The sequence below is a fragment of the Saimiri boliviensis genome, chromosome 3 (genome assembly GCF_048565385.1).
Source record: "Saimiri boliviensis isolate mSaiBol1 chromosome 3, mSaiBol1.pri, whole genome shotgun sequence".
Lineage (NCBI taxonomy): Eukaryota > Metazoa > Chordata > Mammalia > Primates > Cebidae > Saimiri > Saimiri boliviensis.
Window position 1 is genome coordinate 116,245,288 of NC_133451.1, and position 119,439 is coordinate 116,364,726.

Genomic DNA, 119,439 nt, shown 5'->3' on the forward strand with positions numbered 1-119,439 from the left:
GCTTGCAAAGGACCCAAGAGTTTCTTTAGGGATCGATTCAGTACAGATATTACTGCTACGTAGGATATAGACATTTTCAGCTTTCCGTGATAATGCAGTGTTTACACGTAGTAGATGATACAGTTCACACCCCCCACCCCCACTGGCTCCACATTACTATCAATACTCAACATTTTAAAGACTTTTACATTTTTTATGTATCTAGTGAGTTAAAATGGGTTTCCATTTGGGTATCCTGTTGGGTTTTGGTTTGCATCTCTCATAAGTTGATCAACTTTTTATTGTTTATAGGTCGTTCCTGTTTCCTCCTCAGTGAAATGCTTGTTTACCTGGAAATCATGTGGGCAACTGCCATAGAAGGGAATCACCTGTAAGGTACTGAGGGTGGTTCCTTGTGGGTGGGTAGAAATAGGTTCCTGGAGCCACTAAACGTAGTTGCCCTGAGGAGAGTGACAAGCTACCTTTCCCAGGAAAGGGGATGTGGTCAAACCTCTTGTGCTTTCGGGTCTGAAAAAAGAAACTACCCAGTTGTTAAAACAAGAAGGGGTTCAGCACTCTGGGTGGAAATAACAAAAGCTCAACCCGAATACATTTCAATAGTGAAAGAAAATCAGGAGCGTGCGTCACTGAAAAGTGCGGAGGTAGAATGAGTGTCCAGCGGAGTCGCATGGAAAGGTTTGAGAAACCAGCAGGGCTCTGTGTCCTTTTGCTTGCCCACCTCGTACGTCGACTTTTCCTCGGGCTGGGTCTTCTCTTTTCCCACTCTTCCTTCCGGATTTACCAAGCACTTCTGATGCAGGCATTGTCTTCAGCGGTTAGTATCTGTTGATTCGTGTAATCCTCTCAATCACCCTATGCAGAAGGCACTGCAATCCCGCGTCTCAGCAGAGGATCCCAGGGAGCTGAGTGCCTGGGAGCCTGGTCCAGAGCTTGAAACCCAGCAGCCATTCCAAGTCTGTCTGAATTCTACCATTCAGAGAAAGAGACTTCCTATCTCCCAGCCTTCCCAGAAAAAGGGCTGCCACACCTACCTGCACTGGGGTTCTCCAGAGAAGCAGAACCGATGTACATATGGGGACAGTGGGGAGAGATTTTAAGAACTGGTTCATGTGAATGTGGAGGCCGGCGAGTCTGAAATCTCTAGGAACAGGCCCACGGGCTGGAAATTCAGGTAAGAGTTACGTTGCCTTCATGTGTCCAAAATCCACAAGGCAGGCCAAGAAGCCTGGAAACTCAAGTGTCTGCGTTGCAGGACTGAGAACTCCTTCTTCAGGAAACCTCAGTCTTAAGGCCTTCAACAGATTGTGTGAGTCCCACCCACTTTATGGAGGGGAATGTGCTTCAGTGAAAGCCTACTGATTTAAACAGTAATCACGACTAAAAAAATGCCTTCATGGCAATACCTAGACTGGCGTTTGACCAAACAATTGGGCACCATAGCATAGCCAAGTTGATACCTAACATTAAGCATCACACTGTCCCTGAACCAATCCCTGCGGCCAGGGAAATGGAATATACTCAATAGCTTCCTGGGGCCTCCTGGATTCCCGCTGGAACTGGAGTGGCGGGTAGGGGGCTGTAAGTTGGGAAGGGGGGAAGTGGATGCTGCAAAGACAGATAAACCCACGACAGAAACTTGCCTGGGGTTGTAGAGCTATTTGTAAGGAAGCTGGAATTCCAGCACACTTCTGCCTTTGTTCCATGCTGCTTCTCCAGTTAGACTGTCAGCCTAGAGCAGGGATTCTCAGCTTGGGGGACGGCAGGTGGGCAGAGGGAAGGAGGGAGACCAGGATGCCTGGGGCAGGGTAACCCGATAAAGCCAGTGGATGCTATCACAGGAAGGAGACTCCCAGGGTGCTCTGGGCAGAGGTTGCGTGAGAGGCCTACCTGCGATTCTGACCCAGAATAGCCATCCCAGACTTTCTGTAGTGATTTGTGTCGTTGAGGATGGAAACCACAGCATCTCTGTGAGCTTCTGGATATGGAAAGCCAGGTAGGGAGCCTGGTTTGGGGTGGCAGGAAGAGAACACAAAGGCTTATCATAAGACCTCAATAAAAATGTGGGGCTAGAGGCTGGCCATAGGGGAAAAGGATCTGTAGAGGGGAGAGGAGGTACCCAGCAGATTCAAGCCAATCAGTAAAGAAACTCCCTGCAAGGAGAATGGTGGGTTACCTTTTAGGGAAGCCATGGCCAATATTTTTCATTAGAAGATGGTGCCTGTGTTGTGCTGGTCTCTTTCCACCAGTTAACCGTTAGTAAAGTTTGCTAAACTCCACAGCCTTGTGTTTCTAAGGGGCAATGAGGAAGGAAGGACCCTTACAGTAGGCAGGCATGAGCAGGGCAGGAGAGGGCCTCTCCACCCAGGAATGTCAGGCAGCCACCAGATGATGGTCAGGCTGTTGTTAAACTGTTCCTCTAAAGTATTGGTCACAGCCAGTACCAGGGAAACTCAGTTTCCCAATAGAAAACCTCTGAAGCTGGTGATTAGCAGCTTCCTGATAAGATCTCAGGATCTGGGTGAGTGAGCTCAAGCATATGCACTAAAAGGCAGAATGATGGAGTTTAATTAGTAGATGGGGGAACGCCTCAAGTGAGCACGTGCACAACTTCAGTAAACACACTGCGTTGTGGCCCCTCCCAAGTGCTGGCAGGCCACAGCGCATCAGGACAGCCCACCCCATGGGAACAATCGGGGGAGAGGTAACACCCCCCGCCCAAAGGATGCCAACATACAAGACCCCAAGCCAAAGGTCTCACAGCGCACTTGAATCTCTTATGTCCCCTCTTGGCCCTCTTCCAAGTGACTTTACTTCCTTTTGTTTGTGCTCTAAAACTTTTTAATAAACTTTCACCTGGGCTCTGAAAGTTGGCTCTGTCTCTCACTCTGCCTTATGCCCCTTGGTCAAATTCTTCTGAGGAAGCAAGAACCGAGGTTGCCGCAGACCTGTGTGGATTCGCTGCTGTTAAGATAGTCGGGGTGGGGTGAAGCATGCTTGTTGGGAGGGATGGGCTAAAAACACAGGAGCAGAGGGAGCGTGGTCAGTGTCCTAGAGGTGACCTGGAGCAATGCGAGCACCTGCAAGGAACTTCAGAGACACCAGAGGACCAGAGGCTCAGGATGCTGGAGGACACCTGTGTGGCGGGTCCTTAAGTTATTGCTTTTATTATACAAACTACAGAAAATAAAGAACCACAAAACGTTTGGGAGGCTTGGGATATACTGAGTGCTTGGGCCTGGACGCTTCCCTGTGGAAACACATCTTCCCTCTGGTGGGGGTTGATGTACATATCAGTTCCATGTTTTGAGATTGCTAGTTTGATTTTGATTGATTTATTGGATTGGTTGAGGCAAGGGTCTCTCTTTGTTGTCCAGGCTGGAGTGCGGTGGTGACCTCATAGCCTCAACTTCCTGGGCTTAAGCAATCCTCCTGCCTCAGCCTCCCAAGTAGCTGGGGCTGCAGGCACACCCACCAGACCTTGCTAATTTTTTTTTTTTTTTTTTTTTTTTAAAGATAGGTTTCACTCGTTGCCCAGGCTAGGGTGTAACATCACAATCTCAGCTCATTGCAACCTCTGCCTCCTGGGTTCAAGTGATTCGCCTGCCTCAGCCTCCCAAGTATCTGGGATTACAAGTGCATACACTACCATGCTTTGCTAATTTTGTATTTTTAGTAGAGACGGGGTTTCTCCATGTTGGTCAGGCTGGTCTCAAACTCCCAACCTCAGGTGATCCACCCGCCTCAGCCTCCCAAAGTGCTGGGATTACAGGCGTGAGCCACTGCATCCAGCCTAATTTTTGTATTTTTCATAGAGACAGGGTTTTGCCATGTTGCCCAGACTGGTCTCAAATTCCTGGGCTCGAGATCCGCCCACCTCTGCCTCCCAAAGTGCCAGGATGACAGGCACTGGCCACCATGCCTGACCTCATTAGTTTGATTTTAAGTGAGAATATTATTTTCTATCTTACAGGATTATTATGAAGAGAAGAATATAGACGCCCCTTGATACACAGAGGGGGTGTCATTTCTTTTTTTTTTTTTTTTTTTTTCATTTCTTACTGGACTCTGCTTTTCTCTAGGGAGCTTTTCTGCTGAATTTTCTGTTCATCACCGGGTCCACCAGGGGGCAGATGAAGAAAGGGCCTGGAGATTTGGCCATGTCATTGGAGCACAGAGCTCCTCACTTTCAGATGTAAATACTGCTTCAAAGTTGAAGATGAGTAAGACTAGACATTTTAACTGCCCTTGCTTAACCCATCTCCCCTTTCTTCCAAAATTCATCCAGTCCATTCCTGTCAATTTCCCATAAGGCAGAGTATGATTTTCCATGCTGGAGATGAAAAGAACTGATGTCTCAAATTTTCCCACTTTCTTAGATAATTTCTTACAGCACTTTCTAATTATTGAGTACAGAGGAATATCTCGTGCAACTTGGAGTTTAATGAAGCTGTTATCTGTTTTAAGCAGACCCATTGTTCAACCTCTGTAACTATGACACTGCAAAACGGTCTTAACACGTCCCAGGAGGGCAGGGGTTGGGGAGCAGAAGAGGATACTTACTCTTGGATGTTCCCTTTAAGAAAGAAGAAATATGTGTTCAGACTATACGTGGTTCCATGGCAAAAAAAAAAAAAAAAAAACTGAAAAAAGAAAAAGAAAAGAAAAGAAGTCAAAGAGGAAATAAAATCCGGAAAGGAAGTACTCCTAGCCTTTTACAGTAAGAGGGCAAAGAGATTTTTTGTAGCAAACCACAATGACATTGGATTCCTTCCTATGTCACATGCTTTTCAACATTTCCTGGGTGCTGTTACCTGCTGCTAAACTTATTTGCTCTGTAACTAATGTTGTTTTACTTTTTCCAGACCTAACTGGCACTGCTCCCACCCAAGCTGCGCTCACACGGCTAAATAGGTCTAGCCAGTGTATCATGACCATGCAATGTCACATGCTTCAGATTCCATTCTCAGCTCCCCTAAGGGCCAGGAGAGTCTGGTGCTGGGATCCTGGCAGGGGCATGGTAGCAAAATTCAGGATTTCTTTAGCCAAGGAGTGGCAGACTTCCAACCTGCATAAGAAATAATTTAATAACTGAATCGGATGTAAAAGAAACCAAGTGAGTATATAACCTGAGAAAAAGTGTTTTAAGGAAATAAGAAAAACAAGAACAGAAATAAAATGTCTACGGTGGAGTTGGTGCATAACTCTCCCTCAAGCTGTGGTTGGAAAAGAACTTTCTGAAACAAGTTTTCATCTCTGGAGTGAACTTGCTCACTCTGACAGGACTTTGGTTGGCCTGAAAATACACACAGCTGGGAGGCTGACCTTGCTCAGCCAGCGTCCTGACCTCAGGAACCCTTACGCTCAGGCAAGAATGAAGTCAGCAGATGGTAGCTGGCAGACCTGCTTCCCAGGTGACGCAGAATCCTTCTAGAACCTGCTCTAGAACAAAACCTCTGGCTGCAGCCCTGCACCTCACAGCCCAGCTCTCTCACCCCTTTAACCTTGCCGTTGAGCATAAAGATCATTATCACCCAGGCCACAGACATGCTCTTTATTTCCTGGGCTTAAGAGAATCTCGGGGAAGGCTTCTAAGGGAGGTGCCATCTCCAATCCCGTGGGAGCAGCCAGGCCAGGGTGAGAGTGTGCTCTGGGGAGGGAGGCCAGTCTGTGCAAAGGCTTTGCAGTGAGCGAAAGCAGGATGTGCTTTGGAACAAGAGTTGGGGAAGTGGCAAGAAGTGAGGCCAGGGAGGCAAGCAGCGGCCCTCCAGTCCCTCAGTCCTCGAAGTGCAGCACAAAGACTGGCAGCACTGGTGTTAGGGAAGCTTGTTAGAAATGCAGAATTGCAGATTTACTGAATCCGAATCTTCATGCTAAGATCCCCAGGTGGCTGGACGAGGTGGTTCGTGCCTGTAATCCCAGCACTTTAGGAGGCTGAGGCAGGAGGATCACTTGAGCTCAGGAGTTTGAGATCAGCCTGGGCAATATGGTGAGACTTTGTTTCTACAAAAAAATCAACAAATTAGCTGGGTATGTGTGGTCCCAGCTACTTCGGAGGCTAAGGCAGGGGGATCCTTAAGCCTGGGATGTCAAGGCTACAGTGAGCTGTGATTGTACCACATACTCCAGCCTGGGCAACAGAGCAAGACTCTGTCTCAGAAAAACCCTCAGGTGATGGGATGCACAGTCAGTTTTGAGAAGCCCTCCTCACTCCATTAAGCAGTTCAGACTAGAGAACAATAGGAAGCCTCTGGACAGTGAAGCAGGAGAATCACATGGTAAGACTTGTCATTTAGAAAACTCTTTCTTGCTGCAGAATGGGTAAGGTAGCAGGGACCAATATAGGCAGCAATGTGGGCCAACTAAGAGGCTGGTGCAATGATCCTGGCAAGACGGGGCCTCTGCTCTAAGGAGTGGGAATGGGGCATGGAGAGAGGTGGCCATATTTGGTGGCCAGTATGAGACAGCAGTGGCAGGAACTGGTGGCTGAGGCTGCCTGGAGTGGCCTTGGAACTTCTCTCAAATGTGTGGCCCACTGACAGCTGGGCCCGGGTGGGGCCCAGGCGCTGGCAGCAGCACAGCAGGGTGGGGAGAGCAGTATCAGTGGGTGTGGGAACCCAAGAGCCTCCAAAACCAGAGTCCCTCTGTGTCTGCACACGTCGCCTGGTGCAGAATGTGAGCAAACCGGTTTTCACATATTCTCAGTGTGTCTCCCATTCAGTGCATGGTGCTTCACTGTTCCTGCAGCTTGGCTCTGGAGTCAGTACTTCTGTTGCTCACCCTCCAATTTGAACAGGCCACATGCACAGCAGGAAGGCTGCCTGGAGTTCTTGGGAAATCCTGCAGCTTTAGTATTGAGCAAGGACAATTTTGGTCAGAGAAATTTGACAGTCAAAACCACTTCCTTTACCTGATAAAAGTCTCAATAGAGAAGAGTGACTAAGAACTTCCATATAAAATATGTTTATGAAAAATCCTGTTTTAGGGCAAGAATAGAATCCCTCTGCAGCTGAAGAACACTGCTTAGAAACACATTCCTTTAGCAAGACTACTACCTTTTGAGCAAGTCAACCATGCAAAGGAGTTGAGTCCAAAAGAAAACTCTAGATCTGTTTATGCCAAATATATGAATAAGATGGGAAAATTTCCCTAATTACCCTTGCTGAGTAAAGAAGTGAGTTTAATCTGAACCAGCACATCCCGAGGTGTCTACTGCAGGGTACAGTGGTGGAGTCAGCCAGGGTAGGGTACTGGGTTGGGGGATCCCTTCTGCAGGCTCCAGAATAAACTGGAGTAGAGGATTCTCAGCACTGGGCACCAACATTGCTCTGCTGACAAGAGTTGGAAATATTGTCTCTGTCCTGAGAGCCTAAGGAGAGTTCCCTCCAGTTAGACTCAGGGCTGCAATCATTTTCCATAATGAAAGAAGAGGGGGCTGGAGGCTGAGGAAGGGGAGGGATGCTGTGAGTCTGACCAGTGTAACTGAGCCATGGCCCTGGCCTGTTCTGGGGCTGCTGGGGCCGTCTGCTCTTCATCCACCTGATGTGTACCAATGGGGCACAGAGTGGCAGGCTTCTCTTCTGCCTAGGCTGCTTGAAAGGAATGGCAACTAGAAATGTAGATGAAGACATAAAAAGGAAATTCCAGAGTCCCTAGCACTTATCTTTCTTTACCTGATGGCATGACTAAGCTGGAACCACAAACAGATATAATTACATGGAAAGTTTAGCTGAGGATTGATAACTCAGGAAAACTTACTCAACAATAATTAGGTGCTCAGGAAGCTCAAGGCATTGGGCTTTGCCTCAGACGGGAAGGAACGGCAAAAAGGTGATTCAAGCGCTCAGAGGCCTTGGAGTCAGAAACTCTAGCTCCACTTTCTAGACATCTGCACTTGGACAAAATAGCTGATTCCTCCAAGTCATTTCTCATCCATAACAAGGAGGTAATGCTTAACAGAAAAAAACAAGCATCCAGACAGTTCCCTAATCTTTCCACCCCAATCACCGTGGGTCTACTCTACATCTAACCCACAATGCCAAGTCTTCTCCTGTTGTACTGGAAGAGTAATGGCCAATCTTACCATTAACCTTCAGTTCTGACCCTCCCCACTTTTCAGGCTAGCTCTTTTCTAAATCATTCTTTCTTTCTCTGTTGCTCATGATGCTTTAGACACATGGGCTTCCTTTCAGTTCCCTGAATAGATCAAGCTTTTTCTCACCCCAGAGCCTTTGCACCCACTACTTTTTTGTTGGAAAATTTCCCCCCCAGAGGTTTGCAAGGCTTTCTGTTCATTCTTTGGGTGATCACTCCAATGTTACTTCCTCAAAGAGACCTTTTTCTGACAACACATAAAAATGGGCACTGTCAATACAAGTGCTTTCTGCAAAGCATCCATCACAATCTGCATTATTCGTTTTCTTGTCAATTGCCTCTCTCTCCCCATTAGGAAGTAACCTCCCAAGGGCAAGGATCTTGTCTGCCGTACTCACTGCTGCACCTCCACAGCATACGGTAGTGCCTGGCACTTAGCTGACGGTAAATACATCATTATGGGCTGATCACCCACCTAACAGGGGTTTTAAATGAGAGCCTAAGTAAGGAGTACAGCATAGCACACTGCCCGTTAGCAAATCCACAATACCTGTAGCTATTATCTCCACAGGCTGGTGATTCTTGGAAGTTCTAGGGAATCACATGAACCTACCAAACATCTGTGACTCATGCATATTTTCTTCCTAACACAGAGTATGTTTTTTGAGACACGTTATTGCACTGTCACGCAGGCTAGAGTGCAGTGGCAGATCACAGCTCACTGTACCCTTGACCACCTGGGCTCCACCCACCTCAGCCTCCCAAGTAGCTGGGACTATAGGTGAGCACCACCATGCCTAATTGTTTTATTTTCTGTAGAGATGAGGTCTCGTTGTATTGCCCGGCCTGGTCTCAAATTCCTGAGGGCAAGTAGTCCTCCTGCCTCAGCTTCCCAAAGTGCTGGGATTACAGGCATGTGCCACTGCACCTCGTGAGTGGTGTCTCTATTAAGCTTTCCCTCCTTGATGGATTTGGGGTTTCATTTTTGGTAAGTCATAAAACCAGAATAAAACTCTGGGAAGTTGCATTAACCTCTGCTGGGGCAAGGAAAAGCCATTAGATGGGAATCAAAACCATTTGTACTGAAGCCTGGAGGCAGAACTGTTGGCACCAAGCAGTCCAGGTCTTGTCAGGAAGTTCAGTGCCAAAAATAGACAAGAAGGACAGCAATCCACAGCATGAGGTTTAGAGCTCAGTCTCTGGAGGCAGATGGCTAGCTCTAATTCCGTCTAGGGACATGACGCTGAAGAAATTACTGGTGTGCTTCCATTTTGTCGTCTGTAAACTGGAATAATGGTGGCATTTGGCTCCAAAGTTTCTAAGTATAAAATAGGTAATCTATGTAAAATATTCCTGGCATGCAGCAACACATTTTAATTATTCCAATAATCTACAAATAGAGAGTGGGACAAAAATATTTAACTACCACATGCCAAACAGATTAAAAATAAATTGCTTTCCAAGTTTACATGTAAAAATAAGAGTATGGCAGAGCTGGGGTGTGGGAGGGGTCCCTGGTGAGCTCTGAGGAGAGCAGGGGTGCTCTTGCCAGGCCCCCACCTCCCCACTTGGGCCTCCTGATTCAGTCCCGACTGGAGATTTCAGCTTTCAGAGAAGTTCTGGAAAGAAGTGGTATTAGCATGCCAGGAGCCTGGATGGAAGAAAGGACTGCCACACAGCCAGGCAAACAACCATCTTGGAATCAATCATATTTTTTCTTTTCTGCTCTGGCTGGAGAGAGACCACCGGGCTTTTGAATTGGTTTTGATTTTTGGGAAGAAGCACCATCACACCTCTAGTGCTGCTGAGGAGGCACTGAACCCAAGCAGGGCAGTGAAAATTAAGAATTAAAAATAGTGTTTAGGGATGAATATCTAGAATATATACAGAACTCCTACAGCTCAATAACATAAAAACCCCCAGCAACTCAGTTTTTAAATATGGGCAGAAGATTTGAATAGACATTTCCCCAAAGAAGATAGACTCAATGTTAATCAAGCATGTGAAAAGATGCTCAACATTACTGCTCATCAGGGAAATGCAAATCCAAACCATCATGACACAACACTGCACACTCATTAGGATGGCCACTACTGAAAAGAACAGAAAACAGGTGTTAGTGAGGATGTGGAGAAACTGGAACCCTCGCGCTTTCCTGGTGGAAATGTAAAATGATATAGTTGGTGTGGAAAACAATATGGCATTTTCTCAAAAAAAAAAATTAAACAGAATTACCATATGATGCAGCAATTCTATTTCAGGGTATATGCACAAAAGAACTGAAAGCAGGGACTCCAACCGAACTGTACATTAGTGTTCACAGCAGCATTATTCACAACAGCCAGAGGGTAAGAACAAATGTCTATCGATGGATGAGGGGATAAATAAAACGTGGCCTATACAGACAATGGAATATTATTCAGCCTTGCAAAGGAAGGAAATTCTGACATGCTACAACATGGATGAGCCTTGTGGACATTATGCTGAGTGAAATAAGCCAGTCACAAAAGTATGATGTCATGTATGATTCCAGTTATATGAGATACCTAGAGTAGTCAATTTAATAGAAACAAAGTAAGTGGTGGCTGCCAGGAATTTAGTGGGAGGTGAGGATGGGAAGTTGTCATTTAACGGTTACAGTTTGGCAAGATGAAGAGCTTCTGCAGCTGGATGGTGCTGAAGACACACAGCAGCATGAATGTCCAGAATGCCACTGAACTGTACACTGAAAAATGGGGACAATGTTAACTTTATGTGTATTTCGCCATGATTTTAAAACAGCCTAGTGTTTATTATCAACCTCATTGCAATAGGAACTTTGTTCACAATTTTAAGTATTTGTTCAAAAGGTTTATTTAATGAGCATCTATTAGTTTCTAAGCCCCATGTCCAGTGCTAAGGGGGCGGGAAGAAAGGCAAGGTCTTAAGAACCTCACAGTTCATCAGGAGAGAAGAGGAAGGTAAGCTGAGAAAAGACATGAGAAAGATCTTCATTTAAAACAATTCTTTTAAGACGCAGGCTGGACTCATCCGGGGCTCAAGGGATCCTCCTGCCTCAGCCTCCCATGTAGCTGTGACTACAGGTGCATGGCACTGCCCCAGCTAAGATAAAGATCTTAATAAAAGTGGAAGAATGGACTAGAAGCTCTACCACAGAGAGTATATGCACAGGGCTTGATGTGCACATCATCACACCAAACACAGAATGTAAAAGAGGAAACTAGATTTAAACACAACAGGCTTGGAAGAAACTGGGGGGTGGATTCATTAATACCTGTGGAAAAGAAAATCTTTAAAATAGTAACAGAAGGAATAGGGTAGAGATAGAGGAAAAGAAACAAGAAAAAGTTGGCTGCTATAAAGTGACAACTAAAATAGTTCTACAGTAAGAGATGACTAAAACTGCTAAACTACAATCATAGAATTAAATCCACCACAGAATCACCAGTTGCAGCCAGTGCTGCCTGAAACATATTTTCCAGCAAGGAAGCTGCATTTTCAGGACCTTCTCTGTTATCCACACAGTGACTTTCTTCTCCACAACCAGTTAGGACTTTTGCCACACACAACCTAATGGGAGGCTAGTGTCCAAGGACAGCTGAGTTAGAAGAGAGTGACCTAAGAAGAAAAGGAGACAACTGGGAAGGATTCCAGGCCGAGGGCCATTTTTGCTCTTTGTGCACATTACAGGCTGTTCCGAATATTAAGCATGACATTACAAAAGATGCTTGACTCACCTGAAATGCAGAAATATTTATTTTGGTTTCCTTCATTGTTTTTGGAAATTCTGTTTTGGTTTATTAAAAACATAGAAATAGCTAACACTTAAAGCAAACATTCAAAACCCCAAGGTGACAAATTACTGACTTTTTGTGCAATTAAGAATACATATATGAAGTTAGGCTACCAAATAGTGTTATTACAATGACAATTCTTTAGTGCAAGCCCTGTTGTGCTTGTATATAATACACGTACTCTCACATACCCCAAAACAGCTGTTTTAAATGTACAAATGACAGCTTAATTCAGTCAAATGTGGCAAAGACTCACAATAAAGTGAAATGCTCTTAATTTCCCAAATTAACTTAAAAAAAAATCCCTTGAGAAGTCAATCCCAGGAAATGAACTTTCCAGATTTCTACATCTTAGAATTTTGGCTTGTCAAACACATTTCATAGAAATCAGGAGCATTATAAGAACATTTGCTTATTATTGTCCATTTCAATATGTACCCAAGTATATTTACTCCCTTAATATCTTTAAAGAAATGCTTGCCTGAGAGTTTATTTTTTGGGGAAAAAGGCAAGTTAATCCCAATGTGATCTTTTGATATGAAAACCACATTAGAAATCCGTTGGCCATTACAGAGTGAGTGGTTCAGTGAAGACAGAGTAGACAGTTATTGAGGCGTCACAGTTGAGCATGACTGATCCAGGCAACTCCTTCTTGAAATGCTTGTCTTCACTGTAGAATCTAAGGCAGATTTTTAAATAACCCCTGAAAGAGGATGGAGCAGGGGAATCAGGCCTGCAGAACAGAGTCCAAGAGCATTCTGCCATGAATGAGAATCCATGCGCTCTGATGAGCCCCCATTTGCCAGAGGCTCCGTATCTGCATGGTTCTGAGCTGGATCTGCCCTTCTGCTTACTGGAAACCTCATGCTCCAACAGAAACCACAGGGACTGGAGAAGAACATGAATTTCATAACCCTTCTGAATCAGAACCGTTTTGTGAGTGCCTATGAGAAGGAACAGTAGCAGGGATTTTAAAAAAAAAATCTCTGGACCGCTTGTGAGGACAGCCAGGACAGTGGTTCTTAGTTTTAAAGGGCACACTTCCCTCCAGTGCACCGTACTCTTCAGAGCAGCAGACGGCTGCAGAATTTGCAGCAAGTAGCAGACATCTCAGAGATAGCAAAGTCCTAACCCCTTGGTTAGAAAAACAGGGAGACAGAAGATTTAAAACCCACTTTTTAACTGAGGAAGTCTCAAATAACTGAGCACATTTATATTTTCCCCTTTACAATTTTTAAGGCTCATTTTGGAAAGTGTGTATTACCATAAACATGGTCTGCAACATGAGGTGACTGTAAGGCAGTGTTCCATTTCCTCTAACATTTCTATGAGAAGAACCCCGAATAGACAAGTCAAACACGAATGCTTCCTTCCCTACATTTGCTGTGTTCAAAATTCCCAACACGAAGGCCATCAGCAGGAGAAGAGACTGTGGAGCTGTGCCATTTCCTCTGAGCTTTCTTCCTCACACTAAACCTTGACAGTGGAATAAAGTTCATCTATCTGCGACCTGAAATAGTTCCGGAGCTCTGGCCTTTTCGCCTTCATTGTTGGAGTCAGAAGGCCGTTGTAGACAGAAAACAATTCAGGGTGCAGTGCGATGCCTTTGACCTGCCAATAAACAAGGCGGTTAAAGGAGAAATGAGGACACAGGCCACCAGTCCAAAAAGCATGTCGGCCTGGGAGAGGATCAACACCCTCTGGCCATCCAGTCCATCCTCTCATTTCAGCCACGCTGCACTTTCTCAACAAAGGACAGGCATCCTATTCTTAGGATAGGATTCAAGATCAGATTCTGATGTCCAGGAAAAGAAAACACATGCTCTTGATTTAACACCCTTTCCCCTGTCAAACCAGTCCATTATTTATTCCTCATGTATGTCCTTAGGTCACCCCATACGCTTATATAATCTACCTGTAAAAAATCCTCAAGTGGAAAATTTGTTTTAAAGGAATTCATGCACTCAGAAGAAGGTCATACCTGTTCAAATGGTTTTAGACCAGAATCCTTCCCAAGTCTCACCATGTCTTCAAGGATAGCTTTTTTGACATCCTAATAGGGTAGGAAAAAGAAATTACTTCCTCTGTTGGAAGTCCCGGAATATCCACAGGTACATTTAACACCAAGTTAAGATGAGGACAGACTGGATGCTTCAGAACCTTACCTTATTTCTGCACAACTCCTCAAAGGACCCATCAAATCCTCTCTTTCGGGCCCAGGAACATAATATCTCGGAATCTGGTACCACAATTGCGATGAGAAATGCCTTTAACAAAGACAAGTGAGTTATTACATAGCTTGATCCAAATGCTCTAAAAGAGTAGCTCTTTATTTTTCTGTCTTATGGACCCCTGGGAGAATATGATGAAAGTTATGACTCATCTCTTCAGAACATACTACTCTCCTCCCGCAGGAGTTCACTGAACCCAACTTAAGAACTCCTGGCTCTACAATGTGGATGGCATTAGAAATTTTGCAATTATTATTATTATTATTATTATTGATATAGAGTTTCACTCTTACTGCCCAGGCTGGAGTGCAATGGCGTGATCTTGGCTCACTGTAACCTCCGCCTCCTGGGTTCAAGCAATTCTCCTGCCTCAGCCTCCCGAGTAGCTGGGCCTACAGGCATGCGTCACCACGCCCAGCTAATTTTGTATTTTTTAGTAGGGATGGAGTTTCTCCATGTTGATGAGGCTGATCTTGAACTCCTGACCTCAGGTGATCCACCCACCTTGGCCCCCCAGAGTGCTGGGATTACAGGCACGAGCCACAGCGTGCAGCGACAATTAATGTTTTTTTTTTTTTTTTTTTTTTTTTTTTTAAAAAAAAGCACTGGAAATAAAAATCTAACAAATTTCTAATTTGTATTTACTTTTGTATACTTATTTTTTAAAAGCAGGGCCAAATAAACAAGGTGATGCATAAAAGATAACTGCTTTAAAAAACAGTAAAAAGGCCAGGCGCGGTGGCTCAAGCCTGTAATCCCAGCACTTTGGAGGCTGAGGCGGGTGGATCACGAGGTCAAAAGATCGAGACCATCCTGGTCAACGTGGTGAAACCCCGGCTCTCCTAAAAACACAAAAAATTAGCTGGGCATGGTGGCACGTGTCTGTAATCCTAGCTACTCAGGAGGCTGAGGCAGGAGAATTGCCTGAACCCAGGAGGCAGAGGTTGCGGTGAGCCAAGATCGCGCCATTGCACTCCAGCCTGGGTAACAAGAGCGAAACTCCGTCTCAAAAAAAAAAAAAAAAAAAAAAAAACAGGAAAATGGGAGCCTGGCTCATGCCTGTGATCCTAGCACTTTAGGAAGCCAAGGCAGGAAGATCACTTGAGGCCAGGAGTTTGAGATCAGCCTGGGCAACATAGTGAGATTCTATTTCTACAAAAAATTTAAAAATTTCAAAATTATTTCTACAAAAAATTTAAAAATAAAAAAATTTAAAAAATTGTAGAAATTCTATTTCTACAAAAAGTTTAAAAATGGTAGCTTACACCTTAATCCCAGCTACTTGGGAGACTGAGGTATGAGGATCCCCTTAAACCCAGGAGTTTGAAGCTGTAGTAAGCTACGATTGCACCACTGCACTCCAGCCTGGATAACATAATAAGACTCTATCTTTAAGAAAATAAATAAATTTTGGCCGGGCACGGTGGCTCACGCCTGTAATCCTAGAACTTTGGGAGGTTGAGGTGTGTGGATCACCTGCGGTCAGGAGTTCAAGACCAGCCTGGCCATCATGGTGAAACCCCATTTTTTTTTTTTTTTTTTTTTTGAGACGGAGTTTCGCTCTTGTTACCCAGGCTGGAGTGCAATGGCACGATCTCGGCTCACCACAACCTCCGCCTCCTGGGCTCAGGCAATTCTCCTGCCTCAGCCTCCTAAGTAGCTGGGATTACAGGCATGCACCACCACGCCCAGCTAGTTTTTTGTATTTTTAGTAGAGGCGGGGTTTCACCATGTTGACCAGGATGGTCTCGATCTCTTGACCTCGTGATCCACCCGCCTCGGCCTCCCAAAGTGCTGGGATTACAGGCTTGAGCCACCGCGCCCGGCCGAAACCCCATCTTTATTTAAAAAAAAAAAAAAAAATTAAAAAAAAAAAGAAAATAAATAAATTTTACATAGATTCATTTTTATTAAAAAAATTCTCATATCCCATCCTTTATAATATAGTAAGAATAAAATTAAGATAAAAAGAATGAGAAGATTCTAAAACAAAGAAAAATAGGTACAATCTCAAAGAAAAAAAAGTACATTCTCTTAAAAGAAAATATCCATCTGGCTGGGTGCAGTGGCTCTCACCTGTAATCCCAGCACTTTGGTAGGTTGAGGTGGGTGGATCACAAGGTCAAAAGTTCAAGACCAGCCTGGCCAAGATGGTAAAACTCTGTTTCTACCAAAAATACAAAAAATTAGCCGGGCATGGTGGCAGGCACCTGTAATCCCAGCTACTCGGGAGGCTAAGGCAAAGAACTGCTTGAACTTGGGAGGTGGAGGTTGCAGTGAGCCAAGCTCACGCCACTGCAATCCACTCCATCTCAAAAAAAAAGGACATATATATATGTCCTAAAATTTCAAAAGGTTAATTTTCAGGAAACCAGATCCTCTCTTCCTTGGCATCATTTGTCCAACATTTTGGCAAATACCATGCATATTTCACTGAGATATTGATTTTGATTTTCAACTTTGAGTATTCTTGGTTCACAACCACCATTCGGTCAAAAATTACAAAGCATATCATAAACAGGCTGGGTTTAACATGTTTGAAAATTTTAAACTTTCTTATAATCCGTGTCAGTATTTTCTTTCATAATTAGAAACAGATATTACCCACCCCACTTAGTATGCTTATCCAACCTCCCTTAGTACATCAGACTTCTCTAAGTAAAATAAAAATGTGGAAATTCAAGAGAACAAATTTTTCCAAGTAGGAAATGCCAAGCAGCAAAAACTAGTAACAGGTCAATGATATGTTAGCATATTAGACATGAAGGCCAATTTACAGGCATCTCAAACTTCCAATCACATTTTTAAAGCCCCTGGAGTACCAGGCCCTGGCAATGTTTATGCAGCAGTGTTCATGACCTGGAAAGCACATACCTGCAAGCTTTCTCCATGGACAAACACCTGAGCAACAGGCTCACTTCGCAGGTAGATATTTTCAATCTTTTCAGGTGCTATGTACTCTCCTTGTGCCAGCTTAAATATGTGCTTTTTCCTGTCAATGATCTTCAAGGTGCCATTCTGTTGATCAGAAGGGAGGGGGCTATGAATAGCCTGATGGCTGGTTTCCAACCAGGATGGATCCCAACACAGTGAAAAGTATTTAATGCACACTATTGGTTAATTCTAATAATATCCCACAGAGGTCAGCTAGGATCCCATTTTACAGAGAGGGAAACTAAGGCTTAGAGAGACTGAGGAACTTGTCCCAAGCTATTCAGCCAAGTGCAGAGATAGAGAAGGGCTCATTCAGCGTCACCGCTTGGCACAACTGACTGGTCAGCACTAGCAAGGATTTGCTGGCTCATTTAGCCTCCTGTCTGAATTACGTGCATACACATCTGTCTCACCAAGTGAGTCAAGTTCCTTAATAGCAGGAACACAGACTCTTCCCTCCAAAGTGCTCTGCACAGAGTAAGAGTTCAAGAAATGTTTCCTATACCAAGGCCAAATTCCTGTTTTCTTCCTTGATATCCGGAGGGGTGCTCTTGGCCCTTTGGGAAGAGTAAGTCAACTGTGGAAGTGCTCTAGCATCTTTGTACCAGACCAGCCACATCCCAGTGGTGCTGTGAGGAAAGCCCTAGTCCCACTTTCACCCCCACCCCCACCCCAGGGCCACGCTCACGGCGCCGTAAGTCACCTGCAGGAAAGTGTCTAAGGCTCTCTTCTCCCACTAGTTCTCCATTTTCAGAAAAAGCAAACCAAGGTCCAGAGGGACTATGGCATGTGTTCATGAGCACCACAGTAGAATTAGAACTGACAGTTAATCTCCCTTGAACCTGAAGAGGGGGACTTAATTTAGCTTTAAATAGCTTGGGTACTTCAAAATCTGAAGTCGTTTTGGGAGGCATTTTTCTAATCAATACATATTCCAGAGAAGTAAGCACCTAAAATCTACAAGAATCTGCCAATACACAACAATAAAAATTACATGTGTCATTTTAGTGTTTGCGATCAGTCTAGTAATAACTTAAAAACAGCAGGTAACTGGTCAAACCAACAGATGGGGAAGGTGAGGCTTCTTGTACAAGCTTCTCATTCCTAAGATGGACTCTTCAGAATTTCTCTACAGTAAATGATTCTGAGACTAAATTCAAGGAGTTCATCTGATCTGTGAAACACCTTATTTTTAATGAGATGACAAACCTAAGAAACACATTCATTCCCAAATTCTTGCCCATCCTACATTCCTAGGAGACTACCACAACTTCCCCCATATCTTATTTAACTGAGGGCTCAACATCACGACTCAGTATGGATATTTTAAAAAGCCATTCTCTCTTTGTATTCTAGGTGAGAAGCAACAACCAGAATTTATGTTATGCATCAAAACAGGCCAAGTGTGGTGGCTCATATCTATAATCCCAGCACTTAGGGAGGCTGAGGTGGGTGGATCACCTGAGGTCAGGAGTTCGAGACCAGACTGGCCAATATGATGAAACCCCATCTCTACTAAAAATATAAAAATTAGCCAGGTACGGTTGCGGGCGCCTATAATCCCAGCTGCTCGGGAGGCTGAGGCAGGAGAATCACTTGAACTTGGGAGGTAGAGGTTGCGGTAAGCTAAGATTGCGTCATTGCACTCCAGCCTGGGCAACAAGAGCAAAACTCTGTCTCAAAAACAAAAACAAAAGCATCAAAACAAAACATATTTGCTAAAGTTAAAGTGAAAATCCAACCAAGGATGCTAAGTGTAAACCTGCCCCCTGCAGGAAATGGAACAGTCTCCATCATATCACTCAGCATGGAGGACTCAACAGGGAGGAAGGGAAAGGAAATTCGGGGTGCCACTGCCATGTGGCAGCTGTACAGCAGACAAGATATCTTCTTCCCTACAGTGGAACAAAACTGTTTGTGAGGAGAGGAGGCAGCAACTTACTGGTAACCATTTTCCAATATCCCCTGTGTGTAACCAGCCGTCTTTGTCCAAAGCTTCTGCTGTTTTTGCTGGTTCCTTCAAGTAGCCCTGAAATACATTTGGCCCTTTCACACACACCTAAAGAAAAGAAGATCATCAATGAACAGCATTTACTGGGGTTTCTCCAAAGAAAACCAGTGTGTGTACGTGTGTGTCTGCCCCAACCTTTAGTTAGAAGCCTTAAATTCCAGGATCCAGAGGAAGTTTCCAGAGCTCCGCCGGATCTGTGAGGGATCTCCAGTGCCCCTATGTCCCTTCCTGAATTATCTCAGCTGTGGTCAATTTGTCGGGCTAATGCTTGCCCTAGGTTCTGGCTCAAAGCTGTTGGAAAGCCCCACAGCGGATAAAAATCACTTTTAAGTAACTAGCCTTCCCATCCAGTAGCCAGTAGCTCACTAATAGGTACCCAGGGCAAGTAACAGGCAGGAGCTTCGTCCCAGAACTGAGGCCACTGAGCCTTTCTTTGCAGGCTCTCGAGCCCAAATCCCTGTGAGGCCTGGCAGAGGAAGGCAGGCATCAGTGTCCCTCCTGCCCACTGCCTTAGAACTGAGCATAAATGTACCTTCAGAAGGAAGCCTGGCAGACTCCAAGATCACTCAAGTCAAGCTCGATGGCTGCACTGAGCTGCTGGGAAGTGCCACTGCATTGGCAATGGCCATCGATCACAGGAAACGGCAGCGAGGGAAAATGACAGCTGTCACTCACCTCACCCTCGCCCTTGGCAGCCATGTAATTCATTTCTTCCACATCAACCAGTTTTATCCAATTGCAAGGCATCGGGGCCCCAACATGACCTGTATATTAAATAAGCAAACAGTCATTCTTAAGGGGACTACCGATAACCTCAAGTCAAATTATTTTGAAAGCAAACAGGATTTTTCACATAAGAAAAAAAGACGGGATAAAGTTCCGAGTTCTGCAATTATAGCCACTGCCCTAGTATGATTTAAGAGAGTCTATCTTAGACTAGAGAGGAACATATTTAGTCTCTTCAGGACCTTTCCCAAGTGTGCCTGTCTGAGTTATTTACGAGTGATCTGGGGTCTCTGTGAAGGTTCCTAAGAACACCTGGAAGCAGGCGCTCTCAAACCTTTAGCTGGCTTCTGCCTTCCCATCGCCCACACCCGCTGCTAGTACTCATCTCACCCAGGCTTCCTAGTGTCCCTGTTCTCTGTAAGGAGAGAGAACACAGGCAGCTTTGGCAAACCTCATGCACCACTTGGTTCTGATCAACACGGCCTTTATTTCCTTACGTATGAAGAAGCATGTCTTACAATTTTTACTAAGACGGGACAGTGCTCATTTCCACAGCTAACTCAACTCTCTTGCCAAAGGCTGTTAAGACTGGGTTGTCTTTTCCAAAAGCAGCAACAACAGACATTAGTTATGTTTTAAGAGCATCAAAATAATTATTCCTATGTTTTAATAATTTGAGCTTCTAGAGATCAGTATTCTAAATTCTCTATCTGTTAAGGAAAATGAAGTTAAAAAGTAAACAAATGCCATAAAGAAGATTCACAGACTGTCAATTCCAGAAGTATGCTACTAGACAGTGCTAGGTCTTAGAATCTATGTTACTAGATGGTGCTAAGACTTGTAATACTCCAAATAAGCCAGAGAAGTTTATTTATCACAGTGTAGAATTTACTACTCGGGTGATACAGAAGCAGCACAGAAGTTCTGCAGTCAGGCTGGGGTTGAAATTCTGGCTCCAAAGCATAATGCTGTGTAAATTCTCATATATTATTTATGTGCTACTTAAGCAACCATCTATAATTTCCTCTGAGAAGTACCAGTACTTATCTCACAGGGACACTGTTGGGATTACACTGATATTAGGTACCTCCTAAACACCCATCGTACAGGCTTATCCATGACAGGTGCTCAATTATTTTTGTTTGTCCTCCTCCTTTTTCCTTTTGAGAAAAGACTCTTTGAGAACAAGGACTTGTATTTATTCCTATTGGTAGTCTCAACACCTAGCAGAGCACACAGCACAAATTTAATAACTATTTGTTGTTTAAAATGGCCAGCAAATAACGAGGCCCTACTCAACTACTAGGAAGCTCTGTTGGGCCAGACATTCTCAATCTGGAACACAGGCCCCCTTTCAGATATCACTGGTAGGGTCTAGGCAAGTCTCTGCTGCCACCGGCTTTACGGCCAGATACCCAACACCACCCCTCAGTCGCCAGAGGTGCCTTCCCCACAGTGCCCGGACACAGAGTGTTTGCCCCCAGCCCTAATGATCAGAGACACAGCACTTTTGTTTAAGACGGTAATGAACCAATCAGTGATTAACCCAATTCCAAACACACCAGTAACCCAATATGAATCACAGAATTCCAAAAAGGAGCCTCCCCCAGTCATACCTGCGGTCCAGTCTCCAGGCACGGTCAGACAGCACCCGGCAGTACACTCGGTCTGTCCGTAGCCTTCATAAAACTGGGGCACCAAGAGACGGGACGTTATTAAGGAGAGCACAGTCACACCTTTGTTGGAAGTGCACAATGAAGTCTCACTAACTCCCAAGTCATGACTGACTGTGGTGAAATTTCATTTCAAATGGTCTGTTCAGTAAGTTCATTCAATGGTCCAGTATGCTTTACGACAGCACACACACACCTTCACCCCTCTGCCAACACCAGCCGTCACCCAGGTGCATCTTCTACTTAACTTCCTGTGGCCAAGCAAGGGAGAAGCCCCAAGTGACTGGTCACAACCCAACAACAGTGAACTCGCTTGGTCAATTCACAGGACGTGTACCCCACACACATCCTGTCACCAAATCCTCCTTTCCTCCTTTAGTCCAGGTTCTCGGCATGGTGTGCGGGGAAGCTCATCACCTGTGACCCATTCCACGCCTGCATGCCTGCTTCTCATGGTGTGTCTTGTGTCTGACCCTAGAGAAAATTCAACAAATGGCAGACACACACATTCCCCTGCCTAGGGTAAAAAATATATATATGCTTGCTTCTCCATATATATCTCTATATATCTCTTCCAAACAAAAACAAAACACACGCACAAAGTCGGGGGTGGGAAGGATTGGGGTGATACTGGTCAAAGGACACAAAGTCCCCATCAAGAGGAATGGGTTTAAGAGCTCCATAGTAAGGTGACTACAGCTAACAACAACGTATCTATATGTGGAAACTGCACAGAGGGTAGATTTCAAGTCTTCTCACCACAGACAAAAAAAAGGATGTGAGGTGGCTGGGCGCGGTGGCTCATTCCTGTAATCCCAGCACTTTGGGAGGCTGAGGCAGGTGCATCACGAGGTCAGGAGCTCAAGACCAGCTTAGCCAAGATGGTGAAACCCTGTTTCTACTAAAATTACAAAAAATTAGCTGGGTGTGGTGGCGCACGCCTGTAATCCCAGCTACTCGGGAGGCTGAGGTGGAAAACTGCTTTAACCCAGAAAGTGGAGGTTGCAGTGAGTCAAGACTGTGCCACTGCACTCCAGCCTGGACGACAGGGCAAGACTCCATCTCAAAAGAAAAAAGAAAAAGTATGCGAGGTAAGACATATGTTAATTAGCTTGATTTAGCCATTCCACAATGTTCACATACATCAAAACATCATGTACACTACAACTATAGATACTCTCGTCAATTAAAAAAGAAGACACACACACACACACACACACACACACACACACACACACACACACACAGAGTACAAACGACACTGGTGCAGAAGCAGACTGGGCGTCCTAGTCTGGGAGAATCAGGTGCCATCAAATCCACCTCACCTGACAGCCCAGGGCTGCTCTGAGGAACGTCAGCACAGTAGCAGACACCGGTGCGGCTCCTGTGATCATCAGCCGGACTCTTCCGCCCAGGCTCGACTTGCAAGGCAGGGAGAGTGGGAGAAGGTGAGGGTTACACGTTTGGAAGTCGGCAGCCTCTCAGCCAAAGAGGACTACCTGGGGCCCTGTTCCCTAACCCACAGCCCCGCTGCAGGCCACACGGAGAACTCATGGCGCTCAGAACGGCAACAAAGGGCACAGTTCGTCTCCACCTGTGACTGCCCTGTTCCCTTCCAGTGTGTATGGAAGTCAGTCCCACCTCTGCAGAAGCTATTTCAGGGAATCAGAACAAGACTGGGGATCTGTGGCAACTACCCCAATTCTGGCCTTCTGCGGGGCATGTTATTATTAACCATTATCACTCATGCTTCAAAAATTACCTGAGGCGTCACATACTTGTTCCAGAAAAACGAAACAAAATGAAGAATTAGAAAGGCTACACTACCCTGAATCCTTTCCCCCTAGATGGCTGCAATACTATTTATCTTAGAAACTGAGGCCTATTTAATGGCTTTGCCTTAGTTTCTAAACATGTGCCAGCATGAATACAAACGTCATTTCCTCCCCTACCTTCGTCTCTCTCTCTAACAAAAAAAGCCTCATAGAACTCTTAAAACCTAAGCTGGTTTCCATGAGAACGGCAGCTGTGAGTCACGTGTTACCTGTATTTTGTGGAAGATCAGCTTGTCCCACAGGCTGTTGTTTCTGACGATGCCGCTGCGGAGTTCTGCTTCTTTCCTCTTGGAGGCAAAGTCCAAGAGCCATCGCTTCAGTGTGGTGTTTGCTTGTCCGAAAATCTAATGAGGCAAGACGTGAGAAGGTTTTCACACCTATTAGGATGGCCAGAGACCAAAAGTGTGGAGAAATCGGAACCCTCATATGCCGCTGGGTAACACACAATGGCGCAGCTGCTCTGGAAAACAGCCTGGTCTTCTAACCGTCACGCATGCTAAGCACAGGATCAGCAATTCCACACCTCGGGACGCACCCAGGAGCAGGTGTCCCCAAACTGCGGCCCGCGGGCCGCATGCGGCCCCCTGCCGCACTTCAGGAAGGGGCACCTCTTTCATTGGTGGTCAGTGAGAGGAGCAAAGTATATGGCGGCCCTCCAACGGTCTGAGGGACAGTGTACTGGCCCCCTGTGTAAAAAGTCTGGGGACGCCTGCCCAGAAGCAACGAAAACATACAGCCCCAAATGCCCCTCAAGTAGAAATGCATAGGCCAGGTGTTGTGGCTCACACCTGTAATCCCAGCACTTTGGGAGGCCAAGGTGGGCAGCTCTCCTGAGCTCAGGAGTTTGAGTCCAGTGTGGCCAACATGATGAAACCCTGTCTCTACAAAAAATACAAAAATTAGCAGGGCATGGTGGCGCATGCCTGTGGTCCCAGCTACTCGGGAGGCTGAGGTGGAAGGATGGCTTGAGCCTTAGAAATGGAGGCTGCAGTGAGACATGATCACACCACTGCACTCCAGCCTGGACAATGGAACGAGAGCCTGTCTCAAAAAAAAAAAAAAAAAAAAAAAAAAAAAAAAAAAAAAAAGAGGAGGAATGGATAAAGAAAATGTGCTCTATCCATACAGTGGAATACTATTTTGCCATTAAAAGGAATGAAGTGCTAACACGTGCTACATGGATGCTAGTGAAAGAAGCTAGTCATAAAGAAGCACATAAGGTATGATTCAATCCATAGAAAAGTCCAGAATAGGGAAATACACAGATTTAGAACACAGATGAGTGGATGCTTAAGGATGGAGGGGGTCTGGGGATGACAGCTAAAGATTAGGTAAGGGATTCTCTTGGAGGTGATAAAAATGTTCCAAAATTGATTGTCATGATAGCTGCAGAACTCTGTGACAATACTCAAAACCTCTGAATTATACACTTTAAATCAGCAAATTATTCAGAGTGCGTATTATATGTCAATAGAGTTGTTCTTTTTAAAACTGTTTTTTAAAAAAAATCAAAAATATAAGAAGATTCTGAGAGATGACAGAAGCCCTGCCTTAAAATAAAGAGTATCAATACTGCCCAGTGAAAACTCATTCTGGAGACTGCTCATGCCCACGTGCCTGGCCCTGACTGTGTGGTCCACACGATGATACACACCACAGAGGAGCCAATATTCTCTTGGGCTCTGCTGTGGCTTAGTCACTTCTTTCAGTGTGGCCAAGTAAGTAATGTTTTACGTGTCCATGCAAGGAGCTTTACAATTAAGAAAACCATTTCATAGTCACTATCCTCATGTGATCCCATTAGTAACTTCTGAGACAAACAGTAGGAAAGAAGAGGTAACAGTTCATGTTACTTACACATGAGGAAGCAGAGGCTCAAAGCATTTATTGTAAAAATAAAATGACCTCCCACCTTACACTTGTATTGTGACTATTGTGACTATGATTTACAAAGTGTGTTCATGCGTTTTCTCTTATAATCCTTATCGACAACTCTGAGAGGTAAATGCATTCTAACTTTACAGATGAGTAAACTGAAGTTCTGCAAGATTAAGAGGACTGTCCAGGGTCATACAGATGGCACACAGCACAGCCCAATTCAAACCCAAGCCTCTGCTTCCAAGTCAGTGCTCAGTCCTGGGACTTTGTTGTTTGGAACTTACTCGGTCAAACATCCGGTTCAGCAGTCTCGGAACCACAGGGAATACAGTGGGTTGAAGCACCTTGAGGTCATCCATAAGCAGCCTGATATCTCCTTGGAAAAATCCAATTTTAGCTCCGTGACACAGCATCACACACTACAGGGGTCATGGAAACAACAAACATTTTATCATCACAGCAGGGTTTACACAACATATGGACAATACACAAGACTTTAGCATTTCAGGCCAGTTTCCAGAAATCTTAAATTTCCTAAATATAGATAACTTTTTAAAAACGTGCATTTACTAGTCATTGTACAACATGGAAATGTGGTATTTCTCTTGGTCATCCTGAAAATACAGGAGTTAGTAAAAAAACAGGCTATGTTGTTTTTAGTGATGATCACAGAGATTCTACTCTCTTGGTGTGGTGGTATTTGCTGAATGAATGATGTAGTATTACGTACTCTAAATATTTTTGGTGGCTGGGCACAGTGGTTCATGCCTGTAATCCCAGCACTTTGGGAGGCTGAGGCAGGCAGATCGCTTGAGGTCAGGCGTTCCAGACCAGCCTGGCCATGCTATGGTGAAACCCCATCTCTACTAAAAATACAAAAATTAGCTGGACTTGGTGGCAGGTGGCTGTAGTCCCAGTGACTCGAAAGGCTGAGGCTTCAGATCGCTTGAACCCAGGAGGCAGAGGTTGCAGTGAGCCAAGATCGTGCCACTGTACTCCAGCCTGGGCAACAAGAGGGAGACCCTGTCTCAAATATATATATAGCATTCTAGAAACTTTACTTTTAATTAATTCTCAAAATAAAAACTTAACTACATGCCTACAGTCCAAGTTTATTAAAGCCTCATTTTCTTTTGTTTGAATCTAACTAAAAGTTTCTGAAAGACCACCAAGTATGAAGTTGTGACGCCAGAGTATCTAACACCAGAGTGGCTTGCCATTCAGCTGGAATATACTACGAGATTCTTTTCCTGTCTAGTACAAACCGTATTGGCAAGCCAAATGAACTTAACAGTTTGCCTATTTTAAATTTAAAAAAGATTCAGAAGATGATGCAAGGGAAGTACAAACATTCTCTGACATAAAAACAGAAACCACAAGAAAGGTACACCATGGTTCACTGCTTAACAATTACAGCTCAGACGGCTTTTGTTCAGTGTGGCCTGCCTTCTAGGTACATCTCTAAAACAGTTAGGTACAGCAACTCATTTGAGATTGCTTCATAAACCCAGAAGATCCTGAGGTGTGCAGCAAGTAGAAGGAACAGATGGCAGACAGTATCTAATTGCCTTCGATCCTTTGGGGTGAGCAAATCCGACACGGCAGCAGTCATCCAAATCCCACAGGGCAGCAGTCACCCAAAGCTTTGTCTCCAACACAGCAGTGGGCACACAGCTGGCACTCAGTAACTACTTACTAAATGAATGAATGGCGCCCATTGTTTTTTCCTATACTATAAAATCCAAAATTGTCCAGGAAGGAAAAAAGGTGGTTCTTGGTCAGTTTTAAAATTAGTCACACAGTTGAGTACAGGAAGCCTAGGCAAAGGTCAACTCAAAAGATCATCTTTTTTTTCCAAGGGCACTTAGAGTACTGGTGACAAAATTAGTCTTTTTTCAGGTCAATAATTTAATATATGTAAAAAAAAAAAAAGAAAAAATTAGTCTCATGTCAACTTGTGCATTATGAACAAGCACACTAAAAAACAGAGACTTCTTACAGAATGGAAGCCTCACTGGGCTTTGCAGAACTGAATTAATAATGACAAACTTTAGAGGTGATCTTTCTGGACTCATGTCCATATTAGTATCCTTCAAAAGTCTGAGCTCCTAATTTTAAAATGAATGATTAAATTCAAGTAACCTATTCAAACTCCGAAAAAGAATTTATATTCTCTCAAATAATCACCATTTCTAAAACAGGGCTGAGCAATGAATTCTCTATAGGGATGACAGTCTGTGCATTACACTTACCAGCATGAGCTGTTCATACATGTGTGCAAGTGGTAAAAACGAAATATGTGTGTCACTGGCATTCAAGGGAAGTACTTTCTGTAAAATACAACAACTTAGCAGAACATACACAAACAAGCAAGCAAGGAAAACAAAACTAAATGCCTACCTCTACAACTCTCTCAAACATATGGGCGAGAGGCAAGAAAGATATCAAAATATCATCTGGGCAAGGAATGACTGTATTCTGTAAGCAAAGACACCAGCAAGGCAGAAAAGCATTAAGACTTCCAGTAATTTCCCTTTTATTTCAGAGCACATAGTACCTCAACACTAAGGAGGAACAGCTTTTGCTTATGGTAACTTTTTCTCACCAAATAATAAAATGAAAAGCAAGGGGCATGGTGGCTCATGCCTGTAATCCCAGCACTTTGGAAGGCCGCGGCAAGTGGATCACTTGAGGTCAGGAGTTCAAGAGCAGCCTGGCCAACATGGTGAAACTCCTTCTCTACTAAAAATACAAAAATTAGCCGGATGTGATGGTGCATGCCCGTAATCCCAGCTACTCAGGTCGCTGAGGCAGGAGAATCGCTTGAAACCAGGAAGCGGAGACTGCAGTGGGCCAAGATTGTGCCACTCTCAAATTTAAAAAAATAAGAAAGAAAGAAAGGCAATACTTTAATTATTCAAATAAAGTGGAAGACACTCCTAATAACGAAGTAAATCCACTCTAGGACTTTAATCAAAACAAGGAAAATTTTGCCCAAATTGGAAGGCTAAGGGATTATGTGCTCTAATCAGTACAGCATCCCAATACCCAGCAAGTTCAATTATACCTTAAGAAATATAGAACCCATTTCAACGTAAAATTGTGTATTATGTTGGAAAGGAAAAGGAGGAGAGAAGATAAAAGAGGGTAGATTTCCAAGGTCCTTAGAGTACTTTGAGTTTGATCAACATTTTTACTTAAAGCCCCACTTCAATCCATGAAAAATACCACAATTTATTTAATGCAACCTCAGATCTGGCACCCAGGAATTTGCTCTCCTATAAAATGCTGATCATGATGGGTCCACAGGCAGATTAAATTTGGACATCTGGTTTCCGTCACAATGGGCCTTACTTAGGGCAGGCACAGTGAGGGTTTGTATAGAATATTCATGTTATTAACATAAATAATTCTGGCCAAAACAGGAGGTGTCCAATAGCAGCTGCTGTCACACCAACTAAGAAATGAGGGCACTGTCGTTACCTAGGGGACGACGTACCAAGTTCTGAGCCATGCCCTTTCCCTTCCTAAAGCTGGGTCACCCTTAATAATAATGTGACAATGGATGAAAGCATCAATCCTGAGCAAACACAGCAGCCCCAGAAGCACTGGATGTGGGCTGAGCATGCTATAATCTTAGCTTGATTTTATTCAAGTCCGACAGGCATCCCAATCAGCACTTCTCAGGATGAAACTGTTACATTAATATGAGAAATCAGACTCCATACAATCTATACTTTTCCATTTCCTAATTTAGTATAAAAATATGTTCATTATCATGATTAGACATTTTACAAAGCTGATATTGTAACTGTAATTGATTTGATATTATAATCGACTTTAAACAAAGTTCTGTAACCATTTGCCTCAATGAGCCACCAATGCGTTTTAAGTTTTCTTTGAAGGCCAATTAGGAAATTAAAATTTTACTTTGGTAAAGTATTAAATGTTGAACTCTATTTAGAAAGCATTCACCTTTTAAAAGGGTATTTGGAAAGTGTGAGCCAAGTGAAATAAGTAGTAAGCTCCCTCAAAGATCAGTTTTCTGCAGCCACCAAACATGTCCATTTCCCAAAGCCATTAAGCTCGGGCTCCTGCTATAAAAATTAGAGCTACAGAATATTCCCAAAGAGACTGCAAAAGCCAATTATGTTAAATGTGAAAAGAGTATGAGGAAAAGGCATTATGTTGTTCAATAAGTACCTTGTAACAGGCAAGTTTGGAATAGGCTCTTGGTGTTACGGACTGAATCATGTCCCCACCCCTTCTAAATTCCTATGTTGAAGTCCTAACTCCCAATGTAGATGGGGCCCTGCTGTGACTGTATATGGAAGTGGGCCCTGATCTGATAGGGCTGATGTCCTTATAAGAAGAGGAAGAGACGCCAGGCTCTCTCTCTCCGTGCATGCATGGAAGAAAGGCCATGTGAGGACACAGGAGAAGGCAACCGTCTGCAAGCCAGGAAGAGAGCCGTCACCAGAAGCCAAATTTGCCAGCAGTTGATCTTGAACTTCTAGCCTCCAGAACTGTGACAAAATAAATGTCTGTTGTTTAAGCCACTGAGTCTGTGTTTTTTTGTTTGTTTGTTTGTTTTTTTCTGTTTGTTATGTGGCAACCTGAATAGACTAAGACACTGGACAGTAAACTTTAAAATTATTGGAAATTAGTTGTAGTGCAAGGCTTTAATACTTCTAGTGCAATGGAAGTCATACTGACCACAATAGATAATAATAACTAAAAACCTTTTAACATTTCATTGCCAATTTAAAATAAATTATTTCCCAAATACTGGGACACTGGATAAAAATGCAAGAGAGTCCATCTCTTCTCTGTCCTTTCCTGGACATATTTCCAGGGCAATATCCAAATAAAGTTTCACTATATAAATGTTGCAGTAAACTTCATCTGTGAATTCACCTTAATTGTCACAGGCAAGGGTTGGTGATCAGGTTCAAAGTGATAACCGTGAGAGAAGGTGGACCTGGGCCTACAGTTCTGCCCTTATCGTAGGTCAGATAGTTTCTAAATACCACATGAACTCAACCCATGATGCCACCTTCAGCACTTTCTTTCTCAAGGACTAATGTCAACCAATGAAGAAAGATGACAAGATCCCCAAAAGTTACCTCTGTCATTTTCACAAAAGCTGAACAATCGCTCACTACGTTTCGATGAGTGATCAGTGCTCCTTTGGGATTGCCTGTGGAGCACATATGAAGCAGAACAAGGTGAGAGTAAAGAATGACAGAAATGAATGAGGCCCAGAAACTCCAAATAATTAGGGCCTCAGACACCTTTCCTGTTAGATACATCGTGAAAGCCAAATGTTGAACAACACTAAATTCCTGTGCAACCTGCAATCCTTTCACTGGCTTAGCTTTAAAAACCTTTATTAATATAGGCAAATTTTAAAGGCTATACATAGTAATAAGAGAAGAAAAACCAAAAATTTTCTTCCTGGGAGCCACCAAAATAATCTGTCCTAGGAAGACAGGTGAATCTAATATCACCTTCAATAAATGCTTCAGGAATTATCTGGCACTCTTGGGTTCTGAGAAGATCTCACAGAGCAACATGAAGACAGCACTTGAACTACTTCCTTCTCTTCTGCTCTCGGTCCATCTGCCATTAGCTGGGAAGTCATCCGAAAGAGGTAGGGGAGAGTACAGACCACCGGCTGCCACATGTAGAAGCAATTCTATCTCAACACTTACCTGTAGTCCCACTTGTGAAACAAATTACTGCAAGATCTTCAGGTGCTGGAGGCTAAAGAAGATTAAAAAAAAAAATGCTGGTATAAATCAGAGCAGAAAAGAGAACTATAAGCCACAAAGTCCCGGGGTGAATATTGAAAACCGCAAAGAGGACAGGGCAGGATCTGACACGGTGTGCTTACCTTGGGCTTCTGTCTGTTGGTTCTTCCCAGGTCCTTAATTAGAAGAGAAAAAATATCTTAAATGGAAATGTTTTCCAACTCTAAAGGCTAAGGTCATATCGTGTCAGTTAAAGCTGCCTTTACTGTGGGGTTCACTCACAGTTGGCTCAAAAACAGCATAATTTTCTAATTAAAGAAGCTATAATAGCCTTAATTAACCAAAACCAAAATATTTATTCACCCTGAGAAGCCATTTTCCTGTTACCTTCTCTCTTAAATAAAACTACATAAATGGTATTAGGACTGGCTTTTAAAATAGAATGTATTTAAAAAATAGCAGTCAAAATCTTTTTTTTTTTTTTTTGAGATGGAGTCTCGCTCTGCCCCCACAGGCTGGAGTGCAGTGGCACAATCTCGGCTAACTGCAACCTCTGCCTCCCGGGTCCAAGCGATTCTCCTGCCTCAGCCTCCCAGGTGGCTGGGATTACAGGCATCCACCACCATGCCCAGGTAACTTTTTTTGTACTTTTAGTAGAGATGGAGTTTCACAGTGTTAGCCAAGATGGTCTCTGTCTCTTGACCTTGTGATCCGCCTGCCTCTTCCTCCCAAAGTGCTGGAATTAAAAGTGTGAGCCACCGCTCCCTGCCAGCAGCCAAAGTCTTTACAATGCATTTCTGGTTCCTACTTCCATTTCTTAGTAGGGCCTTCAACAAAACCCTGTTCTTAACCATAACTAGATAATGCAGATACTCCATACGATCCTCAAATCAGAGCACAGCACTACCTCATCACCCAGTTCCACAAAACTGACATCTGCAACCTGGGGAGAAAAATCAATCTCTGCTAGATGGAAATGCTAGCCATTTTGGAGAGGCTCAAATATCTCCCTACATAGAGTTGAAATACAATTTGGGAGTCTCCAACTATAAAATAGGCCACAGAAGAACCTCTAGGACTACTTCCTAAATGGACTTAAAGGTTAAGAATGACAGACTCATTGCCCAGGGCAGCATTTCCCAGAGGCAGGCTTTCAGTCACTACCACTGATGGGGTTCGGTTTACTGCATTAGGGCAGTCTTTACTGCATTAGAGCCACTTTAATATCTATTAATTTTAGTAAATGAACTATTCATATTCTTTTCCTATTAAAATGGAACAGCTTGAGTGAGCATATGGAATGAACGTGCCATTGAACATGTTCAATTCGTATGGAAATTAGATGGGTGTGCTCAGGGCTCAGTGAGTTTCTGCCCAGCATATATTAAGTTTTTAATCTTAATCACATTTTAAATGACATAAGTGACAGACCACTGATTAAGAACAGGAACAAATACATCCAATTAGAAGTCAACTAAAAGCTCAAGCAATGATAATTCTGTACATTTTTTTCAAAATAACCTTTATTAGCTCCAGATTTCTACTCGTCTATTAAAAATCTTACATAACTTCTGAAGATGTCCAATTCTTCAAAAACTGATGTTAAATAAACCATTTACACATAATTTGGCTCTTAATTTATTGGAACAAACATTATCCAAATTAGTGCTCTACTGGCATGAAAGTTTTCACAGTCTTACATCTGTCTTACGGTATCATTTAGGAAAAACACTGCAATTAATAAAAAAAAACTTGTCATTTTTATGTTCTAAGAAAAAAAATCCATAAACAAAAACTGAATTCTAGTTAATGATAAATACACTGAAGTATTTAGGAGTAATAAAATCTGCAACTTACTGAAAATGCATCAAAAAAATAAGATGAATGAAAGGATAGAGTGATAGACTGATATGTGATAAAGCAAATATACTAAAATATCAATTGGTGGTGGGTATACAGCATCTGCTAAGAAATTCTTTCGACTATCTGTATGTTTAAAATTTTCATGATTATTAAAAAATGCAAACATTCCAAATACCAATGATGCTATTTTTGATCCCTTAAAAAATACATTAATATAAAGTCAACCACAAGATCAACCATAATGCTAATTTTTAAGCAGGTAAAACAATGTCTTCTATAAATTAATATTTTAATATAAACTTTATATTATAATCTTCAATCATCTAAATAATTTTTAAATCTTAACATTACTTCTTTATCATACAGCAGTCAAAAAATACCAGAAAAATTCCTGCGCCTGTGAGGAGGGAGGGGAATAAAAGGGAAGGTAGGGGAAAAGAGATTGCATGATAGTAAAAGGAGGTTACAGAAGAGGGGAAACGCTAGGTAACCAGCTAGCTAATACCCCAATTCAACAAGAAAGCACACAGGTCAGCACTTGCGGAATCACGTTCGATGCTACTGAGAGAGAGTCCGGCAGGGCCGCGCACATACACAGAGAGAAAGTTCTGTTAGAACACACGAGCTTCCCCGTGCCTACTAGGTTCCTCAGGAAAGGTTCTACGGATCCTTACTTATAGCCTCCAATTATTTGTAGAAGGAGGAAAATCACACATAAAAATTTTAAATCCTCTCAGAAAAAGATTTCTAACATCTTTAGAAAGAGAATGACTGACTGTGTTTTCCTGTGACTTGCTGTGATATGTATATAAAAAGAGCTTCCTCTGGCCATGTTCCTTGGATGGAACTCTAATCCAAGTCCAGCTGACGGGGACCAATATCTTCAATCATCCGACGTCAGCCCCCAAGCAGAGCATGCCCCACACTCATTCTCCTGGAATTGCTGCTTTTAAAGTTGGTTAGTGTGACTTTTAAAAGATTCAACACGAAAATAAACCAAATCAAACATGTATGTTGGAAAATCACCAGGACTCTCCATGAGCCACCCAGGGAAAAGAATGATGAGGCTGATTTCTATATTCGGCTTGGCAGTAGAGGCAAATCAGTAAGTAGAAGGCATTAAAGCCCAAGGAAGACACAGAAACTGGAAGTTCCACCTGCCTGAAGATGAAATTCCCATTTCCAGCATTTACGGGCACAGCTTGTCAGTGCTCTGGAATAAATACGTGAGTGCTGAAAGCACTTGGGTAAGGTGTGATGTGTTAACACTGGGCATGGATGTAGAATCCTTTTTCCAGTAATGAGACAGAAATTTCTGCTCTTTCATGGGTCACCGATGGGGACTGCATGATGGCACTAGATAGCACTGGACAGACTGTGTGAGCCAACATGGCTCCAGGGAAAGCCCTCAGGGAAGGAGGCAGGGAACTCACCTCCATCGCCTTCATGCTGATGACTTCCACCCCACACTTCTTGCCTCGTTCCACCAGTTCACTGCCATAAGCATCCATGAGAACTATGATTTTAAGGCCTGGTATTAACTTATTTTCTACACCCTCTAGTAAGAGTTTGGCCTTCTCTGGCTTGTCAACAAAAACCAGAGAGAGTTCAGCTGTAAATGAAGAGATACAATGAAGAATAAGCTCTGGGATGTTAAAAGTTTGACTCTGTCATATCTGGCACAAGAATACTTGAAGGACAACATTCTTTGAATAAAAAGGTAGATATACATTTAAATGTAAAATCCTTGTCAAATCAAATGTAAGCAAATGTAAAGTCACTGAATCTAATCAACAACTAGGCCAATAATCCAGGCAAAAAAACCCAGCCGTACCTTTGTTGACTATGTATGTGATGGCTTCAGATCCAAGGGTATCATAAAGTGGAACAATCACCATCGAATAAGCAAAGCATCCTTGTTCAATAATCACCCACTACACAAACAGTAAAGGTCAGGGAGAGAAAACAAAATGTCATCATAGAATCAATAAGGAAAACAATACTCAAGAGAGATTCAAAGTGAAAACCTTTGATGCAGCAAAATTAACATTTGTGTATCTACTACTCCGTGCCAGGTGCTATGAGGGATTCATAATGAGAACAAAACACTTATCCCCTTCTTAAAAAGAAATTAGGATCAGGCATACTAGCTCACACTGGTAATCCCAGCACTTTGGGAGGTCAAGGTGGGGGGAATCAGCTTAGCCCAAGAGTTCAAGACCAGCCTGGGCAACATGGTGAAACTCTGCTTCTACAAAAGTTAGCTGGGCATGGTGGCACACACCTGTAGTCCCAGCTACTTGGCAGGCTGAGGCGGGAGGATTGCTTGAACCAAGGAGGTGAGGTTGCAGTGAGTTGTGATCCCACCACCGTACTCCAGCCTGGGTGACAGAGTGAGAGCCTGTATGTATGTATGTACAAGAGAGGAAGGGAGGGAGGGAAGAAAGGAAAGAGAGAGAGAAACAAAGATACAGAAAAAGGAGTGAGGAAAGAAGGAAAGAAGGGAAGGAAGGAAGGGAAGGAGAGAAGGAGGGAGGGAAGGAGGGAGGGATTAAAATCCGCCTGAAGAATTGAAGCAAATATGTGAAAAGATAATTAGCAGTATCAGTGACTGACTCAGAGATAAGTGAGCCCACCATGGGCCAAGGTGGCTGCAGATGCTACTGGGAGGGTGTAACTGAGATTGCCTTTGGACAGAGAGAGGAAGAGAGAGAGAGAGAGACAGAGACAGAGACAGAGGGAGGCAGCAAGATGCTAAGAGCGGACAGTTGGATCAAAAGCAGGGGCCGGGGGGTGAGAGCGATCTGACTGGCACAGACAGTTCTGGCTGGAGAGCAGGAGCAGCCACTGAGGATTTCTCAGCAGAACAGTGGCTTGGGGCTTGAGGAAGATCCCTCTGGCAGCAGGGCACTGTATGGCCTGGAATAGGGAAGGAGTACCTTATCTAACAGTGAAACTGTTTTGATAAAGTCCCTCTAGAAAAGTGAAGGAAAGAAGTGAGACAAAAACTGGCCACATTGCCACATGGAAGATGCAGTAAGATGTGTCTGAAGGCACTGGCCACTGCCCTACTACTGGACAAAGGTGAAAGATCACTCTTTCACTATCATTCCCTAGGGCCCCCCACTCCCTCCGGCTGCACTTTTCTAATGAAGGCATCTGCAGAACTCCAACACATAGGACACATAAAGGCACAGCTAGGGGAAGGAGGCACAACCTGCTCACATCCAGTTGGCCTGGAATTGGGCTTCTGAGTTTTGGTGTTTTCCCAGAAGGGATTTTCAGCCACCAACATGGAGATCAGGTACAGGCTCCTCGGGTACATGTGACACATAAGGAAAGCGCTTCCTGCTACTCTGCCACATGAAAACGTTCCGCTCCCAGACACAGGTGTGAATGTGGGCATTCCCTTGGCCTCCCCACCCCTATTTCTTCAAGATTCTACTCAGGTGCCACCTCCAGGAAGCCCTCCTTAACTGAGCTTCTATAAGCCTTCTGCTCTGTGTCCACACTTACCACATGACAGAGAAAGCACCAGTGTTTAGGTCTGTATTTCCTTATGTGGTACCTCAGGAAGAGGGACTGAGTCACTGTATTTTGGTACCCCTGCACAGTGTCTGACATATAATAGGTGCTCAGCAAACATTTGTTGAATGAACTCATACATATATGAAGGAACCTACTTCTTGAAGTAAGAGATTCATTTTGCAGTTCTAGAATCATGATAAAATTCCATCAAAACAAACATTTGATGTCATTTGGAATAAAAAATAAAATAAAAAAAAAAAAACTACATTCTACAAGCCCACCCATAGTCCAGCTGTGGAGAGTGCTGTTTTCCCCTTGAAAGGCGACAAAACTCTAAGAAGCCATCCTTATTTATTAAAAAACAAAAACAAAAACAAAAAAAAGCCAGGAGCATAGCAACTGACCCGGCATGTCTTCTGGACACAAGTAGGTATTAAGAATAACTTTGATTTCTTCAATTCAGGTGCCTGCATTTTTCCAAGACAGCTAGACCTACTCATCTGTTGAGTCACACTAAAAGAGCTGCCCACTTAAACTCACTTTCTGCTATGTCTGGCTGTGTCCCCACCCAAATCTCTACTTGAATTGTATCTCCCAGAATTCCCACATGTTGTGGGAGGAACCCAGGGGAAGGTTATCGAATCATGGGGCTGGCCTTTCCTGTGCTATTCTTGTAATAGCGAATAAGTGTCAGGAGATCTGATGAGTTTATCAGGGGTTCCCACTTTTGCTTCTTCCTCGTGCCGCTGCCATATAAGAAGTATCTTTTGCCCCCCATCATTCTGAGGCCTCCCCAGGCATGTGGAAGTGTAAGTTCAATTAAATCTCTTTTTCCTCCCAGACTTGGGTATGTCTTTATCAGCATCATGAAAATGGACTAATACACTTTCACACGCTGGTTTAGAGAAACCGTGCTGGGCCTAGACCACCAATGAGAGACTGCCCAAATGAAGGCTGGTTAGTGGTGAGTACTGCCCCATTGCCCACGGTATTTTAAACTCTGGAAACCAACCAGAGGGAAAGCCTCAGAGCTTTCAGAAAGGAAACAAAGGAGCCTGCAAATTATAACAACTTATGAATGTCATTTTTCTAACCACAGAGGTGACTTTTTTGTTGTTGTTGTTGAGACAAAGTTTTGCTCATGTTGCCCAGGTTGGAGTGCAATGGCATGATCTCAGCTCGCTGCAACCTCTGCCTCCTGGGTTCAAGCGATTCTCCTGCCTCAGCCTCCCAAGTAGCTGAGATTATAGGCACCCATGACCATGCCCAGCTATTTTTTTTTGTGTTTTCAGCAGAGATGGGGTTTCACCATGTTAGCCAGAATGGTTCTGCATTCCTGACCTCAGGTGATCTGTCTACCTCAGCCTCCCAAAGTGCTGGGATTACAGGCGTGAGCCACTGTGTATTGGGCCCCACAGAGATGACTCTTAAAGTAAAATGACTTCTTTGTTAGTTATCTGTTCTAACGATTTTGTCTGGGAATCTGGTTTAAAAAAACTAAAATAATTTCCCTCCAAAAATTAATTTTTTGTTTTCTCTTAAAGGCAATTAAATGGCCCTGGTTCAGGTTTTCATATGTGCAACCTTCTAAGGTATAACACAAAGCTGTATTTTTAGCAGCAATCAGACTGCAAAATCTGGTCTCTAGCAGAAGTTAGGCCCTTATATCTGAGAATTCTCAAAATCACATACAGCAAGTATCTACTGGCTCATACCTCTGGTCTGTTTTGAGCAAAGATGCCAACACACTGATCTGGGGTGGCCTTGAAGCCCTTCTGGAGCAGTGCTGAGCCTATGCACTCCGACAATTCTGCAACCTAAAATGGAGAGGAAAAGTCAGAAACAGCATCGGGCCCCAACTCCAGAAACAAAGCTGACAGATGACAGACTCGTATCTCAGCCAGCGAGCAATGCTGCGTACAGAAGGGGAGATGGAACATGCAGATATTCCTTCACTGATATAAGATTTTTTTTTTTTTGTAAAACACAAGGTTTTATTCACAAGAAATCAGAATTAAGAGAAGGGTTCCTTCTGCAAAGCAAATTAATCTTATCCCAACGGCTACAGGTCATAGATAATTATATGCTAGGGCTTCCTAGACATTTTTTTAGTTTTATAAAATTATAAAATTAACAGAGACATGAGTTTTTTTTTTTTAATTTATAAAGCAGCCAAAACTTGTTTATTTGGTACAAACACAGAAACAGCAACTTTTTTGAGAGACCTATAAAAAAATAAGAGCAAGCTCTTATTATTTAGCTCTACAGTTCCATTCTTGAGAATGTATTCTTAGGAAACAATTCAATCTCAGAAGGTTTTTAAAAGCCTACATATAGGCCTGTCACAGTGGCTCATGCCTATAATCCCAGCACTTTAGGAGGCCAAGGCAGGCAGATCACTTGAGGGAGTTCAAGACTAGCCTGGCCAACATGGTAAAACTCCATCTCAACTAAAAATATAAAAATTAGCTAGGCATGGTGGTGAGCACCTGTAATCTCGGCTACTTGGGAAGCTGAAGCGGGAGAATCACTTGAACCTGGGAGGCAGAGTATGCAGTGTACTGAGATCATACCACTGCACTCCAGACTGGGTGAAAAAAAAAAAAAAGCCTATATACAAACATATGCAAATATTTCAAAATTATTGCATCATAAATCTCTAGGGTAAAAAACCTAATCATCCAGTGGCTGGATGATTAAGTAAATGACGGTAAATTACTAAGAAAATACTACATAGTAAATATTATAATTATGAAAACTGCACCAAACTTAGGACAATAGTACAGTGATAAGCAACACATATAAATATAAGAATGCATATTATAATAACTAAGTAAAAATTGGTAGGTTTGCAATATTTGGCACAGTTATCCTATCCTCTCCCCATCCCTACCCCAAATAAATTAAAATTTTAAAGAAATCTTAAACTTTGCAGTTTTTTTTTTTTTTTTTTTTTTTTTTTCTTAAACAAGAGTCTCGCTCTGTTGCCAAGGCTGGGGTGGAGTGCAGTGTGTAGTGGTATGATCTCGACCCACTGCAATCTCTGCCTCCGGGGTTCAAGCATTCTCCTGCCTCTGCCTTCCGAGTAGTTGGGATTACAGGCACCTGCCACCATGCCCAGATAATTTTTGTATTTTTTAGTAAAGACAGGGTTTCCCCATGTTGGCCAGGCTGGTCTTGAACTCCCGACCTCAAGTAATCTACCTGCCTTGGCCTCCCAAAGTGCTGAGATTATAGGCATGAGTCACCATGCCCCACCTGGAGTTATTTTCTTTATTCTCTGTTGGCAAATTCTAAGAACACTCTAAAAACACACCCAAATCCATAGGAAATAAGGCCACACCTGCCCCTGGCCTGAAATCCTATTGGTTCTGGGCCTTGGCACCATCCTGGCCCTGCCTATGGGGATCAGACTGATTCTGGTAAGGTGACAATAGGATGACACAAACAGGCTCATTACCCTCCCCTCCACAGATGAGTTCAAAAGTCTTGGTTGCATTTAAGGAATCGGAACCTGAGAAATGCCAGCAATTGGATGCTATATAGCTGGTAAATATTATTGAATAATATATGCACATTTATATTTCTAGAAAGACAGTTCATACATCCTAAAAAAAAAAAAAAGAAAAACCCTTTAAGGCATTCCTCATCACTAAAAGGTCATATTCATTGGATGACTGAAAAAAAAAAAATTTGAATGTGCAAATCCAAGTTGGCTTCAGTTTTGTATCTTCACCCACTTCCAAATGAAGCATGCAAGTCATAGATTCACACCTTCAGAAACCGCTGTGATTTTCAATCTGCCTTGAAAATGCCAATCTGCAATGGATGGTTCTCTTTCCAGCCAATAAACAACGAAAGTAACCCAGGAGGCACAGAGGTTCCATGAGGCCTCAGGACCATCATGTAATGCTATATGTTCAACACACACAAGCTGTTCTTACACTTGTGAAAAATGAGGGATCCTGGAAACTACGTTTGTGAAGGAAACTACTATTTGGCTCTGGTAGGACAGAATAAAAACGGGAAATCCTTCCAGTCATGTGAGCTACTGATCCTAGCTCCTTCTACAGCGGAGGCGTGAGAATTCACAGATGAACACCTCTCAAGCAAAGCCTTCTGCATCCGGTCGACCCCAGAGGATGGCTGGGGAGAACTCATGCACTTTGGTCTGAGAAGAACCAGCAAGCACTACTGCAGGGGTGTGGATCTGCGTCTGCAGAGAACAATCCCTTCCACAATGTACCCCAAACACAACAGCTCCTGAACCGCCCCCTTCACACAGAACCCAGATGGAGGAAGTGCATTTGTAATTCATGAATCCTCAGGATTACCTGCTCCTAGAGCAGGAGACGGGGAGCCAGCGGCAGCAGCCTTTATTGGACAGCTGTGTGGAAGCAGCAGGCAGCAAAACAGAGCTGGCACGTCTGGGGCGCTTGCCTGTCCCACGGTGCGACGTGGACTGGGGAAGAGCCGTGGCATCTACATTCATTGTAATCATGATAAAAATAAAAATAAACAGCAACGTTTTCCTGCACTGCTACTGCCAGTCATGAATCGCTGCTTCAACAGTTGTTGCCATCGATGGGTGGGGACTAGAGACTGACAAGGGACGCTACACTCAGATCCCAGCTTCCTTTGTGCTCCTACAGTAACACAAGTGTCTTCCCCAACATCTGTGCTCCTCCCTACGGCTGTCTTGGGGGTAAGTGTCACATGGGTGGTGAGATGGCCAAAGACAGCTTTGAAGGTCAGCAGGACATACTAGGAGAGCCCACATAAGAGGCTACAAGCCTTGCTTCTGGTCCTGGTTCTGCCACTAACCAGCTCTGACTTTGGGTGAGTCACCTCTCTTCCTGGGACAGGCTCTCTCCTCATCTGTAAAATGAGAACATGTTTCCATGTTCTGGCTTCTGAGTTTTTCCAGTACTCCTTAGGTGGAGAGGAATAATCCTATCCCGCCAGGGGAACTGGGAGAGGAGCAGTTTCTAGAATTTTATTTTAAAAATTATACTCAACTTCACAATGTATCCACATCAGCTTTGAAATGCAGTGCTTTGAACTACTAGTTAAATTCCATAACTCATTCTCCGTAAACCTTTGTGTCAGGTTTCTCCTTGGACGCCCCATGCTTACGGCAATGCTCTGAGCTGGTCCAGCACATACGCTTTGTAGAAACCTCCTGGCTCCGAGCACTCACATACAGAAGCATCCCTGCTAGCAAGAGTAGCCCACAGAGCCTGTTTCATACAAACTCACCTGCTTGTATGAAAGCCATTCATAGGGTTGGTCTGGTTTCCGAGAGCCTAAACAGGGGCCGTTATCTAAAAAAGAGAAGGAACAATGGATGGGCAGAACATAAATTTTCCTAGATTTTAATTTGTATCCCAACCCTGTTCTACTAAATATCAGGTAGACTCGACTTTAGTTCTCGGATAAGAAAGGGTGACTTCAGATTGGAAATGTTTTCTCCCTCGGTTTTGGTCTGATTTTTTATTTGCTTGTATATTTCTGTTCTGTTTAAGTAGGGCAGGAGACGGGGACAGAGGGGCAAAAGGCAAAATCCACCTCTTAAGGACACTTAATTTGTGAATTCCTCTTTAACACCCTACTGGTTTAGACTAGGAGTCAGCAGACGGGTGGTAGAGATCCTGCTGTGGTGGAAATGAGATACCTTTTCAGAAGAGGCATTCATCAACACTTTGCAAGAAGTCTGAGCATTCTAACTCAGAATATGGAAAGGAAAATATAATTCTTTATGCGTCCAAATTCTGATGACCAAAGGTATCAAGAATTACCTGAAATCCTAGTTATGTGGGTGAAGTCATGATTGCAGAAAAACAAAACCAAAGAAAAGATGTAAAATGAGGGGACGTGATGGGGGAATTTGTGAAGCAAAAGTCAGGAAATATCAGGATGTGTCCAGATTCCCATACAGGTTTCAAAGAAGCAAAAGGGGACCAAAACGCATCTGGCTTTGGCATGTTAAGTTTGAGTATTCGGGAGGGGGCTCTGATTTGATGTGAGGACCTAAGGAAGGAGGACGGAAGGCAGGGCTGGCCCCATCACACAGATCAGGCCCCAGAGAACAGCAGTGTGCCACACACTCAGATTCAGGAGTCAGCCACGTGGCTGGGGAGGACACGACCCAGACACCCTGATTTCTACGGCATCCCTTTTTGTTTTCATCAAACAGTCCTGATGAAAACAAAAATAATAATTCTCGGACCCTCTCCAACTTACAGAGACTGTAAAAAAACAGGGCCGTACAAGATGAGTCCAATCAGGTATTGTTTCCAGATCGGGAAAAAATCGCATTAGCCATATGAAATGATGCAATTTTATTTCTCAAAAACAGAGATGGGCACACTACAGCCAAGGGCCAAATCAGGCCCACCGCCTGTTTCTGTGAACACAGTGATAGTGGCACACAGCCACACTCATTCATTTTTGTTCTCTGTGACGCTGCAGTTGAATAGTTGCAACCAAGACCATATGGTACCAAAGCCCAAATCATTTACTATCAGGCTTTTTACAGAAAATGTACGCCAACTCCAGCTCTAGAACCATGGTCATTAAACCTCAGGCTGACCGGGGGAGCTTAATACTATACCTAGGTTCTATGATGCCCAGGCTTCAGCATTATTTACTCAATTGGACAGTGATGGGGCCTAGGCCTCAGTATTTTTTAGAAGCTCCCTGATGGCACAAAACAGCAGCTAGAGATGAAAGTCACTGAGAAGCAGAGAGCTCCATCTTTATAAATGGCTTCCTCAGTGCAGTTTCAAAGTACTAGGTTTAAAAACTCTGGGCGGGCTTCTTCTATCATTCAACAAACTTCTGCCCATTATCCAAATGCTGGGTTTTGCTCTTTTGTAGAAGTTTAACTCTACAGTAGCCTAAGAAATAAAAGCTTAGAATAAAATGCTCCTCTGGGAAAAAAAAAAAAAAAAAGCAAACCGAGACCTGCACAGCAGCTCCCTTTAGTGAGTCTAGATCAAGAAGACTGGACTTACTCTCCTTCACCTTCTCTGACACACCCATAGAAGGACTTTCATTTTCCAGGGACAGCAAGTGACCAAAGAAAAGTTATGTGACTTGTCTTCAGATCAGAAGAGAGTCAAAAGCATAATGTAAGTCACCATGCTCCTAAAGGAACGTATATACATTTACATGTATGTGGCAGGTCCTCAAATAACGGCATATCATGCATATCAGATGTTATTTCCCCCATATCTGGTGGTTTTTCTTGGGAACTCTGGGTCCGTCCCACATCCCAAAGCTGTGCCTGTGAGGTGAACTGGTGCATCCCCATGGTCCTAGTGAGTGTGGGTGAGTGGGAGAGTATGAGCGGGTGTGGGTATGAGTCGCCCTATGATGAGAGGGTGTCTCGGCCGGGGCAGTTCCCACCTGACACCCTGGGCTGCCCAGATGGTCTCCAGTCACCCATGACCCTGAACCGGAATAAACAGGTAAATACTTATCTTACTTGTTTTTATTAATTGTTCCCAAATGTATGTATCGCTCACATTTATTTCAATGTTTAATATAAGAAGTGTGATCTTTAGAAGTTTGGTGATGTTTTCCTGACTAGAGATATGCTGTGGGAATTTAACTCTTGTTCAAATCAATTAGCCTATGGGAAAATTGGTTTTATTATACTTGTTTTCAAGTTGCAGTTTCCAAGAACCTATCAAAGACATTAACTGAGGACTTACCGTATACCTGCTCTGTGATGTTGAAAAAGAACACACACACACACACACACACACACACACACACACACACACTTTTTCAGGTGCCATGCGTTAGGCTGATCCACCTGATGGATATTCACTATCACAGACAAACCCTGACCTTGACACCAACTTTGAAAATGTTTACAAATTAAATAATACACAAGTAAGCTTGCTTTTCCTTTGTAACAAGGCTTAATGCACCTGCTATGGGAACACTGGGACAAACACGTTGCGCCGAGACATCCAATGTTACTAGTGTCAAGTAAAAAACAACAGGCACTTCTTGAGTGCATATTACACGCAACATATCATGAGGGATAGAGCCAGGAATACTACATGGTTCCTGACCATAAAGAGACTACAATCTAACTAGCAGCGACCCAAATTAAAGATAAACATCAGATGATTTAAATAACGAAGCATGGATTCCAAGACCATTTTCAGAGACGAACCTGGTATAAGCAAAAACGAAGTGACTAAAATAGAAAGAGGGTTGGGAAAACCAGAGGGTACTCCTCCCTTCATTGAGGATGCATTAGCGGGGTCCCCACTGTGTGCCAGCCACTGTCAGTGCTGTGAAAAGAGATAACTGACAGCCAGCCTGTTCTCAAGGCGCTCAGGCTAGGGGGTAGGGGCAGACTGCCAGGTCAACACCTCCATGCCATCAGGGGTTATGCAGAAAGAATATAACGTGCTGGGAGGGAAAAGGGAAGAAATGTCTCACTAGGAGGTAGAGGCTGAAAATGATAGACTAGGAAGGTTTTAGAGAAAAGGTAACATGCAGGAAGAGTTTTAAAAGATTAATAAGAATACATCAAGCACCCAGGCTGGGGGTAGAAAGAGGCTTTATGATCAAGAAAAAAAGTGTACAAGGCTGGGTGTGGTGGCTCATGCCTGTAGACCCAATGCTTTGGGAGGCTGAGGCAGGAGGATTGTTTAAGGCCAGAAGTTTGAGTCAAGGCTGGGCAACAAAGTAAGACCCCGTTTCTAAAAAACAACAACAAAAAAAAATTGCACAAAGGCTCCAGGCTGGGACAGAGCAGAGGTAGTGGTGGCTCTGCAGGAAATTCAGTATGACCTGAGGGCCATACACAGGACGCCTGGGAGGAATAGAGGCTGGAAAGGAGGTGTGCTGGATATCACAGGGTTTCTTATGCCACAGTTAGTAATGAAGGGTAATCCCAGGAGCCAACATTTCCCAAGTGTCTCTAACAGAATACTGCCATACTGGGATGTCAGTATTTCTTTCTCAAAATATGCATCTTATGGTCAAGTAAGCATGAAAAATGCTGGATTGGGCCCAGTTTAACAGATCTCTGTATTGCAGGAAACATCAGAGCCCATCGTGCACTGGTGTAACATGTGACTCATCATAAAATACAGGACATGATGCTCACATATTTGACCATGGAGCCCTCGGGGCCACAGGGAATACCTAGAGGGTCCAGTGGGCTTTGGGATTGACTCTGGGGAAGTTACAGAGGAGACAGAGAGGCCTGAGCGATACTGAGGAGGTGAAAGGTAGGAGCAAATGTGTATTTCTGAAAGGCCACTCTTTCTTCATGAAAAACGGCAAGGAGCAGCCATGCAGATGCAGGAAAATGCTTACTTGACACATGTATTCCCCTCTGGAAACCTTCGTATAATGTTGTGACATCCTCATAGAAACACACCAAGGGCTCATCGCTGTCAAGTAGTGTGGATCTTCGAGCACCACCACTACCCTATCAAAAAAGAAAAGGGAGCATGTTAGAAGGAAGCGTTAAAAATAAAGATCCTTCATGATGCGATGATATATGTAGGCACTGTAGAATGGCTCAATCAAGCTAATTTACGTATCTACTCCTTACATCCTTATCACTTATTTGTAGTGAGAACACTTAAAATCTACTCTTTTAGTAATTTCAGATATATAGTACATTGTTATTAACTACAGTCACCAACTAATAGTGAACATATAGTCACCATTTTTATTAAAAATAGATGTCCTGAACTTGTTCCTATTATACACCATAAATACATAAAATTTGTATTTTTCCATTAAAAAAATAAAATGTTTAAAAATTAAATATGAAGTCTAACATACAATTATGTTATATATATATGTTATTTACGTTGCACATATGCACCCCTCCGGGGGCCGCCTGCGGAACGGCAGCTCAGTGTCTGCTGAATGACTGAATCGCAACATGTGCTGATGTAAACCAATCATTCACCTGGAGGTAAGCACAGGCTTCAGGGAAACACGCCTAAGACAATAGGGCTGTCAAAAAAGAAAAGGGGTTCACAGACCTATACATGCTGGACCTGCCGGATAAGGCCAAAGAAAGCAAGAGGAGAACCAGAAACTGCCACTACACACACTGCCAGTTCTCAAGGCACTGCCACCCACAGCACAGAGGACTGACCCTGTTCAGTCCTGGTGGCAATGAACCTCACTTGCTTATACTTCTAAAATATTACGTATATTCTTTTTGAGACTATTTCCATGGTTTTATCTCCTCACCAGCCACAATATAATCTGCTAGAAACTTCACTTCCTTGCACCTCACTTCCTTACATAGCATCTCTAACGGTTAAAATCATCAGCTGCAAAACATATGAATGTGCAGAGACAGGTTTTTACTAGTTTTATTTGCAGCATTTATAGGCATGCAGATTGGACATCGCTGTGCACCTTTCTCTAAGCCGTCTTCATCTGTTGGCTCCCTAAGTATACTTGCTATGTGTAAGAACTCCCGACCATGGGTAAGGCGGCAGGGCCTAGCCTCCAACAGTAACAGCAGTAGTCTCTAGAGGTGGCAGGTCTCCACTGTGAGCTGCTGAGTCCTCTGGGGCCAAAGGACACTGGAACACATCCAGACATCCACAGAAAGCCAAAAGGCACTCTTTAGAGACTGATGAATAAAAGCACAATGACTATGATGTGAGAGCCTATCTTTTTTATTTTTTATTTTTTAATTTCAGAGAGGGGCCTTCTCTTTTGCAACAGTCTGAAAACCCTTGGAGAAATCAGACTGTGATATGAGAACTTCTGGTACCAACAGGAAAGAGCTGTCCAAAAGTGGACGAGATCATTTCCGGCTTAAGGAAACAGGAGACACGAAAAACGGGAGAAAACCTAAGTCTCGGAGCAGACAGTCTGGGCAGGCAGCGCTGGGGAGGAAATGAATGTGTGCCAGGGGATGTAGTGACATGGAGACCCCTTAGAAGGCGATGGCTGCCTGATCTGTTTCCATGGGCTCTTCTAATTCTGTTAGGATTATCCACTCCTCTTCCTACAAGCTCTTTTGCTTTTTGTCCCCCCTTAAGTTATAATGTATACTGTATACTGCTTAAAAAGCCTTTAAGACCGGGCACGATGGCTCATGCCTGTAATCCCAGCACTTTGGGAGGCCGAGGCGGACAGATCACGAGGTCAGGAGATCGAGACCATCCTGGCCAACAGAGTGAAATCCTGTCTCTACTAAAAATACAAAAAAATAAGCAGGGCTTGGTGGTGCACACCTGTAGTCCCAGCTACTGGAGAGGCTGAGGCAGGAGAATCGCTTAAACACAGGAGGCAGAGGTTGCAGTGAGCCGGTATCGTGCCACTGCACTCCAGCCTGGTAACAGAGCGAGACTCCGACTCAAAAAACAAAAACAAAAGACAAACATTGAAGTGATACAGAAGAGTATCAAGGAAAAATGATTACTATTAATAGTCTGGTAAATTCCTACCAGTCTTTTTTCTATGCTTATACATTTATAAACATTCTGTGAATACCTGCTGTGTGCCACGTATGTGTAACTCTTTTTTTTTTTTTTTTTTTTTTGAGTCGGAATTTCACTCTTGTTACCCAGGCTGGAGTGCAATGGCACGATTTCAGCTCACCGCAACCTCCGCCTTCTGGGTTCAGGCAATTCTCCTCCCTCAGCCTCCTGAGTAGCTGGGATTACAGGCATGCATCACCATGCCCAGCTAATTTTTTGTATTTTTAGTAGAGACGGGGTTTCACCATGTTGACCAGGATGGTCTCGATCTCCTGACCTCATGATCCACCCGTCTCGGCCTCCCAAAGTGCTGGGATTACAGGCGTGAGCCGCCGCACCCGGCATGTGTAACTCTTGATCCAAAACTGCAAATAGTTTTCTGGAGTAAATATGACCCAATCATATCTTTTAATCATCACACTGTCTTCTTTCTCTTGCCAGAAACTTTCTAACACCTATAGCCATGATTCCAAACATTCCTTATTAAACTACTTTATAAAGCAAAAAAGTTATTCTTTGTGTGCATAAGAATGGAAGAATATCTTCATTTTAGTATCTTGCATTACTTAATCACGGAGTCTGCTTTCTTTTCTGTAAAATGGAGACATCATGATTCTACTTACAGGGTTATTTTTGTTAAAGAAGAACTTTCCTGTAAAATATGATGGTGTAGAATATTACTTGTGTACCCAATAACATGCTCTAACTACAGTACAAGTCCGGCATCGCCTCAATCTTGACGCCAACAAATAGGCTGAAATTCAGAAGGAATTTTGTGGCTTTGTAGTGAGTATCAGAATCCTCCTCAACCCATGAAGCCACCGAAAACAGCTAGTGCACCAAGGCTAAGGTAGAAAGAGAAAGGAGGAAAGGACAAAATGATAGAGAACAGGACAAATGAGAGGGAGTGAAAAGAAATACAAAAAGTACCATAGGTGCATGGTGAAGTGTGGTCGTCTCAGCACGGCCTAGAGATGCCGGAGGCCTGGCTGCACAGGGAGGTCCTCACAATGCCGTGCTTAGGATGGTACCTTCTGTACCTCCTGACACAACAGAAACGCATTCATGGTCTTTTTCAAGGCTATCTCTTCAAAAGCAACACCACTTTCTGCACTCAGTAGAGGAGTACCCCTAGCTATGAATGGGCAGATGGGGATAAGGTGAACAAGACACAAGTTTGTTCTGAAGGAGCCCAAGTCTTATCTCTAAGTGACCAGAGGGACTCCAGGGAACACTGGCTGAGCAGAAGAGTGCAGGCAGAGTCAGGATGAGCAGAAAGAAGCAGCAGGACTGAAATCTTAGGGGCACAGGCCCATCCGAGGGCCAAGGTTCTCAAAGTGTGGTCTCAAAGTGTGCCAGGGAACACCTGGCATTTGTTAAGAAAGCAAATCATACCAGACCTGTCGAATCAGAAACTCTGGGGATGCAACCCAGCAATGTTTTAAGAAGCCCTCCAGGGGATGCTAAAGTTTAAGATGCACCTTCCTAGAGACAGCAAAGTCTCCCACAGGGAAGTGGTAAAGATGGGCTAATGGGTTAGAAAGAAATCTACAAGAAATGGTGGGTGGAACAAGAGGGAGGGGAGAGACTGGAGAGAAGCCAACTCCTACAGACCTGGCTAGATCGGTGGCAGTGGGGAGCAGAGAAGGACCAAGACACTGGGCGTGCTGCAGCACTCATGCACAGGATTTGACAGGCAATGGGGTGCAGGCCAAAAGATGGAGGGCTGAGAAGGAAAACTGTTCCCTTTAATCAAACAGAAGACTGGGCACTGGGGGTAGGCTTCAGAAAAGAGATTGAGTTTAGCTTTGGACATAGGGATACAACATCCCTTCGAGACAGGCCAACTACCTTTCCCTGGTCAACTTCCCAAATTTCATTTTGAGAACCACTGCTCTGCAGGACCATTTTATAACAAACCTTTAGCTAAATAATTAGTTAGGTTTACGGTTTTGGTGGCATACAATCTTTTGGAATCCGAGAAACATGGAGGCAAACTAGCTAAATCAAAGTGAAAGAAGTGAATGATAGTCCCAATAAAGCATCATCTTGACACTGTAACCTGGGGCATGATATTTATTATTATACTAATTAGCAATTAGAATAATGAGAGAAGCTTGAAAATGAAGCAGTAAATGAGACATCTGCCGAAAGGAGACACTAATTGAAGGCTCGATGATACTGGATAAAAGGTCATACTGTCACTCAGTTGTCAGATATAACCGTAATTTCAAGAAAGAAGGTTGAATAAGAAGGGGAAGGGCACAAAACATTAATATCTGTGCTTCAAAATCCACAGCTCTATGAAAGGACCACACATTCCAATAATTAATCTTTTTTTTTTTTTTTTTTCCCCGAAACAGGGTCGTGCTCTGTTATCTAGGCTGGAGTTCAGTGCCATCATCAGGGCTGACTCTGTTCTCAACTGTCTGGTCTCAAGCAATCCTCCCACTTAACCTCCTGAGTAGCTGAAACCACAGACACATGCCACCTCACCTGGCTCATTTTTTTTTTATTATTTGTAGAGACAAGGTCTTAATATGTTTCCCAGGTTGGTCTCAAACTCCTGGGCTCAAGTGACCCTTCTGCCTCAGCCTCCCAAAGTATTGGGATTGCACCCCGCCAAGTGTTACCATTCTTTGAACAAAAATGCTATATTTAAACCTGAGTGTCAGCAACCTTAGTTATATCTACATAAGCAAGGGGTTGCAAGCTGAGTGCTGAGAAGCACAGCTGTAACAACTGGAGCCCAAAACGTCTGTAGGTTTTGCAAGATGGAGTCACTTCAAAAGCTGGGGATTTAAATACTATATTATGTACGTCCACGTGGCTATTTCTAGGAACGCCTACTTAAACAAAAAAAATTGCTTAAATTTGGCCTTTATAGACTTCCAACATAACCTACTAATGAGGGGAGGGGGTGGTGTGCGCGGGAGTCCCTTGGGCTCAAGAAACAGGGTAAGCACAGCAGATAACCCCAACTGAATGTGCAGGACATCAGTCATGAGCCAGTGAGTCAACAGGCATTACGGATCTTTTATTTCTTCTGCTACAGACCTCTTTAAAGTGGTTAGTTTTCCCAGTTGAAAAAAAAAAAAAAAAAAAAAGATGGTGAGTCAAATCCACTATAGTGAAATCGTGGTCACGAGTACATTCCGCAACACCTCTACCCGCTAAGGTTCCTCCCGAGGTCAGTGCCCCACAGGGGCTGAATTAGGAAACAAGTCCAAGTTCCCCATGGGGGCAGGAAGGGCAGAAAACCCTGAAACCTCGAACATCTGCATATCAAAGGTTCCCAAGGCCAGAACTCTCACCAGTATTTAACTAATAGGATCACAATGGCCAGCTATTCTGTGCTATTCCCCTACTTAAATGCAAAAGCAAATTATGCCCTTGAGGATTTCTTAGGGGTAGAGATTCCAAGCTTACCAATCACGGTCTCCTAAGTCTCCATCTCAAATGGCACTACAGGGCACAGCAGTTAAATGCCTGTGTGTGGTTACTGTTTATGCAAGAGAGGGATAGGGAAGTGGATGCAGGGTGAAAGGGAGAAGGGAGGGGAGAGAGAAAGAGAGAGAGGAGGAAAAGGAAGAGAAGCGAGAGAGGCAGAGCCAAGTAACTTCTAAAGAGACTGCCAAAGACGTGGCTGGGTTCAATGCGGGATCCATCTCTAGGATGTAAAGGAGCATGAAGAACCACAGTCCGGGGTAAAAATGATTCCTTTTTGTTCCTTCTAATACCTACCACGTGGTCTATACAGCTGTTCCCCTCTAGGATATCCAAATCCACAGGGCATAGTACTGGCATATAACCTATGCACATCTTTCCTATACTCTAAATAGTCTCTAGATTACTCACAGTACTTAATATGATGTAAGTAAGTAGCTGTTATACTATGCTGTTTAAGAAATAATGACAAGGAAAAAATGTCTGCCTGTGTTCAATATAGACAAAACCATCCATTTATTGCCACGGAATATTTTTAATCCACGGATGCAGAGTGCCAACCGTATCCTTCCCAGCATTTACATTTTACACGCATCTTAGGCTGCTCAGAACACCGTCATGTGCTGCTTTTTGTAAACAGACACAAAACTACTTTTCCATCCAGTGACCTTTCAGAGAGGAACTCTGGCCATCAATTCTCGTTATCTAGCTAACTACATCTCTGATCTACTACACTAGGTCTTATAAAGGCCAGCCTCTGGGCAACTCCCCCTCCACGATAATTTATAAATGACAATGGACAGATATTTTTAAAATTCCAGATTCCACCCCCAACACAGTGAACTGTAAATGTCACAAGGTAACAATGAGGCCTCATGCTTACTATTCATGCTCACTATTTTTAACTAGCTGACTTCCCAAGATCCTTTCCTCCCAGCAGAATACAGGAAAGACAGAAAGGCGAGGGAATGTCTACAGAGCCTGCTAAAGGCCAGGCCCTCTCCAGATGAGGAAGCTCAGATTCGGGGGTCGCCTCCATTCTCAGTCCCATGTCCACCACGTAGTGGAGCAGAGGTTTGAACCCAGCTCAATGAGACCAGAGGTTTGAACCCAGCTCAATGAGACATCCAGATACATCAAGGCTTGCTTTATGGTTCACAGCCAGGTCCCAAACATGCATACACAGCCTTCATTCGTGTGTGGAGACATCCCTCATCCTTGAGGAGGCAGGGTCCAGATCACATATGCCTGGCTGGGTTTTCTGATTCTTCGACACTTGCCTCTAACCCTCAGAACCTTTTTTCTTTTCATTCCTAGTTCATCTCCAGTTTCCAACTTCCTGGCTCCCCACTATCCCAATCAGAGGATTTGCTGAAGAGGGACAGGGTAGGGGTAGGAGGCTGACATGGTACTTTGCAAAATATCTCATCACCAGAAAAAAAATCAGCCAACCACAAGAGGGAAAGTATTACCCTCCCATCTTGATGAAACGGAAGAAAATCTGAAGTCAAACATCCAAATTCCTACAAATACACTCATTCCAGAAAACAGGACTGCTAGTAGAATTTTTACATGCCAACTATTTGAATATGCAAGGCGTTCTGCTTCACTTATGCCTATTCAAAGGAGTCACATTCCTATCTACTACCTTTGGTCGGTTTTTGGACACTGGTTGCTAAAGGGATTTTGTCAAGAAACACAGACAGCCTACGCTGGTCATTTTTCATCTGGTACCAGTTGGCTCCATTTGGGGGGGGCTTTTTTTTTTTTTTGAGACAGAGTTTCGCTCTTGTTACCCAGGCTGGAGTGCAATGGCGTGTTCTTGGCTCACCGCAACCTCCGCCTCCTGGGTTCAGGCAATTCTCCTACCTCAGCTTCCTGAGTAGCTGGGATTACAGGCACGCGCCACCATGCCCAGCTAATTTTTTGTATTTTTAGTAGAGATGGGGTTTTGCCATGTTGACCAGGATTGTATCGATCTCTCGACCTCGTGATCCTCCCGTCTAGGCCTCCCGAAGTGCTGGGATTACAGGCTTGAGCCACCGCGCCCAGCCTAGGGGGAGGCTATTTTTAAACATGAGCAAATATTACAGCACACTTTTCTGTCATTTATGTGTATATACATTCCTTGCTTAATGAAGCCTCTGAGAAGTGGCATCATTTGTACAAAATCAAATTGTGTTTTCAGGCCTGCTTTATCATATTCCCTATATATCCGTAGGACCTTCGGCATTTTCTTCCTGGGTAAAAGGAGCCCAGAAATAGTTTTTCAAATTTAACAGTCAACCTCTTTCTTTCCTTGAATTCCTAAGCCAAGCACTTAATACTCCTGTGGCTTGGTCTTGGCATAAAGATCAGAAACTGCCTTCAGTTCTCACCCTGCAGGGCGCCCCACCCAACCACCATTGCTCATTACCAGCACTGACACTTTTCCTACCTAAGTCAGCCACCTAAAAACGTCTCTAAGTCAGCAGACAGGTCTTACAGTCTCTTAGAGGGCAACTCAGTTGCTTCCTATAATGTGAGTTTTATAAGAAAAAGTAATTTAGCGAGATTTGTTCATAATTTGTTATTAAGAAGCTCATGAAGTTTTAGAAAAGGTGCTAAAGTTACCTCAAGGCATGAAAATGCTGATTTTGCACCCTACCCTGCCAGAATAATATTTCTGAACAAAAACAGCCCTCTAAGCATACTCTCCACCCACCTATGATGGTTAATACCGAGTCAACTTAATTGGATCGAAGGATACGAAGTATTGATTCTGGGTGTTTCTGTGAGGGTGTTGCCAAAGGAGACTGACATTTGAGTCAGTGGGCTGAGAAAGGCAGACCCACCCTTTATCTGGGAGGGCACAATCTAATCAGCTGCCAGCACAGCCAGAATAAAAAGCAGGCAGAAGAATGTGAAGACTAGACTGGCTTAGCCTCCCAACCTACATCTTTCTTCCGTGCTGGATGCTTCCTGCCCTTGGACATCAGACTCCGCGTCCTTCACCGTTGGGACTCGGACTGGCTTCCTTGCTCCTCAGCTTGCAGACGGCCTACTGTGTGCTCTTGTGATCATGTGAGTTAATTCTCCTTAATAAACTCATACATATATATAAATACACACACACACGCACGCACACACACATACACACACACATATCTACACATATACACACCATATATAGATATATATCTATCCTATTAGTGCTGTCCCTCTAGAGAACACTGATTAATATACCACCCCACTGCCCCAATGGCCAGGGTCACCTGCCATAAATGTCCTCAAATGCTGGAATACTTTTCAGGAATTCCCTGAGTACCAAGTCGGCAACATTGCTCGGGGTAGAATTAAAAGGGGAAATCTTTGCTCCCATCTTCATTTGACCACTTGCACAATTATATTGCTATCAAAACCATGGAAGAACAGGCCATGGGGATAGTGACCTGGAATCTACAACCACACATGGTAAGCAAATGGAAGTTAATGCCTAAAACCAGCCAAAATTCACATAAGGATGAGGGTCAAAGACGAAACCAGAGCACTGGATCAGGAGATTCTTCCGAAGTCTCACACACACTTCTAGTTAAATACACATCAGATAACTGATCGCTGTCCCAAAGCTTCCCAGAGATCAGAGTTAAGTTTACATTTACAAATGACTGCAGAAACAGTATTTATTAGGTCATATTTACAAATAACTGCAGAAACAACCAGAGGCTACTACTGTTCCTAATACTTCTCCCTTCCTCTCAGTGTTTACCTGCTACCTCCCACCTGGTTCACCCCATCTTGCGACTGACTGTGACACTCCTTCTAGACACTCCTTCTACAGACCCACCAGGCTGGTGTCAGTGAGGGCGAGTGACATCACCATCCAACCCAACCCAGCTACCCTTCCTGCACAGCTCCCTTCCTACCCTCTCCCAGCAGTTTCCACTTAGGCTTGTCCCCAGATGTCTGCCTCACAGACATGTGTAATCCTGCCCAGATCAACAACAGCTCCGGCTCAGCGTGGGCCCCAGCCACTCAAGTCCAGAAGGGTGCGTTGCCACCCTTATTGTTTCCACTGGCATGACCCCTATAGGCCTGCACTTGCTTTATCTCCACAAGTCTGGTGGGAGTCTTCATAAAAACTTACCAGTCAACGCGCTGTTTTCTTCTCCTGCAAAAATTACTTCTCTCAGTTTGCAAGTGGGCCTTTACATGCATACAAGTGTGAAAAGTATGGTTATGTGAAAGGAGGGATTCCACCGGCCACATGGGGAAATCCTACTCAGTAATATGCTCCATATACACCCTCTAAACATGGATCAAGGATGCCAGTCCTTGTCGCAGTGTGCATGTGAGCTGGGAGGTCTGTGGTTTGTTCATGAAGGCCATGACACTGAGAAGGGCTGTGTGGGCCGTGACTTTTGAACTGTAAAACCATGCCGTTGACTGAGCACTGCTTCCACAGCCTGGATATGCCACCTTTAGTTTGCTTCTTCCAAATCCTATGTTCTATGGCATGAAAACAAGTCACTTGCATTGATTGCTCTCAGTCTCAAGATGGCTCTCACCCTCTGCCAAGGACAGGGGGTCTAGGCAGTATTTCCTGCTGGCCTGGGGCTCCCTGAAGGCAGCATCCTGCCCTGTCCTGGTACTTTGCATATCGTGCAGGAAAAACTCGAGTCCTTGCTGAATGAATACAGATCTGACAACTATTCTCTGTGACCTGTGGAGAATTAAACCCAAAGTGTCACATCCTCTGTAGCAGGCTTTAAGCAGCACAGGATTAAAATGCTGAAGCAAGTTGCTAACCATATATATATGCCAACATATGGATACATACATTTCAATCTCTCATGAAAAGGGCCAACAGCCAGCATGTGACCTGGAGATCATGAGATCAATGGCGTGAAATGTAGTCTTCCAAGTAGGAAACAGGATCAGTTATACTCAAGGAACTGGTTCTGTGTATTAAAAGATAAGAACCCAGGCTGGAACCTGGCCTGATAACAATCTAAACTGTGGTAGACCAACTGGGTTAGTCACCAGAAGTAAACCTTAATCCAGGTTCTGATATTCTTAAAATTAACTCTTAGAAAAGACTTGAAGGCATAAACTTGCTGAAATTTATTCCCTTCTCTAATATTTAAAATCAAACAACAAATATCACAGGTTTTTGTTTAAGTAAATTATAATCTTGTAGTAGTTGTCAAAAATCTTTCTGAACTAATTTGACAAGTCAGTCATCTCATGCCACCATGCCACCTCTCCATAAGAAGAGGAACTCAGATAGTCTCTCTGGAGGGGCTCCATGCTGCTGGCTTAGAAGGAGCAGAAAAAGGGCAGATGCCACTTGCATGGGACTCATCACTAATGGCTTTTTCTGGCACACAGGACCACACAGCAGCCATTCCCATTCCCAGGTGACCCCAGAGCCCAGTATCCAAAATTCCAGTGGCTCGCCTCAGTCCAGTGAACTGCTTCAACAAGAAGCACCCTCTGAGGATGCCTCCAGTCCAGAGTGGGGCCGGGTTGGCTGTGCTGGTGCAGTGCTGAATGTGAGACAAGCTAGCCTCCAGAACATCTCAGACAGTCTGAGCTTCTGTGAATGTCGTAGGGGTCCATATGACCCGGGAGCAGCAGGTGTTGCACAGGACTTGCCTGCACTACTACCTCCTTCAGCAATTACAAAGGTTCTCATCTATATTCATAAAGGTTCATGTCCTAAATCTCTCAAACTCTGATAGGTGGACCTGAAACCCTATCAACACCAAGTTCTGCTCTGACTCCACCTATGTCTGAGCTGGTTCAGGGACAGAGGATGAGGGAAGGGCAGAACTGCTCAGGTTTTCACAGTCCTGTGCCGCTTTCATATCAGTCCTCACCACTACCTGATTCTTTTTATTTTTTATTTTTTGAGATGGAGTCTTGCTTTGTCGTCCAGGCTGGAATGCAGTTGCATGATCTCGGCTCACTACAACTTCTGCCTCCCAGGTTCAAGCAATTCCCCTGTCTTAACCTCCCAAATAGCTGGGACTACAGGCGCACGCTACCACACCTGGCTAATTTTTATATTTTTAGTAGAGACGGGGTTTCACCATATTGGTCAGGCTGGTCTTGAACTCCTGACCTCAGGTGATCCACTCGCCTCAGCCTCCCAAAGTGCTGGGATTATAGGCGTGAGCCACTGTGCCCAGCCCACTAAGACCACTACCCAATTCTTGACAATTTCTGATCCGATAGCCAACAGAACCTAGACTCTGTTTTTATTTTACCTGTCCCTTTTGCTCCTTCCATTTCCATGACTACCTTTAGACTCATTTGCCTGTATGTCCATTTTCAAGAGAGCCTGCTCTAGGTGAGGTGCTATACCTCACACCTGTAATCCCAGCACTTTGGGAGGCCGAGGTGGGAGGATTGCTTGAGCCTAGGAGTTTGAGACTAGCCTGGACAATATAGCAAGACCTCATCTCCTAAAAAACTAATGATTTTAATTAGCTGGGCATGATGGTGCATGCCTATAGCTCTAGCTACTCTTGGAGGTAGAGGTGAGAAGACAGCTTGAGCCCAGGAGTTTGAGGCTGTAGTGAGCTATAACAACCATGCACTTCAGCCTGGGCAACAGAGTGAGACCCTGTCTCTAAACAAACAAACAAGACTGCTCCTGGGTTCAGAGTCTCAAGCCACTGACTCTTCAAATTGATCTGGACAGATCCCAAAACTTTCATTATCCTGATTTACTGCCCCTTTCCCCAAAGCCCTCATTATAATATACAATTTTCTACTACTATAATAAGGGCAGCATAACAGAGTTCTGGACCTTCCACTAACTGTTTGATACAATTTTACCTCTTTGGACTCAGTTTTCTTGTGTATAAAATGTGAAGGTTAAAAGAGAAAGGGAAAAAACTAACATTTGCTGAATACTTATTGTGGGCCAAGCAGACATTGCATAACGACTCAGTCCTCTTCACAACACTGAAGGAGAAAAGGTACTGTCACTTCTGTTTTCCACATAAGGAATCTGAAGGTCAGAAAAGCCTGGTGAACTTGCCCAAGGCTGCCTGGTGTAAGTTGGAGTCCAGCTCCACATCTGTCCCATCCCTCTTTTCCCTGGTCCCTTTCCGCTCCAACATGCTCCTGTACTTTGCTTAACTGCAACCATGTGTGTCTAGGCTCTGGCTAATCCCAAAAGGGTTCCAGTCCCTCCAGTGAAGATCGTTGTCATAGGAGGCTATGGGGCTTCAAACTCAGAGAGCAGGCTAAAACATTTCGCCAGGCTAAACCGGAACATCAGCTGACACTAGAAATCTTGCATCATCTGTGACAGTGACGTAAAAACAAACCAACCCACAAAATCTGCTTCCAACCACTGCTCAAAGTCACGAAGCAGCAGGAGGAAAATCCTTCAGAAGATGGAAGTTCTTCCTTGGCACGCAGGGAGTCACAGTTATGGTTGTGAGCCTCCACTCCAGACACAGGGACGTGGTTCTCCAGACAGGCCCCTGATCAGTCCAGGCTCCAAAACTTAGGAAACACTTTTGGTTTCTGTTCCTAACCCAGCTTGTCTGTCCTGTTCTCTAATTTAGGTCTTCATTAGAGGTCACCAGCATGACTGCTAACATCCTCTATTTTTCAAAGAGACAGGGTCTTGCTCTGTTGCCCAGGCTGGATTGAGCAGCACAGTCATAGCTCACTGCAGCCTCCAACTCAAGGGCTCAAACAATTCGTCCAGTCTCCTGAGTAGCTGGGACTACAGGCATGAGCAACCACCCCAACTAATTAAAATAAAATTTATAGAGATGAGGCCTTGCTATGTTGCCCAGGCTGGTCTCAAAACTCCAGGCCTCAAGAAATCCTCTCACCTTGGCCTCCCGAAGTGCTGGAATTACAGTCATGGGCCACTGCATCCAGCCCTACAATACTGATTTTTAAAAGGAAATTTCAAAAGGTGTAACTTACAAAGAACCTCTGTGCTACTGCCTTAAAAATCAGTAGCTGGGTAACAGCCAGCATGGGTTGTGATGAGAAGTGGCTAAACCAAAAAAATACGGATTCTTCTCATTTTATTGTCCATGTAAACTTTATTGGATGAGGAGGGTGATAAAAATTGTGCATGTGAGATGGGGATGCGGAGTGAGGGTGGGAAATGGTAAACCCTGCTTACTTGTTTTCAAAGTAGGAACAGAGCAACAATATTCCACTCCAACTGCCAGCCCCTGCAGCACTCTAGATGCACATGAAATGACTCAAGCTCCTCTTTCCCTGTCCTAGATGTCCATAGGATGATGCTAGCTGTATCAAAGCATCTGTAATTATTAGGCACCATCATTCCATGGCTACTTTTAAATTTAAATTTTTAACTTCTTTTTTTAAAAAGGCAAAGCAAGCTCAGTATCTATTTCTAAGCCACACACATTCTGAAAATAAGAGCTAAATCAATTTCTATAAACAGAGAAAAATCAGGAAGCCTCTATACTGGGCACTAAAATTACAGATTTTCATTTTTTGCTGCATATCTGAAGTTTTAAATTGTTCTATAGAGGACATATGTAATTATTTTACTAAGGCACAACGCCTTTAAGCAAAGCTAAAGTCTTAAAACCACGTTAAGTGCCTCCACAATTTCTCATATAATAGGAATTACTCATATCTTACAATTACTGCTAAATTATACATGTCTTCACGCTGCACTTGCCAACAGCTCTTCATAGAGATGGCAGCGCTGCCTCGGCACATCAGGTGCTCTGCCAGTAGATAAGGAAAGCCAGAACCTCACAGGAGTCCCTTAGGGAAAGGGAGATTCCACTCATTACTGGTATGTGATTAGCTGAGGTGAAACATTAAGGTACCCTGACCTTCTAAATAGAAATCAAGTAGAAAGTTAACATTCCTCAGCAGTAGTTCAGTTATTCTATATTTATATTTTGGCATGAATTAGACTGAATAATCTTTTATATATTTTAAGAGTTTCACATTAATGAATCCAAGAACTTGTCTAAAATAAAACAAAGACCTAGAATCCTATAAATAACAAAATGCTGACTTGAGCCAGGACTTTATGTAGAAGGGCACACACTCCCTTTGCAGCGGTCAGCCCCGGAGGGTGGGGAGGGCCCTCCATCTCTTACATCTGGAAGCAGTAAATGGGAGGATCCTGTGTTTCACAACGTTCTTCTGCGTATCTGCTGAACACGGGAAACACCAAAGTGTGGTTGGCTTGGGTAGGGGAAAGCAAGTGACCACAGAGAAAAGCAAAGACCAGTGAGGAGTGGAAGTGCTAGTGAGCATGCGGCCTCTTCCTCTTCTCCATACCCCACCTTTCTCACTAGGGAAGGCAGGGAGAGCAGGAGCACTAAGAAAGAATCTTCCTCAAAAGATCCTAAGGTTTCCCTATGCCATCCCACCTATTAAGCCCTAATCACCTGCATTCTGGTTTCATTTTCCTAACAAGAGTGCACAGCCCCCAGTTTGCCCAAGTCACACATAACCACAGCACTCAGCAACCCAGCCAGACGTACCTCTCAAGCGTTGTTTCCTCATGCCGAATTCTGCAGCCATGTTCTTCTGGCAAGTTCTTACTCCAGCCCTATTCTATCTGAAATCCCAAAGTCCCTTTCAACAACCTGAGGATGTGTTCTAAGTATTAGATGCACCATGAGTGCAAACATTCTTTTGGTAACATTTGTTTGGTAACTCTCATTCCTGCCAGAATCTAGCCCCCGTGAGAACAGGGGCTCTGTGCTGTCTTTCTCCTTGTGGAATCCTCTGGGCTGACCACAGTGCGTAGCACAGGGCAGAAACTCAAGGTGATTTCTAGAATGAGCTTCCATGTGACTAGAGGCAGACACCCAACCAACATCTCTCATCTGTCCCTGTGCCTATATTTTGCCCTGTACCTCTGTTTACTACCATCAATAATGTGTTTGTTTAGGACATTTCTATTTATAAAGTACCCTCACAAACAAATATTTGATTGTGATCGTGATCTTGATCAATATCGCATTCAACAGGGCTTAACTCATCTGGGGAAATGCAGAGAAAACACATGAGACAGGCTGGGCCCTCTACTCACCGCCACTTCCACTGACTGCATGGAGAGGTCACATGGTGGCTTCAGGGCTTTGGGTCTCGTGGCGTACCAGAAAGTGGTGAGTGCTGCAAAAGCTCCGAAGCCCATAAGCGTGTTGGTCGGAAGAGTGCGCACGTATTGTCGGAAGTCAACCAGCTCTGGCATTCGAAAATACCGGAACAATTCGTGGGCTTGCATTGTCCTGTGTTGATAGTTCTCTAAGCTGAATTCTGTTGGAAGAGAAAAATGTCAGTTCATTCCAGGGAAGCAGGACTCCTCTCCAGAACTCCAGAATTCCCAAAGGCCAGCCATTTAACGGGGTAGCTGGCCGGCCAGTCCAGGCATTAAACCCACAGTACAATGGTCCAGGTCTTTTCCTGGCTGCCAAGTGTCACTTTTTAAAAAATACTTTAGGATTTCATTTTCATTCTATTTCTCCATTATCTTGTATTGAAAAAAAACCCATTATCTTCCTTTCATTAACCATATCAAAAACATTTTACTTACAAAGAATTTTCCCATAAAAACTCAAATATTAGATTAAACTTTCTATTTTCTTCTTTGATATTATGTCTCTGCTCTCATCCACCTAATCAAAAACACCTGACTCTCATTATCAAGGCTAATGTGAATATGAGTGAAGGGGAAGGATGAGCCCAAACCACCTAAGGACCATGAGTTTCTATTTCTTCCAATAGATCTCAGAACAAGTTCCCAAACTGGTTCTGAGACCAATCTAAATTTCACCTTCCTGTATGCTTCAAACCACAAAAGTGGCAATACAAATGCTGGGAAACCCATAGTTGGCTGTTCTGGTAAGATCAGTTTCTTTTACATTCCCCAAGACATTATATCAACAAAAAGAAAGAAACAGATAAATTGATGTGCATAAATTTTAAAAGAACCACCAGATATCTAAAGAGGGAATACAGCACAGTGTTTGAGAGAAAGTACAGAATAGTATTTAAAATTCCAGATGCGGCCGGGTGCAGCGGCTCATGCCTGTAATTCCAACACTGTGGGAGGACGAGACAGGCGGATCACTTGAGGTCAGGAGTTCGAGAACAGCCTGACCAACATGGTGAAACCCCATCTCTACAAAAAATGCAAAAATTAGCAGGGCATGGTGGCAGGCATCTGTAATCCCATCTACTCGGGAGGCTGAGGCAGGAGAATCGCATGAACCCGGGAGATGGAGGTTGCAGCGAGCTGGGATCGTGCTACTGTAGTCCAGCTTGGGCAACAGAGTGAGACACTGTCTCAAAAAAAAAAAAAAAAAAGATCCTAGATGCTAGAGTCAAATTCTGCCTCTCCAGCCTATGAGCTATATGATTTGGGACAAATGACCTTGCCTCTTTGTGCCTCAGTTTCCACATCTATAAATGGAGACAGAAATCACACCTACCTATCACAGGGCTTTTCTGACTGCTAAATGATTCATATGAAGAGGTCAGGATGATCTCACACACACTAGAAAGTGCTCAAAAATGTTAGAGGTTATGATTCTTTCCTCTACCAATGCTCTGGGATTAGTCCTAAGTGCAGAACAATCAAGGTATGCAGGTAAAAACACTGCCTACAGGGAGTGTTCAGACAAAATTAAGAAGTCAAAACACACAGAAGAAAATTACAGTAAGCTGATACATATATACCAAAGCCTCAAACAGAATGCTACATATAATTCATGTATTAAAAATGTGCAGTCCAGGGAATAAATAATTTTAACCAGAAAATTACTGATGAACAACTGCTCTAAAGTTTGACAGCAAAGGGAAGAAAATAATAGTAAATGATCTGAAAGACTTTTCTCAAAAACGCCCTGCCAACGCAACAAGTGTTAACATTTTAACTATTAGTATACATGGTATTTGTGAGCCACTTACTAAATATTCTTTTGAATAGCTAAGTAACAAAACTGAAAATATTTTTGTTAATATATATGAATTTTACGCTAAAATTTAAATTTAAATGAAATTTAATTTTAAACTTAATGACTCCTGTTTTACAGGCCATTAATACTATCGGAACCAACATAATGTATTTGCTCTGCTCATTCAATCTCTGCTACAATGAATCCGTGTAAGTGTATACACACGCACACACACACACACACACACACACACACAAAATTTCAAGGTTTACCATGACAGCAAAGAAAGAAGTGATAAGCAGATTTCTTCAGGCCATGATTTTGGAGAGAAGGTACCAGCACTTACAAAACCACTCACCATCTGTGCTACCAACAGCTGAGTGCTAGGTGACACCCCACTGCAGACACAGAAGAAAACACTGAGGCTGGCGGGGTGGGGTTAGCAGGGCTCAGCCGAACTCCCCTGGCCTACCAAGGTCTCTCAGGGCATGAGTCACATGCCAAGCCTCACGCTGCTGCCCACTGGGCTAAAGGTAACTAGCAGGCAAAATCCATACTTGACTTCTCAGAAGCGCAGAAGGTGGAGGATGGGCCAATGGGCAGCCAGCAGTCGAGTCACCCCACTGCTCCACCCATGGGCAGGGACAGGCATCAGTGAGTGCTGCTGCCAAGACCAGTTCTGAAAACAGACACTGTTTTCTTTCTGCTCAGCTTCCCAATAAGAGACAATGGGCATATATTTTTTAAAACACTGAAATGAAGGATCGGATGTCGGGTAGTATGTCTAACCAAGGTAAGGCATACCAAGAAAGAAACAGATTGCCTGGAACACGCTGAGAGCAAATTTACTCTAGATGAATACATAGGAATTGTGCTACTCCCATCACTCTGTATATGAGTGCCCAGTGTGAGCCAGGCTTTGGCTAGGCCCTGGAAATACAGTGCTGGTAACCTGGTCTAGGCTTTCAATGGGTTAACCTTCTAGCAGAGAAAATACAAAATTAAACAGGCAATGTCTGCAAGGCACTGGGGAAGGCCTTTCTGAAGAAGGGATGTGCACCAGGTGGGATAAGCAGACAAATCAAGTCCATGTCCTATTGATACTGAGTGGTCGGATTTCATCAACAGTATTGCAACCTTAAAGCAGCGTCGGAATACAATGTGCAAACTTGCCTTGCCCTCAAATCCTCCCACCTCTAGTTGTCTTCATCACCCTGCAGTACTCACCCCTTACACACCCATGCCTTTCTCTCTTCTCTCCCCAAAACTCCTACAGTAACTCCCATAAAACCTAGACTGTGTGAACTTGAAGGCGCTGTTCAACAGAATCACATCCCTGAGTGAGAATATTAAATAATTCCTCTATAAACAAACACACAGACACAGGTGATTAATTTATTTATTTTAAGCATCAGCAGTAGCCATGCTATAAACTGCATTATATCAAGAAAGCCTAAGAAAGAACGCTTTTTTTAAAACTTTAGAAAATTATAAATTTAGTAGTATGCATGCAAGAGCATTTCATTAGACACAATCTGTAACACTAAGGGTGTGAATCCAGCCAAATTCCTATATTTAGTGGGTAATAATGACAAACTATAGCAGTTTAATTCATGCCTCTTAGATGGCAGCCAGGTAACCAGCTGCAAACCAACTTCACTGAGCAAGCTGATTAACACTACACACAGGAAAACTATAGTCTATGCATAAAGAACTAAGACAATAGCTCATTTAGATCTGCGTGAAGAACAACTCTTCAACATGACACTGATAGCATTATAAGTATTTTCCCTTCTATTTAATGCTATTAAGGAAAGGGCAGTTGGGGTATTTAGACAAGGAGGCAGACCTACATCCGAAGAAAATCAGGCACAATAAGTAACCCTTCAATGCTGTATTGAACATAAGCATTAAGCTAAGGGATCTCTAAGAAGGATTAAGACATACACTTGCTAACAAATGGTAAAACTCAGACAGATTTTATTCTTATTCCAACAGTGTTCTGGTTTGAGTATTTCTTTATTCTTCCAGAATCAAATTTCCACATAAATATCTAAGGAAATTTATGGACTGGGCATATAAATCATGCTGCTGTTTACCAAAAATATGATTCGATTGGCTTAAAGGCTTAAGAAGCCAGTATTTTCCAGCCAGGAACACGCAAGGCTACTGCCAACCAGCTTCTCCTCCCTCTACAGCCACTCCTGTGCACCCTCCTCCCCACACACAGAAAATGGGTTTGCTCAGCTGGGCTTTCTGAATTTCCTATGAAGCTGAACCACAGAATGACAGGGAAGGTAACAACGGCCAAGGCCTACCAAATGTAGGTACTTAGACTAGCACAAGCCCAGTGCAAAGAGCCAGCGCAGAGATTCCTTTAAATAGACCTGGGTAGAGACAGGCATAGCGAGGCAGGGTGACAGAAACTCAACTGCATGACTATCAGAAAACAGAAATCCTGGTACCCGCAGACTCTGGGTAGAAGAACTAAACATGCAATGGGCATTTACTTAGCGTTTTGGAAAGGCTTTCATATCCAATGTTTTATCTGACCGTCACAAAAGCAAACCGATGAAGAAACCAAGGCCAGAGACTGATAAGGCTTCCCCAAGATGTTAGTCGAGAACGGGACACCAACCAGTGTGACTTTAAATCCAACCTATGCTAATAATTCTTAACTCTGCTAAGTCACTGAGCCTGTCCCCCGAGAATACACGTAATTATCACAAGTCCCCTTCAGCCCAACCCAGGTTAGGAACCATGAGGTCAGGTTTCTAAAGTCCTTCCAGTTCTCATACTCCCAGGTATTATGACAGCTCCGTGTTGAAATCCATCTAAATGCTCAACGTCTTACATAAACGTTAGCATTTATCCCATCACCTTGGCCTCTGAACATGTGGGTTCAAGGCCCACTATACACAAAGGTTTACCTCTTCACCATTTGTACCATGAAAATAGTGGCTCAGGGCCAGAGGTGACTCACAAGGACATCATTCTCTTGGGGACACACACACACACACACACCCCATGCAATTCTGCAAATTTTTACTTACATTAACATTGTATTCTTTTCATGTCATTTAGAAACCAAAAAGTGGGTGATCTGAATGTTCCTCTCCTTCTAAAGTTCCTCAGGCTTTCATCAAGACGAAGAATGGCAGTTTGATGGAATACTTCACTAGGAATGCAGTCCTCAAACAAACCCACATAAATAGCACCCTTGCTCCAGCAGCGGCAAATTAAGCAAGCCTGACATCTTTCCTTAATGCAGCAACCCAAGCTGGCAAGATGCTGCCATTCCGTGCCCCACCTCCTCCCCTTGTACAATAGGCTATTTACAGAGGCAGAAAGCGCCCCCTTTGTCCTTCACTAGCTGGGCAGAGCTCAGGCTTCAGGGAGAAACAAGAGAGCAGCAGCCAGGCCATTTGCTGTTCTTTCAAAGCACCACTCCAAACCCGCTGGATTCGTGCTCCTTAACCCTGACTTGGCAAATTCCCTAAAGTTAGATTTGCTTAAGCCATTGCCTCTTGAACCAAAAGAGCAGTCAGGCTGTCCCTAGAGAGAGGGAGGTGACAGTAGCTCAAAAGAGAGGCCAGTCTCCCAGCTAGAGAGGAAAGCAGAAGCCACTATCCAAAATCCCACAGGATCCCTGACTGTGGTCACTGCCCTGGGCCCATCTCCTCACTCTGAGCATCAGGAGAAGGATTTGGGGTAACTTTGGGGTCCCGTGCACAAACATGCAAGTGGTTTCACAGGAGCTGGTTGTTCCCACCCACTGCCTTGGGGCTTTTTCTTCCCAATTAAGTATAATAAATCTTAAACCCACTTAATTTTCATTAAAGTGATCTTATAGATTACCAACTGAATTTCCAAAAGATTTAAAAAGGAGAAACAAAGCGGATGCCTTGATTTTATAAATCTGACTTATGTCCAGCTGAATACTTTTACACTTAAACCATACCCTGCCCATCCCCTTAAAGTTATCAGAGAAAGAGTGAGACACAAAGCTTTTAAGAGCAAGTGTAAAGCGACACTAACTTTTAACCAGTAATATGAGACCATACCTCACCCGTTCACATTGATCACATGTATCATATATGTGCCCCAAAATAAAGAGATCTCAAATACAATGTGTCCAATTTGAACAAACAAATTTCTAGGATGCAGGGTCAAATATAGCAGATTCTAGAATCATTAAATTACATATATATTCAAGTCATATGAAGAACTAAATTACTTTAGAAATACTGTTTTAAATTCACATTTCATTAATACGTTATTTGAATTCTCTGAACATGCATGTCCAAATAGGGTTTGGGGCATCGCTAAAGCCCTTGTTGAGTCCCCTAACGGTTTTCTGTGGTGTATCTTCACATTTTCCTCTTCCACTGAAGTTGTTGAAGCCGAAGCAGTTTTTGAAGTCATATATGTTCTACTAGTGAAAAAATTCTTGCAAGTCACAACACATTCAGATGACAGAACAGTAGAAATTTTGTCCTGTGGGTCCACATTTATCTAACGAAACCTCATACTTTATTGCTTTTTAAATGCACCTTTTCCAATAACAACCAACATTTGCTTTTGTAAGGTCAAACCCCAAAAAGTAATTACCCAGCTAGCATTAAATTTGCCTTAGAAAAAGTCTAATTCAGCTAGTTGACCTTTAGAAGGATCATGACTAGGATTGGCAGAGATGGCTTCAGGACAAGGTGTCTTCTCTCCCTGATGCTGTTCAAAATACAGGGGCTGAGAGAGCACCCCGTAATATGACAGCCTTAGTAAGACTTTAATAGGAAGACTGAAGGAGAATTTGGGGGATGATTTCATCTTATATTGGGGCAGATGAATTTTTCATATTCAGATAGGGGTACAAACTAAGGAAAAACTTTCAGACCCCAGTCATGAGGCTTGGAATGGAAAGACATAACATAAATGTATACACAAAACAGTAGATAAAGCAGCAGTAAGTGTGAAAAGGAATTCTGAAATGGAGCCTTCGCTCTCAGGGGGAGTTGCATGGAGAAGGCACAGCTGAGCTGGTCCTCAACAAATGAGTATCATCTAGGAAAAGGAGCTATCCTTCAGGCTACGGGAAGGGAGAAAAGGCTACCACAGGTGCCTCCTGACCCCAGGGCTCACATTTTCCCACATTAATCTGGAACAAACAATAGGACTCAGGCAGATAGGAGAGGGGAAGGAAGATTTCCCTTAGCTATGGCTTAGCTATGATTTAGGATCCCCTGTTGCTTAAGCACTTGTCAGGTGTCAGGTGTCAGGTGCTGTGCTAAGTGATCGTGCAAAGGACTAAATATGTTCTCGTCACAGTCCCTACTGCACGGGGTTGTTACTGCCTACAGCTCAAAGACCAGGAAACTGTGTAGCAGTCAAATGTCCTGCCCTTATTCCACATGAGAACAGGACGAGTGCCTGGGTCTGAAGCCAAAGCCCATGGATCAAGAGCCAAGCACATCGGCCCAGGCACGCGTGGGTGTTCAAGCCTAGACAAAGGGAATAGGTAACACCGATGATGACAAGCCACAATGCACAATGCTTTAAGAGCCTGGGATTCGAACCCAAATTTCCATCAACAGATGAATGGATCAACAAAATATGGTCTATACAAACAATGGAATATTATCCAACCTTTAAAAAGAAGGAAATTTAGATACATGCCACAACATGGATGAACCAAAGGACAAATATTGCATGATCTCACTTCTATGAGGCACCTAGAATCAGCAAATTCACAGAGACAGAAAGCAGCAGAAAGGTTACTGGGGGCTGGGTGCGGGGAGGAGGAACGAGTGTTATTGCTTAACGGGTACAGACTTTCCGTTCAGGATGACGAAAAATTCTGGAACTAGATGGTGGTGATGGTTATACAACACTGTGAATGTACTTCATACTTAAAAAGGGTTAGAATGGCAAATTTTATGTTATGTATGTCTTACCACAATAAACAATGTTTAATTATTTTAAAAAATCGGATACACTAAGTAGAAACAAGTAGAAAAGAGAGAGGTAATTTTGAGCCTGAGAATGAATGGCAAAACACTAAAGAGACACTGGGAGGGGGAGACAGAAGGGTGATTTGTGAGCAGCAGGCCCAACTTACCAGGGTCCTCCAGGCCCTCCTTCATGTGTGAGGAGGCAGCTGCTTCACAGCCACCCCCAAATCAGTCCTTCCTTTGAACTGCAGGAATTCTTTATTTGTACCCCTGGGGGATACTTAGCACCTCCTGTCTTATACTTACAGCGAGTGGTACTTAGTACCTAGGCACATACTTCTCCCTCTCCCTGGCCAGGGCCTCCTCCCATCTATCTTTATATGTCCTTGGTGCTTAACACAGTCCAGAGCCCAGGACAGGTGCTTAACGAGCATCTACCGAGTCATAAATGACCCTCTGTGATTCTCACTGTTCCTCTGTGGCAAGTCCCTGGAGGATATATTTATAGAACAGTGATTCTCAAAAAAAGAAAGGGGGTATTGAAAGCATTTTCCAGCTTCAGTAGTCTCCTTCTTCTACTCCCCCCCCCCCCCCCCAGAGTTGCTGTGAGTCAGTGCACCAGAAAGGAGTACAGAACATCTCCTGGCTGACTTGGGGGAAAAAAGAAAAGGGTGCAAGCCACTGATTTAAAGCCTACATAAAAACATTCTCTTGCTCTTACTTTCTTCATGTTTTAGAGTTCTCAAATTGTTTCACTGATGCATAATGTCAGCCCAAGACCACTGTCAACTTAAGGGCAAGGGTCTTTAGAAGACACTGAGATAACGTATTTGGACAGACGGCTGACGATTCATTCAAAACAAATCGTGGCTGCCCGTGGGGAAGGGATGAGATCAAATAAGTACTTTTCTTACGTAGAACAGCCAATAGCAGAAGGTCGTAAGCCCAGAGCCCCATACCAGGGCTGGACTCCAACTTTTGTGAGTTATGTATGACAGAAAAGAGAATCTTGCAATCTAGGGGAACAAACAAGACTCAAGCACAAAATCCAGAGTCCCACCTGAGGACTCTAGTGAGGAGGATGCTCCCAGAAACACAGAGCTAGTGGGCAGCCAACTGAGATATGAGGAATGCTGACAACGAGACCTGCCCAACGTTCTCCAGAGCAAAACAAACAAACAAAAACAACAACAACAAAAACCATATAGCTCTCCTCTCTTCCCTCTTCACACACAGCTACAAAGACCTGTCATGTGCATCTACTTGAGAAAATGATGATTATAGTCAGGACATGCCCCATGAAGATACCCAGGTCAAGTACAGCCTTTGTGTCTCGGTAGTACGTATTTAAGAGGGCAAGTTTCCATTCAAAAAAATTCCTAGAAGCAAGATTAGTCCACTTGTCTTCCAATAGTGATTGAATATGGCTAAGCAATTACTGTGTCCCAACGACACAGAGAAGTTTACTGGTAAGAGCTAGAGAAGGCAGCAGGCTTGGGCAGATAGCCTCAGTCAATAGCTTTGCGGCAGAGGAGATAAGATCTGCTTGTTAGGCTGACCCAACCGTTTTGCAAAGAGCAAGACAGAAAAGGCTTGTGTAGATGAAACTTCTCACTGATAAACTGGATCAATAAGGCACATTATTTCAGCTGACGTTCGGCACAGGAAGAGCTGGAATTTGTCTGTAAGACTGAATGTTGAAGAACATGATACCACGTTCTAAGGGTATTAGGCAAGACAAACAGAGCCAGTTACTAAAAAGCTAAAGAAGGAAATAAAAGGCTTTCTGCCACTGAAATAATGCAGAAAAGACTTCACCTTACTGGACTCAGCTGAATCACAAAGTCAGCCCTGAAGCAAGAGCCTGCACCATAAGGGAGGACAATTTAACAGCAGAGAGGATCAAATGTCCTTTCACAATAGCCAGAGCTGGCCCCAACCTAGGAAGGCACTCTCCTCCCCCAAAGGCCAGGGATGGAAAGGAAGGTCCACTTGCTTGAGAAACTGCATGCAGAGAAGGTACCTAGATCCTGGGGTCCTCTCAGGTGCTTTGCTCAAAGTCAGGATCTTCCCATCTTTCTGTGTGACTATGGAAATAAACAGATTACGAACATGGAAAAAATCCTAGACCTAGATGCAAAAAGATCACATTCTAGGTACTGGCTGTGCCTCTGATGAGCTACAAAGTTTGAGCCAGCTCCTCTACTGATGTGGGCTTCAGGGAGAATAAAGAAGAGAGAGGGAACAGAGGAAAGCTATGCCTCCTTCCATCATGAATGCCATGGTAGCTTCTCCAAGACTATGTAAGAGAAGAGAAAAGACAGCCAGGCAATCCTGGTGTCCAGGACCAAACAATCAAGTTTCCACCTATACCCAAAGACCCCAGGGAATAGTGATGTATGAAGAAAATAATCAATGTTAAAAACCCTCAATTCTATGTGGTGGGTCTATGGGTGCCTTTACTATTTTGTTCTTCTTTGTATGTTGCTGTATTTTTTCCAATTTTTTTATTATGGTAAAATTCATATAATATAAAATATGCCATCCTAACTATTAGCTGTTTTTTTTTTTTTTTTTTTTTTTTGAGACATAGTCTCACTCCATCACCAGGCGCCAGGCTGGAGTGAAGTGGCGCGACCTCGGCTCACTGCAACCTCTGCCTCCCAGGTTCAAGCAATTCTCCAGCCTCAGCCTCCCCAGTGCGCACCACCATGCCCAGCTAATTTTTTTTGCATTTTTAGTAGAGACGGGGTTTCACCATGTTGGCCAGGATGGTCTCAATCTCTTGACCTCATGATCCGCCCGCCTCGGCCTCCCAGAGTGCTGGGATTACAGGCGTGAGCCACCGCGCCTGGCCTAGCTGTATTTTTTAAAGTTTTTCAAGATAAAGAGCTCTAACTGACTCAGGTCAGTACACGTCTTCTTGTATTTATGTATTTCCCACCTGCTCCACAAAGATCCAGGGTAGCAACCTGTCCTTAGAACAGAATGACAGATAGGATATAAACCCCTCCTGGAAAATACGTATCTAAGCTTGCACTGGACCCGGCTCAGCCACTGACCTGCTATGTGAGCCACTTCCACTTAAGTGCCTCTTTGAAAAAGGGGTCAGGTCACAATACAAAAAAAGAAGCAACACTCTGAACATGACAGGGGGGTGAAGAACTCTTCTTAGTCCCAGGCAAACAGAAAGCCTGAGGATAAAGCACTGATAATGTTTTCTTTGCTTTCAGCAAGTTTAGGATATCAGTGAAGGCAAACACACCTGCAAGAGTTAACAGACCTACAGAAGACAGATCTGATAACCACCGCAGAAATAAGCCGTAGGGGCCTGGTGCTGCAGGAATCTAGAGGAGAGAACAGTACACATGCAAGGGGATCCAAGGGAGGGCTGTCCAGAGAGCTGAACGTGGAACCAGGCCAGGTCTGAACAGGCAGAGACAGGAGGGGGTGGAGACACACCAGTAAGAGCCAGACAGTGCTGCAAGCAAAGAGGCAGGGAGGAGGCCCTGCAGGGGCAGCAGGTGGGCTGGGGACTCACAGCAGTGTTGTAAAGAAACGGCCAGGTGCCTCTGCCTCTCTCTCCCATGACAGCATTCTTGTCAACAGGCTGTGTAAAAAACAGCTGGCTGCAGGAGGCTCGCCCTCGCCCAGCTGGTGTTTAGTTCACAGAGCCCTCCTGTCCCCGCCAGGCCCCAGGCCTGGGGTGAGAGACAGGGAAGAACAAGACCCAGTCCTTGTCTTCAAGGAGTTCATACCACCCCACAGCTTGCAGAGGTCACAGCTATCACATATCAGTGACCTGGATAAGAAGGCTAAAGAGGGCGCAGGTTAGATAGAGTTACTTACACCTCTTAAAATAGATCAAGGTTTCAGAGAGACTGATAACCAGAGAAATGGCTTAGCAGGACATGGGTAAGAAGACAGAACACAAAGACCTCTCTGCCCAGGGAGAGGAAGACCAGCCTCACACAAGTTTGGAGAAATCCACTTCTGAGTTGAGTTTTTACATATTTCAACAGGTACCTACTATTACTTTAAAAATCAGAGACGAGGCCGGGTGTGGTGGCTCACCCCTGTAATCCCAACACTTTGGGAGGTTGAGTGGAGTGGATCATCTGAGGTCAGGAGTTCGAGACCAGCCTGGCCAACATGGCGAAACCCCATCTCTTCTAAAAATACAAAAATTAGCCAGGCGTTAAGGTACACACTTGTAGTCCCAGCTATTCAGGAGGCTGAGGGAGAAGAATCGCTTGAACCTGGGAGGCGGAGGTTGCAGTGAGCCAAGATCGCGTCACTGTACTCCAGCCTGGGCAACAGAGCAAGACTCCATCTTACCAAAAAAAAAAAAAAAAAAAAAAGAGAGAGAGAGATGAATGGAATCTACAAGATAATTATAGGCTGTGAGGTTCCCCAGAACTGGACACAGCCTGCAAAACACATGGGACCTCGTTCTGCCCTCTAAATTGTGCCTGTTATGTGGAAGACCTCAGTGGTGCTAGAGGAGGCAATAAGTGAAATAGAGAAAAGGTTCACCAGGAATTAGCTCATTGTATGGGGAAGAAGAGAGGGCCTGGTGAAAACCACGAGACATGAGCTAAAGTCACACAGAGAGCTCAGGTAACCATAAAAAGAGGTGACTGGCCCTGGGGAAGCCCAAATCAAAACAAACCTAACAAGCTGCAGAAGATTAGAGAATAATGACCAGTGTTTAAAAGACAGAAAGAAAAAGAAACTGTCCAGTTCAGCCATTACCTGCTTGGAATAGGTGATTCTAGTTTGAGGTCTCTGTATTCACTTTACATTTCACTTAAAATTTATTATGAAAATTCAGATCTATTCAAAAGTAGACATAGTAGTATAATAAAACTATATTTTATGTACCCATGACTCCAGCTTCAATAATGATCAACATTTTGCTAATATTGCTTCATTATATTCACTTTTTAAAAAATTACTTTAAGGTACATCCCAACACCCTGTCTCTCAGGTAACATTTCGGAGGCCTCCAGGGCTCTATGGCTCTATGGTGTGGGGTATCACGTGCAGGACAGTAAAACTGACTGGCACACAGCCTGCATCTTGCCAGCTGCCCAAAGATTTCAACAACAGGAGTCAACCTGAATATTAACTTAAAGCATCCAACTCAGCGTAGTATTTGTCATGCAAGAGAAAGGCCCATGTATTCAATCTGCAAATATTCAGGATACATAAGACAGCTCAGCCTCAGGGGACATAAGAGCAAACAAAAAAGAAAAAAATAAAAGGCCTATCCCAATGAGGCTTCCACATTGCTAAGTTTTGGGACCAAAGACAAAACATATTCTGGAGTTAACTTGACTCTCCTGAAGTCACAGATATATAAGATGAATCAAACCTAGCCAGAGAGCTGTTTCTATTCCCTAATTTGGGGAGCGGCGGCGGGGGGGGGGGGGGGCGGGAACATTTTCATTCTGTTTTCCAGGCTGGAGAGCAGTGGTGCAATTTTGGCTCACTGCAACCTCCACCTCGTGGGTTCAAGCAATTCTCTGCTTCAGCTCCTGAGTAGGTGGGATTACAGGCAGCCACCACCATGCCCAGCTAATTTTTGTATTTTTAGTAGATATGGGGTTTCACCATCTTGGCCAGGCTGGTCTTGAACTCCTGACCTCGTGATCCACCCACCTCAGCCTCCCAAAGTGCTGCAATTACAGGTGTGAGCCACTGCGCCCGGCCTCTATTCCCTTTTAATTGACAAACTGAGTTCTCTCCTTTTTAAAAAATGGCATTCAGAGGTCTCTACGATATTGGTGCTAGAGAAGGAGTTAACTTTCTGGTTTTCTAAACTTTCAATGATGTACCCCAATCAGTAACAAATAAATGTACCTCTCACATGTAAATGCTTTTATCTATAAACTATATACATATACATTCTGCAAATATTTTCTGAACATTAGAAAACACACAAACACGAAATTAAAAGATGGCCAAAGAAATAACTATCCATAGAAATTCTAATGTTTCTGTTCTATTCTATACTGTAATGGATGTTCTAGCCACCCACTATGGGGCAGACACCCCACTCTGGAGAGAGTCCTTCAATATCCTGAGCAGCCCTGCAGCCTCTCTGGTGGCTAGCCTGGCCAGCATCTCCATCTGTTCCCCACCATGGATAACAATGAATGAAACTGCCAATGGAAGCACCCTGAAACGCATGCCACGCCTGGGAGGCAGAGGGACAGTGCCTGACAAAGCCTGCAAAAAGGGACTGTCACATCAATAAGGGAGTGAAGTAGTGATGGAGAGAAGCATGCCAGAGTGGGGAGGACGCTGCTGGTGACGATCACCTGACCTGCGTGAGAGGCCAGGTAGACTGAGCTGGCCTTTCAGGAGGACGGAGACTAGAGGCCAAGGCCCACGCCAGGCTCCATGGCTGGGCTCCTCTGAAGGTCTGTCCTGGACACCCTGCAGCTTCAGCCCTCACCCCAGGGACAAGGATCTTCACCCTGCCTGAACTGGAGTTTGCCTCTGACTCATGTCAGGAGAGAAAAGCACAGACTGGCTCTGTCTTCAGAGTCCATCCTGGGACTCTGGGCTGCTAAGCCACCCCCTCAAGAGCTCAGTTCCGTCCACTGTGAGGGGCCTGGCTGGGCTGCTTGACAGCTCAGCCTCAGGGGACATAAGAGCAAACAAAAAAGAAAAAAATAAAAGGCCTATCCCAATGAGGCTTCCACATTGGGAAGCTGGCTTCCACCCTGCCAGCTCCCCATCCTGGGATGCCTCAGAAGCTTGCCTGAGGCACAATGTAGGTAATTGTCCTACAGAAGGAACAATGAGCCGTTTGACCATTTCACTAGTGGCACAGAAACAAGGAGCAATCTGAACACAGGAATACCAGGTAAACTAAGACTACAGTACAGTTATGTAAGTTTAGCTGGAGCTCAACACTAATCTCCTCCCCTCCCATACCCTGCAAAGACCACAGCCACCTGCTTCTCCAGCACAACTGAAACTACAAGAAACGCCTCAGAAGTACTCCTAAACACAAACTTTCACCCGAGTGAAAGCACAGGCTTAAGTCTAGACACTTTCAATATCTCGATCTTAGCTATAAGATCTAAATTTTGGCCGGGTGCGGTGGCTCATGCTTGTAATCCCAGCACTTTGGGAGGCCAAAGCAGGCAGATCACTGGAGGTTGGGAGTTCAAGACCAGCCTGCCCAACGTGAAGAAACCCTGTCTCTACTAAAAATACAAAACTAGCCAGGTGTGGCGGCATACGCCTGTAATCCCAGCTACTTGGGAGACTGAGGCAGGATAATCGCTTGAACCCAGGAGGCAGAGGTTGCAGTGAGCCAAGATCACACCTATTGCACTCCAGCCTGGGCAACAAGAGCAAAACTGTCTCAAAAAAAAAAAAAAAAAAAAAAAACAAAACAAAACCTGGAACAGTAAAACATTACAATGTATATTCTCATCAGAGACCACCTTCTATGGGACATCTGACCATCGGAAACTGCCCTACCCTCAATCCATCATCAGATAATCTTACATGCTTACTAGCTGTAAGGCCCCGTGTTAAATGCTGCTAAAAACACAGAAATGACAATGACTAGGTCTCCCCCATGCCCAGAGCTTAGAGTGTGGCTGCGATGCCTATCTGAGAAAGCCAGATGTGCGCTCATGAAAAGCTGCACACGGGACAGAGGCTGGGATGCTCGTCAAAATATTTAACAGCCAGTACGGCCAGGCACCAACCAGTCAGAAAAGACACAGGCCAGTGCACCAGAACAGGGCTCAGAAGTTCCTCTGCAGCCCCAGGTATTAACCCGTTAGTTTCTGAATTAAGGGTGGGGCAGTTGGGGTAGCAACTATTCTCTACCTAGGACAGGAGTATTTCGACATTTTAACCACCAGTATAGTCACTGATGCATTCCAACTGAATGACAGCATAGCTGAGGAAAGGGAAAGTCACTCCAGGAAAAGTGCCTCTGCGGAGCAGGGCTCTGTGGGACAAGGAATGGCACCCCAAATAGGCCGAGTTGGCACTGTACCATTTAGATGGACTTTTTTTTCGGAGACAGATTCTCACTCTATACCCCAGGCTGGAGTGCAGTGGCGCCATCTCGGCTCACTGTAACCTCTGCTTCTGGGGCTCAGGTGATTCCCCTGCCTCAGCCTCCTGAGTAGCTGTGATTACAGGCGCATACCAGCACAGCCAGCTAATTTCTATACTTTTGGTGGAGTTAGGGTTTCACCACGTTGGCCAGGCTGGCCTCAAACTCCTGACCTCAAGTAAGCCACCCACCTCGGCCTCCCAAAGAGCTGGAATGGTGTGAGCTACCACACCTGGCCTAGATGTACTCAACACAAACTTTATCCCAACAAAAGCACGGGCTTGGGTCTAGAGATTTTCAATGTCTTGATCTTAGCTGTCAGATCAAGGATACCATCGGACCAGGACACAGGAAGTCAGTCGGGTGGTGGACAGCACCCATGTGCAATTTCTTGGGTAAACAGACCCATTAACCCTGTGCCAACAGAGTTTGCTGTATGTGAAGCCTCAGGATACGGTGGTTTAGGGAGGTGTGGAGATAGCAGGTAGGAACCAAGCTGCAGAAGCATCTGAGAGGTAAGGTGGGGTCTTATGGAGGGGAGCCTGGAAGGCTTCTGCTCAGGAGGGATTTGATTAGAGCTGTGCTTTAGAAAAAGCAACCCTCCCCCTCTGCACCCTCCCCCGCTTTCTAACAAGGGCCTTCACTGTTTAAATTGCAGGTGACAATTCTGGATTAGAATGGCAATACTGAGAAGGCAAGGAGGAAATGCATGTGCACTGGGCAATACTGCACAGAGTAGGAATAAGCAGAACTGCCAACTGACTGGACTTCCAGGCAGAAATCAAGGGCAACACAGAGGTCAGGCCATTCTCTGAACAGGCACAGTGCCCAGAAACAAAGTCCACATGTGTGCCATGGCCAGAGGGGCAGACAGGTTGTGTCACCTTGGCCAAGTCACCCCTCTCCCTGCCCTGTAGTCACTGCACAGGTGCAGTGAATGAGTGAGGCTTATTTCAGTGTTGCTCTGAAGTCCCTCAGAGGTGGCAAGGGAGACAGAGGAAACCCTTCAACCACTGCAGTCCTGCTTTTATGTATTTCATCTCTCAGGGTTCTGCTAAAATCACCCTGGGAAAAAGAGACCCATAATGCTAGGTAACGCTACTGTGCCTTCAAACCCTGAAAAGTCACAATTTTATTCTCTTGTCTACTGAAAGTGCTGAGTATCATCTAGAATACACTGAGAGGGTCTGTTTCTGACAAAAGCACCCCAAGATACACAGCAGAAAGCAAACCTATGTGCACAGTGAGGCCAATCTCCTACATTAGTGAGCGCTGCTCCACCATCTGCTGAGCCTCGGTCCCGCTCCCAGCTGGAATGTGCTCTCTTCCCCCAGCAAACTGGATGCATTAATCATGTACCTCAATTGTTCTCCAGCCTTACAAGACCAACGTCTAGGGCAGGTAAAGCCTTTTATTTTTTAATTCTCTAGAAAGTCACAGCTACATAGCAAGTGATCTTATCACTCCCTGAGCCAAGCTGAATCAAAATTTGTGGTCTCTTTCAGCATTCTAGTGGTATAAAGAGATAATTCAAGGCAGAATGTAAATGAGATGAGGGGGAAATCAAGGAGCAGTGACACTGAAGGAGACCCAGCTCTGTCCTTCCTGTCTGACTGACATCTGCATAGCCTGGAACTTTCTTTTATTTTTTTAGTAGACGGAGTCTCACTCTGTCTCCCAGACTGGATCGCTGCAACCTCTGCCTCCCCAGTTCAAGTGACCCTCCTGCCTCAGTCTCCCGAGTAGCTGGGACTACAGGCATGTGCCACCATGCCTGGTTAATTTTTGTATTGAGACAGGGTTTCACCATGTTGGCCAGGCTGCTCTGGAACTCCTGATCTCAGGTAATCCACCTGCCTTGGCCTCCCAAAGTGGTGGGATTACAGGCGTGAACCACTGCGCCAGGCCTACCCTGGAACTTTCTAGGCCCTCCTGGACTGAGAAACTTCTAGCTCTGGAGGGGCAGTAGAGCCAAGGAATTAGGAGCACCGACCCTGAAGCCAGACTGCCTATGTTCAAATTCTGGTTTGAGCAACTTAATCTTTGCACCAGTTCCTTTATCTTGTATACAGTAAGGATGGCAGCAGAACCTACCATACAGGGTTGCTGGGGGTACTAATGAGCTAACACATCAGAAGCCTAGCAGCGCCTGGCTCCGTCGGCTGCTATCACTGCTCCATTCCTAAGCCTGGCCGTGTCCAGGCTATGGACACCACCTCAGTCAGCCACCACAAATCTGCTTTGTGGTAGACACCCAAGCCTTGGGGGAGAAACTAGCTCCTGAAGTACTTTCTCATGACTGCATAACAAAGGAATAAACAGTATTCAGAGTATTTCAGTCCTTCTTGTACGGACATTTCCTCTATAACAAACCTCAGAGGAAAGTGCCTATTGCTATAGGAGCCAAAGCTGTGCTAATGGATAGATTCTACATGAGGAAATGGTCTACAAGCAGGCCACGTTTCCTTCTCTGATGCCCTAACTTCTTTCCATTTATCTTCGAAACCATGATATCCCTATTTCAACCGCTTTTGACTAGAATACATGAATCCAAAAGTCCAATAAACCTATTCATTCGTAAAAACACTTTTCAAATTGTTGTTAATTTCAAGAGTTTTAAAGCAGAACATACTTTAAAAAAAAAAAAGATGTATTTAAACATGTAATAAAGGTTGGTAAACTGTTCTGAAAACTATCCAGCAATAGGGAGAAGTAACTAACACGGCCCATACAGCATATAACGCAGTCTTCCTCAGAACTTATTTTTTGAAGAATATGTAACAACGTGGAAAAAAGCCCACAATATAGCTTAGATGATTAAAGTTAAATTGTCAAAATTTTACTCTTTAATTAACAATATATGCTTAAAATTTGTTTATTGTATAGGGAAAAAAAGACTGGAAGGAAATATATCAAAATGTTAAAAGAAATTAATCTCTGTTAGAGCTTCATGTTTCCTATTTCCCAAATTTTCTCCAATAAGCATGTATGGCTCTTAAAATATGAAAAATGAATATAGCTTTTCTACAGCAAGTGGTTTTGGTTTAGATATTACACAGCTTTCAGACTTTTATTTAAAACTTGAAGACCAGCAAATAATTCATAAAGAGAATCAGCCCAGGCACCTATATGGAACCACTCATTTTGAGATTTTATTTTATTGTTTTTACTTTTTTTCTAAAGATGAGGTCTTGCTATGTTGCCCAGGCTGGTCTTGAACTCCTGGCCTCAAGCAACAAGACATTCGCCTCCAGATGATCATATCCTTCTAAGGTAGGCAGCACAGGAGAGCAGGGCCCTTACTTACTTAAGTTTTTGTCCAAGAATGACACCCTCCAAGCAGACACACTTCAAGGAGTCTCCGATATTTCACAGGCCCCTCTTGATTCCTCAGAGGTCATAAGTGAATGGATACTGTGTTGTTTCTAACACAATCAAGAAAGTGAAAATGGGCCAGGTGCAGTGGCTCATGCCTATAATCCCAGCACTTTGGGGAGGCCAAGGAGGGCAAATCGCTTGAGCCCAGGAGTTCGAGATCAGCTTGGACAGTATGGTAAAACCCCCTCTCTACAAAATATACAAAAATTACCTGGGCATGGTGGTGTGTACCTATGGACTAAGCTACTAGAGATGCTGAGGTGGGAGGATCACCTGAGCCCAGGAAGGTGGAGGCTGCGATGGGCCATGATCACGCCTGCACTCCAGCCTGGGCAACAGAGTGAGATCTTATCTGGGAAAAAAGGAAAAAAAAAAAAAAAGAAAGATAGTGAAAATGTCATGATGTAAAAAATGAACATAACTTAGATTATCTGATAGTTTTCTCTTCTTGCCATTATATATAACCAAAGGCTTATCACCAACTGAAATTTCTTATGCATTGACTTTCAGCATTTGATGTAAAATGACAATCTCAGAGTTGCTGCCACAAATTCTGGTAAAACTGCCCCTGCCTTCTCTAGTTCACAAAGGTCAGCTACTCCTTTATGGCTGTGCTCCTTTAAAAGTTCTCAGAAGCCCCTTGAAGTAACAGCATGTTAAAACGTAAACTCAGCTGCCTGCAACTTCAGATTAGCTCTGGTCACTGAGAATTCTTCTCCAGGTACTAGTGTCAAAGGCACTTCATGACCGTCATGTGGTTGTCTAACTACCAAGTTGGACTGCCAGCCTTCACTAAAAACTCTGGTACCCTTATCTATCTCCTGTTAGATCACTGTCTGTCAGAGAGTAAGGCATTAAAAGGTTTTCAGATAAAAACAGCTGTGAGCTGCCTTAAAGGAAATTCTTTTCTATTTTGTAACACAGGAGCCTCATGCATTGCATCATCGAAATAAGACTGTCCACAAAACATTTTTAAAAGACTCTGTTTGGTTCCAAGAGACAGTAAACACAAAGGAATAATGGATATCTATTTTAAACGGCAAACTTACACAATAAATTCAATTGATCTTAAAACCGAAACATTCCTCTAAGGTTACTGACTATAAATATCTAGAAATCATTATTCCTATAGTCTTGCTCTTTCCAGAAAAGTGAAACTGGAAGGGAGGAGGAGAAATACCCAGCTATCATAACAAGACAACCTGATCTTTTCTCAAAAGCCTCCCGAACGCACAACCATTTTGCACAAAACAGTTATATCAAAAAAGATGTAGCAAGACCTAGACATTAAGCATGCTAGAAGGTAGGGACAGTTTTACCAGTGTTTGTGGCAGCAGCTCTGAGACTGTCATTTTACGTCAAATGCTTAATGTCAACGTGTTAAGAAATTTCAGTTTGTAGTAAGCCTTGGGTTATATACAATGGCAACAAGAGAAAGTTATCACATAATCTGAGTTTTGTTCATTTTTCTGCATACACTACGGCACGCTGGTATACTTTCAGTTAGCCTAAACTTCACCAAAAAGTAGAGGTGGCTATGAAAACTCTACCTTACGGTATAAATAGATACCTGTCCCTACATGTATGGGTCACATGTGTCTACCTCCCAAATGCCAAAAACTTAAAAGCCCTGATTTCTTTTTAGCCAGGCTGCCTGCAATAATAATAAAAATACTGCCAAAATAGGAACAACAGAGGCAGGAAGGAAATATGTCAAAATGCTTATAATTGTGGGGGAAGGGTAATCGGTCTTTTTTTTTTTTTTTTTTTTTTTTTTTGAGACAGTCTCCCTCTGTTGCCCAGGCTGGAGTGCAATGGCTCAATTTTGGCTCACCACAACCTCTGCCTCCTGAGTTCAAGTGATTCTCATGCCTCAGCCTCCCCAGTACCTGGAACTACAGGTGCGTGCCACCAAGCCCCGCCAATTATTTATATTTTTAGTAGAGACAGGGTTTCGCCATGCTGGTCAGGCTGGTCTCGAACTCCTGACCTCAGTGATCCGCGCACCTTGGCCTCCCAAAGTGCTGGGATTATAGGCATGAGCCACCACCTGGGCTGGGTAATTGTTTTTCAAAAAATTATTCTGTTTACAGTAAATTCAGAAAACAGAAGTCTTTAACATGTCTGTTATTTTAAAGGGGAGAGGTGTAAGCTGTGCTGACAGCAAGTTTCTTTTTCTAGTCATAAAATTTTGGCTCGTGAAAGATTTTAGTCTAATGCAGATTGTTCACAGATATAAGGAGAGGGCCTCCGATTAGGGAGGTGTTTTCCGAATTGAGTCAGAACAAGAAAGTAAGTCTCCCAAGACTCGTCCTATTTTCCACTATATCACACTGCACTGTCTGGCTCCAATCTGATGGCAAGCAATCGTTCCTTAAAAAGCTCCATCTTCTCAGGCCTACCCAGAACAGACCTACAACTCAAAACTTTTACGTTTTAGCCAATCTAACCTTCCTCGTCCACTTGAAAAACAAAAACAAAAAAACAAAACAGAGTCAACCAGAAGGTTTTGGTTGATTTTTTTGCTTGCATGAAGCCAGTAATTGTTTTCTTTGGGATAATCACAGGTTAAGTTGTAAAATGTGTGGCAGAAACTGCAAGATTTAACCAGTTTCTGTCAACACGAATCGAAGGTCAAGAAATAAAAAGCAGAGCCGTGAGAGTCGCGGGACTTCAGATATGCCTGCCCGAAGAAGCTTAAAAGTCTTAGCCAGGACACTAGAGGACGCTTTTAGAACGGCCACTTTTAATTACGTTCCATAACCTTGAAACTGGACGGAGTTGGGGGGCGGGGTTCCACACCCTCACACGGACTGATTGGGGGAACGCCTGTCCCCAGACTCGAATCCACGTGTCCATTCAAGTCATCTACCGCCACGCTCCGTCTACGCTGCCAGGTGACAGACATCATCTTTGCTTCCGAAATTCAAAAAACGCCAGCTCTCCTTAAAGCAATGACCCCACGGCCAAGCGCAGAGGCCACGGGCACCCCTCCGGAGACACCGCAAGAATGTCTGCCTCTGGCAGCGGCCTCGGAGCTACCAGCCGCCCTCGTGCCGGCGCGCGGCGTGGAGCCCGCACCTCAGTGGGCGCCAATGCAGTCCCGCCCCGTGCGCAGTCCGAGCGCCCGCGAGCCCGGCCTCTGGGGCAGGTGGGGGCCGCGGCCGAGGGCGCTGTCTGCAGCCCTGCGGGGCCGCCTCCTCCCGACCGAAGCGCGGCGTCCGGCTGCTCCGCCACGCCGGTCCCCGCTGCCGCACACCCCGGGGTCGGTACCGCGCGCGTCCCCCCCTGCGCACCAGAGCCGCGCCCGCGCCTCCCGCAGCTCAAACACAGGAAGCCGCGGCGGCTCAGGCGCCCTGGAGGCCTTCGGCTGCCGAGGGAAGCGGGGCTGCGGGCAGGAGGCCGGAAAGGCGGCGCGGCCCCAGGAGCCTGAGGCGGCTCACGCGCCTCCGCAGCGGCCGCTGCTCAGGCTCGGCGCTGCGGGGCAACCTCAGCCCGCGCCTCTGCCGGGGCCCGGGCACCGCTGCGGGAGCAGGCGCGGCTCCGCACGGCTGGCGCACTCACCCCCTCCGTGGCCGGGCCGCTCCGCCGCCGGCTGTCACTGCTGCCCACTCCCTGCCCCGCGCCGGCTCCGGATGCTATTTAAGGCGCCCTGCCGCCGCCGCCGCCGCCGCCGCCGCCGCCGCTGCCCGCTGGCTGCGCCCCCGCCGCCGCCGCGGCTGAGCCAAGAGGCTGCCTGTGCGCTCGCAGCGCCGGCCCCGCCCTCCCGCGACCCCGCCCCCGCCCCCTCAGGCCCCGCCCTCCAGCGGGCCCGCCACGTCCGAGCCACGCCCCGCCGCGCGCCCCGCCGCGCTCCAGTCCGGGCGCGCGTGGCTGGCGGGTGGCTGGCGGGCTAGAGGTGGCGGCGGACGAACACGGCTGGAGTCGCCCAGACTGCCTTGATTTCATAATGAATCTGAGGAAGGACAAAGGGTCTATTGGACCGCCTCAGCTCAGACGCCCCGCGGACCCTGGCCCCTCGATGCCCAAGGGGCGGCCGGCGCCCTGCGGATCCTGCACCCTCAGCGCGTGTCCCGCCGGCCTCTGAGCAGGCCGGGCTTCTGCTGCGGGGACCCTGGCGGCTAGGGCCTTCCTCTCCGTTTCTCCTTGACACTGACGTGCGCGGGCCCCTTTGAGCCCTTTTTCACCGCGGCCCCACAGGGTTTCGCCACGCTGCCTGTCCGGAAGACCCTTTCTGCCGGGTGTCAGCAGAGCCTGGCGTGGGCAGCGCCCGCAGCTTACGCCGGTGCAGGGGAGCGGAGGGCCGACTGCGCGCTGCACCGGGGCGGCCGCCTGCTGTGCGGTTCTGGGCGCTTCCGCCTCCCTACCATGCCCATCTGGGGGCTTCAGAGGCCAACACGATGGTTTCAGGCTCCTATCCCAAAGGCTGCTCTTTTAGCACCTGAGGCCTACCAGGAACCTCAGCCTCTAACAACAGTGGTCCCGGTTACCGTGGGGTTTGTGCCTAGCGTTGGCTGGAGGGCTGTTTGAAGGGTGATTGTCATAAAAGCCTTTGTGAATAACAGATACTGTTTACACAGTGCTTGATGCCGGTCAGTGCTACAAACACTGCATACACATTATTCTCTTTAATCTTCATAACCCGATGGGGTAGGTACTTGTCACTACTGCCCTTTCAGAAGAGGAAGCTGGAGCACAGAGCTTAAATGCTAGTGAGGGCAGTCCCACACTTGGCACTCAGGCAGGCTGCCGAAGAAACTGACCATGGGCCTTGGGCTCCCTGCAGTTCACTCCCACAAATATCTTACAGATTTTCCCTGGGTGTCTGTCACAGCGTGCAGGGCGCGGCGGTGCAGTGAGGTCAGGCCAACGCACACACCAGCAGCATCTCTAACAGCTCAGTTCATCTAGATCTGTATCTTCCAGATCTAGAAAAAATGGACTCCACATTCGTTTTCACTGGTTCACACTTGGCTACTCCCCGGTTTCTCTGTCTAGGTCTCGCCTCCCCACCCGCGATTTTGTCATCTTCGCCTCTCCTTTTTTCTCTTACTTCTCCAACCAGTCCTTCAGCCCCAGAGCCTCCGCAGGCACCTCCCAAGTTCTGTGGTCTATTTTTTTCAAGGACTGCTGGAATGAAGTACCACACACTAGGTGGCTTCAATACCCAAAATGTATTGTCTCTCCTGGTTCTGGAGACTACAAATAACAAAATCATGGCACGGGCAGGGCTGGCTGCCTCTGAGGGCCATGAGAGGACATCTGTGCCAGGCCTCTCTGGCTTGCAGACGGCCGTCTTCTCCCTATGTCACTTCACACCATCTTCCCTGTGGTGTGTGTGTGCAAATTCCTTCTTTCTATAAGGACATCAGTCATACTGGTCTAGGGCCCACTCTAATTGCCTCATTTTAACTTGATTACCTCTGTAATCAAGAGGTAATCTCCAAGTAAGGTCACATTCTAAGATACCTGAATGGCCAGACACAGCGGCTCACACCTGTAATTCCAGCACTTTGGGAGGCTGAGGCAGGCAAATCAACTGAGGTCAGGAATTCAAGACCAGCCTGGCCAACATGGTGAAATCCGGTCTCTACTAAAAATGCAAAAATTAGCGAGACATGGTGGCGAATGCCTATAATCCCAGCTATTCAGGGGGCTGAGGCAGAATCGCTTGAACCCAGGGAGGCAGTTGCAGTGAACCGAGACCGTGCCACTGCACTCCAGCCTGAGAGACAGAGCAAGACTCTGTCTCAAAAAACAATCAAACAAAAAAACCTGAACATGTGAACTTGGGTAATGGGGGGTGACAATTCCGCCATAACATGTGGATGGTTGTCACTGGCTGTCTCACCTTCTCTCTTCTCAAGACACTTTCCTCTCAAACTGGGTGCCTCTCCCTGGGCTCTAGCCCTTAATGCAGGTGATTTCCAACTCAAGGTTGGGAAAGACACAACCAGAATCAGACCTGAGTTCCCACTCCCTCTGGCAAAAGCTTTTGTGTGACATTGGGAAGCAACTTCATTCATGAGAACCTCAGATTTCTCCTCAGGATATAAGGGGGCCTGGCTGAATAGTCTCTCATCTCTTTCAGCACGAACACTTGAAAAAAAACTTTTTATCTAATCACTCCAAAAAGCTCTACAATGTATGGGGTTGTCTTGTGGCCTTGCGATAGGGACTTTGATGGGAGACAGTATTGCACAGTGGTTAAGAACACAGGCTTTGGGGTGGGTGAATCTGTATCAAGCCCCATTGCATCCTCCATAAAACAGGAAAAATACCTACCTCAGACAGGTGTCATAGATTGACAGCCACGCCCTTGATGTTCTCATTAAATGAATATTCCAGACTCTATAGTTGGGAGTTCCATTTTGTGACTTAGGTAAGAAACCAGTCTTTTTTTTTTTTTTTTTTTTTTTTTTTTTTTTTTTTTTTAATGAAAGACATGATAGTTTGTTTTTAAAACTGGAGGAAACTCACACCTGTAGCCCTAGCACTTTGGGATGCAAATATAGGAGGATTGCTTGAGCCCAGGAGTTCAAGACCAGCCTGGGCAGCACAATGAAACACTGTCTCTAACAAAATGTTTTTAAAAATCGTACCACACTGATAACAGTGACCACCATCCATATCATGATGGCTTTTCTCTTGGCTATTAATGCCGCAGTGTTTTTGTATATTGAAATGTTTCAATGGAACCAAGAATATTAAAGAATAAAGATCCTAGATGAAAATAAACACGAATAATCTTGCTGTCCTCTCGCACAGAATTAATTTAAACTCCACTGGATCAGTAGCATTATAATGTTATATAGTTATGAGGAATGGAATTCTTTTGGAAGTGGCCAGCATCAACTTATGATTTCTTGTACTTACTTCTTTAGGAAACCAGTCTTAACCCTTCTTTCTACTGTCTTTCTTTTTTTTTTTTTTTCTTGTTTCAAACACCTCTCTAGCCAAGGGACTAAGAGCCAATTGGATACTGTAGTGGAGCAAATTTCCTAATGGAAATTTGAGTCTTTCTTCGGTTACTCCAGCCCTTGTAACGTTTTGGCCTGATTAAAATATTGTAGCTATTTCTGGCTAGATCCACATTGACATCTGCCTAACACTGATGGATCGATCTCCTAGAGAAGCTAAAGAGAGTTGGGCCGGGTGCAGTGGCACATGCCTGTAATCCTAGCATGCTGAGAGGCCGAGGTCAGCAGATCGCTTTAGCCCAGGAGTTCAAGACCAGCCTGGGCAATAGAGCAAGATCCTTTCTCTACAAAAAATACAAAAATTAGCCCGGCATGGTGGTGTGCACCTGTAGCCTGTAGTTCCAGCTACATGGGAGGCTGCGGTGGGAGGATCTCTTGAGCCCGGGAGGTCGAGACTGCTGTGAACCGTGATTGCACCATTACACTTTGGCATGGGCGACAGAGCAAGACCCTGTCAAAAACAACAACAGCAACAACAAAAAGAGTCAAAATCTTTCTGCGACAAGCTGATTGGTATGTTTACATTGTCCTTGTCTCAGAAGTTCCCACTTGTGATTGGGAACTACAAAGCTGTGATTACTATTGATCTTCTGCATTTGTTTCTTTTGAGCACGGCTATCTGAAGTATAGCCACATCAACTAACAGTGGCCAGTGTGCTTTTAATTGTAGACTTTGGTAGCTGGCTGGCTGTAGGAAGATTGGCATCAGTAATTGAGTGCTTGTTGTTCAATCTATTTTTGGGCTGCAACTATATTAGACATACATCCATGTCCCCCATGAAACAGTAAGGGCTTGGAGGGAGGCAATGTGTCCCATGAATCCTCACGAACCATCCCGGTCTTTCTTACTCACCTGCAAGTCCTCTGCATTGACACAGATTAGGCATTCAATTGTTGAGTTGGACACATTTTTCTACTACCCAGATGTATGCGATCAATGGCAACCAAGGATGGAGCCATGTTTGGAGCCTTAAACTTACACAATTTAGGGAACCTCTTTAAGAAAATTACAGATACAAAGTTGGATACAAAAGTGAATGTTTCCTTTAGAATTAGAACAGAAAGCACAGTAAAATACAAATTTTAAAAGTTTGGGTTTTCTAGGGCCTCTAGCAGTAGGGAAGGGAAAAAATGTTCCCCACCTAATTGCAACCATAAATTTCACAAAATCCAGAAAAAAAGTAACCTAAACATTTAATTAATTCTTTTTTCCTACCTCTCTAATAATGTTTTTTTCCTACGTTTTGGGCTGCATACTCATGAATGTTTTCTTCATGTGACACTTTTAGTAAACTTTATAGAACAGTTTTTGATTTATAGAAAAATTGTCAAGTTCCCACAAAACCTCCACCCAATTTCCACAGATTGGTATCTTAGATTAACATTTCTGATGATGCTTGAGCCAAGATTGGCACAATATTGTAACTAAAGCCCATCCATTGTTCAGATTTCATCTGTTTTTACCCAGTGTCCTTTTTCTGTCCCAGGATCCCAACCTGCATATGGCACTGCATTTACTTGTCACATTTCCTTAGGTTCTTCTCGACTGTGACAGTTTTTTAGACTATCCTTGTTTCCTGGGACTGTGACAGTTTTGAGGCATACTGGTCAGTGTTTTGTAAAACATACTTCTATTGATGTTTTTCGCACAATTAGATTGGGGTTAGAGATTTTTGGGAGGAAGGCCACATATGACATTTTTATAATATAATTTTCAACAATTAGAAAGAAAATTCAGACTTTCCTCTACCATGATTGATGGGCTTTTCTTACACTGGTAGTTTTGATTCGATGTTGATGAGTACCAAGTTCATTGCTTTTCATTTTAAATGAATGCTGATGGGAAGAATTTTCAGTGGTAAACCAGTCTGCTATGTCCATTTCACTCTGTTTCTCTTCCCCTGCCCATGTACTTCAAGAGGACTTAGGAGAGGTTGAGTTGATAAGGAGATACGATCTCTGGCCTTTATCCTCCTGTCGGGATACTAGATGAGTTGACAGAGGGATGGAGAAGTATCCCTGAAAGCATTCCTGTGAGGGAAAGCTAGAGACATACTCGCAAGTCACTGTGAATTCCATAACTACATCTCCCCACACCCAAAGAGATGTATGTTCAGCTCCAGCTCCTCTTAGCTGGGTTCCAAAATGTGCTTGGCCACTTCAGCACCACCATGGGATAAGGTGGTAACAGGAGAGACTTGGCACAGAGTGCACCAACTGTATCAACTGATTGCAGCTACCTTGTCTTACTTTTGCAAATTTTGTGGAAACATTTAACCACGTGACTAGGTTGCCAGAGCCCCTCCGAAGGTCTCACAAGGAGCTTCTATAAGTGAGAAACCCTAAAAATCAAGCTATGTTAGCCTCGCAATAAATCTACTCCAGTGGGCAATGCTTTTTGCACCATTATTGTGCTACTATTTGGATTTGCTGGTACAACTCTCGTGGGCTTTAGTGGTAGTGAAGAAGGGGCATTTCCACCAGGCTGACACTTTGCTAACACTACTGATAATTATCCCGTGGTCTTCAGTGGCCCTAAAGAAGCCATAGTTCCTTTCTCCACACTGCTTCTAGTTTTAACATGCACTTGACCCAGTGGCTTCATCCACTCCATGAGGGAGAACTGTCCACAGCTGCTTAGGCCGCAGCTGCCAGGGGTTTTCCCATCTCTTTTCTGGGTCAGAGGTCTCCAGCTCTCCCAGAGTCATGGCTCAGGCCCCCTCCTGGGATTGCAGTTCTCCCCCAGCACAGAGCTGACAACACAGGGCTTCCAGGCCCCACTCTGCGTCCCCATAGCACTCTATTTTTTTGTTTCTTGAAGTGTTACAAAGATTTTATGTCGTCAATGTCCAAAAGAAATGATAATTACTTCATCTTTCCCACTCAACTGGCCGCTTAGTCTCAACCGGTAAAATTCAACCTCTGTAAGAGTTTCTAAGGTACTCTTCATAACCTGGCCCTGCTTTCCCTACCAACCAGTTCATGTCCTTTCCCTCTCCAGCTATCTGTAGGTCAAGAGCCAAAAGTCTGGAGTCACACTGCTTGGACACAATTCCACTACTTACTAGTTCAGACCCAAGCAAGTCACCCTCAAATCCCTATCTTTCTTATTTGCTGAGTGATTCCAATCCTGTATTGCATCAAATCTATATCATCAATTGTAAGATGCACTGTTTATGTAGCCCTGCTAAGAACATTTCTGCTCATTTAATTTTTTTTATTTTTTTATTTTAATTTTTTTGTTTATTGTATTTATTTATTTTTTTGAGACGGAGTTTCGCTCTTGTTACCCAGGATGGAGTGCAATGGCGCGATCTGGGCTCACCACAACCTCCGCCTCCTGGGTTCAGGCAATTCTCCTGTCTCAGCCTCCGGAGTAGCTGGGATTACAGGCACACGCCACCATGTCCAGCTAATTTTTTGCACCTTTAGTAGAGACGGGGTTTCACCATGTTGACCAGGATGGTCTCGATCTCTTGACCTCGTGATCCACCCGCCTTGGCCTCCCAAAGTGCTGGGATTACAGGCTTGAGCCACCACGCCAGGCCCTCTGCTCATTTTAATTGCAAAACATTGTCCATCAGAAGATGCACCCTCTATCAATTAGCTTTTGTTGTATGACAAATCACACTAAAACTTAGTGGTTTAACACCACAGCCATTTGTTAGCTCATCGTTCTGTGGGCTGGCACTTGGGCTAGGTTCAGCTGGGTGGTTCCTCTGCTGGTCTCTCCTGGGCTCCATCCTGCAGCCACCAACAGCTGGTGGACCAGCTGGGGCCAGATGCTCTGGGATGGCCTCATTTACATGTTTGATGGTTGCCAGTCTATTTGTTGAGGCTCCTCAGTTCTTCACATGGCCACCCTAGCAAGCTAGCTCAAGTGTGTTCAAACAGCGGCGTCAGGGCTCCAAGAGCAGCAAAGGGGACAAGCCTCAGGGCATACGTGCTTTTCACACCCCCTTGCATCATGTTTGTGTGCTTGAATCCAGGCAGTCTGGCTCCAGACCCTTGGCTCTTAACCTGCAGAGTTCCATCTTGCTGGAGCGGGGAATGACAGCAGGGATGAATTCCGTTGGCCAAAGCAAGCCACATGACCAAGTCAAGACTCAGACTGGGAAAGAAATGCTGAAGCACATAGGTAAAAGGAGGAGAATCACGCTGGCTGTTTCACAATCTACCCACATCCCGATTGTGTAGATGATAAAGTCTGAAAGATAGGTACCACGGATGCACAGAATGCAGTAGTCGTGTTTACCTCAGAGGGCTGCTCTGTGAGCTAGTGTCCACGGTATCACTGAGCATAGTGCTTGGCCCCAGTGAATGTTCTATACATACTATTACTATTGCATTTGTGTCTGTGCTTCTTTCTACCAGAAAGCTGATATAGTCATGTTTATCCTCCCAGACCTAACTCGGACATCGCTCTCCCTAGGACACACACTGTTGCTCTCAGGGCTGTGCCACCCTGTACTTTCCACACATTGCCCTTGTTGTGGCAGGCTGTCATTCCTGTGTGTCCATGGGCCTGGCTTTGGGCTCTTTGGTAGCAGATATTCTGTGTCTAGACACCTTCCTTCCCCAAGCCAGTACGGTGCCTGGCTGTTGATATGTATTTATTTAATTGAAGTGACATGTCACTTCCAACAGAACTGCTTCTCATTCCTCTGGGTATCAACTTCCTTTCCTCTGGGGGTGCTCTCACAGCACCCTATCGTCTTTCTAGTATAGGACTTGTCACACTGAGCTGTGATGACTTGTTTGCATAACATGCACACATATATAATTTTCCTTATTTCTTTATGTTACACAGAGCTCCCCAGTACCATGACTAGTGGTAGCAACAAATACTCTATAAATACCTGTTACATTTTATTTATTTAAGTATTTATTTTTGAGATCGAATCTCACTCTGTCACCCAGGCTGGAGTGAAGTGATGCAATCTCGGCTCACTGCAACCTCTGCCTCCCGGTTCAAGTGATTCTTATGCCTCAGCTTCCTGAGTAGCTGGGATTATAGGCACCTGCTACCATGCTCAACTAAGGTTTGTATTTTTTTTTTTTTTTAAGATGGAGTTCTGCTATTGTTGCCCAGGCCGGAGTGCAGTCTTGGCTCACTGCAACCTCTGCCTCCTGGGTTCAAACGATTCTCCTGCCTCAGCTTCCCAAATAGCTAGGATTACAGGCACGTGCCACCACACCTGGCTAATTTTTGTGTTTTTAGGAGAGATGGAGTTTCACCATATAAATCAGACTAGATGGTCTTGAACTCCTGACCTTGGGTGAACCACCAGCCTTGGCCTTCCAAAGTGCTGGGATTACAGGCACGAGCCACTGCGCTTTAATATTTAGAGTGCTTTAATGAGCCACTCTAAATTTAATACCTATTAAATTTAGAAAACAGAGTTTTCAATCTCTGTCGCACACCCAAGAAGGCCTGTGGCCCAGAGGTCCGGTGTAAAATTAGATTTAGTATTTAATCTATCAACAGTTGTTTCTTACGGCATCCCTAGGGTATGAACTCTGCTGGCTTTTATCTCCTTTTCATATCAAAACTCAGTGACATCACCACAACAGAATCACTGAAGGCCCCATCCATATCCCCATGGCCTCTCTGACACCCCATCCTCACCCCAACACACTCACACATGTGCACAAACATCAATATTTTAAGTTTATGTGAGTGAGTGTGTCTATAAATACCATAGGCAGTGGACAGGACTTGGATCAGGTCACTTGTCACCCTATGATGCCCTGTGGGGGCAGGGCCCCAGGACTCCCTAGAGTTGGCATATCGGCTCGGAAGGATGCCGCAGCCGTGAGTGGAACAGCATAGCACTGTCCTCCACTTCCATTTGCACCCTCTCCTTCTCTTTTGCAGCAGGCCGGTGACAGCCCAGAGCCTGCGTGCTGCGAGCTCATATCTCAGCATTCTGGAGGCCACGCACCACCTTGGGAATGCAATGAAGGATACACACCCTCCTCATAAACATTTCCCACATGCTTTCTATGGGTTCCCTGGGGTCCCCAGTTAAAAGCCCACTGTGGAATGGAAAGGGCACTGGATTTGTAGCTGCAGAAATCTAAGTTCAAGGGCTGATTCTATCTCTTACTAATTCTGTGGCTGATCTTTCTGAGGCTCAATTTCTACATCTGAAAATGAGGCATAATAATAGCCAGCACTGCGGGTTGTAAGGGGCCTGCTATGTGATAGGTCCTCAGTTTTCTCTTCCCCATCTCAGCCTTCTAGATACGTGGTTACCATTTGCAAGTGCCTGGAGCTAACAGGTGGAAGTTTAATTCCAAGTTCATGTCTTCATGTACTCACGTAAAACCATTTACTGAGCATTTATTTGTGCTAACCACAGTGGTAGGTGGTGGAGTATGCAAGTGTGTGTTTATACCTGGCTGTGACAGGTGTACAGAGTTGAGACCTCAGGGAGCTTGTAGTACGATGACCTAGTGCCCATCTATCCACAGAATGCAATCTTGCCTAAAATGTTTAGCATAAAATGTTTTACCTGATTAACCTACCAAAAAGACATTTTGTTTTTGTGACCTCCAGGACTTTGGCTAAGGGATCAAAGTCTAGCCTGTGTTTGACACCCACATATCTCTGTGAAAATACATTCTCCTCCTTGACTACGTTAAACTCAATGCCAAGAGCCTCCATTAGAGATATTCTTGTGTAGTCAAAATTGATGTCTTTATCCTGAATATATTGAATGTAGAGATTTTGAAATGAGTTCAATATGGTAAATATCAATGTTCGCACTGACTAAATAGAATTGATTATAATATTGCACTCTACACAGCTAAAGATTATTAACTTTTAGGGGAATGATTTTGTATCACGGCTAAAAATCCATTTTTAAGATGCTTGTCAGGCTGTTCTTTTCAGCATCCAGCATAGTTTTGTTTTTTTGTTTTGTTTTGTTTTGTTTTTAAGACAGAGTTTTTCTCTGTCTCTCAGGCTAGCGTACAATGGTATGATCTCAGCGCACTGCAACCTCCACCTCCCGGGTTCAAGCAATTCTCCTGCCTCAGCCTCCTGAGTAGCTGGGATTACAGGTGTGTGCCTTATAATATTTTTTCAGTGGGAGAGCACTGTGCTAGGATCTGGGAGTGCAACCATGAACTAGCCATGCCTTCAAGGAGCTTAAACCCCTTCTAAGGTGCTTAGAAGATGTCAAACGTACACTTTTATTTTATTTTATTTTATATTTGAGACAGAGTCTCGCTCTGTCAGTCAGGCTGGAGTGCAATGGCCCAGTCTCGGTTCACTGCAACCTCCACCTCTCGGGTTTGAGCCGTTCTCCTGCCTCAGCCTCCCGTGCAGCTGAGAGTACAAGCACGTTCCACTACACCTGGCTGATTTTGTGGCGTGAGCCACTGCATCTGGCCAAAAGGTGTCAAACGTGTCTTTAATCATCAATCTTATTTTCTATGTCTCCGTAACTGGCCAGCTTTCCTGCAGTTACACTTCAAGCTTTTGCTCAGGATGTTGTCTTTGCCTGGGTTTGCCCTCGTTATCACCTCACACAGCTAAATCTTCCTTAGCCTGTAAGACTCAGCTTAAATACCAACCAGTTCCTTGAGGCAGTTTCTAATACCCCAGACCGGAGGAAATCTCTTCTGCTCTATGTCACTCACCCATTTATCTGTTCATTTGTCTATTCAGCCATCCCTCCCTCCATCGATCACCTTCATTGATCTTTTCCCCTTCAATCAGTGCCAGGCCTGTCCTGGGTACCACTTGATGCCACAGTGGACAGAACACAATCATGCCTTTGAGTAAGTCAGAAAGAAACAGCAAAGTCAAACAAGAAAATTGACCTCTGAAGCACAGGGAAATATTACAGTGAATCATTTTGTAACGGGCACGTGCTGTTTGTTCAATGACATATTAAGCGCAATAAGTAAAAACAAAAAGCGAAATATCAAATCCTGACTTTGAGCATGGATCCTATTTTACAGATAGCGTTTGTAAATAATTTTTCAATGTATAGGATAGATGTTAAATATTGGCTTATTCAAGATTTAATATACAATCTGAATGGTAGAAATTCAACTGGACAATTTGTTATGATGACAACAATAAAATGATAGTCTCATTTCCTCTATATGGCTCTCACTGATGTAACGGAGTTGATTTCTCAAACAGTAAATTTCTTTTTTTGGAGATGGAGTTTCACTCTGTCACCCAGGCTGGAGTGCAGTGGTACAATCTCAGCTCACTGCAACCTCTGCCTCTCGGATTCAAGTGATTTTCATGCCCCAGCCTCCTGAGCAGCTGAGATTATAGGTACATGCCACGATGCCCAGCTAACTTTTGTATTTTCAGTGGAGATGGGGTTTGCCCATGTTGGCCAGGCTAGTCTTCAACTGCTGACCTCAAGTGATCCACCCGCCTCGGCCTCCCAAAGTGCTGGTATTACAGGTGTGAGCTATCACAGTTGGCCCAAATAATCAATTTCTATGTAGGTAAAGTAATTAATCAAAAATTGGTATGAAACACTCTACCAACTAAAATCTCTGAGAGAATGCTTCTCAAGGTGTTTTTATTATATAATTGTGGGGATAAGACTCAGAAACGAAAAAGTCATTTCATTTGTGAAATGCATTTTAAAAAAGACAGTAGAGGATCAGAACCAAATGAATGGCAAATAGGAGGTCAATGATAGGAATTCAGAGACGTATGGAGGAGAGAGGCTTTGACTTGGTCCTTTCCTGATGAGCAAAATTCAGAGGATAAATGTACGTGGAGGAGAAACTTCACAGTGGGGAAATAATGAAAGCAAAGGCCTGATTGAGAGCTGGCGAAGGGCTGGAAATCATACAGAAGAGTGTGGAGTTCATTGGAAGTTATGAAGTTGTTGCTAAATTGTCTTGTTTATCATTATCCCCAGCACCTAGCCTATGGCCTGGCATAACAATGTGTTGGATGAATAGATTTTCTAAAAAATGAATACATAAGCCATAGGGAGATACTACAGATTCTGTTTTTCGTTTTTTGGGTTTTTTTGGTATTTTTTTTTTTTTTTTTTTTTGAGATGGAGTTTTGCTGTTGTCCAGGCTAAAGTGCAGTGGCGCCATCTCAGCTCACTGCAACCTCTGCCTCCCAGGTTCAAGCCATTCTGCTGCCTCAGCCTCCCGATTAGCTGCCACTACAGGCGCCCACCACCACGCCCGGCTAATTTTTGTATTTTTTGTAGAGATGGGGTTTCTCCATGTTGGGCAGGCTGATCTCGAACACCTGATCTCAGGTGATCCGCCCGCCTTGGCCTCCCAAAGTGCTGGGACTATAGGCATGAGCCACCACGCCCAGCCAACTGCAGATTCTTATTTAGAATGACTTACAGAAAATGATGCTTCTGGGAGATTCACCTGGCAGCAGTTAATCAGTTAACAGGGAAGACAGTGAAGAAAGGACCACCTCCTGAGACAATGGTGGTCACATGAAGTATGGACGTATGGATCTGCTCCTGGTGGGGCCAGCAGGTCTAGGAAACATTTGAAGGAACACACACGAGTCAGCAGTGGAGATGAGTGATGAGGCAGGAGGAGTGAAAGATGACTGCAAGAATGGCAGTGTGTTTACAGGGCCTATCAAGTTGTAAGAGAGGAGGATGTCTAAGGAGGATTGCCATAGGAGAAGGTGACATTTTAAGGGCAGGAAGAGGGAGGGCACGAAGGTGTGGAGTCCCCAGTCTAATCGCAGAGATGAGCATCAGAGTCGTCTGCTCTTGTGGCAAAGGCCTCACGTGAAACGTTCAGGCTCCAAGTCCTCCGTCTTCTTGTAAGCTGAGTTAATTCCTCTGCAATTCTGTAGCAATGCAAACTCATTAAATCAGCAAATCAGGAAAGTGTGTCTGTGATGTGGTTCTATGATCTTTTGTTTCTCCTTCATTTTTCTGTGACCCTGCAGATGAAGGCTGTTTCTGGTTTTGTACGTTCTGAGTGGGGGCAAGGGTTCTACTTTGCTTGCTCCTGAACTGGATAATGCTGTTGATGAAGTCCCCAAAGGCAGCAGGAAGAGCATTGGGGTGGAACGTGATGCTTGTTGTTATTATTGTACCCGCCCCCTGGGGAAGGTTATGCAGCTAATGAATGGTCTAGTCAAAGCCTGGGCATGCCTGTCTCTGGACCCCACGTCTGTGGAGGGCTTTATAAGAGGGTAGATTTCTGTCTGGACCAGCCAAGTGAAGACTTGCCCAAAGACAGGTGTATATTTAGATGACTGCCTCCAGCTGTTTCCCTCCCACAGTGGTGTCTCTGTGGAAGTGCATCTGTTACATGAGGTTCAAAGTCATCTTACTGCACAGTTCATAGCATCCATGCCCAACTAATGTTTTTGTATTTTAGTAGAGACAGGGTTTCACCATGTTGACCAGGCTAGTCTCAAACTTCTGACCTCAAGTGATCCACCCACCTCAGCCTCCCAAAGTGTTGGGATTACAGGCATGAGCAATGAGACTGTTTCTCGAATGGATGGAATTGGGTGGTGGTGGTCATGGGGGAAGAAGAGCAGGAGAACAGAGGACTCAAGAATGACTTCCAGGTATTAGCCTTGGGAAAAAAAAAAGATCATGGTGTCATCTATTAAGATGAAAAATACTTAGATAGGAGATAGTTTGTGGGGAAAATAAAAAATTCTGTTTTGGAGATGTGAAGTTTGAGACGTCTATTACTCATCTAAGTGGAGTTTGCAAGTAGGCAGTCAGATGTACATCTCAGGGGAGTTCAGGGCTGAAGATTCAAATTTGGGAGATGGAGCTTTGCAGATCTCCTAACTCCTTCTCAGAGGTTAGATGAAGATAAGGAGAGGATAGAACTCCTTGACTTACCAGAAATGAGTAACGGATGCTATGTGTTCACTCGAACTTTGTTTACTCCTCAAATACTTACAGAGTGCTTTCAGCGTTAGGTACTGTGCTGACTTTTGTGGACTGGAGAACCAGAAACAGATACAGACACCACTCTCATTGAGTTTGACATCCAGCGCTGTGTAGTAGAAAGTGAGCCTGCTATGTAAGCTGAAATTTTCTAGTGGTCACGTTGGAAAGGTTAAAAGAAGGAGGTGCAGTTAATTTTAAGAATCTATTTTATTTAAGCCAGTATATTAAAAATTAGTATCACTTCAACATGTAATCAATATAAAATTACTGAGATATTTTATATTCTTTTCTCATGCTGTCTTTAAAATCTGTTGCCTCTTACACATGGCACATCTCAAATCAGACTAGCCACATTTCAAGCGTTTGGTAGGCTGGATCTAGAGGATGTTGTAGAACTTTGCTCCTTGATGCCTAAAGTCCTCCCTTCTCTTCTGCCCATTGGTAATCTCTGGACCTTGGAGACTGTTGGGAGCTCCACTGTGCTGTAAAATAGTGAGATGTAAACCCTGGGCACAGAGTTCCAGGGCAGAAGTGCAGTCTACGTTGCCTGAAGTGCCAGCCATGGCAGCCTGATGATAGAGGTGCCATCATCACCCAGATCAGTATCCAGCTATCCCTAGACACACCTGCATTAATTAGTGACCACTGGAAAATAACTACTGTGTTTTAAAATTGGGAGAATTGCCACCATGTACCATGTACCATGGTAAATATGTTTGCTAACAAGGTAAAAAGGAAAATGTTTTTCAGTAAAAGCAACTTCAATCCAGTCATTCTCCCCTGACAACTTCCCCTGTCCTGTTTTCCTGGCACTGGGTGCTGGCTATTAGGCAGCATTTCTTCTCTGAATCCTGCCACTTGGGCACAGGAGGGCTCAGAATGTGTTTGATGAATGAACGAGTTCAAGAATGGGAGGCTTGCTCTGTGACTCACAGGAGGAGAATGTGTGGGATTTTTGACACTGGTTCCTTCTTCAAATGACAGATACAATGGTGAATGCCTTCTCTGACATCTTCTTATCAGGAGAGCTCAATATGGGCGTTTGTTTCTTTAACAAATATGCATCATGGCTGGCTGGCTCCTCCCCGTAACAAGCAGTTTAAAGGTGAACAAAAATGGGTCTAGAAGATAGCAGCTTTTGGAAGCCTAGGCACTGTGCAGCAGGTGACAGGAATGGCTTGTCTTCCACTGCAACATGGGGCTTCATCGGAAGCATCGCTGCTGGGGAGGAACCACATCCTCCTGACCATCGCAAGCTGCCCAGGCAGACATGCCCATAGCAGTGCCCATTTCACTGTCTAACTTTCCACCGGAAGATTCCTCCATGTCTCCAGACTGATCCAGGCCAATCTTGGCATGCAAGTTTAAGTTTGCCTGACCTTTCTACGTTTTGCCTTCCTCTTTGCTAAAGAACCTGAGCACTAGTTTTGTGTGTGTGTGTTTTTTGAGACAGTGCCTTGCTTTGTCATTGAGGTTGAAGAGCAGTGGTATAACCATAGCTCACTCCTGGGCTCAAGTGATCCTCCAGCTTCAGCCTCTAGAGTAGCTGGGATTACAGGTGTGCAGCACCACAGCCAGGTAATTTTTTTTTTTTAATTTTTTGTAGAGATGGGGGTCTTACTATCTTGCCCAGGTTGGTCTCCAACTCCTGGGCTCAAGTGATCCTCTTGTCTCAGCCTCCCAAAGTTCTGGGATCACAGGTGTGAGCCACCACATCTCGGCAGATTTTCCTTTAGGTTCCTGAGCCTAGAGAGACGGCTTGCAGGAGTATCTGCTGCAAAGTGTTATCTCTAAATTTTTGGTGCTGCAAAAGAAGTAGCACTCCAATATAAATTATCTCAGCAAGGCAATTTACTTCTATAGAAGGGTGCGTCACACAGATGGAGCAATGTCGAGAGCATATCTGAACAAGGAAGGAGAAAGAGTTCTTATTCCTGACACAGGTAGCCTCTACTGCCCCGTCATTCCCCTATTGGCTACGGTTAGACAGCACAGTCTAAGCTAAATCTGATTGGCTATTTTAAAGAGAGCAGGGGTATGAGCTGGAGTGGTGGGGTGGGTAGTTTGGCAGGAAGGACAGTTATGGGCCAGGTCAGAACAGGTGACCAGGGCAGGTGACTGGATTAGGTGACCACAGCAGGTGACCACAATGAGTGAGGATGGAGCAGGGCACTGGGGGAACAGATATGAACTACTCATTAGAACTGGTGGAAAAGTTTGTTTCCTGAAACTACAGGGAAGTTAAACACTAAAATGGAGAATTAAAGAATAAGAATGCTGAACATACTGACATACTAATTCTTTGAAGAGAAACTTGGAGTTCATGCTATCTAACAAAAGGAATGAGATAAACTGTGATAATCTGGGTCCTCCAAGAGGCAGAGGCCATAGACTTTATCAGGGAGCTGGAGAAAAGTGGGATCACCATTAGACTGCAATGCAAGTCTGACTCCAAATGAAGGAGGGAAAGGTTGGGTGGAGGCCTCCATGGCTCTAGGGAAAGTTCAGCAAGGCAGAAGAGGAACACTGAGACAAAGTTTGAGGCAGAGGAGCCTCATGTCTCTCAGGATGGGACGTGCCTAGTGCCCCTGCCATGCCCATCATGGGCGGGGAACAGCCCGTGGAAAGGGGGGCCTCAGCACAAACCAGGATGGATTCGGAGCATGGAGTGGCACTGGTGCCCTGGGCCAGATGTGCTCCCAGGTGGAGCTCTGTGAGGCAATTTCTCACAACTGCTGTTGTCTCATGAAAAAGACTTGTGGGTGCTGCCTGGCACATAGGTAGAGCAACTACCACGTGATGCAGTAAAATGTGCCCTGGAATTGGCATCAAGGTTCCAGGTCAAGTCCTTGATCTGTTGCTTATTACTAGTTCTGTGATCTTAGGTGAGTCAATAAACCTCTCAGAGCCTAGGTTTCTTGATCTTAAAATAATACCTGTCTTACAGTATGGTTGTAGGGTGATATGATCTCTTGTGATAAGGAGTGCTTTGCATAATGTTGAAGCAAATGCACATGTTGTAACAAAATCAACAAAGCACAACTATTGAAGACCAGTGACAGGAGCTCTGGAATTTTGCTATAAGCAGTCTGTGGCAATGAGATTTTTCTGTCTCTGCGGTTATATTTGCACGAAATGGCACATCATGCCAGTGTACAATGCTACAGGGCCTCAGTCACTTAGCAGATGTCAGTAGTCTCAACTATGTTCTGGGCAGGTATTTATAAAAATAAAAAAACATGGAAAGAATTTCAGAAAGGCCTTTTTTTTTTTAAAACAAAAAATGACTATTCTGCAGCTGCTGAATAATTCAGTCAACGGTAATTCATGATGAATCAGCCGTAGCTTCTTACTGCTTCCCACTGCTTTTTTCTTTTTCTGCTTCTAAGATGAGGAAGACACTGTGATGACAGAGCCCAGCTGTTTTAGTTCCCGGAAGTCCCTTGGTTTTTTTCTTTTTTTCTTTTGAGATGGAATCTCGCTCTGTCACCCAGGATGGAGTGCAATGACAAATCTTGCCTCACCACAACCTCCACCCCAGGATTCAAGCAATTCTCCTGCCTTAGCCTCCCAAGTAGTGGGATACAGGCACCCACCACCATGCTCGGCTAATTTTGTATTTTTAGTAGAGATGGACTTTCTCCATGAGCCAGGCTGGCCTTGAACTCCTGACCTCAAGTGATCCACCCACCTCGTCCCCCCCAAAGTGCTGGGAATACAGGCATGAGCGACTGCACCTGACCTCTTGGTTTTTATGCTGGGAAATACTGAGATCTGCAAGGCTGTGGAGCAACCTGTTAGCAATGATGGGGTGAACTCACAGGCAGAGGCAGTGGCTCCAAGCCCTCATCCAGAGATGCAGATCCCAGGGCAGATTCACTCATTTTGTCGTGCATTCTAGGGGATAGGGTAGCTGGAAAAATTCTAGGTAGCTGGAAAAATAAACTGGAAAGACTCAATAGGTCTATTTCTAAATAGATGGAGGTTTCAGAACAAGGTAGAGAAATGGGCGGCAGTAGACGACCTAGTGTTAGAATCTCAGCATGATCCTGGGGCTAAGAGTAAATGAAATTAGACATGGGACTGGTGGGAACCGGGAGGGTAGAGACCGAACCAGAGTTGAGTGATTCACACCATTAACAATGACTGACTGTTAGGAAACAGATCACTCCACCTGAGGACATCCCCGAAGGAGGACACGCATCCAGGTTACCTGCCTCCCTGCTGATCTCGGTGAAGTGTTCTGTTTGCTTTTCCCACCACACAAGGCTGAAAGGCAGTGATTTATTCTTCAAATCCAGCCCCAAAGCTGTGGCTCTCCCCACAAGTTGTCCTTCCTTTCTGGAGACCTCTTCTGCTCGACAGCCCTCCAGCAGCCTCAGCTAGTTCAAAGGACACGTGACTCCATCAGGAGGGGACAAACCAGTCACCATGCAGGAGCCTGACTAAACCAGGGCCTCTGACAACGTGGGCCTCAGACTACCCACATCAGTGTCACTTGTTAAGGAGGTGACTGTATCAGTGCACCCAGATTTGCTCATTCAGGATGTCTGGAAGGAGACTCTAGAACCTGCACGCTCCTCTACCATCTTCCTCAAGTGATTCTTTTGCATACAAAAATGTGAGAACTGGCTGGGCCTGGTGGCTCACACCTGTAATCCCAGCACTCTGGGAGGCTGAGGTGGGTGGATCACCTGAGTTCAGGAGTTCGAGACCAGCCTGGACAATATGATGAAACTCTGTCTCTACCAAAAACACAAAAATCAGCCAGGCATGGTGGCAGGCGCCTGTAATCTCAGCTACTCAGGAGGCTGAGGCAGGAGAATTGCTTGACCCCAGGAGGTGGAGGTTGCAGTAAGCCAAGATTGTGCCACTGCACTACAGCCTGGGCAACAAGAGAGAGTGAAACTCCATCTCAAAAAAAAAAAAAAAAGGAAAAATGTGAGACCCAATTAAATGATCTCTAAGCTACCAGATCAAAAATACCGTGACTTCACAATCTCAGTTTGAGAAAAATGATCTTATTTCTCAGTAATTTACAGTTTTTGGTTTTTGTTTGGAGACGGAGTCTCACTCTGTCACCCATGCTGGAGTGCAATGGCGTGTGGTCTCAGCTCACTGCAACCTCCGCCTCCCAGGTTCAAGCAATTCTCCTGAGTCGCCTTCTTGAGTAGCTGGGATTACAGGCATGTGCCACCACCCCCAGATAAATTTTGTAGTTTTAGTAGAGATGGGGTTTCACTGTGTTGGCCAGGCTGGTGTCAACCTCTTGACCTCATGATCCGCCCACCTTGACCTCCCAAATTGCTGGGATTACAGGCGTAAGCCACCGTGCCCCGCCAGTAATTTATAGTTTTATAGGTTTAATCTTCTTTCTCCCCTGAGTATTATCTCTCCATTTTTAAGTCCCAACGAATTATTTATAAAATGATGTATGAAGTTTATGATGTGCAAATTTATTTTGCATAGAGGAAATATATATGAGTCACCCTGCCCTTAAGGTGCTTCTAGGTTAGAAGAGGAGCAGAAAAGGTATGGAACTAACTTTGCTGCAAGGCAGAGGGCACTCCCAGGACTGATCATCCAGGAAGCTTCCCTTCTGGGCCAGTTGGTAAGTATCCTAAATATCAATCCCAGCAATAAGCACTGTATAAATGATAGAATCAAAGGTCTCCAAGATTTCAGAGGAGGGAGATAGTAACACCGGACGTGGGCAGTGAGAGGAGCTTCAGAGGAAGTGACACGTGTGAGAGGCCTTTGAAGATAAGTCATGTTTCAATGGGCAGAAAACACTCTGGTGGAAGAGATGGTGTGAGAAAAGACACAGGGCCGGGGAACTGTAAAGCATATCGCAGAGCAGGGGCAAGTTCATTTTGGCATGAGTGGAGAGGGGTTTAGCTGGAAAGATGGGAGGGTGTATCAGTGATCAGTTGCTGCATAAAGAAACCACTCCAAAATCTAAAGGCTCAAAACAACAATAGGCATTTCTTTTGCTCGTGAATCTACAGCTTGTCTGTGTTCAGCTTAATGGGACCTGGAGAAACCGCTTTCAAATGGGATCCCTCGCATGGCTGGAAAGTTGGAGGTAGCTGTCTGTTCTTTGTGTGGGCTTCTCTATGGCTTAAACTTCCTCACAACAGTTTGATTTCAAGAGCAGTATCCCAAGAGAGCCAGGTGAAAGCTGTATTGCCATTTATGACATAGCTTTTGGAGTCATAGTATCACTTCTGCTGCGGTCACAAGGCTACATTCAAATTCAAAGACCTTACCTCTCAGTAGAGGAGTGCCAAAGTCACCAGAAGAAGAGAATGTGGGAAGGGAGATATTGTCGCAGCCAATTTTGGAAAATACATGTAAAACTCTAATGTATGAAATACACAAAAACTCTAATCAGGCATTAAATAAAAATATAAAAGTTCTTTTTTTAAAAAAAACACACAAATTTCATTATATATCACAACAACCTTTCAAATAGGCAAAGCAAATATTATTTGTATTTTGCAAATAAAGGAACACAACTAGAGAGCTGGAGTAGAAAGGTGAATTTGCAATGAATTTAATGACGATTTCACCTTTAGAGCCCCTCACTAGCATGGACACCTTCTTCCGAGGCCCCAGAGGGGACCCAGAAATGTGTTTACATGATCACATGTTTCGTCAATGTTCAGTGGTAAAGTATCTTTACTACAACTGGTGAAGTCTGGTATAGCTTCACTTCAGCCTCCCCCCCATCACATGTCTCCTTGAGTCAGGTGTTACTGGGCATTTTGGAGATCCAGTTAAGGGGAAATTGAGTTAACATGCATTGAGTTTTGGTGGAATAAGTTATAATGATGTGGTTTTCAGTAACTTCAACATACGGTTATGTTATTACTGGGCATTCCAGTGCAGAAATGACTTCCAGGAATACTCCTATGGCTTGGTGACAAACTCATCCAGTATTGTGATACTAAAGTTCAGGACCAGAAGTCATACTGTGGTGTGACTGTATCTTCTAGTACCGAGAATTCACATGAAAACCTATGGGTAGTGGAGAGGAACAAGGTCTGAAAAGTAGTAGCTCCAGACCAGAAGCTAGTCTGTGGAGAATTCTTCCAATCAGCCATAAAATTCTAAGGACAATATCTTTTTGTATTGTTCTGGCTTTTTAAATCTTTTGAATGTTTCACGTATTCAAAGAACAAACAAAATGAATAAGGTACAGCAAGGTTACAGGATTAAGAGCAAATGTACAAATATTAATTGCATTGTATACAGTAGCAATGAGCAAACCAAAAATGAAATTAGAAAGTAATTTCACTTAAGATAAAAAGACTAAAATACTTAGGAGTAAATTTTACAAAGAAGTATAAAACTTATACTGTGAAAATTACAAAGCTTTGTTGAAATAAAGAAGAAACCAAGTAAATGTAAAAACAGTCTACGTTCATGGATTGGAAGATTTAATATTCTTAAGATGTCAGTATTAACATAACAAGATGTATGTTAGACTTTAGGGGTTTTTTTGACAGAGTCTCACTCCGCCACCCAGGCTGGAGTGCAGTGATTCGATCTTGGCTCACTGCAACCTCCGTCTCCCAGGTTCAAGCGATTCTCCTGCCTCAGCATCCCTAATAGCTGGGACTACAGGCACATGCCACCATGCCTGGCTAATTTTTGTATTTTCAGTAGAGACAGGGTTTTACCATGTCAGCCAGGCTGGTCTCGAACTCCTGACCTCAGGTGATCTGCCCACCTCCTGAAGTGCTGGGATTACAGGCGTGAGCCACCATGCCTGGCCACTTTGGTTTTTAAAAAATGGCCAAAAATGTGATGGGATGGTTGACTATGGTTTATCCTTCCCAGGCCCACATAAACTGAACACTATGATAGGTCACAATGGCAGGGAGAGGAACTTTGTATTCAACCTGCTCTGAATTGGAACCCTGGCTTTATTATTTACCAATGTATGTCTTTCCTCATTTTTTTCTTGATGTTGCTGGTTCTGATTTTCTTCATTTGCTCAATAAGGATAACAAATAGCTGCTCCTCAGGGTTGCTGTGGGGATCAGAGATGGTACAAGTAAAGGGCTGGCACGATTGGTTTCCCGAACCCACCTCCCTTCCTTCTTGTCCACGTCCCGGGCAGGTACTGGAAAGCACAAGCGTTGACTCTCCAGGCCAGCCTCGCACCTGGGAATGCCATGGGATGCAGTTCCAGAGTGAGAAACCTGCTGGGGATGCCTGGGAAAGGGACCTAACTGCCACGTACCACTCCATTGCCTTCTCGCTGCCTTGAATCAGGACGGGAGCCTGCGTTGCAACAGCTGCCTTGTGACTCAGAGGTGGCAAGCAGTAGGAAGAGGCCAAGAGAGTCCTCGAGACACTGCTGGGCCGCCGAGGCACGGCGAGCAGCCACTTCTCCATGCTACTTGCTATTTGACTGTTAAGCTGGTGCAAGTTACTTTTCTGGTCAGAATGCATTCATAACCGAAACACAGTTTAACGTATCACTACTATTATTAAATGCAGCGTGAGCTTTCTGTAGCTGCTACACGATCACACCCACTGCCGTCTCAGACTGACCATGGCCAGCTGAGCATGACAGCAAGTACTGCTTCCAGCCTCTGCCTTCTAGTACTTGTGAAGTTTGTTTAAAATCTAAATTCAGGACTCACCCTGTTAAATGTTATCTCCTTAGCTTTTCCCCTTCTTTTAAGAGATTTACAATTCAACTTAGCATTTTAAGCTTGATTGATACATGGCTGTGGACCAGTCAGGAATCATTGAATCATCCCCTCTTTGGAAAACGCAAGGGCCTATAATTGCATTTTATAATAAGCCTCTCCTACCCAGTCCTGCTCATGTGCGTCAACATCTCCTTTCTCTCAGAAAGACCTCATCTTGTTTGAGGTGATATTTGAGTCCAGAGTCCCTTTTAGGGTACTGGGGACCTTTTTGCTGGTGGGGTGGAGAATGTGCAGCACAAAGCGTAGTCGCCAAGAGTCACTGCCGTTATGTCTGTGTGTCCTGTGCTGGAGAAGAGTGGGTGGGATTAATGCAAATCCCTGCCTGGCTGCAGTCTCCCAGTGAGATGAGCAAGGGTGCTTTGAAGTCAGTGTTGAAACCCCAGAAGAGCTTGAAATGATGTACCCGCCCAAAGGCAGAATGAAATGCAAGGGAAGGAGGAAAACATTATGCTATAAGTATTAAGAAAGAGGCTCTTTACGGGAACTCTCTGAAAGACTGGAATTCAGAGCCACTGCCAACTGAGAAAGTTAATGATGACTGCAGCACGTTTGCAGAAAGTGAAAGAAAAGTGAGGCTATTTAATTGCCGCCATAATAGAAGAACTTGTAGAGAATAGGAATGGGATCACAATCAATATTAACGCATAAAAAAATTTATAGGGTGCCATTTTTAATACGACGTTGTGCAGAAATGCTGCAGTCTAGAGTTACCTCCAGTTAGCCAGGCTGAATTAGGTACAGTTTCTAATCTGTATGTGACAAGGTGATATAAAATGAAGCCGATCAGACTAGTTTATTGGATAAAACCGACAGCAGAAGGAAAATAGGTAAACTATTTATGCAACGTGGTAGCTATCTGCATTGCTCATTAGCAGACAATGTTTGTAGCTGGAGATAAAATGCATTAAGCGTATTTGAGAAAGGAATAAATGGGATGTGACCATGAAAGTCCTGTGCTTAACTGGGGTGAGATTTAGAGAACTTCAACTAGACAGGCTTTGTGGAGAAATGTTTTCACAAAGCCCACCCACCCTTCACCAGCACAGGCTACACAGACGTAACTGCAGGAAAGGGTTAACTGAGATGTTAACCCTTGCTTTCTCCTTCAGGGCTCACTGTTGCCACCCCACTCATCAACCTGTTCTGTCTGAACCCAATCCCACCATTTTGGATGACGTAATGGCAGTTAAATAGCCTCGCTTTCTGCAAGCCTGCGGTAGTCATCAACTTTCTCAGTTGACAGTGGGTCTGAATTCCAGTCTTTCAGTTTAAAAGTGTGTGTCTAAGAATTACTTGCAAAGTGGGCTGAGTCAGGGAATTTGTTCCTGGTGCATGCTCCAAGATACGCTGGATAACAGTTGAGCACAACTCATGATGGAATTATGCAGCTCCAAGACACAGCTGGGTAGTTGGGTAATAGTTTAGTACAATCATGACGGAAGAGAGGAAGAAACGTTTAGAATGTTTAAGAGGAGTGACTACAATGATACTAATAATCATTGCTATCATGTTTTCAGACACATGTGTCAAACCAGAAAAAAATAAACTAGGTGAAAGAATCTTCATTCCTGGGGACACCTTAGGAGGAGAAACAGACAATCTTGGATGGGTTCGTTAAAGCTCATAGGATCCATAACGTCATCCAAAATGGTGGGACTGGGGTCAAACAGATCAGGTTGATGAGTGGGGTGGCAACGTGAGACCTGAAGGGGAAAACAAGGGTTACCAGAAGCCAGACTAAGTACAAGACTAACCCGCTCCTTCTTCTCTGTGGCTGTAGCCATGGGAAGAGGGTGCAGGTTCAGGAACCAGTCCATGAAGAATTGTGCCATAGTAAGGGGTAGAGGTGAACTGAAGCTCACTCAGGATTATCAGCGGTATTGGCCCCTCCAAGAACTAAAAATAACCTCCTGCTTTGTCTTGCTACCTCTTCTAGCCGCAGCTGGGCTCTCTCTGTGTACTGACATCTCAGATGAATGGGCAGGGCCTGTGGCTGTGGCCAGCATCCTTCATTCCCACCCGGTTCCTCCCAGTCCGGGTTCCATGTCGTCACTGCCCCAACGGCAGAAGCCTTTTTCGAGTCCTCAATCTTTTCTCCCCGCAGCAGCCCTGGGCACAATAGACCTCCCTTGCCTTTGGAGGAACCCCTTCCTGTCACCTGACTGCTGTGGTCTATGTAACCATTTTACCTCTTCCTCTGCTTTTTCCTGTATCTGTCACTGACTCTCTTCTGTGTCCCACTCCCCAGCTGTGGTGTGTCAATCCTCATCCTCTGGTCTTCTTTCTTTATACTGGCCTCTAATTCACCTTTATTTATTCATCTATATTTCCAGAGTCAAGTTTTGGTTATGTATGTATAACCAAATGGCATATATCTATATCTATTTATCTACCTACCTACCTGTCTATGCTGTCTCATTTCCTGTCTTCAGGAAGTATCTGTCGGCTCTTTTTCTCCAGAGTGTCATCCTTATTTCCATCACCATTGTCGTAGCAGTAGTCTGCTAGTAGTGACATCAACAACATCTATAATATATTAAATGCGAACTATGTCTCAGGTACTTCAGTAATAGTTATCTCATGTAAGCCTTTCCATGCTATAAATCAATATTGCTGCCAAACACATTTTACAGAGAAGGAAACAGCATCTCAGCAGGTTCAACCATGGTTCCCAGTCACACAGCTAACACAGAACATGGACTTGAACTCAGATTTTGTCCTATTTCTGTGCGAAAACATCGACGGCAGCCCCCGCTGCTTAGCAGATCTCCATAACACAGCTCCACCCGTCTGCCTCGGTGACTGCCTTCTGCTCACAGTGTGGCGGCTTCTTCACCACCCTCACCTTCCTGTGCAGTGAGTGAAGAGCCGACATGAAATCCTGATTCTGGCGTTTGGTATTTCTCTAAAACTGACTTCTTGTATTTCTAAAATACCCACCTCGTAGTCTCAGGATTGCTGTGAGCATCAGATATGAGGAGTGCAAAGGACGCGGCAGGCATGGTGCCAGGCACATGGTAGGTGCATGACGAACAGGACTCACCGGGGCTGTTACTAGTATGTCTGCTCCCGTGCCTTCGTCTGTGTAGTTCTCTGCATAGGAAATGTTTGTCCTTCCTATGGTGCTAGCCTAGCAGTCCTTAACGGCTAAATCCCATCTTTCTGAAATGTTCCCTTGGCTCTAGCACATGCTGATCTCTCCCCCCTGCAATTCTGAATGCACTTTCTGTATACACTAGGGGACTGGTGTTGTCTTTTGCCTTACTCTTGAACGGCTTTGTGTAAGTGAGCCTCATAGGTTGCTGGTGAGCTTGCTTATATTTCTTCTGTTCGCCCATCAAAGGTCCTGGCACAGTGTACCGAAGGGATTTGTTCATTGATTGTTGGAGAAATCTAAACACTGGGACAAATGAGAGAGAAAAAAGGGCAAATTGGACACTATCTTGTTTGATTTCAGTTGGTGGTCGATGGTTTGTGTTCAAACCATCCTGCAGGGGCTTGAACCAGGAGGGGAGGTTCAGAAAACAGGTGGCGGGAAAGAGACACAGATCTCTATTATGGAGCTTTGACTTTAAAATTATTTCTCTTAAAGAAGAAATAGACCCAGAAGAAAATGAGATAAATTTCCAGGGAACACTAGTGAAGGAGGCTCCTGAAGACAGAGGTCCCACTGGATATGAAGAGGCAGTGGTCTGGGAATAACGAAAGGAGAACCAGGCAGTCAGGCCTGGAAGTTATGGAGGGGAAAACAGGAAGCACATTTCAGCAGAAAAATCTTTACATTGAAGAAGTGAGATTGTGTCTGTCACAAGAGTGAGAGGGAAAACCCGAAATGAGCTCAGGGACGCAGCGAATTAGGTCATGGGAAGCCCGGGGATTAGATAATGAGGGGAATTAGATAACCATGCTATTTTGAAAGAAAACAGATTATGTCTATTGAATGATCTAAAAGAAGCGAAAGGGCTAGGTACAGATGCCATGTTTGGATCCTGACATTGAGTCACACCAGGGCGCCCATTTTTCTGTATTCATAAAATGCTCAAATAGGGGGAGGTCTTGCCAGGCTCATGAACTCCTCACTGTGCGTGAGCGGTGAAGGTGAACTGAAAGGGAGCGTGTGTGTTCGCGGCTTTGAGCCCCTCTTCCTGTTCTGCTGAAGATGAGGGGATTACAGGTTTTATTGCTAACATGAGGACAGAGTAAATGGTAGGAGGATTGTAGATCACCTGTGAAGCCCCGTCTTTGACCTTGCCACACAGCAAGGCTACCCAAAACACTCCAGTCTCTAATTTGTTCAACTTAAAGATTAAGAGGGATATGTTATTCAGGGCCTCCTAACTGCTGTATCAGACAATCCCAGATCCCTAATAACTTACTTCAGTCATCAGATGCTAGACAAGTGGCTTTCTACATGATAATTCAGAGACACCACTGCCGTTCTTCAGTCTTCAACACAAGGTTTCAAGACTGTCTAGCGTCATCTGCCTCGCTGGGAGGTTGGACACACCCACCTCTGCACCCGGCACCAGGCTCTGCACTCGGCACCTAGCTCTGCCGCATGGCTCCCCTGGAAGGTTCCAGTGGATGCAAGGCTCCCGGCCGGCTCTCCAAACGGAAAACCCACCCAACAACCCACCAACCAATAGCCAATCCCGCTCCCCTGGAGTCAGTCAGAGCACCCAGCTGTTGCTCCTTCCTCCTAGCCATAAAAACTCCACGCACGCCCCAGGAAGTTGGTGCGACTTCCCTGGCCCCTTCCCCCGGGACTATGGAACCTCGCCCGGGAGTTAAATAAATTGGCATTTATTCTTCTTATGCTGGTCTCAGTTTCCTCATTTTAAACTTGGCAATAACCCTTACATCATCCAGTCAGCAAATGTCAGGAGAGGAAAGACAGCTTCCTTAGTCCCCAAGAGACGGCATCTCATTTTCACTACGTTTCACTGGTGAGAACTACTCCTATGGCCCCACCTGAAATGCAGCGGTGACTGGGATGTTAATTTGATTGTGTTTCCAGGAAAAGGAGATAGGCTTGATGAGTCAGTCTCTCTAGAGGAAAATATGGAATTGGGTTGGATTAAAAAACAATTCAGCCTGGGCTTGGTGACTCATGCTTGTAATCCCAGCACTTTGGGAGGCTGAAGCGGGTAGATCACTGGAGGTCAAGAGTTCAAGACCAGTGTGGCCAACATGATAAAACTCTGTCTCGACTAAAAATTAAAAAAAAAAAAAAAAAATTAGCCAGGTGTGGTGGTGTGGGTCTGTTATCCCAGCTACTCGAGAGACTGAGGCAGGAGAATTGCTTGAACCTGGGAGGTGGAGGTTACAGTGAGCCAAGATCACACCACTGCACTCCAGACTGAATGATAGAGTGAGACTCTGTCTCAAAAAAAAAAAAAAAAAAAAAAAAAAAAAAAAAAATCCGGGTAATGATTTCTATGTTTCTACCAATCAATATGCCTATAAACATGGTATGATTTAATTTTCAGTTTCAAATACATGTTTTTGGGTTGTGACAACCAAGAGCTTGTGGGTCTCCTTTTGTTCTTGTGAAAGTATATGAGTAAACGAGGATTGCAGAAGTTTACTTGTTGAATGAATGCATTAGTAATTTTTTTTTTTTTTTTTTTTTGAGATGGAGTTTCGCTCTTGTTACCCAGGCTGGAGTGCAATGGCACGATCTCAGCTCACCGCAACCTCCACCTCCTGGGTTCAGGCAATTCTCCTGCCTCTACCTCCTGGGATTACAGGCACGTGCCACCATGCCCAGCTGATTTTTTGTATTTTTAGTAGAGACGGGGTTTCACCATGTTGACCAGGATGGTCTCGATCTCGTGACCTCGTGATCCACCCGCCTCGGCTCTCTCCTAGAAGAGTATAAGGTCATGACTCATGGTCATGTGGTAGGAAATAATTCTGCTCACCAAGAAACAAAGACATTTTAAAAATCAAAAAGCAGAAATGAGACAGAAACCATAAAAAAGAATTAGCCAACAGTTACGGTGCATACTGAGAGACAGAAAGTACTGGGCATTGACATAGTTTGAATCCAGTGACTTCTGTGTTTCCTGATAGAATCAGAGTGACATTGCATTTTTAAAGTTATTTTTATTATTTTATGTCTCCAAACCATTTTCAGAAGGAAATTACCATGGTTGCCATGACAGCAGCTTAATACACAAGATTGATGGCATTTTAAAAGTGTCAAAGTGGATTTTAAAGTTAAAAAAAAAGGGGGGACCGGGTGTGGTGGCTCATGCCTGTAACCCCAGCACTTTGGGAGGCCAAGGCAGGTGGATCACCAGAGGTCAGGAGTTCAAGACCCGCCTGGCCAACGTGGTGAAACCCTGTCTCTATTAAAAATACAAAAATCACCTGGGCATCGTGGCAGGTGCCTGTAATCCCAGCTACTTGGGAGGCTGAGATAGGAGAATTGCTTGGATCCAGGAGGCAGAGGTTGTGGTGAGCTGAGATCGCACCACTGCACTCCAGCCTGGATGACACAGCAAGATTCCATCTCAAAAATACAAAATAATAAATAAGTTTTTTAAAAAAAGATCAGTATGATATAGCTTACATGGCTAGAAAAAGGTGATTATCGAACAGCAGTGTGAGGGGTATGAGTTGAAAATAAAGGCTAGAGTTCTTTACCTGTGGCAGAGAAACGTTTCACTCTTCCCTACCCTCTAGAAGACAAACAGACCTATCCCAAGATTAAAATGGTATTAGCCCCATAAGCACATTTCCCTCCTCAGGTAACAAAGAAGATACCCCAGCTTTAATCCTCACAATTTTAAAGATGTCATATACTTTTTTTTTTTTTTTGAGACAGAGTCTTGCTCTGTTGCCCAGGCTGGAGGGCGGTGGCACAATTTCGGTTCATTGAAGCCTCTGCCCTCCCAGGTTCCAGTGATTCTCCTGCCTCAGCCTCCTGGGTAGCTGGGATTACAGGCATATGCCACCATGCCCTGCTAATTTTTGTATTTTTAGTAGAGATGGGGTTTTGCCATGTTGGCCAGGCTGGTCTCGAACTCCTGACCTCAGGTGATCTGCCCACCTCGGCCTCCCAAAGTGCTGGGATTACAGATGTGAGCCACTGAGCCCAGCCAAAATGTCATATAATTTCATGCTCATTTCTTTGAAAGGGGAAATAAGACAACTGATAAATAGGCTGAACGTTGGTGAGCTCTCCATGTGCTAAATTCACACCTTGAGCAGATGGCGGAGTACCTGGAGGCTCAGAGGCTCTGAGGCATGCGGATGCAGGTTCCAGGCAGGGCAAGAGGAGCTGTTACATTTTCCAGCCACCTGCTTTCTGGCACCAGCAACCCATTCTTTCAGATCTTTTCTCACACGTCAATTATACATTTTCTTCCCGATACGATAGTGTTGGTTGAGACCAAGGCCATTAAGAAAGGACAACCTACCTAGGTAATGTTATAACTTCTGTCTACTTAAGTAACATTACTAACAGTCAGCATTATTGAATTTGTCATCAGTTGCCAGGTTCTATGATAGATGCTCTTTTTTTTAGCCTTCATTATCCCTTCCCCAAGTACCCTACTACCTGGTGTCTTTGATTAGCCCCAATTTACAAATGGGGACACTGAGGCACACAGAGGTTACAACCATCAAATGGTGGAATCAGGACTTGAACTCAGGAAGCCTGAGCTTTATAACCTTCAAACCACATCGCCTTCCTTAGAGAAAGCTACCAGATCATGAACAAGTCAGAAGAGAGAGTAGAGAAGGAATTTTCCATGGGAGAGCTGATAATTGGAGATTTGGGGGAGACGAAAACAATTGAAACGGAAAAGAAAAATCCGTTTTTGTGCGGGAAATACAGAAAGTAAGATTTGTCTTGGAATGATATTAAAATGAAGCCATCAAACTGGTTTTATTCATTCATCAAATACTCATAAATTAAACATTCATTCATTAGCTAAAATTAAACATGCTATTAGCCTTGAGGGGACTCAGAGTCCAAAAACCAGATGTTCGTACACTTCCAAAATCTAGTTCAAAGATGAGAGAGGTTTCTGACAGAGAGAGAGTAGAAGTTACTGCCTAAAATAGATCCCTAGGCCAAGGGATACAGAAGAATAACAGTAGCCAAAGATACCAGGGGTCATCTTGCGGATCTGTTTCATCTCTTACAGCATGGGGCGCAGGCTGTCAGTGGCGGGAGAGCGCTTCGGGCTCTGAGTGACTCTATCTGGGCACAGAGGAAGTGGCGGTGGTGGGGGTGGGGGCGGTGTTTCTTTGCATTCATGATCAGGGAAGCAGAGTTTCATTCATTTGGGTCAGACTTCCTCTCCTAACAGCCAAGATGAGACAAGAAGGAACAAAAACGTAGGGTCAATTATTTGGGGGTGGAGAGGACATGTAGCAATGAGGCCACTGGGGACTTTTTACATTGCCAGGCCCTGAAATTCTCGGTTTTACTATGCTGCAAGAGGAGCCCCACATTAGCAATGATTTCTTGGAGGAAAGGTGCTGAGCCCTTTCATTTATTAACCTCTGCCTTACAATTTCAGATAGCTTTGTGAGTATCTAGAAGTGGGATGGCCTGGTATAAGTACAGGAGGGATCAAGACAATTATTCAAGAGCGATTGCAGGACTATGGTTAAAAGAATGAAAATCCCAGCACCAAAAAAGAGAAGCTCTGAATCTTTGGAACATAGATGTAAATGCCCATTGGGTAAAATGAGGGGAGTTGATGGGTCACTGGAGTCCCGACGTCTCTGGAAGCCGGCAAGCCCAGAGCACAGCTGGGAGACAGCAGGATGGCGGACTGGGCAGGCGCCACTCTCTTGCTCTGTAAGTTCTGATCTTCCTGCTTCCCTCCCTCGTCATCATCAGACCTGGTCTTAACTGTATTGATGAGGTCTGTGCTCACAGCATAAGCCCAAGAGGAAGAGGAAAATTAACAACCATCTCAGGCCAATATGACCTCACAATTGCCTCCCTTCTTCCATTTGTACTTTTCCCATACATAAAAACACAATGCCCATTGGAAAGATTTGAAAAACAGAGAAAGGGGCAAAAAGGAAAGAATCTTCTTATAATCCCAGTGTCTGTTACCCCTCCACTAGAGCCAGAGGCTGCTTGTCTTGTTCACCAAGCTCCGTCTCCAGAACCAGAAGAGTAACTGGTACAAGTAGGGGCTCAATAGAATTCTCTTTTTTCAATGAATCAATGCATACTCTGAGATCACATCTTAATATCTCATTACACGTTGTCCTATATCTCAAAGAATGTGTTTTAAATAAACCCATGGATTCAGTTTTTTTTTTTTCTATGCATTTTCTATTGTGGCAAAATATACTTAACATAAAAGTCACCATTTCAGCCACTTTCAAGTGTGTAATTCAGTGGCAGTGTTTCATCACGATGTTGTGCAACCATTGCCACTATCCATTTCCAGAACTTTTTTTGGAAAAAGAAACTGAAATTCTGTACCCACCAAAACTGAAACTGTGCCCACCAAATAATAATTCTCCATTCCTGCTTTTCCCTCAACCCCTGGTAACCTCTATTCTACTTGCTGCCTCGAACAATTTGCCTATTTTAGGTACCTTCTATAAGTGGAATCATGGAGTATTTGTCCTTTTGTGTCTCACCTACTTCACTTAGATAATGGAATGTTCTCAAGTTTCACTCATGTTGTCACATATAGTGCCATTTAATTCCTTTTAAAGGCTAAAAAATGGCTGGACACAGTGGTTCACACCTGTAATCCCAGCCCTTTGGGAGACAGAGGCGGGTGGATCACCTGAGGATCACTGAGGCCAGTGGATCAGGGGTTTGAGACCAGTCTGGCCAACATGGCGAAACCCCATCTCTATTAAAAAGGCAAAAATTAGCCAGGTGTAGTGGTGCACACCTATAATCCCGGCTACTCAGGAGGCTGAGGCAGGGAGAACTGCTTGAATCTGGGAAGCAAAAGTTGCAGTGAGCCAAGATCTCACCACTGCACTCCAGCCTGGGCAACAAGAATGATACTCCATCAAAAATAAAATAAAATAAAAATTATTCCATTTCATGTATGTCAATGCTACATGTTGTTTCTCACCCATCCGCTGATAAGCATTTGGGCTGTTTCCATTGCATATACTTTGCATCTCCTTCTTTCACTTTATAATTATGAGCATTTCTCCATTTTATTAAGTTGCCTTCGGGAAACATTTCCTCTGATTGAGTGCCACCTCTTACTATAGGTGGACACAGTAATCTAATCGTGTGTGTGTGTGTGTGTGTGTGTGTGTGTGTGTGTGTGTGTGTATGTGCATGTGTGGACATTTAGGTGATTTCAAACTTTTGCCATGGCAAATAAGGCTGCAGCACCCTCAGACATAAAACTTTAGCCAAGTGTGTGATCAATATTATCTTCAAAGGATAGATTCCTAGAAGGTGAAACACTGTGATGGAGGATGTGAAATTCTAAACATCTCCATGTTTTCTTGCCAATTTGCTTGTCAACTGGCTTTCCAGACAGGTTGTACCTACGTGCACTCTTCTGCATGTGCATAAGAAAATTAGTTTACCACACTCTTGCCAACATGGAGTGTTATCATTTAAGATGTCTTTGCTAATTTGATTGATGGAAAACGGTGTCCTGTTGATTTAATTTGCTTTAGATTAGTTACTTGACCTTCCTCTAGGATAACTCCTATCTGTGGTCCTTTTAATTTTCCCATAAACTTTAGAGTCACCTGGTCAACTACCACAAAAATAAACCTGGAACTTATTTTGTTTTATGTTTGTTTGTTTGTTTTTCGGGACGGAGTCTCGAACTGTTACCCAGGCTGGAGTACAATAGTGTGATCTCAGCTCACTGCAACCTCTGCCTCCCGGGTTCAAGAGATTCTCCTGCCTCGCCCTCCTGAGTAGCTGGGATTATAGGTGCCCGCCACCACACCCAGCTAATTTTTGTATTTTTAGTAGAGACGTGATTTTACCATGTTGGCCAGGCTGGTCTCAAACTCCTGACCTCAAGTGATCAGCCCACCTCAGCCTCCCAAAGTGCTGAGATTACAGGTGTGAGCCACCATGCTTGGCCTGGAACTTCTTTTGAATATATAGATTAATTCACAGAGCTTGACATATTCAATATTATAATATAGAAGCTACTAATCCATAAACATGATGTAACTTTTCACTTATTATGTTTTAAAATGTCTCTTAATAATATTTTTACAGTTTTACTGAGGATGTCTTGCAAGTCTTTATTTAGGTTTTTTTTTTTTACATTGTTCATTATTGGTTTTATGCTATTATAAAAGGTATAATTGATTTTTTTATAATTTTGCTTGTTGTTGAGATAAAAAAGTACGGTTGGTTTTTGCATCTGTATATCCAGCAAGCTTGCTAAACTTAAATGTAGTAGTTCATCTGTAGGTTCTTTGGGATTTTTTTCTTCTTGTTCTTCTTCTTTTTTTGGCAGGGTTTCCTTCTGTCACCCAGGCTGGAGTATGGTGACATGATCACGGCCTACTGCAACCTCAAGTGATCCTCCTGCCTCAGCCTCCTGAGTAGCTGAACTATGGGAGTGCCGTGAAGCCTGTATTTTTTCATTGTTTGTTTGTTTTTAATTTTCTGTAAAGATAGGGGTCTCCTTATGTTGCCCAGGCTGGTCTTGAACTCCTAACCTCAAGAGAGCCTCCTGCCTCAGCCTCCCAAAGTGCTGGGATTATAGATGTGAGCCACCATGCCCAGCGGATTTTCTATGAATATCTCTAAATTGCCTATAAATAGGACAGGTTTAGTCCTTGCGTTCACATTCTTATGCTTCCTTGCTTCCTCTTGCTTATCAGATTGGCCAGGGCGCTCCTGTCTAGTCTCAATTTCAGAGGGAAAGTTTTTTAACATTTAATCAAAATGTTTACGTACAATTTTTGTTGGTACATTTTATCAGATTCGAGCAGTTCTATTCATATTTGCTAAAAGATCTAATGATAAATGTATGTTGAATTTTGTCAAATTCCCTTTCAGCATTTATCTAGGAGTATTATGTTTTCTCCTTTTCTTCTGTTAATGAGATGAATTTTACTGTTTTCAAATGTTTAACTGTTCTTACTCTTGAAACAGGCCAATTTTGTCACAATGTTTTCACCTTTTTAGACATTGCTGTTTTAGTTTTGCAAGAATGATGACAACAATAACAAACTATGGGCCGGGCATGGGGGCTAGTTCTTTGAAAAGACTAGCAAAGTCGTAAGTCCCTGCTGGGATGGATC

At 44.4% G+C, this 119,439-nt stretch overlaps 1 protein-coding gene across 9 annotated transcripts; it reads right to left on the reverse strand.

Moving 5' to 3' along the window:
* Window positions 1-11,819: 11,819 nt before the first annotated feature.
* Window positions 11,820-84,323, reverse strand: ACSL1 (acyl-CoA synthetase long chain family member 1). Of its 9 annotated transcripts, XM_074396703.1 has the most exons (22): window positions 66,228-66,503; window positions 61,308-61,534; window positions 45,666-45,780; window positions 41,577-41,641; window positions 38,033-38,134; window positions 34,624-34,723; window positions 34,223-34,401; window positions 31,070-31,102; window positions 30,888-30,939; window positions 30,300-30,373; window positions 27,574-27,651; window positions 27,426-27,503; window positions 25,458-25,592; window positions 23,505-23,639; window positions 22,786-22,881; window positions 21,404-21,476; window positions 19,737-19,825; window positions 18,993-19,109; window positions 16,991-17,134; window positions 14,051-14,152; window positions 13,867-13,938; window positions 12,970-13,496 (listed from the first exon to the last, which is right to left on the reverse strand). In XM_074396703.1, the coding sequence occupies exons 2-22, from the start codon at window positions 61,500-61,502 to the stop codon at window positions 13,356-13,358; spliced, it is 2,175 nt and encodes a 724-aa protein (XP_074252804.1). In that variant the 5' UTR covers window positions 61,503-61,534; window positions 66,228-66,503; the 3' UTR covers window positions 12,970-13,355. The 9 variants fall into 9 exon arrangements, with proteins under 9 accessions (XP_039324010.1, XP_039324009.1, XP_074252803.1 ...); XM_039468076.2 differs by lacking the exons at window positions 27,574-27,651; window positions 66,228-66,503 and adding an exon at window positions 84,160-84,323 and having other exon boundaries at window positions 11,820-13,496; XM_039468075.2 differs by lacking the exons at window positions 27,426-27,503; window positions 66,228-66,503 and adding an exon at window positions 84,160-84,323 and having other exon boundaries at window positions 11,820-13,496.
* Between the last annotated feature and the right edge of the window lie 35,116 nt (window positions 84,324-119,439).

Coding starts and splice junctions, on each gene's coding strand:
- ACSL1 (XM_074396703.1), bottom strand. CDS start 61,502: ATGCAAGCCCACGAATTGTTCCGGTATTTTCGAATGCCAGAGCTGGTT. Junction 27,652..30,299: donor CTTTTGTGAAAATGACAGAG/GTAACTTTTGGG, acceptor CTTTGCTTACAG/AATACAGTCATTCCTTGCCC. Junction 23,640..25,457: donor TGAACCGGATGTTTGACCGA/GTAAGTTCCAAA, acceptor TTGCCTCATTAG/ATTTTCGGACAAGCAAACAC.